Genomic DNA, 144,179 nt, shown 5'->3' on the forward strand with positions numbered 1-144,179 from the left:
AAATGATTCAGTCCCTGCTCTCAAGTAGCTTACATTCTATTGGGGGAAAACATGAACACATACAAGTAAACATAAAACCAGATACAAAACCCAGTGAATTTGAAGGGCGTAGGGTTGGGAAAGCCCCATATTGGAAGTTCCACTTCAACTAAAATTTGAAGCAAGCTATGAATTCCATAAGGCAAAGAAAGATAAGAAAGATGGGCATTCCAGGTATGAGAGAAATCCCATAAAACATCATGGAGATGTGAATTGAAATGCCATGGATGAGGAACAGCCAAGCAGGCCAGCTTGGCTGAAATATAAAGGGGAGACAGATATAAAAGCCTGGAAAGGGATAATGGAACCCAATTGTAAAAGATTTAGTCGCTAGAGAATTTATACTTGATCCTAGAGGCAACAGGGAACGTTTGGAACGTCCCGAGCAGGGAAATGACAAAGTTGTACCTGCTCTTCAGAAAAATGACTTTGGCCACTGTGCTACCCCAGAGGGTAGACCAGAGATGCAAGAACCTTGAGCCAGGGAGACCAATAAGCAGGTTATTGCAATAGTCTAGTAAGGAGGTGATGAGCATATGACCTAGGATAGTGGCTATATGAGTTGAAAGGAGGGGTTGAATGAGTTGAATGTAAGAGATATTTTGGAGAATGAATGGATGAGATTTGGTAACTGATGTGGCAGGGGTAGAGAGAGGGTGAGGGAGAATAAAGAAGCATGAATGACTGAGATTGTAAACTTAGGTGAGTTAAAGAATGCCCTCAACAGAAACAGCAAAATTCAGAAGAGAGGAGAGTGTGGGGAAAGATAACGATTTGTTTTGGACGTGTTGAGTTCAAGATGTCTATAAGATGCTGTAGTTGTAGATATCCCATAGGCATTTGGTGATGTAGGATGGCGTTCAGGAGAGAGACTAGGGCTGGATATATAAATCTGGGTCAGCTGTATAGGAACTGGTGGAATCCATGAGAGAACTTTACAGAATATTAGTCCAAACTTTTCCCTTTCCTACTCTATCCTATAATAGGCTACTTGTACCTTGCTTCATTCTAAGTTCAGAGCCAGTCTCTGTCACCAGATGGCTATACCTAATGCTACCTTCACCAGAGAATCAACCTCACCAAAAGTTTTTGCTAAACCAAGTTCAATTGTGTGTGTCTGTGTCTGTGTGTCTGTACAAGGGAGATGGCTTGTGAAATACAGAGACTGAGGAGATGGTGGCAGCAGATGATCATGGAGGGGCTTGTTATGATATTGTCAAATTAACTTCACACACGATATGCCCATTCAGGATTGTAGCAAAACACAAAAACTAGCTCTCCTTCACTTTTTTCTTTGTTTTAACAAGACACCTCGCTGTCACTGCTGCGTGTAAATGAATAATGAAATTGATGCCTTTGGGGGAAAAAAGAGAGGAAAATACTTCTTTACTTTGAATTAAGAATACGTGACATCTTTGCTGTCAGTGATAGTGAAGTGAAATACATCCCAAATATGTCTTGACATAACTTGACAGGAACGTATGTCTTCTTTTCTCTCATTTATTTATTTTTTGTGATAAGAATATGTGATTTGGCTGCCAAGGAGGCTTGTAATGTTGTAGGGAGATGGCAGTGAAATTGTGTTGGGGACGTCCAATTTCCCCTGACAGAAGAAGTGGCATTAGCTAAAGTATGCAAGCAGTCGGAGGCAGTGAACAACGGGTCTGAGCCAACCAGTGCTGTGTATCGACATTTGTCAAAACAGCTTCTCTCTAGGCATCCAAATGTGCCTTTCTTCTTTGTTTTATTCAGAGGGGCTCCGGTTTCTGTACTTTCGCATGTGATGACTGCCAAAGAGCCCACACCACTCATATGTAGATGGCATCCTGAGAGTGGAAATCACCCTCTCTCTTTCCTTCCCATCAAGGAGATGTATACATGCATCTTAATCTGGAGCTTGCTTCCAAGCTCACCTCCCAAAGAAAGCTCTTCTTCATTTCCTCAGTCGTTACTGTTCTCTGTCTCCTCCTGAAAACGGCACATAGATATTCATCTTCCCCGGTAGAATTCAATTCAGCAATCACTTATGTAGTGCTTGCAAGGTTCTAGGCACTGAGAATAAAAAAGACAAAAAAGCAAAACACTCCCTTCCCTCAAGGAGTTTACGTTCTACATTTGGCACACAAAATAGGCAGAGATCAGCACATGCAAAGTATGTGGCATAACCAACAGCTGCAGAGGGTGATCAGAGAACCTCTCAGGAGTGGAGGCATTTAGGCTGAGCCTTCAAGGAAGTTAGGGAATTTAAGAATCAGGCTAAGGATGGAGATGGGGGATAACATCCCACTTCCTCCTCTTAGAGTTCCTTCCTTCCTTCAGGGCCCAGTGAAGGTGCCATCTCCTACAAGAAGTCTTTGCTGATCCTCCTAGCTACCTCTGACCTGTACTTCCTTTTTTGACCTCAGACAGGTCACTTTATGTACTCAGGCCTGTGTGACTTCATGGCCTCTGAGTATCATACCAGTTCTAGCTCTGGTCTGAGGAACCTCTTCCATTTATGACTTTTACATGTTTACTCTCCTGCTACCCTGGTGGGATGCAAACTCTCTGTGGGTTAGGGCTGCTCCTGTTTTGTCTTCATATTTCCAGAAGCAAGGCACTTTTCAAAAAGTAGGTGCCTACAAAATACTTGTAGGATTGGACTGGATTATGCTGAGTGGCTCTGAATCTATCAGGAACATAAATCTTATGTGGCTAAAGGAGACTTTGCATCCAGCAAAAACATAGCACATTCATATTCTTGTCTCTGCCATAAAGAAATGGATGTTTAATTTAATCCAGTTCTATTGAGCTAACTTATATTAAGAGCCTACTATGTGCCAAGCACTGTGCTAGGTGATGGAGATACCAAACCAAAAATGAAAGCAGCCCCTGCCCTCAAAGAGTTTACTATCAACATGATAAATGACGTGGCTTTCGTTGGGACTTTATTGGCGGAAATAAATCAAGACGTGACATGTGATGACTTGGCCACACTAGCTCCCGGCTTCAATAGTACTGTTTCTAATTCTTTTGTGGCACACTGAAATGCCACTGTTCCTTGTTTGGCTGAATCTGGAGCATTGTTTTTTTCAGTGAGTGGTCAGTGTCCTGACGGTTATTGCCTTTTAGAAGCACTTGAAGACACTGGGGCATCGATGGCCCCTTGGAAATTAGATGGGGGAGCAATTATTCAATTATCAGTAGCTATTAGAGCAATGGGGGTACAGAAAGGGGAAGGATAATCTGAGCCAATGACTTTATGTGTCCTTGAATTTCTTTTTCTTTACTTTTCTTTTGGCCCCATTTAAGGATACACACACACACACACACACACACACACACACACACACACACACACACACATACACATACACACACAGTTTTTCTAGAAGCCTGGCAACAATTTCTACAATAAATGGTGTTTGAAGCAAGAAGCCCTTCCCTAGCACAGGCAGAAAGGGAATCAGCCCAGCAGTGTAATCATTGCTCGGCTGTTTGAAGGAATACAGAGCTCAGATGCCTCCGGATAGCCCACCAGGCCCAGAGGCACTGGACAATGAAAGGGGGAAAAATAATAGAAGCGGATGCTTTATTAAGTATATTTTTTCTCACTTAGGTGCCCATCCCCTGGCCAGACAATTAGTTGAAGTTCTTTCCAGAGAAAGTGCTTACCCACCAAGAAAAACTCTTTTAACCTTTCAAAAATAACAAATATCTCTAATGACTTTCATCCCCCTTTCCATTGACATCACAGATACAATGTGGCCTGTCTTGAAGTCAGGCCCAAATTGAAATAACGGCTGGCGGGGCGAGGAAAAATAGAGCCCTCAACAATGAGAGTGACAGATGAAGCCTGGGTAGCCTTGAAAGAGAGAATAACCCAAACTATGACCTGGAGCAGAGAGACCGTAGCTTAGTAAGATACCTGCCCAGGCTGTAAGCTAATAAGCAGGGGCATTTGTGCAGAATGAGTAGCTGAGCCAGGGACTTTAGGCGCATTACCAGTTTTTTTCATTTTTCTGTCTAAAAGGAACCCACAAAATGCTTTCAAAATAAGAATCTTTTTTATTATGTTACAAGAACTCAGCCCCTACCTCCACCTCCCATACATATATATATGGATATACATATATACATATATTTGTGTGTGTTGCAAAATGATAACAGCCTCCTGGAATAATTCAGAAGATTGCATTTCCTAAATCTAGCAAATTCCACCTGAGAGGAAACAAATTACAATACAAAAAGCATTTATTAAGCACCTACTTTGTACCAATACTCTTCTAGGCATTTGAGATATAAAGATAAAACAGAAACAGTCCCCTGCCCTCAAGGAGGTTATATTCTCTAAGGATTTCTAGTATTTGAGATATATACCACCTTGAAAAAATGATTGATGTTTCCATATTTCCTGCAGATAATGTACCCCTCATCTTTCTCTCCTAGAATCCCAAGTTTCCTCCAAAGCTGAGCTCAAGAGTCACCTTCTAGATAAGGCATTTCTTGATTTTTTCAGATGTTACTGCATGCCACCCCCTCAATACTTTGCATTTCCTTTGGGTGTTTTTGTATTTATTTATGTGGCGGGCTTTGGGAGGCTTTCCTCTATTCTACCTGCAGAGACCTGTCTCCAAAAACCTGCTGCATTCATACGTGAACATGTAGTTTTCTCCAACAGAATGTAAGCTTCTCAGGGGCTAGTGTTGTTTTCTTATTATCTTTGTCTTCCTAGGACAGTACCTGACACACAGTAGATACTTAATAAATGCTTGATATGTTGGTTCTGGGAGAAAGATTAAACTTCGTTATGTATTTCAGCAATGAGTGCACCCACAGCTCGTTCTAGTGTTTACCTCCAGTTTTGTCCCAGGCCAAGTGCGTGACTAAGTGAGCCCAGACTGGTTCTAACATATGTGATGATTTCTGTTCTCACTGAGGTTTTCAGCCGCAGAGCTTGTCGCTCAGATTCTATGCCTCTCACCCACCCACCCTCTGGTACAAGGTGGCCTGGGACAGGGAGGCCTCCTTCACCTAAGCCTGTTTTAGGGTTCATCTGAGCCCTAGTTCCCATGTTTCCCATTGTTTTGAGAATTTTCTCCACTTGATGGCTATTATGGACTGGATATCTGAGGGCCTTTGCAGATTTCCCTGATTCTGGTAGAAGCGAATCAAGTTCAGATTAAAAATGGTCAGATAATCAATGATTGGCTAAGCTTCCAAATGACTTAAACTTGGTTTAGAATATAAATGCATAGCCTATGTTTTTTTCATGTTGTGTTTTATATACACGTACATATATGTATTTACACAGAAATTCATATAAGATGAAACATTTTACCCGCCTAAATAAACATTTCACGTCACTATAAAATAAATACAGTAGCCTTTGTTGTCATTCACATTTTCAAGATTCTGGTGGAGGGAATAGCATTTTTGTTCTTTAATTGGGAATAGTAGAAGAAAGTTTATTTCTCCTCTGATAGCAAATGAAATAGGCGTGGAAGCTTTCCTGGGTTCTCAGTGACCTCTCTATCTATTTTTTTTTTTACATTTGGGATTTTCTGTCAAACATTCAATCCATTTTGCTGGACACATTTTCACTCTATTTCTAAACCAATGCATATTTTTAAAGGCGAATTTAATCCATATGTTTCCATTTAATTTTCACTAAACTCATCAACATGGTCTTATTATGTAAGAGCAATCTGGTATCCAAGAAGTCTTCTGAGTCTTTCTGTAACAAGCCTTCTTAAAGCTATTTTTCTTTGAAACAGGAAGTCGTGTTTTGCCAACAATAAAGAAACTCAAACCCCCAGAAGGGTTGAGACCAGTTTGAAACATGGAGCCCCAGGCTCTGGCGGTTCTACATTTGGCAAAACTGAACCGACTTCCCTCCTGGCTTTGAAGTACCTTATTGTTTCCTCCTAAGAAATGGTTCATTTTATTCTTCATTAAAATTGAAGTACTTAAAACTATCTCCTATTTTTTTTTCCTGTTGCATTCTAAAATATATGCCATCAAACCCAAAGTGTGATGTTTTTACTTCAAGGCAAATCAGCTTAATTGGATGTTCCGTTTGTATTCCTCTCCTAATTTCACCAGCCTCAATTTCTGTTCTCTGTGACTCACCAGAAAGGTGATTATGGAAATGGCTTATGTTAGGGAAAGAGTGAGATCCAGCCACCATTATCCTTTAGATCATTGCCTACCAACGAAAGACATCCATTTCTGGCCATAGGAACCATGTACTGAATTTCAGTTTCAGAACATTCTCTTTTCACACTAGGAAAGAGTCTGAGAAAGTATGGCCTCATCTTCTGCTGAGAACTGAAACCTCAACAGAGGATATTATTAAGAGCCACCTCGATTCAGGGATCCAGCATCTCTTTGTATCTCTTGAGAGGCATGAACCATCGTTCAAGGTCTTCATCTATTTCTGTCCTTCCTACAATACTCATATTATGGGTGGTTTGCTGCTAAGGCTGTAACGTAGGATGCAGAGGGAGACCCTGGTGAATACATCCAGTCAATGAAACACCCGGGTCACTCTGGGCCTTTGTCCTTGCTAGCTTTTGGTGATGAGGCGCCACTGCCCTCTAGTGAACATTCACCACAATTAGAATGCTGTTGGAACTTATTTCAGAGTTCCTTTCAAATGCCTCTTTCTGAAGTCTCTCGGGATTAAAATCTGCTACACTTGAATCAATTTTTTTAAAGGAATAAATTAGAGGCAAACAGTAGATTCCTTCAAGCAAAAACAGAGCTTTGGGACTTGAGCTGAATAGGATTCCTGGCAGCTCGCAAGTAAATATGCTGCTGCTAATGACAAAAATATAAATGTTAAATATACATGTGTGTAATATAACAATACATCTATACACATATCCATCTTCTTAGAGAAGTAATGTGGCCTTGGCTTAGAATCAGAAGGGCCTGGGTTCAAGTGCTGCTTCTAATATATACTGTCTGTGAGACCCTGGACAAGTCACAACTTCTCAGTGCCACCCCACCCCACCACAACTTAGACAATTCTCTGAGACTGGAAGTAACAGACCCAAAGATCCATAGAGGCAGGTCTAATCCTTACACACCCATGAAATCATAGGCCTAAACAAAACAAAACCCAAAACAATAAACCTTCCTAAAGCTGCAATTATCTAAAGGACAAATTTAAAATATAATAAAACAATTCTCTTCCTAAATGAAAGGGAGGGAAGCTTCCTGGGACAGAAATTATTGTGAAATAATTTGGAGAGTAGAGATAGCTTGGTGAAGTAGATTTAGGGGGACAGAACTGGTCTGGATGCCTAAGAAGTAAAACAATATCATGGAAATTGAAAAAAGCTTCTATTTGGCTTTCTTATTGGAAAGCAAAAGTGTCCATAGGCATTAACACAGAGCACAACGGTTGTTAAATCCAAGTTGTAACTTATCACCCACTTTGTTAGAGCAGTGGTCTCTAAGTCAGCAGCTCATGGAATCTCATATGGATAATAATTATATGTTGGCCACTTCAAGGGGTTGTTGTAAGGGTCAAATGAAATAAACGTATATGAGAATATTCTAAAATGTAAGACATCAAAGATTCAAATCCTTATGGTGATACCACTAGTATGATCTGGGACAAATAACTTCCTTCCCCATCTGAGCCTCAGTTCCCTTATCTGTCAAATTAGAAGACTGAACTTATGCCCTGTGGGTAGAACTGTGAAGTGGTTGACCTGTTCTTGATAGTGATTTGGAATTTGTTCATGAAGTGACCAAAATGTCCATCCCTTGGACCCAGAGACCCTACTATTGGGCATATATCCCAAGGGAGTCAAAGACAGAAAGAAGAATTGTCTCTCCACCAATTTGTTCAAGCAACACTTTTTGTGGTAGCAAGAACTGGATGTACAGTGGCTGCTCATTAACTGGGGAGTAACAATAGATTTTAGAACATAAATGTATTAGGATGTTATTAAGCTATAAGAAATGCAGAATAAAGGGAATCATGAGAAGAAATGGGAACTGATGCAAATAGAAGTAGGCAAAACCAAGAAAATGAAATTCACAGTGACTACAATAGTGTAACAGAAAAGAACAATGACAAAAAACCCAGTAAAACAAAATACTGAGTAATTGTAATGAAAAAGCATAGTTCTGAAGAAAAGAAAATTCACCTGCCTTGATTTTTTTACAAAGGTAGGGGGGTATAGGTGTGGAACACTGAGGACTTGGTTGATGTGTTGATCAGTTTTGTTAAACTGATTTTTTTCTTCCTCCCTCTCTTCCTTCCTACCTCTTCTCTTTCCTTCCTTTCTTCCTTCCTTCCTTTCTTCCTTCCTTCCTTCCTCCCTTTCCTCCTTCCTTCCCTCTTTACTTCCTTCTTCCCTTTTCTCCTTCCTTCCCTCCTTCCTTCCTCCCTTTCCTCCTTCCTTCTTTCTTTTCCTCCTTCCTTCCCTCCTTCTTTCCTTCCTTCACTCTCTCCCTCCTTCCTTCTGTCTTCCCTTTTCTCCTTCCTTTCCTCCTTCCTTCCTCCCTCCCTTTCCTCCTTTCTTCTTTCTTTTCTTCCTTCCTTCCCTACTTCCTTCCTTCTCTCCCTCCCTCCTTCCTTCCTTCCTTACTTCCCTCCTTCCTTCCTCCCTTTTCTCCTTCTTTCTTTTCCTCCTTCCCTCCCTCCCTCCTTCCTTTCTTCCCTCCATCTTTCCTTCTACTTCTTCCCCTGTTGCCAAGCTGCCTCCCCAGAGAGGTGTGAAGTGATGCTCAGGATCCAAGGAGCGAGAAAACCCCAGGCAGTCTGGTGAAACTTAGGGACCCCTTCTTAGAATCACATTTCCAAAGGCATATAATACAACATGAAGGACTGCAAAGGAAACCAATTCCAGTGAAATGCAGTTGTTCAAAATATTTTTTCAAAAAACAGGTTCACAGACTCCAAGTTAACAACGCCCCTACTCAAGAGTATGAAAGGCTCCTGGAGGCAGTCTAATACAACCACCAGCTTTACCGATGAGGAAACTGAGGCCCCAGGAAGAGAAGTGGTTTGCCCAGGGTCACACAGCTAGAATGCTTCAGAGGTGAGATTTTGAACTCACATCACAACCACATAGACTCATAGACTCAGAGGTGGCAGGGTCCTCGGAAGCCATCTAGTCCAGCATTTACAGATGAAGGCCCAGGAAGAAGAAATGATTTGTCCAGGGTCTCGCAGCCAATAAGGAGCAGAGCTGGGATTACAAACCAGGACCTCTGACCCCAAATCAGGTGCCCTTCCCACCACACCACACTCCCTCCTATGCTATGCTGGCCAGGGAAAAGGAGTACCCATCTGGCATCCTCTGACCACCTCACCTTCTGGGCTTCATGGTGAGGTAATAGCCAAGCAGAAAGGGCCTTGCCAGTGACTCTGCTTTCCAAAGCCCTCCTTGGGCAGGCAATCTGGTGTGTGCTAGGTGGCCAGTGAGGGAAGGTAACAATTTTCCTTGCTGGGTTTATATCCACTCTCCACCCTGAACAGAGGGAAGAATAGTTTGAAAGCAATGAAGCTGTTATTTGGCCTTACCTGTAATCACAATCAACATCAAACATGTTTACCACTTTAAATTAAAAAAAAATTCCTGTCTGCATGTAGTTTTAAGGGAATGAGGAATTCCTTATCATGCAACAGAGTATAATAGAAATAGCATTGACTGGAGAGTCAGAAGAGCTACATTCAAATCCTGCTCTGGTTCACACCAGTCCAATGATATGCACTAAGACCCCTCATCTTTCTTGACCTCGGTTTCCTTATCTGCAAAATGAGGGTGTATAGACCAAGTGGCTTCTGAGATTCCTCCTTGATCTAAATCTATGATTCTAGGGGAAAGACTCATTGCAGATTGATGAATTCATCTAAACGTTACAGTCTCAGACAATTATCTGAGGCCCTAAAAAGCTAAGTGAATTGCCCAATAAATGTCAGTGTTTCCCTAACTACCAGATCCTCTCCTTGGCTACTTCAATCCACTGTCTTTCTTGAAAAATGTCTATTTTTAAAATTCATGGGCCTCAGTTTCCTCATCTATAAAACAAGATTACTTACAAGATTCTTTCCAGCTCAAATCTGTAACCCTATGATAATTCTAGAGCTGTAGTATAAATCCTCCCTATAGAGTCTATTTTTAAGGCTTGGGAAATGTTTTATGGTTAGTCACAGTGATTCTGAGGTTCTCCGTTCAAGAAAGAAGAGCTCTTTTCATTTCTTCCAATCCATTTTCATACCCCTCACATTTCCTAATGTGAGTCTAATGGTTCTTTTTTTATCCGTATGGGAGTTTTCTCCTGGGTTTCTCACTGAAGCGCACATTAATCTTCTCCTAGGCCTAAACTGTGTCTCCCCACTCCCCACAAGTAGTGAGACATAGGCTTTTCTCTACCTCAGTCGAACCGCACAAGGGCCACACATTGCCACAGATTCCTAATCGACAGGGGTACTTACAAGTTCACAGCAAAAAATATGAAATCAGACAATGTTCCTCTTTCTGTGCTTCTGCTTACTGGTGGCAACCAGAGGAGGGATTGGTATTGAACAACAAGGCCTGGAAGGATGGCACAAGCCATCCCTTCAACTATCCTCTACTTTTACAGATGAGGAAACCAAGACCCATGGCAGTGATTGCCCAGGTCATCTAGGGAAAAGTGGTAGAGACAGCACCTGTATTCTTTCCACCATGCTACACTACCTTGTAATAAGCAAGGATCAAACATTTCCTTTGTTTTTCTTTTTTTCTTTCTGTAAAGCAAAATTAAACAGAGCGCATGCTTTCTTCGTTTTCACTGTCCAGGGTCATAGCCACAGTAACCCACCTGTTTGGCTGGGAAACTGGGCCTTCCAGAGCATCCATTTTCTCTTGGCTCAGCCCAACATCCCCCTCGGCTAAGCAAGATGCCCACCTCACAGTGGCACGTCACAGATGCCCATGGAGACATCAGGCTCCTTCAGTATCAGAACCTTCCCTGACCTTTGCAGAACAACACAAAGATATAAACGCGAAGGGCTGTTTGTGTCCAATTTTCCCTTATTAATGCTCAGTCCCAGTCTACATTTCCAGCCAGTCTTTCACTTAAAAACACAATCTCATTCAAAACCTGTCTGGTAAGTTGATCCCTAGGGTAACTGTTACCTGCGATGGGGGCCGACCTGGGGCCTTGTAGCACTTGACATCATCATTTGGACGGGTTACAGAAGCTTTTGAGGGACTTGTTAGAAGCAGGCTCACCCTACAACCCAGAGCCAAGCACAGAAGAAAATTAGTGCATTTATCTGTCAGCATTAGACTAGATTTTCAATCCAGTTCACTAGTCACAGGGTCTGGTTTTCTCTTTCTCTGGAGAGATGAAACCGATACACTCGGAGGTAGTAAAGGTGTCAGTTATAAATTAAACCATTGGTATACACACATACACACACACACACAGAGTGATGGGTAGATTTTAGGCAGTACATTTGGTCTAAGCTAAAATATTCTCCTCAAAACAATCTGGCTTATCAGAACCCTGAGAAGATAGCTCTATCACCACCTGTCTTATTTAAACCTGCTTTTGCATTCAACTTTCAGAAGGAACTGGTTTCAAACTGTACATGGATGCAGCAGGGTTGTATTCCACCAAGAAGGGGTTAATGAGGCAACAGCCATACCATTATCCTCACCCCGTGTGTTCCAGAGACTTCTGTTCATTGGCCACCTGCTTCTCACCTCCTCTTTAAATAAATAGGAATCCTCTGTGAAATGGCCTCGGAGCTAAGTTGCAAGGCAGCTTGCAGGCTTCTAGAGATATGTCAAGAGTCCCTCTTGGGAGTGCTTCTACTTTCAGACTTATTTCCCCTCAAGTTATCCAGCCAGAAATCTAAGGATCAGAATGGCCTGCCTTTCTGTTTAGCAATCAGGAAGTTCACCAGGAAAACTATGCCACCCCCCACCCCCCCACCCCCCCCACCCCCGCTCCGCCAAAGACCCAGAGAACATCAACTCTTCTGCTAGAATATACAAATGGTTTCATGACTCTGTGGAGGCCATGATAAAGCCCCATTGAGAAGCAGTTAGGAAGCATCCACTATGGCTCAAGTGATATATGAGACAATCATGATAGAACTGGACAAGCTCTTCGAACCCAGCTGGGCCAATCCCTTTATTTTAAAGGACAAGTCTAGAGGAGAGCTGACTCACTAAGGGTACATGTCCATGTAGTAAGGAACCCAGATTCTCTGATTCCAAATTCATTACTATTTCCACTGGACCTTCACAGACACCTCAAAACTACGGAAATGAGAAAGCAGCCAGCTTTGATGCTTCTAGCCTCATGGCTCCATGCTGTCTCAGCATGGCCAGAGAGTCAGTCTGGAGCCCTGAGTTTGAATCTTGCCTTAAGCACTTGGTAGTTGTATGAACATGTTCAGATAATGTTACCTTTCAGAGTCTCAGCTTCTTTGCATATGAAACAGGGATAGCAACTAACCTAACATTACCTACGTGTAATTACCTGCATGTAAGAGAAATGCTTAGAAAACCGTACAACTATATAAATGTGAATTACTGTTATTTCTAACCAGGGGTCATGTTAATAAACAATTATTAAGCACTTACTATATGCCAGATATGATGCTAAGTTCTGGGAATATAAAGAAGTCAAGTCAATAAATAACTATTAAGCACTTACTATATGCCAGTATGTTGCTAAGTTCTGGGAATATAAAGAAGTAAAGTTAATGAGCAATTATTAAGTACCTACCATATGCCAGATATGGTGCTAAGTTCTAAGAGTATAAAGAAGTTAAGAAACAATTATTAAGCACCTACTACATCCCAAGCATGATGCTAAATTCTGAGAATGTAAAGAAGTCGAGTTAATAAAAATTATTAGGCACCTACTATATGCCAGATATGATGCTAAGTTCTGGGAATATAAAGAAAGGCAAACACACATACACTTAGACACACACAGAAATACAGAGTCTTTCCTCTCAAAGAGCTCACAGTCTCTAACGGAGAACAGCTAGGTACAAATGAGATTTGTAGAGAATAAATTCGAGATAATCTCAGAGCAAAGACAGAAATATTAAGAGGGAGCAGGAAAGGATTTTTGCAGAAGTTGGAACTTTAAAAGTTGAGACCTGAAGAAAATCAGGGAAGCCAGGAGGCCAAGCCGAGGAGACCGAGCATTCCAGGCTGATCTGAAGAAATGAAATATCTCCAGTACTTTGAAGGTTCAGCGTGGATGTTAAATAAAGCATTACATAAATGTCAGCTATTAATGAATTTCAGAGACCTTCTGTAGAAGATATTAGCAACCATGTAAATAACCGAGGCAAACCAAAGGGCATGACTGCTAAGCCTATTATGAATTCGATCTGATTCAATTAAAGAAGCATTTATTGAGTGCCTGCTATTTACCAGACACTGTGCCCAGGACTCAAAATACAGTGACAAAAATGCCCATCCCCAACCTCAAGGGGTTTACATTCCATTGGAATCACCTCCTATTAGCCCTACTTAAACCAACAAAAAGCAGCCATCAACCTAGACAGAAATAACAAAAAGTAGTTAAGCTTTCATTACAAGGCATTATCGATACACAGTAACAGCATATATTTTTGCAGCATGTAAAGGTTCACAAAGCTATTCCCCCCTTTCTCCCTTCCCCCTTCCCCCTAGCCCTATGAGAGTGATAGTACAACTATCATTATCCCCTTACTTCCCTGGTACCTGCATAATGGCAGGAGGACTAGATGGAAGGACCCCCGCGGAGGACTCAGAGAAGGGCCGCAAAGATGAGAAGGTAGGGAAGGGTCGCTGTCTGTGTAATTGGAAGAAGTGTGTTCATTGATGAGAGCACAGATCTCATCATTTAGAAGTTCACACATGTGGAAGTCAAAACTAAGAGCAGTGAGGTGGCTAGCCCATGGGCACAGAACCAGTACGGAGTCTGGATCAGAACCTAAATCTTCCAGATCCGAGGGGAAGGGGCTTTCCCCACAGCGTTGTCAAGATGGGGTCCAGCTAGTCTCCAGCTGCACAAACCAAAGAAACCATAATCTGACAGCTTTGTGTGTGTGTGTGTGTGTGTGTGTGTATACGCACACACAATCAATTAGTATTTATTAAGCTTAGATAGTATTTGAATTCTGGGAATTCAGAGAGAGAGAAAAAGGTGCCTGCCCTCAAAGTTGTTACATTCTATCAGACCAAGTGACATGTATGCATATAAGTAAAATTTTAAAATATACAAAGTAAATACAAATCAATTTGAGAGGAGCACGGGAAGGGGTCCCATGTAAGTGAGCTGAATTTTGAAGGAAGGCAGAAGTTCTGAGAGGTAGAGGTGAGGAAGGGGAGCATTCCAGGCATGGGGAAGGAACAGCCTTGTAAAGGCATGGAAGAGAGAGAAGAAGAAGAAGAAGAAGAAGAAGAAGAAGAAGAAGAAGAAGAAGAAGAAGAAGAAGAAGAAGAAGAAGAAGAAGAAGAAAAGAAGAAGAAGAAGAAGAAGAAAGAGGTGAGAAAAAGAAGAGAGGACAGGAGAAAAGAGGAGAAGGGAAGGGAGAAGAGAAGGGGAGGGGGAGAGGGAGAGAAGGAAGAGAGAGATTGGGAGAGAAGGAAGGGAAGGAGAGAGAAAAAGAGAAAAAGAAGGGGAAGGAGGAGAGAGGGTGAAAGGGAGAAGATAGGGAAAGAGAGAAAGAGGGGAAGAGGGACACAGAGAAGTGACAGAGAAAGAACATTTAAGCACTTACTGTGTACTAGGCACTGTGCTATGCACTGGGAATATAATCAAGCATGACAGTCCCTGCCCTCAGGGAGCATACATTCTGATAGGCGAAAATAGCCCATCAAAAGGAACTGGAAAGGGGGTAGAGCTAGTATGGAGATGGCCTGTAAGTGGTGTATGGGCCCATCTAGGGGCAATATAAGGTGGAAGCTCACCTTTCAGAACCCAGGAACCCAAGGTCAGAATCCAAGGTTGTGATATGGGGAGGTGAGGATGATGGCCAAGTGTAGACATCTACATGAGAAGATTGCAAGGAATGGAGAATGTGATGTGAGGAGCAGCAAGGAGGCCAGTCTACTTAGAATAGAGTGTGAGAAGGAGAATAATATGGAATAAGTCTGAAAAGATGGGTCAGAGGCACTATGGGAAGGGCCTGAGTTTCCAAACAGAGGCCTTTGTAATTTACCCTAAGGCAGCACTTCTTACCCTAGTTTTTGTTGTGGACCCCTTTGGCAGGCTATTCGTGTATTTTCAGAAGAGGGTTTTCAAATGCATACAATAAAATATGTAGTGATACAAAGGAAACCAATTATATTGAAAATGCAATTACCAAAATATTTTTAAAAACAAGTTCACAGCCACTAGTTTAGAAATGCTGCTGTAGAGGTCATGAGGTCCCAAAGCTTTTGGAGCAGAGGATTAACATGGCCAAAACTGTGTCACCTGTGATATATACATACATACATACACACACACACACACACACACACACACACTCACACATATATATGTGTGAGTGTGTGCGTGTATATATATATATATACACATATACACACATATATGTGTATATATATATATATATATATATACACATATTTGTATGTAGGCTTAGAAAGATTTTTAGAAAAAAATAATAAGAATAATTACATTTATATAGTGTTTACTATGTGCCAGGCACAGTTATTTTCATTTGATCCTCACAACAACTCTGGGAGGTAGGTGTTAAAACTGACAGAAACAGAGGCTGTGACTTGCCCACGTCACACAGTTACTAAATGTCTGAGGCTGGATTTGAACTGGGATCTTCCTGACTACAGGCCCAGTGTTCCATTAACTGAACCACCTAGCTGCCAAAAACCAGGTCTATGTGTACAATTCTCTTTGTATGGCTCCATTTACTCATTCATTCACTTAACAAACATTTACTAAGCAATTACTATTTGCTAATTAATACACGGGGCACTTGGGGAAAATAAAAGCAAAAGCACAATTCCTGCCTTCAAGGAATTCTCATCCTCTTTGGCAGAGCATGAGCACCATAAGAACACAGATAAGTATATATGTTATTTACTTATACATATACTCATGTAAGTATATATACACACATATATGTATATGTATGCTTACATGTATTTATGTGCCAGGCACTACTAAATACTCTGCAAATATTATCTCATTATCTCCTCACAACAGCCCTGGGAGGTAGGTGCTATTATTATGCCCATTTTATAGATGAGGAACTTAAGGCAAAAAGAAGCTAGGATTTGCCCAGGTCACACAGCTATTAAGTATCTGAGGCTGTATCTGAACTCAGGTCTTCCTGACCCCAGGCCCAGAGCCCTGTTCACTGTTATACCTAGCTGCTCTGCTCTGGTAGCTAGGTGTGGGATTCTTCCCTCCACCCATGCAGGTAAGTGGAAAAGGTGTGAGACAGACACACTGCAGTCAGAAGGCTGGGATTTGAACCCTGGCATTTTCTGCCACTTGATACCAGTGTGACCAATGGGGCTCATTTTCTTCATTTGGGAAAGGGAGAGGATGGAAGCAGATAACCTCTAAGGTTCAGCCTAGCTGTGAACCTAGGATTCCCAGCTACTCCTTGGAAAGTGCCATCAGACTGTTGACTTCTGGTTGTTACAAAGGTTTCCCCATATTTAGTTTTTCTTTCTGCCAAGGAAATCAGGTCTTGTCTTTGTAGCCTGTTTTTTTTTTTTTTTTTGATATTGCACCCAGTGCTTTCCAGAGATTAAGGAACTTAGAGGTCCAATCTTCTCGCCAATGACTTACCAGCGTCACAAATGGAGTAGCAGGCAACATCTGGCTACCAAAGGGATGGCATCAGGAGGCCTCTGAATCGTCTCTGTTACTGCCTAGAAAATGTCTTTGACTTCACGTGGCACTATGGCCCCACAGAACTCATGGGTTCACTCACACCCCATTCAAAAACCATTCTCACAACTGGGCAAAGAGAGGGAGAAGTTTTCAGCATCTGGAGGGCGTGTATAGCAGCATCAAGATCCCAAAGGGAAGATCTAATGTTCACTCTTAGGGCACAATCCAGCAGGCAGAAAATGAGAGAACAAGCCAGGAAGGCAGTCAGGGAGGAGTGGCATGTGCGCACACACACACACACACACACACACACACACACATATGCACGCACATTACATGAAGGGCACAGAACCCAAGGGTCCCAGAACAGGAGAGGGTGAGAGGTAAGGTGGAAGATCTGGGCTGCCAACAAGGTGGCAGTATCTCTCTCAGAATTACAGGGATGGGCACAAACTTCAGAGAAAAATTGCCAGTTCTTCAGACTGTTGATAGTAACAAATAAATCCATCACTAAAGGAATATCTATGAAACTGATGGGAATGGAAGAGAATGGGCAAGTAATAGAGTTCTTCTTTCTTTCTTTCATTCCTTGCCTCCTTCCTTCCTTCTCCCTTCCTTCCTTTCTCCCCTTTTTTCCTTCTTTCTTTCCTTCTTTCCTTCTTTTTTTTCTCTTTCTTCCTTAATTTTCCTCTTTCTCCCTTTCTCCCTTCCTTCCTTTCTCTTTCCCTCCCTCCCTCCCTTCCTTTCTTTCCTCCTTTCTTTCTTCTTCCCTTCCTTTCCTTTTCTCTTTCTTTCTCCCTTCTTTTCTTTCTCTCTCCTTCCCCTCCTTCTTTTCTCCCTTCCTTTTTTTCTCTCTTTTTCTTTCACTTCCTTCCTTCTCCCCTCTCTTCTCCTTCTCCTCCTTCTTTTTCTTTCTTCTCTCTCTCCCTCCTCCTTTCTTCCTGCCACACTTGCAGTGCTTCAACAACATACAGCTAAGCTCAGCACCACTTGAAGAAGCTTTATTAGTTTTAAAGTGTCCTGCTGACCATCCTGCTCCCCCTACTTCTGCCTCCCTCAAAGAGAATCTCCTACTGCTTACTCCATGGACATTATTTTGTGCTAAGTAGATAGAGCGCTTGGTCTTGGAGTCAGGAAGACCCGAGTTCAAATCCTGCCTCAGATATTTACTAGCTATATGACCTTGGGCAAGACACTAACCTATATCAACCCCAGTTTCCTCATCCATAAAATGGAGATAATAATAGTATTTACTTCCCAGGGTTGTGAAGATGAGATGAGGTAAGTAAAACGCCTTTAATCCTAAAAGTACTATGCAAGTAGTGGTTAATATTACCACTAGTTCCAGCTAGGAATTTGGACATCAATCCGTTGAACCACTTGACAGCCTGGGGGAGTTCACGCAACTCAATCTCATAGCGTTTTTCTTACATAGTTCCTTTCTTATCCTACTTTAAGTACCAGAACAAATCGTATGGTATGTTGAATAAAGTAAGAAGACCCCAGTTCAGGACTTACTTCTATCACTGGGTGTGTGACTGTGGACAAGTCCCTTAACATCTTCATGCCCTGAAGCAACTTTCTAAGACCACAGGGTTAGAGATGAGTTCTCAGTCTGCATCAGTGGAGGGAGTTCTCATACCAGAACCATTAGTTCTCACACTAATAAATCACAACTCTAGACCAAAAGGTAAATGTGCCCCTCGGACTCCCACAAGCTACTGACTTTTCCCAAAGCAGTTCGGATGTTTCTGGGCTTCCTCCATTACTCTTTCCTCCATGGGGTTAAGACTCAGGCAAGAGCCCAGGCCAGGCCTTACACACTTCCTAACATCCTCCACACAGGTGAAACCAATCAAACAGAAACAACCAGAGGCGAAGGCTGAGCACAGCCTGGCATGGAGATTTCCTAGTGGGATTTCCATTAGCGTGAATGGGAGTCGTTCCGCTAAATCCCTACATACTGTGCGGAAAATGGACCTCTAAGTGCTCAGCAGCAGCATTACAGCTGATGGAACAAAAACACAGACGGCCCAAACCGGACCAAGTGCAGTCAGAGCCCAGGTGCCAAGGTTCACGGCAGAAGAGGCCTCGAGTCACCAGCCGCCAGGGCCAGCAACACAGAGCCCAAGCCTGATGGCGGCCTCGAGGCAATGTGGGGGCAGCAGCACAGGCCTCTGTACGCTGCACGTCAAGGGGGCCTTCCCTTGTGCATAGCACTCAGCTGGCCAGGGGAATGACCCACGGAGGAAGGAGGATTTTCCTTCTCATCTATGATAGAAACTTGAAATTGCAATCAACTTCAGGAACAAAACTAGATGCATGCTTCTGGCTTTTGCTCAGTAAACGTGGGGAAGGATTAGAGAAACAGGGGGACTAGAGAGGGTGGAGGCTGACTAATTTGTCTTTAGTTTGGCATTTCGGGCACATCCTTCTCTGTAGGCCTAGCCCTCGCTCTCCCTACCACACCTGGCCCTAAACTCCCCACGGAGCACCTCATCAAACTTGAATTTTCCCAGGTCTCAATCCGTCAGTTCTGTGGCTAGTCTTTTGACTCACTAATTTCCCATGACGTAATTGATGTTAAGGTCTCAGTGGCTAATGGTGGCTTCACGTGTTTCCCCTCTGGAAAGATGTGTTAAAAAGTAGTCAGAGGCACAAGGCCCTAATACAAAGTAATGGGTTTCTGGGGGAGATTCCAGGCAAGAGGCCAGACAACATGGGATAGAATAAGGAATTCTGGATTTGGAGTCAGAGGAGCTGAGTTCAATTCATGACTCTGACACTTACCATTTGGACAAACCCCTTCATCTCTCTTAATTGTGGGGCGTCTGTCTGCAAATTAAAGGGAATAGACTAGATAATCTGTCATGTCTTCTGATTCTAAATCTCTCATCCTATGACCAAAGTATAATAAAAGGGATTTCAGGAACTCTTCAGATCCCACAAAATAAAACAAGTAATACCATAGAGGAGGCACTGGATTCATTTCTCTCCATTCTCCCATTCCAAAGCCAGTGAGTTTTCACTGTATCAGGATCTTTCAAAAAAGAATCCAGCTGCAGACTCCCTCAGTTGTCAGGGGAGAGGATAACAGATTTAGAACTAGAAAAAACCACTTCTTTTTTTTTTCTTTTTCAGAGGCAATCAGGATTAAGTGACTTGCCCAAGATCACCCACCCCCTCATTTCATAAGGAAAAGTGAGCTGCATCTGAGAGAAGCATAATTCAAACCCAAGTCCTCTGGGTCCAAATTTAGCCCCTGTTTGGCAGAGCTATAAGAGGAAATTTTATAACTGGATCAAGGACCCCAAAATGCCCCTGGGACAAGGGTTCCTAGAAGCTTCCTTTGCCAGCTTGATGTTAAACTCTGGTTTCATCGGTGCCAAAGAATTTAAATAGTTGTCTGTGCCATCTAAATTTGGTTCCCTGCCTCAAAACTCTAGTTCTGCCCTTTCCCCCCTCTAATGCCTAGTTTTAGCTCTCTCTCCTCTTTGGCTGTAAATTCTACAGCCATGATGGTGGCTGGCTGAATTTCAGCCCAGAATCAAGGAGGGTCTGGATAAAATGTTGAGTTTCCAAAGCATCTCTGTTCTTGACTCATCTGGTGATATTACTACGGAATCTGAGACAGGGCATTTGTCTTCTTGCCTCAGTTTCCCCCATCTAACAAAAGGATGATCTGGTCTTCCAGTTGCTTCGAGTTCCATTGCTAACGGTGCTGAAGAAGCCCAAAGTATTTCTGTTCCCTCCCGGTTTCTGTATCTGGCATGAGACACAAAGAACCCGAGTCCCCTTTCCCCCGAGCCCCCACTCCTCATATTGAGTTTCCCAGAGTTGCTTCATCAGGAGAGATCCTGAGCACTCCCGTTCCCTGGCTCGTTTTCCCAGTGACTAGAGGGCAAGGATAACTTGGGATCCTGAATCACTAGATCGATATTATAACAGCTGTGAGAGAGGAGTAGCAGTCCTAGGAGACAAACACACTTTCTTTTCCCCCTAAAGCTTGTAGTTCTCATAGTGTTAACTTCCCCCCGACTGCCCCCTTAGAATGGCCCCCCTCCTCTGCTGCCTGCCACCAACACGCCCCAGATCGCATTAGCGTCCCAGGGCACAGGGAACAGTTCTCGTCTGTCCGTCACCAAGGAGGTAGACGGGACAGGGGAACAAGAAGTCATTTATACCTGATGAGGCGGACACTCCTGGGAAACAAACAGATGAGACGCCCCATGAATCTGAGCCATTCTCCGAGGTAAACAGAACTGCATGAGAAACCCACCAATTATCAGGACATCACACTTAACTCGCTCCCTACTTCTCTGGCAGGCAGGTGGGGACCTGAAACCGTAGCCCGGGCCCAGATTTGATTCTGAGAAAGTTAACTATAACCAAGTTTAATGGGGGAAATTACAGAGGCTCCCAGAGAAGACCAACTTAATCCATTTGTATTGCTTTTTTTTTGTAAAAAAAAAAAAGGCATTTATTTGGAATAAAATAATTTCAATGATGACCTGGTAAGAACAAACTTTTAGAGCCTGTCTGACTAGATAAGCAACACTGATATGTAAATAATGAAATTAACATGTGGGGCATAGTTGTAGAGGAACCAGCTTAGAACCGCTGCAGTAGCTTTTCTTTATACTCCTTTGTTTATAATATAAGGGCTGTGTTTTTTATCTGAACCTCTGATTTCATCGGAGTGAGGAACTCCCCGTGAGCCAATTCCCTCTGCCAATCCATGTTGGTACCAGGTCTGCGACTCTTAGAGAATTGTAATAACTGAACACCAATACAATTCCCTGCACGTTCAAAGCAGAGATTTTGGCTTCATCCTTCTCAGACCCTGATGTGGAATGGAAGTTTGCCACTAAGATCGGTGGTTATGACTTGGCATGAATATGATTAGCATTATCTGTCCCTGAAAGTGAGGCCTAGGGTTCAGCCATACCGATGACGCTTGGACGGATAGGTCATGCACCCCTGCTTGACTTCCTCATTGGGAAATGAACACTAGCAGATATTATCATTATTATTAATAAAGATAATTATTACATACACACCCTAAAGGGAAAGGCAGAGGGAGCAGGGAAGATAAGGCTATGTATTCAGAGGCTAGGGGAAAGATGGTTTAGGCACTTGAAGAATTTTTTTTAATCTATCAATCCAGGGGTGAACCTTTCAGTGCCTGCACAATAACAAGAAAATCATAGACAACTTTTTTTTATGTTTTACCAATGTCTTTGATAATTCTAATTAACTAATAAGTAATTAACAATAAATATGACAATATAATAGACTACAATTAATTATTCTAATTAATGGGCTAGCATTTATTTATATAGCACCTTACTGATATTATCTCATTTAATCCTCACAACCACCCTGGGGGGGTAAATATGATTAATCATCCCCATTTTGGAGATGAGGAAACTGAGGCCCAGAGAGGCTTAAGTGACTGGCCCAGGGTCACACAACTGGTAAGTGTCTGAAGCTAGATTTGCACTCAGGTCTTCCTGGCTCCAGGCCCAATGCTCTATCCACTCCACTACCTAGCTATACTAAGATGCCCATAGCCCCACACCCAATTTGAAGTTGACTCTCAAGATCTGAAAATCAGAGGCAGGTTCCCGGGTTAGAGCAGGAGAGATCCACTCATGTCTGTAGCTTCCCAGGGTGGAAACAACTTCCTTCTTCACATCTGAGGAAGACAATCCCTTCCCTTTTCGTAGCCCCAGGAAAGGAAACTGTAGAAGGTCAGAAGGTACTTTCTTGAAGACGGGGCACTTAGAATCATAGGATTTAGTACAGCTACCTTTTTTACAAATGAAGAACCTGAGGCTGAGACCCCCCAGTGATTTATCCAAGATTGTAGAGGTATGAAGTAATAGAGTCAGGATTCAAATCCAAGACTTTGGATTTTACCACTCTCCCTTAAAGCAAAACACTGCCATCGTCAGAGAGGCAGGAAGCCTTAAAAGACAGCTTATTGGACCCAGAATCAGGAACACCTGGGTTTGAGTCCTATGGCCTACACTTCCAAATTTGTCAAAAGTCACTGAGCCTCCAGTTCCTCATCTGTGAAATGGTCATAATGATATCACCTGTCTCACAGGGTTGTTATGAGGCTCAAAGGAGTTAGTATCTATAAAATACTTTACCCAAAATTGTGTAAATAATGATGATTATATTCCTAATACAAATAAATTATATTTGATGCAAATAAATAAAATGGAGAAATTGATCTTAAACTTTCATTTTTTTTATATCAAATGAAATGATTGGTCTGTAATTGAAGAAAGCAATAACAAGCAGGGACTGACTGGAGGTTCAAGCTTTCGCCCAAGCACAGTTACCCCAAATGCAGTTGGGTCCTGTCCACCCCCCAGAGCTTGTCCGGTGTCTGGGTGCCTCTGCCTGGGTCACGGCTCCAGATCTGTTTCCCAGCCTAGCAGTCCGTGGCCTGGCAGGTGCTATGTGGGCACCAGGGAAGAGGCCACCTAGGGGTGCACCTTACAGACCTGCTTGGAGTGGGAATAATGGGGGACTCGCTGCTTATCTCCGTAGATTTCTATCGCTCCAACTACTGAACCCTCCCCTCTTCTGCAGAGAAAACTTCAGAGCTTTATCAGCCAGTCGGTGGGAGGGTCCTGGGACTCTTCTCTCTTTCTATTATGACTTTATCACCCCCCACTCTGGTTCAGCTTTTCCTTACCCCCTTTTCCATTACCCAGGATTTCCTTTCATGTTCCTCCATTCTCACCACGCTGCCCTTTTTTCACGCCAAAGTGAAAACCAGTTTTCTCATCTTCGTGCCGGAGCGTCCCTTCCTCCCAATCATGTACTCCACCCCCCAAAAAAGACGCTGATATTTTCAATGTCTTCCAAGCAAATATCCTTAACCTGAGTTTTCTTCAAATGGGAGAGAGTTGATTTTTTAAAGGTGATATTTAAGTAGCCATAGTAATTTAATTCTTTATTTCTATAACTTTTCCTCTTGAAGTGAGTAGAGGGAATATTTGAGTCTTCTCTCCCCGAGCACAGCTCAGCCGCCTGATGAGTGCAAGGGATGCGATATAAAGTCTTCCAATATGGTTGCATTCACATATACCTAATCTGTGTTATTCATAAAAATAACATTTCCTGCGACTTCATTATCATCAGCACCCAGTGAGTTGATGGCTGATCTTAGCACCGACTAGTACCCTCTGGAGCACATCAGGAGGATTCTGGACCTCCATAATAATGAGAATAATAATAATAATAATAATAATAATAATAATAATAATAATAATAATAATAATAATAGCTACCATTTATGTATCACTTACTATGTGCCAGGCACTGTGCTAAGTGCTTTACAATTATCCCATTTGATCCTCACAACAACCCTGGGCAGTAGGTGTAAAAATAATAATAACAATAACAATGATAATAACTTTTATATAGTACTTGCTATGGACCAGGCACTGGGCTAAGCGCCTTACGGTTATTATTCCATTTGATCCTCACAATAAACCTGGCAGAGAGGTGTTATTATGATGCCCATTTTATAGATGAGAAAACAGAGGCAGACAAGAATTAAGTGACTTGCCCAGGGCCATACAGCTAGTCAGATTTGAACTCAGATCTTCCTGACCTCAAAACACTTCACAAAAACCTCTTACTCAAGCTTCATCTTTTGAGCATTTTCCAAGCCTGTCTCTCCAGCATGCTGCAATATGTCAGTAAGTTTGTTTTACACAAGCAATTTCCTGTTAACCATTTTCTAATCAGGAGAATTGGACCCAGTTTCACCTTCTACCACCCTTGTGATTCATAGCATTCCGGCCTGCTTAGCTAAACTCACTTTTGCCGGATGGAAAAGGCCCAGGGCTTGGTACAAGCAGCTCATGATTTCTTTTGTATTTCTTTCATCTGGAAAGTCTTCCCTAACTCAGGAAGAAGATGAATTTAGTTCACCACGAGGCTCTTCATCCTACCTTCTCCTATCTTTTCTTCTAATAGATTCTCACTATCTCAAAAAGTTTTTTTTCCTTTTTTACTCTGATTTACTTTCATACATGGAGCACTTCACAAACATCAAAGTGCTCTATAAATATTATTATTAATTATTATTATTATTACATGAAGAATCCACTGACCTGAGACTAAAAAATACATTCTGTGCTTATTACTGGTGATAAAAAATGACTACTTATTGCTAATGATGAGGATGATGATGATAAGGAAGAGACTAGTGAAGAGTTAAGTAATTTATTCAACTAAAATTGACTAAGCACCCGTATAGTGGGGCAAGTTATTAAGTAGGGATCCTCATAAAACATGAGATGCGATCCTGGCCCTCCCTTAGGTACTTTGTACACAGACAGCAAAGTTAGATAAAAACAAGAGGGCATGCATGTCCAAATCATTTTAAACATGAAGCAGTTTCTAACCACTAGGAATAATTCAAGGAGTAGTCATTTATGAGTGAATGTTACCTTGACAGGTGGTCTCAAGTCCAGTGTCCCAGGAATGTGTGTCTGGTCCTATTCTGTTATTATTCATAGTTATGAATGACTTAGATAAGGACTAGATGACATACTTATCAAATATTCTGTTCACACAAAGCTGGGAGGTAGAGTTAAAATGCTGCAGGACAGAGCCAGGGTCCCAAAGATATCAATATGCTAGAACATTGGACAAAGTCTTAGAAAAAGAAATAGAAGGTCTTAGGCTTATACAAGTAGAGTATGGAATGCACATGATGACAGCGATTTGGCTGAAAAATATTTGGGGCTTTTAGTTGGCACTAAGGTCAATATAAGTCAAGAGTGTGTATGGCGGACAAGTATGGAAACCAAGAGAGCTAAGCTGACCTTTGGCTGCCTTAGGTGAGGCAGAGAGCTGCACTAGGGAGGTGACATTCAAATTTATCTTTTTAAAATTTCTTTTTGGGGCAGCTAGGTGGTGTGGTGGATACAGCACCGGCCCTGAAGTCAGGAGGACCTGAGTTCAAATCTGGCCTCAGACCAAACACTTGACACTTCCTAGCTGTGTGACCCTGGACAAGTCACTTAACCCCAATTGCCTAAAAGCAAAAAAAAAAAGATTTTCTTTTAAGAGAGTGTAGCAGAGTTGACAGAGATCCAGAGTTGGAGTCAGGAAAGCCTTGGTCAGGATACAACTGGAGTACTGTATTTAGTTCAAGGTACCACATTTTAGGAAGGACATTGATCAACTTGGAGACTGACCAGGGACGGACAACCAGGATTCTGAAAAGTCTTCAGTTCAGATGAGGGAACTAAGGATGTTCAGCCTGGAGAAGAAAAGGTTCTAATGGGTAGCTAATAGCTGCCTTTAAGCATATGGCAAGGTGTCATGAAGAAGAGGGATCGGAGGTTCCCCAGAGATCCAAGCTAGGAATAATAGACAAAAATGGCAAAAGGAGGGGATACAGATTTGATACAAGGAAAAACTTCCCAACAATCAGATTGTCCCCAAATGGAAGAGGCTGCTTAGCGTGATCTTGGCTTCCCTCTTACTAGAGGTCTTCAGGTTAAGGCCAGATGACCAACCGTCACCCATGCTGGAGGAAGGATTCTTATTGAAGTATGGATTGGTCCTTAAAGTTTTTTCCAACTCAGAGACGTGTTTCTATGAATATCCCAGATTTTAAGCAATTTACCTTTTAAATTTTCTTTTAAAAAGGGATTCCATCATATTTTTAGAGCCCTGGCCTTGGAGTCAGGATGGTCTGGGTTCAAGTCTCACCCCTATCTGGATGAATCTGACAAAACTACCTAACCTCTCAATACCCCTTCCCCCTTCCCACCTTCTTTGCCCTCCCCAACAAATCCCTCTCACGAAACCTCCCTGAACTCCCCAAAACCTCCCTCAGACTATAAATTACAAAGAAGTTGACAATTTGCACTAATGGAGTGGATTTCCACACACATGGATCCAAATTCACTCCGCTCCTACCTCACCCCTCCAAAAGAAACGTCTTTTAGAATAATTAAATATTCATTAACTCAAAAATATTATTCTTCTTGCAACAGAAACTGTGGGCAAAAGGTAAGTAGGTGATATCGTTGGTGATGGAAGTCAATGAAAACCAATGAAATCTGTCCATCAGTTTTCTCTATTGAAAATAGGGAAGTTACTAATGCTCTGCAGAATTAAAGAAGAGCGCTTAAACCCTCTCAAAATGATTATATAGATTCTGAGACATTTTTCCTGGTATATATCTATGTGGGAAAATACAGGATAAATTGCTATGACTGCAGCTTCACATTCAATCCTGATCAAAGCAACTTTTGGGCATTCATTCTCTCCCTTTCCACCCCCAATGTTGTTCTCACCTCTTTGTCTCTAGATCCCATGTACTTTTTTCCCTTGATTTGTTTTGAGGCAAAACAGACTACAGATTAGGGATGAAAAGTTGAATAGCTTAATACCTTAGTCAAAACCGACCTTTGAAATGATACACAATAGTCATTCCAAGGTAGTTTGTTTTATCTCCTTTCAGAATTGGGCTTCTCTTGGACCCCTCCTTTTCTGTCTTAGTCAGGCATAGTACCAACCACCTCCCTTTAGCTTGTAGACTCTAAGGTCAGCTGGAGGTAAGGCCCTCGTGATGGCATGCGAAATAACACGGCTCAGCTACGGGATGGGAACTCTTCCGTAGTATCATTGAGAGGTCATGGTGTTCACCCCAGCCGATTTTCATAGGTTGCTTCATTAAAAATTAAGATTCAACCACACTACAAAACAGATTGGCAGGCTGCAAGAAATTGTTATAAATAATTTATTAGTGTGCCCATTCTGATTTCTTCCAAATACCCTCTTTGTTATTTTTAGCACAAAAGAAAGCATACCTCACTACAGAGCTCAGTAGAGTCAGAGAAAAGCCACTGAGAGTCATGCAACCAAATTCCTATAGCTGCAAAAGTGACCTTGTGCTGTGAGCTCCCCTCAATCTCCAAACTCAAATCCCTTGTTCAGTTGGCAATTCGAATTTCCTCTACCCTAAAGTAAATATTAGGAAAAATAAAAAGAAATGAATTTTCTTCATCTTGTAAATAAGTTGACAGCAATGATACAAAAAAAAAAGATGTGAATTTAGCTTCTGGGGGTCTCAACCTTCCAAACTTAAAATGGAGAGGGAAAAAGGCTATTGGAGAGGAAGTAGATCCATGAAGTTATGTGACTAGCAGAAAACATTTTTTCATTTGAAGATTCCAGTGGTCAACATAGACAGGCTGTGTTGTATTACAAAAGAGCATTTCTTAAGTTGGTCATTTGAAATTTGGTGCCTGTATTCCCACAGAAACAACATTGTCAATGGTGGCTAGGTTCCCAGGCACACACAGCCATTCAATTATCCGCAATGTAGATGAGCTATAGTACTATCTTAATTGTACCTGAGAACTGAACCTCTAGAGATAGTATTCTTTCTATGGGAAGATGCCTTCTCAATTTTAGATCAGGCTATCAGAAACACAAGGAGATAACATATCTTAAGAGATTCACTACTCTAAAGTTCTCTAGTTTAATGTCAGATATCTTTATTAGCAGATGGAAGGAGGAGGGTGTCTTAGGTGGTAGGAACAACGTGAGCAAAGTCTTGCAGATGAAAAGGAATAAGGAATATTTTAGAACAGATAGTGATCCAGTTTGTCAGAAAGATAGTATACATAAAATTCCTATAGGAGACCCAGCTTTAAAGGTGGTTTGAGCTCAGATCACAGAGAAATTTGTTAGTTGGCAATGAAAGGAGAAGCAACAGCAGCTTGTTCTATGCCCTAGAATATTTAGGGCCAAGAGGTCCATGGAGGTTGGCCATATGGACAGGCAATGAATGGAAAGATACGGCCCTCACATTTTTCTTGACATGTAGTATGGTAGGCTTAGAGAGGCAAGGCACAGTTAGCTATATCTCTGTCTTCCCAAGTTGCAGAATGTTGAAGAACTTGAGACATAGCTCTTATGTCTCCTATCTTTAGCATTATTAGGGCAGAGAAAATTCATCAGAGAAAAAGAGCATGCATGGTGGCTAAAAACAGTGTCCATAGTGACTGGATGCCTGGGCTTAGAGTCAGGAAGACCTGGCTTCAAATCCCAACCCTGGTTAAGTTAGTGACCTCTCTGGGCCTCTTCTACCTAAATAAAGGGGTAGGATTTGATGGGCAGCTAGGTCATACAATGGATAGAGTACCGAGACTGGAGTCAGGAAGATTCATCTGCTGAGTTCAAATCTGGCCTCAGACATTTACTAGCTGTGTTACCCTGGGCAAGTCACTTAACTCTGTTTGCCTCAGTTTTCTCATATGTAAAATGAGCTAGAGAAGAAAATGGCAAGTCACTCTGGTCTCTCTGCCAAGAAAACTCCAAATTGGGGTCACAAAGAGTCAAACACAGCTGAGCAACAGAAGAATTTGGTAGATGGCCTCAAAAGTCCCTTCCAACTCTGTGATCCTATGATTTGTTATTTAAACCAGGCCAAACCTTAAAGCCCTATATAGATATCGACCGATATTATTGGTGATTGTTATAATTATTACTGTATATAGTAGGTGCTGAATAGATTTTTTGGCTTTGACACATCTCAATGCCCGTTCAATTTACTTCACAAAGGAAAAATGAAATGCATTTCTGTTTTCTGGAAAATGTAATAAATATGAAGGCATTCAGCAATTCTGTACTAAGAATCTCTATTCCAGGGCAGGAGGTGGGATAGAGCATTGGCCCTGGATTCTGTAGGGTCTGAGTTTTAATCTATCTCTGTGACCCTGGGCAAGTCATTTAACCTAGATTGCCTCAAAAAGAAATCTATATTCCCAGACTTAGAGCCAGAAAAGAACCTAGAAATCATCTTTCTCTCTCGAAGATGGAGAAAAACTTCAGTATACAGTAGATTTTTTTTCTTTTAACTCTAGAGAAGAAAGAGCATCATGCTTATTAATGTACAATCTTAGGCGAGGCATTCCCTGAGCCTGAGACATATATTGTGGTACTCTGGGCCTCAGTTTCCTCAGCTGTAGAAGGAGGAGGTTGGAATGAGCTCTCAGATCTCTGCCAACTCTTGTTCTGTGATCTTAAGTAACTCCCCTTCTCTGAGCCTCAGTCTCTTTAGCTGTAAAAAAGAGAGGTCTTAGACCTTTAACTCTCTCCTATCTTTAAATACGTTTTAAGCCTGGGCTTTCCAATTCTCTTTTTGCTATAGATGCCCTCTTATTTGTGTTCTCAGTAATAAAGTATTTATGTGCCTTGTATAGGGCTAAGGACTAAAGACACAGATATAGGAGCTTCATGGCTGCTTCCCCTCACTCCCTTTTTTCAGAGCGGGTGGGTGGGAAGGGACTGGTGTCCTGGGACTGAAAGTTACTTTAGCTACTAGCAGCCTCCCCTCAGCTATTTAGCAGGTGGGCCCCAGGTGAGCCATAGACTTCTGGGGCTGAGAGCCTTTGTTTGCTCCCAGGATGCTTTCTCCCACTGTTTGTTTTTTCTGCTTTCATTTCCTGTCCTGTTCATGAGTCAGACAGGTCTTCTGTATTTGTTCTGTGTACCTTGTTTGTTTCTGTAGGTTGCTCTACTATTCTATACCTGAAGACTAATGCTCTCTATTTCCTTGTAATTTGCTTTATAGTTGGTGGGAGTGAGTGCTTAGAGATGTGTTTGGGGTACCAATGAGAAGGTCAGAGAATCACTTCCGAGTGAAAATCAATGTGTACGGGACATACGATTCTTGGTGAAAATAGAATTCCAAGTGACTCCCGTATATTCAAGATAACCTCTGAAAAAATAACTGGAGTGGGGGCCTCAAAAAAGTTGTAGTATTTACTTATTTATTTGTTGAAATTTGAAGAGAGAAAGAGGAGAGGAAAGAGAGGGGAAGAAAGAGAGCAGAGGGGATGAGTGGAGAGAGAGAGAGAAGAAGAAGAAGGAGAAGAAGAAGAAGAAGAAGAAGAAGAAGAAGAAGAAGAAGAAGAAGAAGAAGAAGAAGAAGAAGGAGGAGGAGGAGGAAGAGGAGGAGAAGGAGGAGGAGGAGGAGGAGGAGGAGAGACAGAGAGGAAGAAGAAAAGGAGAGCTAGTAGACAGAAGGAAAGAGAGAAAGAGGAGAGACAGAGAGACAGAGAGAGGAGTTTGTATTTTTCTAGGTGTGGAGAACTCTTTCTACCACCATTAAATGCAACCCCTCTTTGACTTAGTGGAGAAATTCTAGAATTTTGTTCAAGGCTCATAATGGTTTAAATGCTTCGTCCTAGGTTATACAGCTAGTTTCAAAGAAAGGTAGAGTTTGAGCCCATGTCTTACCCACTCCAAACATAGTGTGCTCTGAACACTCTGAAATGTTCAGAGTTCTCTGTCTCTCTTTCTATGTGAGCTACCCAAAGATACACCCACTTCCCTTGTACAAGGCAAACACACCTTTGGAGTGAGCATATACAAAATCATAAAGGACAAGATATAGACAAGTACTACTCTGGGGGGCATGGGGAGAATAGCTGATTTTGAGTTTTAAAAAAATGTGTGAAAATGACATTGTAAAAGTCTAAACTGATCGAACAGGAGAATTTGGCTGAGAAAAATGTGTCCAAAATGCTAATTCTCCACAGTAATATTTTTAGTAATCAATAAGGATTGGGTTCAAATCCTACCTGGGCAATCTCAAACAAGTCATTTGCCCTCTCTGACTTTTGAATTTGTTTTGTATATATTTTACATTTGCCTATTTGTGTACATGATGCACCTGCCCCTCCCCCCCATAGAATGTAAGCTCCTTGAGAGCAGGAAATGTTTCATTTTTGTCTTTATAACCCCCAAACCTTACACAATGCCAGACACACGTTAGGCACTTAGTAAAAACTCGTTGTTTGATTTAGTTTCTTCACCTGAAAAATTAGGGGCTGGGTCAATGGCCTCTATAACCTTATCTTGATTCTATCGTCCTATGGCATTATCTTGTTCGTTCATTCATATATATTCATCAAGCATTTATTATGCACCAACTGTATGCTCTGCACAGTACTGGGTGCTGGTGGTACAAAGACAGAAGAGAAGATGACTTGCTCTTGATAAGCTTACACGCTATTATGGAAAAACAGCGCGTACACAGACAAGACAAGACACAATTTATAAATATATATATAGAAAACAATTTTTAAAATTCAATGTTATTTCATTTTCAGTTCCAAATTCTCTCTCTCCTCCCTTCCTCTCCCCCATCTGCTGAGAAGGCATGAAAAAGAAAACCCATTACAAATCTGTATAGTCATGCAAAACAAATTCCTGCCTTAGTCATGTCCAAAAGGGGGGAGGTGAAAAAAAGAAAAAAGGAGAAAATACACTTCATTCTGTTCTCTGAGTCCATCACTTCTCTGTCTGGAGATGGGTAGCATGTTTCGTTGTAAGTTCTTTGGGATTATGGCTGGCCATTGTATTGATCAGAGTTTCTAAGTCTTTCAGAGTTAACGATCTTTATAATATTGTTATTGTATAAATTGTTCTCCTGATTCTGCCCACTTGACTTTGCTTCATTCAAATAAGGCTTCCTAGACTTTTCTGAAACCATCTCCCCTCATCTTTAGAAATTTATGCCTGATGGGGGAGGGACTAGCAATTCAGGGAATCTAGACAGGACTTGTTAGGAAGGGGCACTTATGCTGAGCCTAGGCACAGGCTGGGGATTCTAAGGCATGCTGGGGAAGAGGGAAGGCATGTCAAGCAAAGGGAACGAGCTGTTTTACAAAGGCACCAGGATGGTGGTGGAACACCCTATTCAAAGAACAGGAAGTCAGTCATTTTGGATAGAACACAGAATGGGTGAAGAGGAATAATAGATGATACATAAAGACAACCCAGGATATTCAAACACTTTTAGGAAACTCTTCCCTTGGTACTGTTTAAATCTTAGCTTGAAATTTCATTTGAATACACCCATCCCATTTCTGTTAGAAGTCAAGGATGACTTCATTACAGCACTTGCTAATCCTGAATTTTTCCAAATTATTGGTAACTCAAATGGCAAAAAGCTGATTGTGTCTGCCTTTACATAATCAGTATTTCTATACTTGGATAGATTGATAACTTCATCGATATGGATATTCCCTCCAAGGACACGGATCGTATCCCTTCCCCCAATGTTCCCCCAGCTCCCTTAAATCTTCTGTTGAGGCTCCATCCAATATACCTTCCTCTGGGATTATTTAGAGGAGCTGGGCGAGAAGGAAGAGTTTCCTAAGAAAATGAGGGCTAAAATTACAAGACGATGTTAGATTATCTAAGATTGTCTTCCGGTTTAACAAATTCAATTCCTTTTCTTATTTTATATTTAAGTTTAAAATTTTTAAAAATTTACAAATTTTTTTAAAATTGAATTCCACAGACACTTATTAGCAATTCAACACACATTTACTAAGTGCCATCTATGCACCAAGTTATAAACTAGGCACTGGAGCAAAATAATCCCTGCCCTCAGGGAGGTTACAGTCTCTTTAATTTGTCAGTGACTCCTTCTTGCGTCTGATAGCCCTTAATGACCCTATGAATGCAGACCTGATTCTACATGAGTATAAAATGGGAGAAGGGAAAGGAATGAGCATTTATGAAGCACCTGCTGTATGCCAGCCACTGTGCCAAGGATTTCACAAATATTATCTCACAAGAGGAAATTAACGTGGTCCTGAGTCTGGCCACAGATACTGAGCAGATGATTCCCCATAATGAGTAGCTGAGGCACATTCTTGGTTAGAAATGAATTGTGCTAAAAAAGAAAGAAAGAGAGAAAAAGAAAGAAAGAAAGAAAGAAAGAAAGACAGACAGACAGACAGACAGAAAGAAAGAAAGAAAGAAAGAAAGAAAGAAAGAAAGAAAGGAAGGAAGACAGAGAGACAGACAGAAAGAAAGAAAGAAAGAAAGAAAGAAAGAAAGAAAGAAAGAAAGAAAAAAGAAAGGAAGGAAGGAAGGAAGAGAGAAAGAAAGAGAGAGAGAGAGAGAGAGAGAGAGAGAGAGAGAGAGAGAGAGAGAGAGAGAAAGAAAGAAAGAAAGAAAGAAATGAATTGTGTAATGATGATTCTTGTGGGATTACTCTTCTTCAGTTTGGCACCTGGTTGTCCTTTCTCATCCTTCCTACCTCCATTCCTTCCTTCATCTAAAGGAACAAGGAAACATTCTGAGTGTTGTGTGGTATTATTAGCTTCATAGGGGTGGAGAAGATGCCTGACAGAAAGACTGGGAAGGACACCAGAGAAAGAGAAGCAGAATCCAAAGCCTGACATTCTCTGCTTCGTGCAGGTCCAACCTAATGCTCAATTCCTTTCTTTTACAACAGCCTTTAGCTCAGGGTCACCATGTTGATTTCTTAACTTATAAATACTGGGTCAATCACAAAAGCTCTAGAATGCTGAGTTAAACCAAAACTGACATCATCTTCGTCAGCAAATAATCAAATGGGCTGGCCATGTGTGGAGGCTCGTGTTCCAAATGCTTTAGAAGTATCTATGAACAGTTCAAAATCCTTCTTATATAGTCAATAAAGCCTGTAACTCAATAACTTAGTAACTCAAATGGCAAAGACTCTCTACTAAGCTGTCCCAGTTTAAGTCATGGCTTATAATTTCAGGTAATGAAACTATAATCTATTCTAAATTTTGCTATAATAATTCTTGTGGTATATCCTAATAATTAGCACGAATTAGTGAAATCTTACTGAATGTAAAACTTGGTTTTGGTGAGGGGCCAATGAGATCTCCTAATGCAATCAAAGCCCTCAAGATCAGCTACATGGAAGTCGTTCTTTCAATATTCAGATATTAACCTATCTGGGATGCCCTAGATCAGCTCCTCGTCGCATCTGGCCTGGACCACTGGAACAGATATCAATTTGCTTCCAGCATCTCCTCTCTCAGATACTAAAATAATCTTCCTAAATCACAAGTCTATGTTATTCTTCTGTTTAGAAAACTTCAGCAACTACTTTATTGCCTCAATACAAATTCCTTATCCTGACATTTCAGGCCTGCTAGAATCTAGCCTTAGTTTACCTTTCCTGCCTTAATTGACATTACTCCCCTATACATACTCTGTATTACAGCAAAGTGAACTGAGAGCTATTCATCAAACTCAAACTCAACATTCAATTTCCCACCTCTCCATATTTGCATAAGCTATCTTTCATGTCCAGAATGGGTTGTGTCTTCCCATTCCCCTCAAAGAATCCTTTTCCTTCAAGATTCAGCTCCAGTTTCACTTCCTCAGTGAAGCCTTTCCTGGCCTTCCCAGGAGTTAGTGCTCCCTCCCTCCTCGAATTTCCTTGTGTTTTACTTATCTCTACAAGCTACATCTCCAGTAGGATGTAACCTTCTCAAAAGTAGAGACTTATTTTGTTTTTGTATCCCTGGCACCTAGCACAGTGTCGTATATAGTAGGTCTTTAATAAGTGTTTGCTGAAAAGATTTAATGAAGTGATTCAATTTAAGTGATATATTTCTCATCAAAATAATTGTCATTCTTATTAACCAAGACTGAATCCATTGTGGATTTGTGGGTTGTTATTGTTGTGTGTATGTATGTGAGGGAAGGAAGGAGAAAGAGAGAAGCAAGTAAGGGAAAAGAAAGAAAAGAAAGAGAAAGAAGGAAAGGAATAGGGAGGGAAGGAGGACAGAGGGAGGAAGGAAGAAAGAAAAAGTAGGAAAGAACAAAAGAAAGAGAAAAAAAGAAGGAATAATAAAAGAAAAAGGAAGGAAGGAAGGAGAAAGAGAGGAAAAGAGAGAGAGAGAGAGAGAGAGAGAGAGAGAGAGAGAGAGAGAGAGAGAGAGAGAGAGAGAGAGAGAGAGAGAGAGAGAGAGAGAGAATGGGTACGTACGGTATGTATGTGGATATGTTACTGGAGTTAGATGAACTGCAGAATGGAGATTATAAGAATGTAGTTCCCTGCCTTATAACCACTAAGACTCAAATTCTTTAATTACATCAAAACTGTAGTACTGGTACCATTTCAGCACAGAAAAAAGTACAGTACAGTGAAGTGCTCCCATAATAACAGGAGCCACCATCAAAAGTAATCTTACCTATTTCTGTTTGGTTCTAGGTGAAGTGAGTTGAACAAAGCCAGTTCTGGTTTTATCCCCAGATTGAGAAGTCAAATCAGAAGAATCAGGTTGAGCTGTGAACCTCACTTTCCCATCTCCCTGTCTCCTGGCCCAGTTCTCTCTTCCACTCCCCACCTTTTATATATGTCTAGTTTTGTTTGGTCCAAGTCTATAAAGGAACAGACACTTTATGCAGGGAATGGCTCCAATCATCTCCAGCCAAGAAACCTTTGAGAAAATCTGTCTCCACCGCAGAAACACTCTTATTTGCTGTGTAATTTGAAAGGGAGAATGGTGTAGTGGATAGAACACTGGACTGGGAGCCCAGAAAGCCTGGGTTTGGATCCCACTTTCAGATACTCCCTGCTTCTGTGTACCTGGGCAAGTCACAAATCACATAAACCTCTCTAAAAACGAAAGCAAAAATCTGCAGTGTCTAGCTCACAAGGTGGCTGTTAGATTAAAAAAAGTCAATAAATAAACATTTATTGTTAACTCCAAAGGTTTAAAAAAAAAAAGATAAAAGACAGTCCATCACCTCAAGAAGCTCACAATCTAAAGAGATAATTTATGTGAAGAGTTTTGCAAACCTCAACATGGTACGTAAAAGTCAATATATTATTACAAGATTTGGGGCGTTGGGAGAAAAGCATTAGCAACGAATTCAATAAATGCATGACTGTTTTCTCCTACAAAACTATGCACATCTATACTCACCACACCTCCTGTAGTTCTGATTGCTGTGTCTCCAGAAGACAGACATTCCAGAAATGGAAAGTATTCAGAGAACAATAGTGGCAATAATGAAAAATGTGAAAGCCATTGAACTGAATTATTCTGTATAGTGATCTTAATCTTTGGTATACATTTCCTTTTTTTTTTTAAGGCAATTGAGGTTAAGTGACTTGCCCAGAATCACACATCTAGCAAGTGTCAAGTGTTTGGTCTGAGGCCAGATTTGAACTTAGGTCCTCCTGACTTCAGGACCAGTGCTCTATCCACTGTGTCACCTAGCTGCCCCTCAGTATACATTTATTAAGCACCTACTATGTGTCAGGAACTATTATAAGCACGGGTGTGTTAGTATAGAAAGGAAGAGAGAGAGAGAGACAGAGAGACAGAGAGAGACAGACATATCCTCTGCCCTCAAGGAGCTTACAATCTACTATGTAGCAGGCACTGCATATATTAAGTGCTTTACAAATATTATCTCACTTGATAAGAGCCAAGGACCAGCAGCAGAGACATTCCAGGTATTTGGAGGGGGCAAAAGGCTCAGTTGGTGACAGCAACATAAGCCAAAGAACCTAGTAGGAACCATGGGCATCCCTTCCATTAACCTACGGCAAATCACCCAAAGAAGTGGATGAATGTGGAGAGAGGTGCCTTTTAGGTTGATGTAGTGAAACTTCTTGACAACTAAAGCTATTCCAAGATGGAAGGGGCTGCCTTAGGACAGAGTGGGTTGCCCTACCCTGAAGGTCACCAAGTAAACTAGATCCCTCTTAACTCTTGGGATTCTTTCATTTTTACACATTGAAGGTGTGGGTATTTTACGTATCAAATCATGTCCTACTTGTCAACACTTTGATGTTTGAATATTGAAAAGAAATCATGCTTAACCATAATTTATTAAGGTCTGCCATTTTATCAATGTGGGTACAACTCTCCACTAATGCAGATGGTGATACCCTCCATTCCTGAACAGACAAGAACTAAGAAAGATTGAGATTGAATCCTGCCTCTTATGCCTACTAGTTGTGTGACCCTGGGCCAGTCATTTCAAGTCTATGGGCCTCAGTTTCCTCACCTGCAATATGAGGACAGTAATACCTATAGTATCCTAATCCCAGAGATGTGAAAATCAAAGAGAGATGCATAAAATGCTCTGTTTAAAACATGGTACATAAATGCCAGTGTTGTCCTTGTGATGGTGGTTTCTTCGTATATATATGTATGTATTTTTAGGCAATTGGGGTTAAATAACTTGCCCAGGGTCACACAGCTAGTAAGTGTCAAGTGGTCTGAGACTAGATTTGAACTCAGGGCATCCTGACTCCAGGGCCAGTGCTCTATCCACTGTACCACCTAGCTGCCCCTTCTTCTTATATGTCTTTGAGGAGTTCAGACAGAAATGGTCGTGGGACAAGTCACTATCCTACTGTTACTTTTTTACATTTAATGTTTTGTGGCTTATTTACAGATACAACAATTGTTTTGTAAGTTCACTAAGAGCATCCTCAGTGTGACTCCAGTAGTAAACAAGGTGACAGGAGTGATATGCACCTCACTCTCTTCTCAAATGACTTGAATTTCTTCTGTTAGGGTCTCTATATAGTGAATGATTTTCACTACGCATCGCTTGAAAATAGTAAGTATCTGGGATGGTGATCTGTGCAGCTAGGTAGCGCAGTGGATAGAGGGCTGGGCCTGGTGTTAGGAAGACTCAGCTTCCTGAGTTCAAATACAGCTTCAGATATTTACTAGCTGTGTGACCCCTGGACAGGTCACTGTTTGCCTCAGTTTCCCCATTTGTAAAAGGAGCTGGAGAAAGAAATGGCAAACTCCTCCAAACTCTTTGCCAAAAAAAAAAAACCCAAAATGGGGTCACAAAGGGTTAGAGTAATTGAAAAAAATGACTGAACAACTGGGATGGTGATATCTATTTAAACAGTTGCTCTTAAATTTTTATGGATCAATATTATACCTGAATGATTACAGGAATATTTTGTTTGTGATGATGCTTTGATTCCCATTCACTTATTGAATTCTCAAAGATAGTTTCAGTCTATTTGTATTGTAGGGATTTGTTACACTAGTTTTTAAAAAGACATTAAGCTTATCGTGTATCATCCTGCTCTCAAGTTGTGTCTTGCAAAGTATTCAATAGGTACTTACCTGAAGTGATGAAGTGCATGGTTTCTATCATTTTCTTGAATAATTTGCATTGATCAGTAAGTCTAGGCTCCACAAACCTTGAAAGTGGCAATGGCTTGATCCTGTATTGCCATCCTAAATCCTTCTCTTGCTATAAACACATCTGTGTGACTTGGCCATTTCTTCAATGACTTTTTGTGGATGCATTATTATTGATCCACCTTCAGTTCCTTAAATAGGGCACTCCACCTCCTATCTCCATGCCTTTGTACTCACTGTTCCCCACACCTGGAATACTCTACCCCTTCACTTGCACTACTTAGCTTCCCTGACTTCCTTCAAGAAGAAAGCTCAAAAGGTCAAAGGTGATCTACTCCAGGAAGCCTTTTCTAGTCTCTTCAGCTGCTAATGCCTTCCCCTTTCCATGTGCCTCTTATATACCCTTTGTGTGTGTGTGTGTGTGTGTGTGTGTGAATGTGTGCATGCGTATGCGTTATATTGTATTGTTTGTACGTTGTCTCCCGCATTAGAATGTGACCTCCTTGAAAACAGACCATTCAGACCTTTCTTCTTTCTTCTTATTAAATATGTGTTGACTCAACTCAAACATACATGAATATTGCATATGGGAGCCTTTCAATTCTACTCTTGCACCTTAATTGTTTCACAAGCTCTATCCACATATGTTGTTGAATTCTTGGCAAAGATACTGGGGTGGTTTGCCATTTCCTTTTCCAGCTCATTTTACAGATGAGGAAACTGAGGCAAGCAGGGTTAACTGACTTGCCCAGAAAGACCCAGCTAGTGTCTGAGGCCAGATTTGAACTGAGGAAGATGAGTCTTGCTGATTCCAGGCCTAGTGCTCTATCCATCGTGCCTCCCAGCTGTCCCACCCTCCAGACATAAACCATTCTACGTTCCCATTTGGCAAATGTACCTTGTCAGCCTTTACTCTTTCTTGGTAAAGTAGTATCCATCTGTCACTAAAACATTTCCCTAAGTTTTTAGCCTATTTATCATGTGTTCTGAGAACATCTCTCAATCCTCTTCCACTTTTTTTAAACAAAGAAGTGTTCATGTTTCTGTAGCTGCGTTGAAGTGATAAGTCAGGATCAATAAACATTTACTAAGTGCCTGGGTGCCAGGTACCATACCAAGAACTGGCAATACAAAGAAAAAGCATAAGATAGTCCCTGTTCTCAAGGAGCTCACAATCTAATGAGAAAAGACAACATGAAAATGAGCTCAAAAAAAGTGTGTGTTGCTGGGGGAATGAGGTAAGTATACCGTGTCGGGGCATGATGAAGTCCTCAGCCAGGTGAAAAATAATGCACTGTGGAGAGTGTCTGGGCTCTTTCCTTAAATGGAGGATCAGGGAAGAGCTTTCAAATGTCCACCATCAACCCTCCCCAGTCAGAAGGCAGGAGGAGCCCCAGGATCAGGGAGCACTGAGTATGTTCAGTGACTTTCAGAGTTGATATCACCTTGCACAATGACTTATTTCTGGAAAACATGAATTTCAGGTGAGTATCCATCCAGGATATGATGAGTCCTGTGCTTCATTGATATTGTATGGGTTTGGCTTAGGATACTTTCCAAATCTGTTACTGTCCATTTTAGAGTCCCAAAGTGTACACCAATTTGTATCATGTAGGCATTAATAGCATTAAGCATACTCTTCCATTATTACCTCTATTACTATTATTGTCCATAATAATAGTAATAATATTTTTGTGACCAAAAGAAAACTCACCACTTGGTGGTCAACACTGCAGTGATTCATTCACCAAACAAGCAGTTCTTAGTATAGGCACTGACTTAGACAGTGGGGATAAAGAAAATTAAAAACAATCTCTACCCTCAAAGAGTCTAACCCTTGAGGATCTTACATCACAGAAATGGGCTTTTTCTGAACTAAAATGTCCTCAGACAACTGGACAGAATCAATCCAATCATGACCAGGTCAGTACTTAATGTCACTACAACTTGACAAGCACTGCTAAGGCATAGGTTTCAATGGCCTAAGCTTTGGCAAGCTTAGGGTCACCTCTATGCCATTACGTGACATCAGAAAAAGACCTTCATGGAAGAGCCATAACTCACACCTGTAAGAGAATACACCCTCTGATATCTATCTAGCAAATGTCAGAAATCAACACTCAAAAGACCACTCTGGTTTCCAGTTTTCCCTGAGGAAGATAGCTTCAGGAAGTTATCAGAAAGAAGTCTTTGTATACTTCTTTTGATGCCAATCCATTCCTAGGCTATTATTTTCCTTAGGGTCAATACTCTCTTTTCACAATTTATTTATTCTTAGTTTTCAACATTCACTTCCAAAATTCTTTTTGAAAAGAGAAATGAACTTTTTTTGGAAAAAGAAAATTTCAGAGAATAATAATATGTGTTTTTGGCTTTTTCTATAAGTTGTAATTTTAGTTTATAAAGATCATAAAGACCACCTCAGATGTGATCTAGCCTAAGTTAAAATCCACATTAAAAATTTTCAGAACAATTATTTTGACCTTTTAAATTAATTTACTATTTCCCTCACTTGAGGTAGATATTTGTGTGAGAAATGTATATTAGTTTGATACTTAACAAATTAATTACATGTATATTTATGCATATGAATTATTTTTCTAAAAAGGAGAAATCTGAGACCTACTATAGTTAGGTCACACAGGTAATGAGAGGCACAGACAAAAACTGAACCTAGATTTTCTGACTCCGGCTCTAGATACATTGTTTTTTCCACTGCACCATGTTCTACCTGATTGTGAGATGATTGATTTAATGAAGTTCAGCTTTCACAAGAATCAACAGTCTCTTCAAAGGCTTGACAAAGCCTTAACTTCTCATCATTAGAGATCATTAACTTCATTAACTTCTGCATTCTTTACCAAAAGATTTAAGGTATAGTTCAAAAGCATTTAAGCAGTCTTACCAAATAGGTCCTCTATGGTTTAATATTTTCTCCAATTTCCCTTTGGCTCTGGGGAAATCACAAAGGAAACTCAACAGAAAATAACCTGGGGCTGACTGAGTCCCCAGGGCTCTTCCACAGCAGTTAAATAGATGAATCTGCCAAAGCTGAATATGTCTCAAAAATCATCCATCCATCCTTCCATCCTTCCATCTGCCCATCCATCATTTCATTCATTCAAATATTTATTCATTCATTCAAATATTCATTTGTTCAGTCAAATATTCATTCATTGAAGGCATTCATTCATTCAAACATATATGAAAGAACAGCGAAGTGCTAGGCACCGTGCTAGAGACACAAAACCAAAATGAAACAGTCACTGTACACAAGGAGCTTATATTCTACTAAGGGGGAGAAAGTACAAACAGATAAATGAATATAAAATTCATGCAAACTAAATATCAAAGTTTTAGAGAGAGAGTTCTGGCAGCAGAGGGAAGTCAAGGAAGGCTTCATATAAGAAGTGGGACTTGAGTTGAGTTTTGAAGGAATCGAAGGATTCCAAAAGGATGCTACCCTAGTCACAGGGAGCATCTGTCAAGAAATAGTAAGCTAAGAAGGGAAAGCAGAAAAGTCAATTCCATTTTTCTTCTTCTCTAGACTCCTTTCCTTTCTCTTTACTCAAGGAAAGAGGAAAATATCAAATTCAGATCTTACTTTGAAGATGACAATAAGAAGTGAGCATAGCAGAGAAGATAGAGACAAAGAGAAGGAAAATGTCTTTCTATTTTGGATACTGGGAATCTAGGTAATGGGAGTTTCTTCCATGGGGCAGAATAACTTGAAAAGTCGCTTTGTCACATCATTTCATGAGCCAAACTGTGGCCTTAAACAACCATAATTCATGGGGGAAAAAAAGGTTTTTGCTAATTCCTTGATTCCAAAGGAAACACCAAAGCAAAAGTAAGCCCAGAGAATGGTGCACCCCAACTTTTAACATAGTCATATTTTGGGTGGCTGTTGTCTGCTTTAGCACTTACACAATGTTAACATTCTTTAAAAATGGGCAGATGGACCTCATTCAAGTTCTGACAGTAACTCTTTGTTATTGGTACAAATGGCTTCAGAGGTATTTAATTACCATTAGTAGTCATCCGTTTGCTTCTAGCTGGTGACATTTAGAATAGTAAGGACGCAGCATTCTTTGTGTCCAGCGAGTTCATAGAAAGTTAAACCTACTTTTGACAACAGACTTAAGCTTTGCTACCATTAACCCCTCTTCAGTTACTGGATGATGTGTTTGAACAGTATGAATGATTAATGAAGGCTAAATAGTCCAGTTTCTATCTTAAAACTTTTTTTTTGTTTTGTTTTCATTATCCGCCCAATGAACAGGGCAACTGGTAAGGTGAGTTCAGCTCAAGTATTCATCCAAATTGGTCTTTACTCTGGAAAATTGCTGTTTTGTCAACTTCATTTTCAAGAGAGGCAATAAATTAGCAGTCTTCTCCTGATTAATTTTCCATTTAAAAGACTAATACCGGGGAACACAATTTCTGCCCACTTGGCAATATGAAGTAAACCTTACCTCCTTGTCTAAATTAATGGACTAGACTCTCTAAACATGGGCACTTCTGGATTTGCCGCATCAAGTCCTGGGTCCACACTGAGATAGAAAACATTTTGTCAGTTACGTTGAAGGAAAAACTCATGTTCACAGATACTTAGGGCATTATCCCATTAGCCCTAAAAGAGACACCTGATTGAGCCCTCCAAAGTGATCATTGGCAGAAGATATATGAAAGGACTACCAGAAATATGTCCTAAAGACATCAGGGACAGAGGGAAAATTCCCACATATGCAAAAACATTCATAACAACACTTTTTGTAGCAGCAAAGAAGTGGAAGAAAAGAGCATCTCTTTTGATTGAGAATTAGTTAAGCTCATTGTGGCAGATGAACATAAAGCATTATTGTACAATGAGAAATACTAGGCATGAAGAATATAGAAAACTTGATGACCCTTCTATGAATTTATACAAAGTGAAGGAAAATAGGTGGTACAGTGGTTAGAGCACCAGACCTGCAGTCAGGAAGACCAGAGTTCAAATCTAACCTCAGGTATTTCTTAGCTTAATTTCCATCTGCTTCAGTTTCCTCATCTATAAAATGAGGATAATAATAGCACCAGCCTCCCAGGTTGTTTTGAGGATAAAATGAGTTAATATTTGTAAAGCTTTTGCAACCCTTAAAGTGGTATATAAATGTAGAAGTATGAGGACAATGGGCAGCTAGGTGCCTCAGTGGATAGAGTGTCGGGCCTGGTGTAAGGAAAATGTGAGTTCAAATGCAGCCTCAGACACTTGCTAGCTGTGTGACCCTGGACAAGTCACTTCACCCTGTTTTCCTCATTTTCCTCATCTGTACAATAAACTGGAGAAGGAAATGGCAAACTACTTCAGTATCTCTTCCAAGAAAACCCCAGATGGGGTCATGAAAGTCAGACACAACTGAAATGAGTGAACAACAAAAATGAGAGCAATGAAAAGTAAAGAAAAAACAATGCCAAAAGACTTAAGAACTCTCATCAATGTGTGAGCGATTATGATTCTTTTTCTATAATGGTTGGACCATTGAAGTCTCTTCCATCAAATTCTGTCATTTGAGAGTCTATGATTTCAGAGGACTGACTGGTGAAACATGCACCTTCCTTCTGGGCAGAAAGGTGGTAGACCATAGGGGCAGAATGAGGTATATACACCTTCAAATTTGGCCAACGGGTTGATTCATTTTGCTTAATTATATTTATTTGTTATAGGGAGTAATACCTTATTAAGTAACTTAGGAATGGGGGCATCATTGAGAGTTGATAGTGATATAAAAAGAGCATTATTAGATGTTTTAAAATAATAACATGTAACTGTGTTCAAATATCATTAACATGAATACTGTAAGGGACAGGAATTAAAATGTGTACATAGAAGGTGAAGGCAACAGCTCCCAGCTGGAAAATAAGGGGGGAAAATGATTCTTGTGAAAGAGATCAGGCTGCCTACCAATGCAGTGGAAATGGCCTTGGGAAGCCATCTGTGGCTATTCAATTTTGCTTTCATTCTGAGACCGTGGTCACATGGACTGTTCAAATAGAAAAGCTGCTCCCTGAGCAGAAGCCACGAGTTGTCCTCCAAGGCTGCAGTTTTAGGAGTCAAATATGCTCTCACCCTGTGTCCATAAGGCCAGTTACTGGCATTGCACCAAAAGGTCGGCCCACAGAAATACATTCATGCATGCTATGTGAGGTACTGCCTCCATCAAAGATCATGATTTTTAAAAGCTGGCTCTATGAGCCCTCTTTAGTTTTCTTTTTCCTTTCTTTTCTTTTCTTTCTTTTTTTGGACAGTTCTCAAATCAAGTGCCTCATGATGGATTAAAAATACTTTTGAAAGTTCCTGGATTTGCAGTGTGCTGCGTAGTATAGCTTTAATAATGGAGTGCTGGCCTTGGGTCAGAAAGACCCTAGTTCAAATCTCTCTAAAATCTCTCCTCTCTATGTGACCCTAGGTCAGTCACTCACCTCATTGTCAGTTTCCTCATAGAGGAAACTGATCCGGCTCTTGTGAGGCCCAAATGAAATAATGTATGCAGAATTCTTTGCAAACCTAGAAATGACATACAAAGCCTGGCTATTTTTACTCTTATCATCTATCATCAATAATTTATTAAGTACCTACTGTGTGCTTCAGCTCAGCACTGGGATACAATGATAAAAAAGAAAATATCCCTGCCCTCAAGAAGTTTAGATTCTATCAGAGAAAGCAACGTGACCAGATGGAACTAAATTCAAAATGTATATGTGATAAAGACAAAGTAATGGGAAGGGGGTCTGAAGGGATGGAACGCTAGCTCAGGCGATCCATAAAGGACTGATGTAAGAAGTGGGGTTTGACCTGTACTTTGAAGAGAGCTAGGAATTCTAAAGGCAGAGCATCAAATAATGTTTTGTACATATTAGATAACTTTAGGAAAGTCTATTTGCTGAGGAACACCATGGAATAGAGGGGCAAATTACTCTTCAAAGCTCTGTAGAATCAGGAGCCCTATTCCCTGAATTATTCAAGGGTGACAAGCCTGTTGAGAATAGCCACCTTTTCTTAGTTGAGTCATCCATAAAATTTTTTCTTTAATATTTTGATAATGGTATTTTACTATCATTGATTTCCCTTTTAATCCTGTGTTTTATTTTATTCACTTAAAACATTATTTATTATTGGAAAACCATGGGGTTTATAAGAAAGCCAAAGGGGACCATGATCCAAAAAAGAGTAAAGACCACTCCTTTGGAAAGAGTTATCTTCGCGATGCCAAATGCAAGATGAAGCACAGACCATTTTTACCTACTCTAGACTGCAAAATGCCACTCATTACAGGAGCTCCCAAATTGCTATTTCTTTCCCTCTTCAAATCATTTTGTAATTAGCAGAGAGAACACTGGAATTGAAATCAGGAAGATGTAGATTTGAATCCCACCTCTCACACTTATTAGTGATGTTATACTGGGCAAGCCACTTAACCTCACTCCTTGTCAATTTCCTCATCTCTAGAATGAAGACAATAATAATCCCTTTCTTACAGGGTCACTGTGAGGATCAAATGAGCTAATGAAAGTGCTAAGTGCTAAAGTGCTAAATTTTTACTATAAGAATGTGAACTATTAAACCATTAATACTAGGGAGGTGCTCATGAATTGATGAATAGCTAAACAAGTTATGATAAATGAATGTAAAGGAATATTATTGTGCTGTAAGAAATTATGAAAGGAATAGTTTCTTGGGAAGATTTATACGAACTGATGCAGAGCGAAGTGTGCAAAACCAACAGAATGATTTATACAATAACAGCAACATTGTAAAGATAAAGTACTTTGAAATACTGATCAATTCAATGACAAACCATGATTCTAGAATATGGATGATGAAGGACGTCTGGTTCATGTGACTAATAAGATAGAGTACTAGATATTTTCTCTGATTTTCATAACCTCTCAGATTGTCATAAAACAGAAATTATGCACCAAAGATAAAGCAACTTCAGTTATTTCCATGGTCTATCACCCCCAGAATCTAAAAGAAAGTTTAAAAAAAAATGAACTGATGCCTATTCTGAATTACTCATCACTCCCTCCCAACCACACACTTTGCTACCAGCAAACTTGTAACAAACATAACAAAACCCAATCCCACCCGTGGTCCCTCCTCCTTCTTCCCAGTGTGGTGCAGATCCAGGCTCTAGACTGTGAAAGCTTGTTAGGGCAGCAACAGATAGCCAGTACTGTGGCAGCAGCATTCTGTGCTCCAAAGGTTGCCTTCTGGAGATAAAAGGAACAGAGAGAAAGGGGCAGGACACAGGTCCAGGCTTGAAACAGAGCCCAATCCTAAATTTCACCTTATCCCCTCATCCTACATCCTTAAGGACCTAAACTACAGAAATTAACCCTGTAGTACCAGTGTGGAAATTCTCTGAACTGCCACTGCTAGTCCAGGAAATAGAGAAATAGGGAAAGTAGGACATAATGCCACAACAGGCTAACATGTGTGTATGTGTGTTGGGGTGGGGGAGGAGAGAGATGGGGAGAGTTGGCTGTGCTATACTCCCCTAAGTCTGAGGGAAAAATCTCAACACCCAGTTGAGGCAAAGATCTAGGCTGGGTGAACTATGTATTGTTCAGTATAGAAGAAGGCTGAGATGCTTTGAGATCTAGCCCTCAAAGAAACCATCATCAGAGGGGAAGGAGTCAGAAAGTAAACAATAGGGAAAAATAAAAGGGAAAAAAGTCTGAAACTACCAGAGCTCAAGAAGAAGAAAATTCAAAAACCTTGAATGTAGACAGATAAATTAACATGAACAACAAAAGGAAATATGGCTTCCAGATCTAGTAAATCAGTTCAGATATCTATAAATAAATGCTGAAAAACAAAGGAAAATAATCCAACCCTTGATGAGACAGAGGACTCTGTGAAATTTGAGAAAAACATTGAACAACGGCACACTATTCTTGAGTAGTTAATTTTTTATTTTTAATTTGCTTTTAACATTCTCTTATTTTTAAATTGAATTCCAAATTCTCTCCCTCCCTTGCTACCCCTCCCTCACCCACTGAAAAGGCAAGCAAAAATGATGGCAATTATAGATGTGAAATCGTGCAAAACATTTCCATATTAGCCATATCACAGAAAAGCAAAATAAACCAATGAATGAATGAATAAATAAAATGAGAAAACTATACTTCAATTTTCACTCAGAGTTCATCAGTTCTTTCTCTGGAGGAGAACTGTACTTTTTTCGTCATGAGCCCTTTGGAATTTTTTTTAATCATTGTATTGATCAGAGTAGCCACGTCTTTCACAGTTGATCATCATTACAACATCGCTGGTACTATGCACAATGATCTCCCAGTTCTTCTCACTTCATTCTACATCAGCTTATATAGGTCTTTGCTTTTTTCCGAAACCACCTCCTCATCATTTCTAATAGCACAATAGTGCTCCATCACAATCATATGCTACAGTTTGTTCAGCCATTCCCCAACTGATGATCATCACCTTAATTTCCAATTCTTTACCACTACAAAAAGAGTTATTATAAATATTTTTGTATAGATAGATCTTTTTTCCTTTTCTTCAGTATGCTTAAAGGAGAAATGAGAATTATGACAGCAGAATCTATGAACTAGCAGTATAGGAAAAACTTGTATCTACAATGGTAAGCCTTACCAAAGAACCAAAAGAGAGAATGATAGATTGGGAATACAAATACATAGAAGTAAAACACCATCTAGAAGAGAACAATAAAACGGTGATATTAAAAGAAAATATGTGTTCACTATTTAAGAAAAACATACTAATCTCAAAGACAAGATGCAGAGAGACAACCTAAGTAAGCATCCTACGTCTTCTGGAAAAAAACAAAACAAGACAGAAAACCTAAACACTATAATGCAATAAATGATACAAGAAAAATGCATGGAACTTTTGAACATAGAAAATGAAATACCAATTGAAAGAATTCATCTATCACCTCCAGAAAAAAAAAATTAAACTCAAAGCAGCAAATGCCAAGACATACGGTGATTAAATTTAACAATTCAATTCAGAAACAGCAAGTTCTTCAAGTGATCAGGAGAAAGACATTCAAATACAAAGCAAAGACAATTCAAATAACACAAGACTATTCTGTGTCCACAAGGAAACAGGAAAGAAAGGAACAATGTATTCTGAAAGCAAGGAGATCAGCGTGCAGCCCAGGGTGACCTACCCCAAAATCTGAACTTAAGTACAAATAAAAAAGATGGGAAACCAATGGGTATTCAAAACATTTTTAGAAAGAAACCAAATCTGAAGAGAATATTTGCTTCTACAGCATTCCAGAAAACAGATAGGCAAAAGGAGTGAATGAATGAAGCAGCTAAGGATGGCAACAGTAATGTAGTGACAGCAGATATAATGGTAAGAGACTTCTTTCTAAATGTACACAAGGAGATAGTAGAAGAGGTGTAAGCCATGTGGCGGTAGCAATGAAGACATGAACCAAGAGTATTATGAACAAAACTTGGCAACACTCGGCCTACAGGTGACTCAATGCTTTTGATAATACTACGTTACAAAATGAGAGAGTATAAGGGGTGGAGAACAGAGGGGTAAAGGAGAGTGTGTAATATACCTGAGTTACATTGAGGGCTAGTAACAAGAAGAAGATGACCCCTATGATCTCTCAGGAAAAGAGGATCTTGCAAGGGAGTGGGCGTGGAGGAAGGGTAAATATTGAAAAGGGAGGGAGAAGGAGGGAGGTCTTGCTTTGGTGATAGGAGGGAGGTGATGGGAATTCCTTACTTTGATGATGACAGTTCCACTGATGAATGCTTCTATTAAAATTCCTGATGAGTTTGAAGAGACATGTTCTATGAAGAGAGATGTGGACCATGTGCTGGGTGTGGCCTGGAGAATTTGGTGATTGGAAAGATCAACCCATATTTCCTCAAGATGGGGGTATTGGAATTCCTGGGGGCAACTACAATGGAAGAGCATGGACCCAGGGAGTTTTTGAGGCAAATGAGGGAAAGAAGATAACCAGCAAAAGGTTATAGGTCTATGGTGGACTGCACAATCACAGACATAAGTGGTAAGGGGGTGGGGTCATATCCTGGGGCAGTGTCCTTTCTGTCACCTGCAGGAATTTGCATTGTTATGGGAATGAGGCACAATAGAAAAGGAGGATCTGTGGGACAAGCTCTGCTAGGCAGTCCCAGAGACTGCCTAGAGGAGAGAGCCCAGAATGGATATCTCAGAAGTTTTCATTCCATGAGGATTACAGAGATAGAGAGAGCTTAGATAATTATAGGGTTTGTGAACAAGAGAATGAAGGTCTAGAGTAGACAGAAGGAGAAAATAGATAATGAAAAATAATTGGAGAAATTCTTCCTGGAAAGGGGCACAAAAACAAAATTATATAAAAAAGCCAAGGGGAAGAAAGGAAGGGGGAATCTGCTTGAACAACTGAAAGATAAAGGGTAAGAATTTTAAAAAATAGATAAAAACAAACAAGAAAAAGGAACTAATAAGTAAAATTCCAAAAGGAAAGGGATAACAAGTGAGAGGGTGGCATTGGAGGTGAGAAGGAGAGAGCCAAGTCATAAGTCAAAATCATCCAGGTTGATGGATACATATCAATTCATTTCAACTAAATAAACAATGCTAGGCATTGGGGGAATAAGAAAAAAATTAAATCATCTCCACCATCAGGAACTTGCATGCTACTGGAGAGAGACTACAGTGTGTAGACAGAGTTTTGATATAAAATAAGTAGTGAAGGGACAAGGGAGAAGCCCCAAAATACTTTTAATTTGAGGAGGGAATCGAGCATTCACATTGGGAAGTTTTTGTGAAGTAGATGGTCCTAGCTGACCCTTGAATGAAACTAAGGATTCTGAAAGCTGAGAGTGAAGAGGAACATAATCCTAGTCATGGGCAAGGAGGGGGTGAGATTATGAGAATACATGGAAGCAGCAGATGGAATGTCGAGTTCCAAAAATTGGGAATAGAAATGTTCCCTAAAGTTCTTAAGAGAATGATACTGGCTAAATTAAATATGAATACAAAATCCTCCAACCTTATTTCCCAGACTTGTTTCTCACCAAGGTTAAAAGCATCCTCACTCTTCAGGTCTATTTGGTCTTCTCCAAATACACTACATGCTTTAGTGTCTCTGTAACTTTGCTTATTCTATTCTCTCTGCCTAGGAAGCCCTGGTCCATCTCTTCTGTTGAAATTAGTAAGTCATTCAGTCAGCAAGCATTTCCTGAGTGCTACAATGTGCCAGAAACTGTGCTAAGAGCTGGGGATTCATTGAAAGGAAAAAACAGTTCCTACCCTTAAGGAGCTCACATTCTAATAGGAGAGACAACAAGCAAATAACTATGTACATTAGGGGAAAGGGGAGTGAAGAAGTACCAGGCCAACAGCTTGTGTTTCTACAACTTGATTCATCACGGTGAAGCAGCCATGCAGATTGGAACTCACTGGCTAGGAGGGTCATGTAAATTTGTAGGAAACAGCTCTGAGCCTAGTTTTCTTTGATTGATTGATTGATTTTTAATTTATGGAATAAAACAAGCCTTTTTGTAAAATAAAAGATGATTGCACATGAAACTGAAAATCCTTTATGTACAACTTGAGCCCTCTAGTCGGCCAGTAACCAAAGGAAAAGGACAGAGAGATGGAGAGAGAGGGAGAGAGAAAGAAACCTGGCAGAGGCTAGGAAGTCATAGGGAGGGCAAAATCAACCACCCAAAAACAGTGACAAAGGCCTAGCCACTGAAACTGTGGCTAACCTCTAATTGGCCTCTTCCACTGAGGCCACCGCCTCATTGCCTTCCCCTGCTAGAAGTTTCAAAATGGGTTCTTAAAAAAATATATCAGTACAGCTTGAAAGAGAAACTCCATTTTAAAATCAAAAAAGACTCAAATATTGGTGAAAAAAAGTTTACCAAACATAGTCAACTTCATTTTGTGGTCAGACTAAGAAGAAGAAAGAAATTTGGAAATAGATGAAGAGGATTTGAATATGATGGGACAGCACCTGAAAATCCTCATGGGGGATCCTGACAATGGAAGCACCCATAGGTAGACATTACTGGAAGCTAAATTGATGAGGAAGAAGGAATTAATTGAACAAAATGTTCTCACCAGTCTCCTCTGTTCAGAGAGGCATTGCTACAATGGATCTATCATTTTTAATGCTAAATGTGATGAAATGAGAGATGTTGATTACTTCTTATATTTCTAAGATCATGTATTTATGTGCCTAAGGGAAAAATGAGGATTACTAGATTGCAAACTCCCCTAGTTTACTAAAAATGTCACCATAGAGCTACAGATATGATTGAGACCTGGTGTGATAGGCCCTCATGACTGAAATGTGGCTCCAGTATATCTTAGTCAAAATAAACAAGGTAGGTAAGGAGCATAGGATGAGATGTTGCCTTGCAGCTAGGTAGCTCAGTGGACAGAGGTCCAGGCCTAGAGTCAGGAAGACACATCTTCCTGAGTTCAAATCTGTCCTCAAACACTTACTAACTGTGTGACCTTGGACAAGTCACTTAACCTTGTTTGCCTCAGTTTTCTCATCTGCAAAATGAGCTGGAGAAGGAAATGGCAAACCATTCTAGTATCTTTGTCAAGCAAACCCCAAATGGGGTCATGTAGAGTTAGACACAAGTGAAAAATGACTAAACAACAAATATTAAGATAAACTACTTCAGGAAATCCAAGAAGCAGGAAGGGAGGAAGTATGGTGGAATTGCAAACTATTATTACCACTGTTCAGGGAAGCCTCAGTATTATCTCAAATCCCAATAATGTCTCTACTTGGTAGAGGTCAGTATTTCCACAACCAGGGAGTGAAAAGAAAGATACAGGCTGCTGCTGGAGCAGTTCAGGTCTACCCACCCTAGTTTCAGAAGAGAAAGAGAAAGGAAGTCCCATTATGAAGCCATCCCTTCCTTCCCCATACTCACCCTTGAAATAAGTCGAGCACATGAACATTTATTAAATAAATACTACATCCCAGGCACTATACTAAACACCAGACAGTGTGCCATAACTGAAAAAAGCATTGGATTTGGAACCAGGTGAGTTTAGTCCAAATTTCAGCGCTGTTATTTACTACCAGCATGGAATCGGGCAAGTAATTTTCCCTGTCTGAGCCTTGGTTTCACCAGCTATAAAATAAAAGTTTAGATTAGATGACCTTCAAAGTCCCTTCTAGTCTAATTCCTTTGAAATCTAAGATCTCACGAGAGTGAGGGGGAAAAAGTCACATGAAGCCAAGTCCAGCTCCTGATCATTTATTTATTACCTGTAAAATGGACATGAGGCTTAATGAAGAGTGAGTAGTATGTTCACGCATGTTTGGGGACTAGATAATTTGGGGATATTTTCTGCAGTGGCTTGCTGGTTTTGAGGTGTTTCTGCCTCCCAGTCCAGCACAAAGAGGAGTGAAAGGAAAAGTTTCAGACTCACTTTCTGAACCCCGACATTCTGCATGTGCTAAGTCTCTTAAGCTCTTCAAGAGAAAGGTGTTATTACAGGTGAAAGATGTGGTAGTGCTTAAGCCTTTCGCTTAGCGCCTTCAACACCAACACACTCCCCTTTTCCCCATTCAGCTCTCATTTGCTATCTCTTCAAAGGCAGAGATGGTTGGTTGCAAGGTCCTGCACCTTTTACTATTCCAGCTTCAGCCAAACTCCCTCCAATAGACTATTCTATTTTCCGGTTTCAGTCTGATCCCTTGGGTAATAATGGTTTACTTTCACACTGCTAAATATTTACATAAATGCTTACCAGGTACTTTCCTCCAGTGAAGTGTAAAGTCCTCCAAGGCAAGGATTGTTTCCTAGTCTCCTTAGTCTCCCAGGCACCAGACCCACAATCAACAACCCTTAAATGTTTGTCTAGATGAATCAAACAATCCTGTGATTCATTTCTGTGAATTGTACCAGGCATGGAGAATATAGAGATAAAAGCAAACCAGGACCTGCTCTCAAGGGGCTTATATTCAACTAGAGGAAAATAACACAGATGAAAGAAATCCTAAAGCATTTCAGGGAAATGAGGGAGGGAAAGAGGTAGTGAATTTATTATTACCTTCATTTTGCAGCTAAAGAAAAAGGCTCAGAGTGATGTCCAAGGTAACAGAGCTGATCCATTCTAAGGCTGAGATTCAAACCTCGCTCTTCTGTGCCCACATTCCATATGTCAGGTATGAGGTAAATGGTTCTTTTCATCTGTTTTCCATCAGTCCCATATAGTTCCCTCTCCTTCTTTCTCAATGTCTATATCACCTGTCATTCATTCTTCTGCTTATTCTTGTTCCTTCTGGATTCATGACTCTATTAGTAATGCTTTCAAGGCTGTTATGATCATTTCTTATTAATAAACCCAGAGGGATAATTGATAAATACACAGCATAAAATGATGTTTGCCCCCAATTCATATCTATTTTTGTACCTGACCACATAATATGGCCAATTTGGGGTATTCCAATTAATGAAAGTGAAACTAATTTATTTCTTTGTAATATTTGATCTATGATAAGTGTTCCATGCACTTTGTGCAGTGCAAATAACCACATATTAATCTTGATCAATTGCTAGTGTTTAATGAATGTGTCTGCTGACAGTCTTGAGAAGGCTCCTGGGCCATGTTTACTAGTTCAGAGGAAGCTTAAGAAAGAAAAAGCCACACCAGCTATTAGCAGCAGATACATTTCTAGTTGCCCAGAGAAACAAGTGTTGAAAGGATGGAACATGGAGAATTAGAAGAGATGGCTTGTTCTGTCATCTTTTTCAGCCATGTCCAACTCTTTGTGGGGTTTTCTTGGCAAAGATACTGGAGGGGTTTGGCATTTCCATCTCCATCTCATTTTAAAGTGAGGAAATTGAGGCAAACAGGGTTAAGTGACTTGCCCAGAGTCACACAGCTAGGACATGTCTGAGGCTGGATTTGAACTCAGGAAGATGAGTCTTCCTGACTCCAGGCCCAGCACAGCTGCCCAGGGAGGAGATGTGAGAAGTCATCTAGTCTAGCCTCATTTTACACATGAGGAAATAGAGACTTAATGACTTATCCAAGGTCACAGAGTTTTAGGAAGCATTGGAGCTAAGATGTGAACCCAGGTCCTCTGGCTCTGAAGTCAGAGATTTTTTCTACTTTCCCATAATGCCTCCTATTCCACTTATGTCCATGTCTGAGCAAAAGGGCTAATGAAGATGCATAGTTTTGATTTCTTTTGAAGGAAATATTTGCTTTTAAAACCTAAATATTATGAGTAGAACATGTGAGTTCCACTGCTTACTAGCAAGCCTTAGGAAAAAGACTATTCTGATTTAAGGAGATTCTCATTAAAGACACTCAAAGTGCTCTGCAAAAAGTAATCAGAATCTGCATCCATTAATTAGTGAGAGAGTAAAATTGCAGATCTAAGGCTAGAAGGAGTCTCTGATGCCACAGAACCCAACACTCCCCATTTTCAAAGTGACTTGGCCAAGGTTTCATAGGTGTCAGGTAGCAGAGACAGACCTATTAGGCATCAAAAGAGAGAATCTTCTCAAACAACAGCTGTTCCTCTTCCCAGCTTCCATTAATTTCTCAGCTTTCGCTATGCCATAGTTATAGATGGGCAGGAATGGAGGTGCCCAGTAGGGAGCAGAGTCCGCAGAGAAAAGTACATGCGAGATAGGGAGCAGGCACAGACTAACAGTACAATACCATCAGGGCTGGAGTTGTCAGGGGATGCTTCCTGGAGAATAAGACTTGACTTGCACCCTGAAGGATGGCTTGGATCTGAATGTGCAGCATTTGTGTGAATAGAGAAAGCAGTAAGTGGGACAGTGGGATCGACTTAGGAGAAGGCTGTGTGGGGGGTAATAATAAGAAGTAAGGATAAAAGGCCTTGAAGGTGAAGCATAAGAGTTTAAGGTTGATATAAGAGGAAATGAGAGTGCAGTGAAGTCAGTCCTGAAATGATCTCTAAATTCAAAAGACAGACTCTGCAAAGTTTAGTAAGTTCATTTTTAATCCGAGACAAAGGAAGACGTAAAAACTTCCAGCAGTCCCATTTCGTGGAATGCAGAGGCCCACGGTGGATGTTGGTTCTTTGTTGTCTATGACCGAACCAGCAGAGACCAAAGAACAACAGACGTAATGGGAAGCCATCAAGGAACTGTATAACAGAGAAGATGGGCTGGGCACATGGCCAGAGAGAGGGAAGACAGGTAGACAGCCCTGAGGACTTCACTGGCAGCTTCACAATGTCAGAAAAAACTGAGGAAGGCCTTCAGCATGTAGGTTGGAACTATTGGGGAGAACTTTTGGGAGGAGATGAATGAGGATAGTAACAGGGAGGTGTAGATGAGCTGCAATCTATATAATTGGGAGAGCCTTACAAATTGATACAACCACGGACCCATTTGAATGTCATGAGAGCCTCAGAGCAAAAGAACTGACCCATTAAGTCATTCCCTGCCCAGCCTCCAGATTCTTCAGTCCTATCTCCCATCGTTGTATTCACAGTGTTTCACTCTGCCCATGGTGTGAAATATTTCAAGAAAACAATGCTCTCGTAACTTTTACTTTGAGAGCACAGTCACTCAGTGATTAACTACTAATCTCTTCTAAATGTTGTTTCAAGAATATTGGTAAAATTGAAGCAAAAGTCTGGGCCTTCTAGCAACACCCATTTCAATTAACTTCAACTTCAGAGTCTGGCTATATGACAGCTTCTAATTGTACCTCCCTAGCTTTCTGCTATCCTTCATTGATCTCACTTTCCTGGACTGTTCTTTGAATTTTATGAATCACATTTCTGTTTGAACTGCTGAAAGCAAATGAATAATTATCAAGATACAATTGTCTGCAGTTTGTAAAATATTATATAAAAGGATTTTTTTCTTATTTTATGAAGCATGTTTGGAAACCATTGTTTCCAATTTATGAACTTTACTGTAAGAAAAAAAAGTTTACCTCTTCCTTTGGGGAATAGAAAAAATTTCTTCAATCAAGAAAATGGCACCAGGTAACCCATCACTCTGCTTTTTCAATAGAGCATTGGAATTAGCTGTTCCTCCTCAATGGTAACTGTGGGCACTGGTCTGCCAGGGTTCTCCTCTCTCCAACTACCCACTGACTTCAATGGGAACCCTTGACATCAATGCCTGGCTGTTTGACAAGAAAATAACCAGAGTACCATCACCAGTAATAAGATTTTTCCTCATTAAAATGTCATCGTTCTAGTAAGTAGTACTGGACCCACTTAGTGTCCCAATTATTTTCTCTACTCAGACAAAGACTACTGTTGGGAAAGTAGAATGATTTAGAAGACTAACTTTTAGGCTCTGGCTCCACTGCTGGCTAGCTCTACCTCCCTGGGCTTCAGCTGTCTCATCTGTAGAATGGGGAGGTTGGCCTTAATCTCTCAAGGTCCCTTCCAACTCTGATGTGCTATAAATCTAAGAAAAGTAGAATGGTATAACGAGTAGGGAGATGAACTAGGAGTAAAGAAAACCTGGTTATGAATTCTATCTCAGACACTTAATGAGCTGATTATGACCCTGGGCAGGTCATAATCTCCTACAGCCTCAGTTTCCTCATTGGTAAAATGGAGATAATAATGGTCCCCATTTCACAGGATTGTTGTGAGAATCCAATGATACCATGTAAGGTATTCTGCAAACCTTCAAACTCTTTGCAAATGCAAGCTATTGCTGCTCCTATGGTCTACATAGCACCTACACTCAAGTGACCTTTTTCAAATTTAGTATATATTTGGCATTTGTCTAGCAGTGCCACACTATCTATTTTGGCCTTCTATGCACTGTTTTCTCCAGTAGAGTTCAAGTATCTTGAGGGCAGGGAGTTCCATGTTTGTCTTTGTATCACCAGTGCCCAATGCGGGGCTTCTCAGCCTGGGGTCTGTGATCTTGTTTTGTTTTGCTTTAATATTTTGGTAAGTACATTTTTATACTATATGTTTTATATATTTAAAAACATGGTTCTGAGGCAGGGTGCATAGGCTTCATCAGACTGTCCAGGAGGGTCTATGACTTTAAAAAAATAAAATAAAACAAAAACCCTGGTCTAATAGGTTGGCCGACACACAGGAGGTGCTTAAGAAATGCTTCTTGAATTAAATTGCTCAGTCAGTGTCATCGCAGACACACTGGACTCAAAGTTGTTCAATGGCCCCTTGTCCGTCCTTCGCACACGCTATGCATGTTGTCTCATGGTTAAATTCTTCTTTTCCTTAAAGGGCCTCTTCAAGTACCCTACTTTCCATAGAATATTACCTGACATCCTCAACTGAAAACACTTTCTTCCCCCTTGAATCTTCATAGAGAACTTAATCTTCTCATTTGTCCCCAACACTCAAATGGATCTGAAATCTCATGGACTCAGGAGCTCCCTCCAGCAATGCAGATCACCAACTTTTTTGTTGCTGTTGTGTATATTCCATGCTACCTTCCCTTCCCCACAATGAATTAGGAACTTCATAATTTATAATAATATGATACAATAATAGGTAATAAATGAGGAATTTCTTTTTTTTTTTTCATTTTTGTGTGTCAAGCCCCTGCCTTGTGTATGGCAGACATTTAATAATTATTTTTTTAAATTCATTGAATGAAAAGGCTTTGGACATGGACATAAATAGCCCTAATGATTTTGTGAATATCCTCTCTACCACCACCTTTTTATCTCTAAAACAGGTGTTGGGGTTACACACATCCCAGATATTCTTGCGGTAGTTTATTAATAGAGGTTGGGTTGAAAATATCGCATTTTAAACCAATTTTAGTGGTTTAATGGTTAATGAGAGGCAGTTGGTGGCTCACTGGTTAGAGTTCTGAGCCTGGAATCAGGAAGGCCTGAGTTCAAACCCAGCCCCAGACACTTCCTAGCTGTGTGACCCTGGGCAAGTCACTTAACCTCTGATTGCCTGACAAAATGGACCCACTGGAGAAGCAAATGGTAAACCTCTACAGCATCTTTACCGAGAAAACCCCAAATGAGGTCATGAAGGATTGAACACTGCTGAACCACAACAACAACAATGTAGCCTTCCAACTCAATATCCTCAATTCTGAGAACACAGCTGCTGGGCCCAAGTCCCTATCCTGAGCTTATGGATTGGCTCCGGATGATTTCCACTGTTGCCAGGTTACAGAAGTGCTATCAGTTGCCTAGGTATCTCCATGTCTGGAATACAAAGCAAGGAAAGGGTTGCCTGTGAATCCTGCCCCCCAGACAGCTAATTTCCCTGACCCTTTGGAGCTTTCTCGATCTTAGTTGTCATCTCCTGAGCTTTTATCTAGCTTTGACAGTTCTGCAGTTGGTGGGTGGGCTCTTCTGTTCTGACTACTCAGCTAAATCTCCATCACTCTTCTCTTCCTCTTACATAACACTATATCTCCGTTCTTGGTACCTCCTCCAATGCCTAGAACACTCTCCCTCCTCAGTCAAGACTCTTAGAATCCCAAGCTTTCTTTAAAGCTTGGCCCAGGTGCTACCTCCTACATGAACCTTGCCTAATCCTGGCAGTTATTAATACCCTCCCCTCTTGACATACTTTGTATGTGTTTTTAATGTATTTATCTATATAAATATGCCCCCACACCTGCCTATAGAATGTTGTTCATCTGTTTTCAAAGAGGATCAATGACATGACAGGTGATGTCTTGACTTTAAGTGAGGCAGAATTACACAAAGTCATCAGCCTGTCTCTTCCTGAGTGGCAAGTCAAAAGTCAAGATGATCGGTGATGGCTCAGACTGCAGTGGATGACCTTGGCATCTTTGATGACTGACCAAGCTCTGAACACTCTAAGTACCTGCTTCCACCACCTTCATAACCATTTGGAGCAAATTATTCTCATCTGCCCATTTCACGGGATGAAGTCTTCACATGCTTGTGGTAGACGCCTCCTAACTCACTAACAGTTTTGTGGTCTGTCTTGGTTACCCTCAACCTAGTTCAGTCCTTTGCCAAGGCAGTTTTATGGTGGTGTGGCTGCTGCATGCGCTACATGTACAGCTTGTAGCTTCTTGGAGCCGTAGACCAAAGGAGAATGAGCCCTCTGAAGACAGGAACTGTTTCTTTTCTGTTTGTGTATTCCCAGCACCAATAATAGCACCTGACCATTAATAAATGTACGTGAAATGAGTATATCATATGTCAGTTTATGATGCTTATTACATATGTTCACAGACATTCAGGTATATCCCCAGTGCGATTTACCAGAACCGTGAATTCTTTACTAAGATGAGAGTGTCTCTTTACCAAGCCCCAGTCTCCTTCCGTCTCCACCCCACCAGAAACTTGGACTCTGCCCCTGAGTGCTCCAGCTCTAATAGGTAGGCTTTTGCCTTCTTTTGCCAGAGCCCAAGCCCCTGCACTATCTCCTCCATCTGACAACTTCCTCCCCCTTTTCCATCACTTATATGTTGTCGTCTCCCATTAGAATGTAAACTCCTTAACTTCTTTCTTGGGCTTTTTTTTTTGTTAGATTTATCTAGTTCTGAGAGGGGAAAGTTAAAGTTCCCAACTAGTATTTTTTGATTATCTTTTTCCTTCTGTAACTCATTCAATTTCTCCTTTAAAAATGTAGATCCTATACCATTTGGTGCATATATGTTTAGTATTGATATTACCTCATTGTCAATGTTAACTTTCAACAAGATGTAGTTTCCTTCCTTATCTCTTCTAATTAGATCTATTTTTACTTTTGCTTTGTCTGAGATCATGATTGCTACCCCTGCTTCCTTTGCTTCAGCTGAAGCAAGTAGATTCTGCTCCAGCTCCTTACCTTCACTCTGTATGTGTCTCCATGCTTCAGATGTATTACTTATAAACAATATATTGTAGAATTCTGGTTTTTAATCCATTCTGCTATCTGCTTCTGTTTTATAGGTGAGTTCATCCCATTCATAATTATAGTTATAATAAATAACTATGTATTTCCCTCCATGCTATTTCCTCCTTGTTTATTGGGGAATGGCTACATGAGTTCTGGTATATGATTGTGATGGAATATTATTGTGCTATAAGAAATGACAAGCAGGAATGTTTCAGAAAAACCTGGAAAGATTTTCATGAACTGATGCAAAGTGAAATGAGCAGAACCAGGAGAATATTGCTCAGTAAGAGCAATATTGTACAAGGAAGAATTATGAATGACTTCGCTATTCTCAGCAATGCAATAATCCGAGACAATCCCAAATGACTAATGATTAAGCATACTATCCACCTCCAGAGAAAGAATTGATATTGCTTGAATACAGACTGAAGCATGCTATTTTTCTTTCTTTCATTTCATTCTTTCTTTCTTTTTCTTTTATTTGAGTCTTCTTGTACAAAATGATTAATATGGAAATGTTTTACATGATTGCACTTGTATAACCTATATCTGATAGCTTACCATCTCAGGGAGGGGGGGAGGAGAGGGAGGAAAGAATAGACTTTGGAACTCAAAATGATTTTTAAAATGTTAAAAGTTGTTTTAACATGTATTTGGTGGAAATATATATATATATGTATATATATATATACACACACACATATACATTATATATGCATATGTGTATGTGTGTATATATATTATATATGTATATATATAATATATACATATATATATATATATATTTAAAAACAAAATGTAAGCTCCTTGAGGGCAGCAATTATCTTGCTTACTTATATTTGGATCCCTGGTGCTTGCTTAGCACAGAACCTAGCACAAAATAAGGACTTAATAAATGCATTATGTAGGTGATAAGGTTTTTCATTGATCAAAGTATAACCAGGGCTCTTTTGGTCTTAGATATGCAGAATGAAGGCAGGAAAAGGTGTCAAGTAGGCAAAGAATAATAATCATACCTACTTTAATTTTGGCTCTGGTTTAAATTCATTATAGACCAAGCCTGAGTGGAGCTCGAGAATTTCTAACCCCCAAGTCATATATACTGTTTGGAGCAAATGAACCTCAGACCCAGAAGGATAAAAGAAAAGGTAAATATAGGTCTGAGGCATCCTGGTTATTTGTTAGGCACCCACCCCTAGATGAATGTGATGGGTTAGAGCATTTGACTTTAACTAAAGCACATCAACTTGCCTTATCTAGGCAAGGCCTTTTTGTTATTGCATCCTGCAGGATGGAAGATGGGATAGCCAGGAACTGATCCTAAAGAGATGAAACCCAGAAGCTGGTAGCATGGTAAAGCCCAGAGGCTACATATCCAGGAGAAGTGTCCTCCACTAGTGAGTGGAATAATGTCCAAAATGACAGAATGATGCACCCAGCAGTGACTAGGAAACCAGCAAGCCAATTCACTGAGCAGAAAGCAGAAATCTGAAGTCCAACAGAGAGTAAAATGATATCATTTTAGCTGTACTGCATTACTGAATTTTCTCCTTCAGGCATATGGCCTAGCCACATACATTTGCTATACATGTGCATCATGCATTATTCCTACAATAATAGCCAGCATTGTATTTATTTATTTAAAGTTTAAAAAGTACTTTTACAAATATTATCTCATTTGATGCTTAAATCAACCCTGGGAGGTGGGCACTGTTATTATCCCCATTTTACAGATGAGGAAACTGAAGCAGACAAAGGTTAAAAGACTTGCTTAGGGTCACAAAGTTAGCAAGGCTCTGAGGTCAGATTTGAACTGAAGTCCTTCTGATTCCAAGTTTGCCACTCTATGCACTGTGCTACCCAACTGCCTATGAGCATCTACTCTTCCCACTAATAGTATTTTGTATGAGAGTGCACCCCAGGTTTATGGGGAGAATGTTCTATTGATACTTTTCTTATCATGATATCTCATTAAAAGCTTTTTCTTCAAACTAATTATGCTTTCTACCCAAAGAGTAAAAAAAGTAAACACACGAGCAGGGGCTTTCAAGCTGTGATGTTCTAGTGGATATTACCCCAAAGTGGAGCAGTATCAATGGAACATTCTTATTAGATATTAGTGAATATTGTCTCTTATGCCCATTCCTCCTCCCCATATTCCAACCCTTCTCTAGCCTCCAACCGTGATTTTCTACCTGCTTCTCCCAGCACAGCGTCTGGAAGGTGACGACTGCGCCTCAACCTGCAGAGGCTCAAAGTTATGTCTTCTGCTATAACTCCAGAGGAAGTAAGGAAAGCAGAGGGGGAGGAAGTGGGGTACAGAAAGAAACCTGCCCTGGTACTTACTGTAAGAGCCTCTTTTTTCCCCTTCTGATTATGATTGGATAGCATAGTATTTTGATGGGTGCATGCTTTACAAAAGGAAAAAAAAAACAGGGCAAGACTGAAGGCTATAAAATAACTGTTACCATTGTATATAAAGGACAGCCAAGTGTTTTGTTTATTAATCTTGTTGAACTCTGGGACTACACTGTGATTAAAAGCTTAGCAGCTACCATGACTTTTCAAGTGTTGGAAGATTGGTACTCCTTCATGAGATATGACCAGCACCAAGGATTGTTGGTTATGATAGTACCTCTTGATATTGTTGACAATGATATTATATGGGCTTTATCCCCAGTGGAGGCTACGATGGGAGAATGTATAGCGCAGGCCAAAGAAATGCTACCTCAGACAGTTAAACATTGTAGCATTTCCAAAGAAACAACTAGTAATGGGCCCAAATGGGTCCTGGCAAAAGCCCTTAGCTTCATTGCTCTATTTTGGTCAGTGAAAACCTGCCTTCCTATGTTATCTCTACTGAAGTCCTTTTCTGACAATGACCTCAATGAGGCTTAGAGGTGACCCTCTAAGGTCATTCCAGAAAGGTCTGGCAAGCTTTACAAGCTGGGAAGACTTTGAGGTTGGGCCTAATGGTCTATATCTCTCCAATCTGAAGTATATATCTCATCAGAAGACCAGTTCAGCTAAATCTGGAGCATCTTATTACCAAATTGGTTTCAGGGTGGTGAATTTCTCAGTCTTTTTTTATTTCCTATACACCAATTAAGAGGGAAGGCTGATTTAGACCTAATGGGTTAGTAGATAATGTTGGACCTGGAGGCAGGAAGATCCAGGTTCTAATCCTACCTTGGATATCTGCATGATCACTGTCAACTTACAATGTTTCTGAGTTTGTTTCTTTACCTGTAAAATGAGGGGGGTTGAATCTGATGATATCTCAGGTCTATGTCGGTACTAAATTTATGACCTTGTCACCTGCATCTATGGAATGAGTATCCCCACTGATGAATCATTAATGCTTGTAGATTTTAAATACTGGAGAAAAATATAATGATACAAGGGGCCAGAAATAACCAGATGGAGGGGCTTAAAAAAATTCACACACTTTGCCATTTCCTGGTTTTGGCAGGAAGTTGGAGTGGAAGTACCAATTATTAGGAGGAAGACTGTGTCCTAGGTTTTATTTGGTCCATCTGAAAACACACCGAAATGGACATTTCTCAAAGAGACCTTGATCTCACTAGATGACTCACTTTGTTTTCAGATATAAGAATTCAGGCTGAATATCTGAATTTGGGGCTGCTTCATATTTCCTATGTTTACTTGGTGATTTTAAATCTCACCTTCAAACCTGTTCTACTCTCCTTAGTATTACCTGTGTTCCTTAGTGGTTCTTGCTTTTCTTTAGGTTTGCCTACACAGTTTGAGGTCTTTCTGCTAGAATAACTCAAAGGGGCACCACGTTAGTGGTATCCTAAGGCTGTCTACTCAGGGTGACCAGACTGATCTGGAACAAAAAAAAAATCTTCCATTTCCAATTCCATAACCACTCTGATCCAACAGTCTGGGCTTGGTCTGAGCTGAAATCAGAGCTTTCATCACACAACAGAGAACAAACTAATACTTCAATCAATACTTTCAGAAGTAAGACATCCTGTAACATGTGGGGTCTGATGAAAGCTCCAGTTGGGGAAAAAAGCCCTAAATGGGCAGGAGTGGTTCATCTCCTGACTGCTTCAGCCCACACACATCTTACTTCTTCCTGTCATGCCGTCTTAGGATCTTAGAGCTAGCAGGGACCTGAGGTCATTTAGTCCAAGCCCTACCTGGATCATTAATCGCCTTTGCAACACCCCCAGCAAGTAGTTATTCATTCTCTGCCTGAAGACCTCTTTCAGCAGGAAACCTCAGTACCTCATGAAGCAGCCATCCATTCCACTTAGGGGCAGCTCTGAAGGAAAGAGAGAAATTTTTCCTTCGATCAAGATAAAAATCTGCCTCTTTAACTCAGACTCTAATTCTGCCCTCTTGGGTCAAGCAAAACCACTCTGACCCTTCTTCCACAGGAAAATTCTTTCACGTATTGGAAGAGAGCCATCATATCTGCTTCTCCCTCCCGTTGGTCTTCTTTACTCCTAGCTAGGCACGCATCCCACCATATTTCAATTCTCATGCCATGGTCTCCTCTTACCAAACTGGTCATTCTTGTTGTAACAGGTTCCGGGAAGGCAAACGTAGAGGTGGGAAGGCATCTCAAGGGCCAAGTAGTCCAACCTCCTCCTTTTACAGATGAGGAAACTGAGGCCCACGGAGGTAAGGTGACTTGCCCAGAATGACACACATAGTAAGCATCAAGGATAGTATTTGAACTCAGATCCTTTGACCTTGAAGCCAGTGCTCTTAACACTGTGTCTTCTTCTCAGGTATGTTCAAATGTGCCATGTCCTTTCTAAAGTGTGTCTAATGCTACATGAAATGATATCCAAGGTCAGATTACACTACCTGCTCCTGGATACTATTCCGCTATTGGTGCTGCTTGTTAGTTTGGTTGGATTCAACAGTAAGCACAGCCAACTTAATATGAAATTCATGATCCACTAAAATGCCAAGACTTTTGCTCTTGTTTAGAAAGTGGATACCTAATCTGAAGAGAAGAAATAAGCCAGCGTCTTCCAACTTAAATGGGAGGAGGGAGAATGAACCCGAGGAATGGATAAAATTGAAGGTGGAGAGAAAGTTCCCTGCTCTGCCCTAGAAATCCTGTGACCAGCTGCCATAAAGAGAAGGAAATAAACATTTAATGTGCCAGGCACTATGCTAAATCCTTTACGAATATTATCTCATTTGACTTTCATGACAACCCTAAGAGGTAGGTATTTTATTATGTTTTTACAGTTGAGGAAACAGGTAAATACAGGTTAAGTGACTTGCCCAGGGTCACACATTCAGTAAGTGTTTGATCTGAGACTGAAACTCAAATCTTCCTGACTCCAGGCCCAGCACTCTAACCAATGTGCCACCTAGCTGCCTCTAAGGCCTAGCCTGCTATCATTGTCCAGGCTATTCCTCATGAAGCTTTCTGCAAGAGGCCTAAAGCAGCTAGTTTTCATTGCCTGGTTCAAAGCCCCCCAGATCCTTATTGTATCAAGTTCTTGGCTGTAGTCTGAGATCTGATCCAGTCCTAAGCTAATGAGCAGAGTTTGGGTGTTAGATAGCTCTGGCCCAACAAATATTCACACCTTCCCTAGCTCATATTCTCAGGTTCACCCATTCTCTGCCTCTTCTTTGACCAACTTGTCTGAGGCCCTCTTCTCCAAGGGAGTGGTTTTCTAGAACCACAATCGTTCTGAACTATTTTTGTTGTTGTTCAGTTGTTTCAGTCATGTCCAACTCTTCCTGACCCCATTTGGGGTTTTCTTGGCAGAGATACTGGAGGGATTTGTCATTTCCTCCTCCAATTCATTTTGGAGATAAGAAACTGAGGTAAACAGGATTAACTGATTTGCCCAGGTTCATCTAGCTAGTAAGTGTCTGAGGCCGGATTCGAACTCAGAAAGATGAGACTTCCTGACTCTAGGACTGGTGCTCTATCTACTTAGTCATCTATTAATGTTAGGAAAAGCAAAAATAGATTTGCATTAGGTAAAAAGGAATATATACATAATCATCTGAGGCAAGAGTTCCCACCAACAAAGGTAGGGTCAATGGATGACGCAGCCCAAAGGAGAAAAAGTTGGTAATAACATTGATCTATGCCATTCTCATTAGAACATAATGGAACATGCCTGAGATGTTTCAAGTTTAATGAGATATTTATAAAGTTCTTTGCAGCATCACAGTTCTTTAAAAACATTGTTATTCTGAGACCTTTTCCTTTGCTATTTGTTTTAAACATCATTTTAGCAGAATTGGCTGGTGAACCAAAAAAAAAAAAAGAGAGAATTGCTTTTAGAAAGACATAACCAAGGGAATAATGGGTAAATGACAGTCAATCATCCTTGTAATGCCTGGATAATTAGCATCAGCCTGTCTAATTACTCCCATGAAAGGTGAGTTGTCTTTCTTGGATTTCTGAAATATGGTCTGAGGTGTCTCAAGTAACACAGGTTAGCCACTGGCTGGTCAACTGTGCCGACATATAAACTATATTGAGTTGTACTGCAATGAGAAAATATCAAGGTGCTACTTGCTTTCAAATGACTTCATAGGAACTGCTTCCCCCAGAAATCATTATATTGTTTTTATAACATATCAACAAGATTCTTTGTTTAAAAAAAACTCGCATTGACTCATTTTGCATTAAATTAAATATTTAAAATATATAAGCATTTGGCGAAAGAATGATCTTATAATAATTAGAATTCACAAATGGTTTGGTGAGGGGTTTTTTCGCAATCAGAATTTTTAAAATTACAGTATATAATTACAATGTACTGCTAGAGCTGTCAGATGGATAACCCTGTTACACAGAAATGTTACTGCTATAAACAAGTCTCTTCCTCTAATCGAGCATTTGTCAGTACGTTTATTCCAAGTGTCACCAACGCAAGTGTTCAGAAGTTAGGAAATAATTAAATTCCTATATATAATCTTTCCTAATCACGCTTTTCCCCCTTTTACTTAAAAATAACCCAGGGGTGGTGGTGTGTCACCCAGAGTTGTTAGTCTCTGCTCCAAAATATCACCCACCCAGAAAACAATTTGGGGATAAAAAGATTCAAAGGTCAACTTTTCTTTTCCTGGAAATCCACCACTGAAGGAAAACATATGCCATCTGAACCCAGCCTCTCAAACATTTAACATAGGGCAAAAGAAAGCACTGATTTCTGGAATTTTAAAGTTAGATGGAAGGAAAAGGAAAAAGAACAAGTATTTATTAAGCACCTACTACATGCCTGGCACTATGCCAAGCACTTTACAGATATTATCTCATTTGATCCTGGGAAGTAGAGGCTATTATTATCCTCATTTCACAGTTGAGAAAACTGAGGCAGACAGAAGTTGAATAACTGGCCCAGGGTTACACAGCTAGGAAGTATCTGAGGCTAGATTTGAACTCAGGTTTTCCTGACTTTAGGCCATGAGTTTTATTCACCATGACACCTACCTGCTTGCTTAGAGGTTATCTAGACCAACCTCTGATTAATTCAAAAGTGCCTTCTACAAAACCGGATACGGGGTAATCCAACTTCTACTTGAATACCACCAGGGACAGGGTACTCCCTACCTCACACAGCAGCCAATTCCATTTTCAGATCATTCTAATTATTGGGTAGTTTTTCCTTGTCAGTGATTTCATAGGTATGTATATTCCCTCCAGTAATGCAGATAGCCACCAATCCCTATCGTCCTATTCAGTGTGACTCTTTTCTATATCTTCTCATGAGATTATCACAGGAGAGTCTGCCCAGTAGTGGGGGTACTTCCTTGAGTTCTCCTGTCATCATAAAGATACCAACAGAGCATACAGGCTGCGCATCAGTTATCCTTCACACTTACTGTGTATCCTACCCATATTCTCTTCCTATTCCACACTTGTCATGTCATCCTTTACACTCCTTCTCCTCAGTAATTCTTTGTGATGTGTACAGACTGCTCCCTCCCACCATGCACCTCTCCATTGACCCTGGTTGGTCATCACCTTTGTTTCCAGATGAATATATGTATGAAAAAGAAGAGCGTTGTTTCAGAGAAAAGGTGAGGGTTATTAAAAAGAAAAAAAAAACAACTTGTAATTTTCCAAAGAACCTAATCCCCTCCTTTTCTTGATCTGGTCTGGGCCAAGCTTGTTGTCCACTTATAGATTCTGTCCAAGGTACTGATGGGTGAATACCTGAGGTTGTCTAACTCACTACAATTCTAAAGATGTGGTCCTATGATGATTCCATCAGTGTAAACAACGCATATAAAACTTTACATTAATCATTACTAAACCTAATTGTGTTAGATGTGGCCCAGCACTCTGAACTGTTAAGATATCTTACATCCTCATTCTAGGCCTTCTATCTTCTTGGCATCATCACATTTAAATTCAATCATTTGCTAGTCATTGGGGATACAAAGATAAAATATGACGGTCTGTCCTCAGGGAGCTTACATTCTGCTGATGGGGATAGGACATACATTGTGTACACAGACAGATAAGGGTAATGCAAGGTAAGCAGAATGGAGGCAAAGGATAGAACAGGTATAGTGCTCCAGGAAAATTTCAAAAGAGAGAACAATTTCATTTAATGTGGTTGAGATAGGCTACAAGGAGGAGGGAAAACATTTATTTGCAGGGGATTATTTGTAGTAAGCATAAGTTTGTGACTTCCTTCAGCAGTTTATATTGTTCTTAACTTTTCTTCAATAAACAAGCATCTATTTTCTCTCCTTCCCACAGGAAAAAAGAGGAGGAGGAGGAGGAGGAGGAGGAGAAGGAAAAGGAGAAGAGAAAAAGAAAACCATTATAACAGGCAAGCATAATCAAACAAAACAAATTCCCTTATTGGCCATGTCCTAAAATGTATCATTCTGCATATTCAATGTGTCACCTCTCTAAATGAATGTAGGCAACATTCTTCATCATTGGTCTTCTGGAATAATCATTAATCGTTGCACTGATTTGTGTTCTTAAGTCTTTCAATGTCATCAGTTCATAAAAATCTTCCTAGATTTCTCTGAAACAATCCATTTCATAATTTCTTACAGTCCAATAGTATTCCATTACATTGAAATACCATAATTTATTCAACCATTCCCTAATTGATTGGTGTCACCTTAGTTTCCAGTTCTCTGCCACCACAAAAAGTGTGCTATAAATATTTTTGTACACATAAGACATTTTCTTCTTTTATTGATCCCTTTGGGACATAAGCTTAATGGTAGTATTGCTGGATCAAATGATGTATAAAATTTAGCAATTTGGGGGATGTGGCTCCCAATCACTTTCCACAATGGATGGACCAGTTCACAGCTCTTTCAACAGTATATTCATGTGACTGCCCAAAGTTTGAATATCTATTTATTAGGAATAGATATTAGGGATAATAGAATTGGCAGAACATGAACAGTGGAGAAATAAAGGAGAAATATATTCAAAAGTGGAGGACAGGGTTTTATTGAACTGGTTAGCCAAAGGAGCAAGGCAATGAAAGAACAAAAATGAAGCTTTAACTGACATAATGGACTTGTAGTTCAAGTTTGAACTGGGCAACTAGAAGACCCAAGGAGGACAAAGAGCAGATTTATGAATGAGACAGTGAGAGAGCTAGAAGGATGGGTGATTGCAATCAGCAGAAACCTCTTAAAGTTCACAGTCATGAAGATACAATAATCTAGTTGTTGGTGAGATTTAAGGTGTAACCCCCCTGTTGGTGACTGAGGTAGAGTGGAAATGGCAGTCATGGAGGTAAGGGAGTTAATGAATTGCTTAAAGCATCCTCAGCCTGAAAATTGACATCACTCATATTTCTGGGTGAGTTCAAATGGAGAACTCTCTGGTGACAAGTTGCCAATTCTATTGATTATTTTTTCTTAGTCCAATACTAACCAATAATTTTTTTTCATTATTTTATATAATATGATATTGGGGCGGGGTTTGTTTCATCATTTTTTTCCTGGAAGGTTAATAATTATTAGATTCTTTGTTTTCTAAGTAAGTTGTCTCTGGGACTATCTTTTTTTTTCTTGTATTTGTACTCATGGAACTCAGCACAATGCCCGGCACATAGTAAGTGCTTAATAAATGCTGTATCTATATGTGTATCTACCTGTCTGTCTATCTGTCTCCCTATCATCTATCTGTCTATCATCTGTCTGCCTATTATCGATCTATTTATTATCTTTCCATATCTATCTATCTATATGTCTGTCCATCATCTATCTCTTTATACGTCAGTCTATCTATGCTAATCTATCAATGTATCTACCTATCACCCATCTATCTGTCTATCATCTATCCATCTAGCAGGCTGTATACATATGTATATATACATACATACATATATATACATGTATGTGTATATATATATACATACATACATACATATGTGTGTGTATCTGTGTGTGTGTGTGTGTGTGTGTATCCATCAGTCCATCCATCTATCTATCCATACATCCAATCCATCCAACCATTCCATCTGTCCATCTCCTCACTATTTGGCCATGGCCAGATTATTCTCTGAGCCTCAGTTTCCTAACCTATTCAACAAATACCTAAAGTACCTATTTCACAGGCCTGTTAGGATGATCAAACAAGATAATCAATGTAAAGCACTTCCCAAACCTTAAAACACTACGTAAATGCCAAGAATTACTATTGCTGTTGGTGCTGATTGTAAATATCTCACCTGTTCTTCCAATTTCACTGTCCTTTGATTTTCCCCCGATATTTCTTTTCATCATTGTTTTTTTTTAATTCTACCTCCTCCATTCTTTGTTTCTTCAGACTGTTCACACCTTTGTTAAAGCTTTTCAGCTTTTGTCCTAAGCCACAGTTTCAAGTTTTTCATTAGGGTTATTTCTTTCTTTCTTTCTCTCTTCCTTCGATATCATTAAGAATTCCATCCATCCTTGAGCTTTTTTAAGGCCTTTTTATTCTCTTGTTTGAGGTTATAGTTATAGTTATTGCAGCTATTCTGTTTCTATGGATTTTTCTTTTGGCATTCTCTTACCCCTAATACTTTTGGAACACCCTGCATTGTTGTCTTCAAATTGGGAGCTTTTCTTTGTTTGCTCATTTTCTCAGTCTCTGCTGTGTTGTTGTTTTTTTCCGTTATGATTTTTTGTGAGGATTTCTTTCCTTTCTGCCCCATGAGCTATTCTATTTAAGGTGGCGTTCTGATGTATTGCCAATAATTTTCAAGAAGTGAAACTCACTCTCTTCCAAATCCCCTTGTTCTATTGAGGACACCACTATCGTTTTCAGTCTCCAAGGTTGGCAACCCTAATGTTAACACTGACTTTCTCTCTCTCTCTCTCTCTCTCTCTCTCTCTCTCTCTCTCTCTCTCTCTCTCTCTGTCTGTCTGTCTCTCTGTCTCTCTCTCTGTCTCTCTGTCTCTCTCTCTCTCTCTCTCTCTCTCTCTCTCTCTCTCTCCATATATACATATATGCAATTGCTAAGTTTTACCTACAATATCTTTCACATATGTCCCTTTTTCTCTCTAATTCAAGCTCTCCTCACTTCTCCCTTGAACTTTTGTAGCACTCACCTATCTCAGCTACTGGCTCCTAGTTTCTCTCCTGTCCAATTCACCCTCCACCCAACTGCCACAATAATCATCCTAAAGCACAAACTTGAACATGGCACTCCCTTGCTCAACAACCTTTGGCAACTCTCTGTTGTTTCTAGGCTAAAATACAAGTCCTCAGCTTAGAATTTCAAACCTTTCAGAATCTGGCTCTAGCCTATCTTTCCAGATTTATTTACCATGATAGATCCTCTTTCACCCTATATTCCAGTCAAACTATCCTACTTGTTCTTCCTTGTGCTCAGAATTTCATCTCCCACACCCATGTTTTTGTAGACTGTGACCCATGCCTGGAATACACTCCTTCCTTACCTCTACTTCATATAATTCCTGGTTACCTTTGAGGATAACCTCATGTTCCACTTATGGGAGACCTTTTACCAATATGTATAATTATTAGTTCTCTTTTTCACCTCAAATTATCATATATGTGTGTGTGTATGTTCTTATGTATACCCACGTGCATATATATGCATGTATCTGTTTATGTGTTATTTTCACCCAAGTGGAATGCAAATTTCTTGAGAACACAGATTAACTTTCATTTTGCCTTAGTAATCCCAACACCTAGAACAATACTGTGTACATAGTAAATGTTTACTAAATGCTTACTGGATTAGACTGGATTAGAGATCTGATTAATATTCAGTCTCTCACACCACTGTCTGTCCAGAAGTCTCTTCTGACATTTTCTTTACAAGCACACTTTTAAAGAATTACTTTGTTCTCCTTAACAAACTGGAAAGTTGAGAGCTGTTCCTAAAGTTACTTACTTTTCCTTCTAACTTTTCCACACCTAGAATGCTAGACCTGAGTTCAAATCCAACCTCAGACAACCTACTAGAGTCACTTAACTACTGTTTGCCTCAGTTTCCTCATTTGTAATATGAGGACCCAGGAGTATCACGAGGATCAAAAAACATAATTTTAAAGTGCTTAGCACATAGCAGGTGCTATATAAATGTTAGTTATTACAAGGTGTTTTTATTAGATGAGAGGCTAGCCTGCACTTTGAGCAGAGATAACAGTTACTTGACATTAGCAAAAATGCAAACATTGAACACTCTTTGCCAGATAGCAAGATTCTCCCTGCTCTCCCAACTAGCTGGAAGTAGGATCTGTAGAGCTTTGCTGGCTCTTGCTAATAGTTCCCCTAGAGAATTCCTGGTTTTATGGAACTGGGCATATTATTGACATCTAATTTATAAGAAACAGTGTGGCATCAAGATTATGAGAGAGAGATTATTAAGGAAGTGAAAAGGATTTTCAGGGGAAAATAGAGAATTTCAGCTCTAATCCTGGCACTGCTGCTGTGTAACTGTAACTGAATCCCTTGGGTCCCTCTGGGTCTTGGTTCCCTCTTCTGTAAAATGAGGGGGTTGGACCAGGAGAATTTGAACATCCTTTCCAGCTCTCGTATTCTCTCATTCTATTTAACATGCATCGTGGTGCCATGTCACATCCTGTGCAGTGGAACCCATTTGTGAAGACTACGGATACAATGTGAACTGTTAGTGCAAGAGGAATGAAAGCCCCACATTGTTTCCTTGAATCTATTGTAGCCAAATGAATAATGGAGTTCTCTTGTGGCTAAGAATGGTTTTGCTTTCAGAGTCCTCCTCTCTATTTTACTTGGATTCAAGGCTTGTCAGAGAACAGTCAGTCAGATACAAGGATGAGTCTCTATCAATCTGAACTCAGGTGAAGGGTGATTTTCCAAGACAGCTAGGAAGTCGTTTGTAACCTGAGCTGAGCCCACTTCAGGGAAGGTCACCAAGTTTGAGGGAAACTCGAGTTTCCCACACACTTGAGCGTGTCCACTTGTGTCTGGGTTGCCTCAGAACAAGGAAGGCACGACATTGTGGTGGTACCTAATCCAGTCTATTCTCATATCTGGTCTGATGTTTGGGCACAGTTTCGGACACAAAGGAGACTACAGATGATTTCCAAGGAGAGTAAGCATAGTTCCTTCCTATGCAGCTGCCCTAGGATGGATGACTTTGCCCCAGAGGGTAGAGCTAGCAACAACAGGAAGACATGACAGAGGCAGATTTTGACTTGATGTCAGGAAAACTTTCTAACAAAAATTTTGTTGTTGTTCAGTCATTTCACTTGTGTTCGATTACTCGTGACCCCATTTGGGGTTTTCTTGGCAAAGATACTGGAGTGGTTTACCATTTCCTTCTCCAGCTCATTTTAAAGATGGGGAAACTGAGGCAAACAGAGTTAAATGATTTGCCCAGGATCATGCAGCTAATAAGTGTCTGAGGCCAGATTTGAACTCAGGAAGATGAGTCTTCCTGTTCCAACCCCAGTGCCCTATTTACAGTGCCGTTCAGCTGCCTTTTGACAAGAAGAGATGTCCAAAAGTGGAATGTGCTGCTTAAGGAGATCATAGGTCACACAGAGACTAGAAGGGATCTTATAAGCCATCTAGTCCAATCCCATATTTGACATATGAGGAAACCAAGACCCAATGAAGGGAAGTCACTTACTCAAGGTTGCACAAATAGCCAGTGGCAGATTTGAGACTTAAACCAAGGCACGCTGACTTCCAATCTTTCCTACTATGCCTTATGGACTCCTTATTGAATGGGTGATCCTTCACTGGAGGACTTCAAGCAAAGGGTGGGTGAGCACCTGTCAGGGATTCTGTAGAGGGGCTTCTCGGTCAGGTACAGGTTGAACTAAATGTCTTTGGACATCTTTTCCAGCTCTGAGATTCTTTGATTTCAGAGGAACCAGAAAGGGTTACCCCTGTCCCACTCAGCTACTTGTCCCATCTGCTGACTAATGCCTGAAATTCTTGTAATTGAGAATGGGAGAGAGAGGGAGGCTTTTTATTTTCCAATGAGGAATAAGACTCCAAATGCAAGTACTTCTAGGAGAAAGAGCCCATATCTATCTCAGACTCAAACTTACACTGATTGACAAATGATTTCATGAGACCCTTTACCTGAAAAAAATGTAGAGAAAGAAGAAAATAGTGTCATGGTTGTGGCTTATTGAAAGGGAGGAAGTGCTGTGAAAGGCAAGAAAGCAAGTATGGACTTTGAAAACAAACTTTACCTTTTATAGAAGCAGCTAAACATAGCAGAACGAAGGCGAGGCTTGGAGTCAGGAGAGAACTAGGTTTGAATTTTGCTTCTGACAGTTTGCTTTCTGAATACTCTATTTAATTTTAATTCCCTGGAGAAGCTGATTGGTTTTTCTGAGCCTCAGTCTCCCCATCCATAAAGTGGGGATAATAATACTTGTAGTATTGAGCTCACTGAGTTGTGAGATGATAAAGAGGAAGCACAAAAACGAGCAGTAGAAATGTCAATGGATCTTACTATTGTATGGGGTTGGGTTGTTTTTCTTTCATTTTTTAGCTCTTGCTTGCTAGGATTGTATTTTAAAGTAATAATCTCCACATGTAAAATGAACATATATGATGTTGGACAGAAATAAAACTACCTTAAATGATACCATATTTCTGGATTTGGGGACCATGAGAACAAAGGATTGTCTCACTGAGCCTGTCCCACTCCAGTGTTTTGTCTATGAAGAGACAGAAGTCATCAGCAAGTATTTATTACATTCCAGGCACCATGCTAAGAGCTGAGGATGCACAGAAAGAAAAATATAGTCTGTCCTCGCAAAGTTCACATTCTAAATCAACAGGTCAGTAAACAAGTATGTAAATGCAAAAAAAAAAAACCATGTCAAGTGTTAGATTAGAGGTAATCTCAGGCATTAAGGGTGACCCAGACAGGCTTCTTATAGAAGACTGGATTTTAGCTATGGCTTGGGAAGTCAGAGAAGCCAGGAGGTAGAGCATAGTAGGTAGGCACGGGGAAGAGCCAGTTAAAATTCATGGAGTCGGGAGATGTGGTGTCCTGTGTGAAGAAGAGCAAGGGAGCTAATATTGCTAGACTGAAAAGTATAGAGGGATAAAGTGTAAGGAGTCTGAAAAGTATGAAGGGTCCAGGTCATGGAGGGCTTTAAAAACCAAATAGAAGGTTTTACATTTGATCCTGGAGGTAAGAGGGAGATGGTGGAATTCATAGAATGGTATATGGGGAAAGTGATAGTCGGCCATTTGTTTTAGGAAAATCATTTTGACAGCTTATTAGAGTATAAACTGAAGTGGAGGGAGACTTGAGGCAGGGAGACCAAGCTAAAGGCTATTGCAATTGTCCGGGCATGGTGATGAGAGTCTGCAAAAGTATGGTAGCAGTGTCAGGGAAGAAAAGGGAGCAAATATGAGAGGTAGTAGGAAGGTAGAATCGACAGATTTGACCACACATTAGAAGTGGGTGAGAGAGAATGAGGAGCCATCTACGTTGGGAGCCTAGAAGGATAGTAATAGTCTCCAAAGTAATAAGACAACTATGAAGAATGGAGGATTGGGGAGGGGTAGATGGATTCACTTTTGGACCTGTTGAGTTTAAGATGTCTATGGAACTGGATATCTATAGACATCCAACAAGCATTTGGATATGCAATCCTAGAGATCAGAAGAAAGTTTAGGGTTGAATAAGTGGAATTATCTTCACTCAGATGACAATTTCATTGAACATTTATTAAGCACCATTTTGAGTGATGCGCAATGTTGGGATTAGGGATGCAAAGAGGAAATAACATACTGCCTTTTACTTTGAAGAGCTCCCAATCTAACAAAAGGGTAGAGTAGGATAGCAGAATAAGATCAACACACGAGCAGCAATAATACAAACTATAATATCTAACAAGAGCTATCCAAATAAAATGTCAGGACACAATTAGGTCCAGTTATCTTCTTCTTCAGTTTTGAGACCAGTTATTCTCCATCCATGATGCTTATTGTACATGTATCTATTCACTGACAGCTAACTCACTGGGCGGTTCATCCATCTTTGGATTGCTGCTTTTGCTGTTTGTCCATCATTTTCCAAGAGGACCAATGACATCACAGGGCAATGTCTTGACTCATGCATGAATTGGATGAGGCAGAGTTGCACAAAGTCATCAGCCTCACTCTTTCTTTTTAAAAATTTTACTTATTTTTAATCTTTTTTTTGGCAAGGCAATCAGGGTTAAGTGACTTGCCCAGGGTCACACAGCTAGTTAAGTGTCAACTGTGAAGTGTCAATTTGAGGCCAGATTTGAAGTCAGCTCCTCCTGATTCCAAAGCCAGTGCTCTATCCAATGCACCACCTAGCTGTGCCTTTTATTTTTAATTTATGAAATAAAATAAACATTTCCATAACATAGTAGAATGGATGACTGCATCTAAAACTGCAAGAGTGTTATGTACAACTTGCTATTCCTTTTAAATATATAATGAAACTCTCACATAATTTTCTTTTTTTTCTTTTTTCTTCCCTCCTCCATCCCACCCTAGAGATGGCTACCATTAGGTACATATGTGTATGTATGTGTGTGTACATACACACACACACATATATGTAAGATAATTCCATACATACTTCTATTTATCAGTTCTCTCTCTGGATGCAGATAGTATCTTCCTTCATACATCCTCTGGAGCTAATTTGGGCATTTATAATGGTCAAAATTACTTAGTCACTCAGTCATTCTTAAAACATAATTGCTGTTACTGTATACAATGTTTCAAGAACATGGAACATATTACCTATAAGACTTATGAATAGCCTCACTCTTTCTTCCCAAGTCATCAAAGTCCAATGGCAAGATAACTTTGTGTAACACCCTGGGCAATGTGTCTTCCTTTATTTGGTTACTTCTAAGTGGATTTATAGGCAGATCTCTATAAACAGCTGTGGATTCCACTGGGCAGACCCAGAAGTCTATATTGGTTCATGGTAATAGATAGAATGGCATGTACAAAAAAGAGCATCTGGAGATACTCACCATCCACATGAAAACCCTTTCCATTTGGATTTTGTTTGTGGCATATGCTTTTGAGTGAACATGTATCTTTTTGTTTCATCCTTTGCTTGATATTGATAATCAGAAAATCATTAAATTCATCTCTGGGTTGCAGTGGTCAAGGAATTTTGAATTAATTTACCTCCTGCACTTTAAACACCTTGTTGGTGGGTTACTGTTGTTCAGTCATTTTCAGTCACATTCAACTCTTTATGACCCCATTTGGGTTTTTCTTGGCAAAGATGCTGAAGTGGTTTGCCATTTCCTTCTCCAGCTCATTTGACAGATAAAGAAATTGAGGCAAACAGAGTTAAGTGACTTGCCCAGGGTCACACAGCTAATAAGTATCTGAGGCCAGATTTGACCTCAGAAAGATGAGTCTTCTTGACTCCAGGACCAGTGCTTTATCCACTGTGCCATCTGGCTGCCCCTTGGAAGATAACCTATGAATATGCCATTTTTGATACTTAACCCAATGCTTTCTTCTGGAAATCAACAACAAATACCACAATATTAGTATTTTCTAAACTTTTCAGTCAATTGTCTGGGAAAATGCAGTCTGCTATATAAAGTTATTTGCAAAATGCCTATCTGGTCTCTTATTGTATTTTCACTAGATATAGTTTTGATACATGTATAGGCCAATCTCATTTTAGAGATGAGGCAATTGGCATATAAGTCACTAGTCATTGATATATTCTTGATTCTTTGTATGTGTGTGTGGGGATAACAATACTATGAGGTACTGTGTACTATGGTACAGTGGAAAGCTCAGTGGATCTGTGGACGGTGAATTTGGGTTCAAATTCTATCTCTGTCACTTATTACGTGTGAGACCTTGGGCAAGTCATTTAACTTGCCTAGGCTTCAGTTTCATCATCTACAAAATGAGAGGTTTAGACTAAGTCAGGGGTTCTTCACTTAATTGCATTTCTTGGACCCAGGGGTGTGCTGGTAAATATTTAACAATTGGTTCTTTAAGAAAAATTACATACAATACACTTTTCTCCATCAATTTCTTAAATCTAGACAATAAACAAAACAATAAAGCAAGATTTAATTTGTAGAATTTGTCCATTTCCTAGGTCTGAATGCTCACACTGAAAATTTAACAATAAGCTCCCTAAGCTGGCATGAAATGGCTCCAGCATACCCATTTACGGACTAGTTTGGCTATGAACTCCTTCTCAGAGTAAAACTTGTTGCCTATATTCGTAATCGAAGCACATGCTCAATTTTAGAGGTTAGTGAAAATAAAGATGTATTTTTTTTTATTCCAAATTCAAGTACCCCCTAAAAATCTATCCACAATCTTTTTGGAGGTTCATGGCCCCAGGTTAAGAATCCCTGATAACATTATTCCCACTCGATAAGAGAGGAAGTGGAGGCTTGTAGAGATTTAATGACTTGCTTATGGACACAGCTTAGTCAGAGATGAGATTCAAACCCAGGTCTCTCTTAACTCAATGGTCAGTCATGCTGACTCGCTGTAGTGTTCAGAGGATCATGGAATCATAGATTTACTGGAGGGGAACTCAGGGGCCCCCAAATCCACCCCCCTCATTTTACAAGTGAGATACCTAAAGTCTAGATATGGTAAGTGGCCTCTCCAGGGTCATGCATTGCTCTAGGGTAGCTAAGGAAAGAGAGATGTTTTTTTAATTCATTCCTGAAAAAATGTGAAATGTAAAGACTAATTTAGAGTTGCCTTTACCTTGCTTTCTTATTCCAAAAAATGTTCTTCTCAAGCAAGGTTAAGAAATAAGAGAACAAAATCACAAGAAGGCATTTATTTCCCTGTGCTTTTTTCTTCCTCTTTGCTCCCCTGTAGTGTAGAAAACATAGCAGTTTGCGGTAGGCCTTCATGCTGAGATGCACAATTTTATGCACCTTTAAGTAATACCCTCTTGCCCTGTGGCATTCCACACACACAAAATAGAATTTTATGAGTCATTGAGCGGCTCCCAAGGTGGTACCAATTTCTATGCAAAATGTTCATCTAATGACTAGGACAATATTTAAGACTTTAAACCCTTTCCACTTACCTGACCCCGCAGCACATACAAGCTGGACTGTCTCCTCTGAAGCATAGAGGGTTTACAAAAATAACCCCCCAGGGTACATGGACCTAAAGAGCTTCTTTTAACTTCCCTCCCCTTTCCTTCACATGCTTGTATATGTCCTCTCCACCCCCTCCACGTGTATTCCTCATGGTGGGAAGAATCCCAAAGACAGAATGTCTGTCTCGCTGATGCTAGCTCTCCAATGGCTGCCAATGGAGAGGCCTCATCATGGCAACAATAATTCAGGGAAACATACCAGCCATCCAAAACTGCCTGCTGGCTTTACCCTGGTGCGGGAACCCTTTCCCAGTTACATACCAACTGTAGTGTCCAGGTAAAATGCTATGCATAGTTACTGGGTAGGCAGGAGAGTGTTTTTCCAACCTTCTTAGAGCTGTGTGACAATGCAGGATTTATCTGCACTTCTAGGGGATGCATCAGCCCCTGTGCAATGAGGTGAGTGAAGTCTGCTTCAGATACAAGAGTTCCAAAATGACATTTGGGTATTCAAACTGTGGGGCAGCTAGATGGCACGATGGATAGAGCACCAGGCATGGAGTTAGGAAGACCTGAATTCAAATTCAGCCTCAGGTATTTACTAGCCATGTGACCCTGGGCAAGTCACTTAACCCTGTTTGCTTCAGTTTCCTCATCTGTAAAATGAGCTGGAGAAGGAAATGGCAAACCACTGCAGTATCTTTGCCAAGAAAATTCCAAATGGAGTCACGAAGAGTCAGACATGACTGAAACAACTGAACAACACTGTTGTTCATACATATATAAATGTAACATGTATGTATGTATAAATATGTGTGTATACATATGTATATATATATGTGTATATATACATATATATATATATATATATATATATATATATATATATATATATATATATATATCTCATCATCATCATCACTCATTTTGGACCGTATAGAACTTTATTGCATTTTCTTTTTAGTATTGTCTTTTGATTCTATTCTGCCTAAACTTCTCCTTCTATGTTTTAGAGTTCCAAATCTGCCATCCTCATTTCAAAGACTGGATATCTTTGAGAAATTGAGTCATTATTCTAAAGTATCTATCCTCACATTCTTTTTAATTTCTTCTTTAAGAGCTCTGATTTCCACCTACCTTCAGCTCTAATTTCCTGTCTTATTTCTTCCTTTAATTTAAGAAAAAAATGTCTCTTTTGAACCATGATGAAGTTTATTGCTCTTGCCCATTAACTTTCTTTCTTTCAGAGTCTCACTGCTGGTTTTGCTTCTTGCATCCTGGAGTTATCCCCAATCTTTTTCCCATCAAGCCCACTTGCCCCTCACTGCTTTTCTCCTGCCCAGTTGGCACTGTATCAAGCCTCTGCATTTGTGGTCCCAATTCAATATTATGTCAGAGTAGAAAAATTTCAAAACCTTCTTCATATTGAAACTCTGTATGTCTTTCTTCAGTGGGATGACTCAAATTCTTAATACAATTACCATGTTCAATCCAATTCAATTCAATAAAGATTTATTAAGCACCTACTAAGTCTTTACTTCTCCAGACTAGACAGCCCCAGTTCCACATATGGTACAATCTCCAGATCTTCACCATCCCACTTGCTCTCTTGTGGACAGTCTCCACTTTATCAATGTCCTTTCTAAAACGTGGTACCCAGAACTGAGCACAGTACTCCAGCTATGCTCTGACCAGTGCACAGGAAAATCACTTCCTTATTCCTGGAAACTCTTCTTCTCCAAAGCCCAAGATTATGTTAGCTTTTTTGGCTATTTGATAGAGCTGACATACTGAGTTTGCAAAGTCAGCAAATTACTGAAGAGGAATCACTTCCATAATCACTGAGAGGAAACAGATTTGAGATGGCAACATGACATAGTGTGAAGATTCCTTGAAAGATAGAATAGCAGAGATAACCTGGATTGATGGTCGTCTGATCACTAATATCAGTTGAGGCATAAAGAAAGGATGCACTCATTTGCTTGAGGTATTTCCCAGTGTCATAGAGGAGGTCAAGCACTAAGTCTGAGACAAAGAGGGATTTCCTATAGATAATGAGATCCTCCAGATGTTCGTGTTGGTGGATAGCATTGCTTGCAATAAGCCCTGGGACACTTCAGAGCCTCTTGGATGAGATTCATTCAAGCGAGTTTTACCTGTCTTGAAGGGAATACCAAGTGGATGAAAATATCTAATGTAAATTGAATGGACAACTTATAGAGCTCATTAATCCATACATGTCTTGAAGTGATGTTGAGGATAGATAATGAATTAAGCCTAGATTGGAAATGGAGGTGGAGAGGGGACTGAGCCATCTTTGGGAAATTCCCCAAGAGTCTTCCTGAAACAAACACCCATGTTTGATAAAACAAGATTCTTATAATATTGTTTTGTGGCTTTAAGTCTGGGAACACAACAGTCTCTGAACAATTGAAACTGAGGTTTGTCCAACATAAAGTGGAAAAGTGTTTAGAGTGAGTGAGTAGGTTTCATCACACTACAAATAAGGTGTTATTGTGTAAAAGTGATATAAAGTACATTCTCTGGTTGTGATCCCATTGTCGGAAGAAACATTCACTTGGTCTGCTTGAGTTTTCGAGTAATTCATTATTACCTTCCCAGAAGTTGAAATTCCCATCCTAAAAAAATGGAGGCCCCCAAACCTGAAAGTCAGTTTGATGCTCAGGGCATCCTGAGTCATAGAATTACAAATTTAGAGATGGAAGGGACTTTGGAGATGACAGATAAGGAAAATGAGACTACGAGGTGAAGTGACTTGCCCATGGTCACACAGTTATTAAATGTTAGAGGCAGGATGGGAATCCAGGCCTTCTAAAACTGAATGCAGGACCCTTTCTACTTCCACAGTAAAAACACTGTGCTCAAAACTTGTCTGCCCCTGTCAGTCCTCCCAAAGCAATCTGCTTTGGGAATGCATTTGTGTTTTCATTGGTGGGATGGAAATGTTTTAAGGAAGGTGCTCAGCTGGAGAAACCAAAACCCAAGAAACATCCCAGCTTTCCTTGAGACTCAGTTTAGAGAAGAAGTAAATGTGGACCTCAAACACGGGCCCCATGGGACAAGTCCCTTATTGCACAGTGAGACCCCCATAGACTTGTTCAGCCCAGCAGCCTCAGTGGCAACCACCTGCAGCTCCATCTGGGGCCTACTAAGCAACACATCCCAGCTGTCCCTTGCAAAAGCAGGACCCCTCTCCCCCCCTACTATCTTCTCTTCCATCTCCCTCCCCATCTCTGAATGTGACAAATTAGCTTTTATTTTGGACAATTAGTTAATTTGGCAGTGCAAAAAGAGGGACAAAAATGTTCTTAAGAAATAAAAAGCTAAAATCACAAGCAAGAGCAGCCAAAAGCCAGTAGATGGCTTTCCCTTTCTGGGTTTTTCTTCCCAGAGTGGCCCATTCTGAATAAATTTCATTTATCAACGCAGGGCTTTAGATACACCCAGATTCTCTCAGAACATAGAGTCATTTCCCTGTCTGTCTTCATCTAAGATTTGCCTTCAATCTTAGATTTTGCCAAAATGTGACAGGTCCACATCACTCCTATCCTAGATTATTGAAATTGTCACCTCCTATCTCCCCAGCCCCGGGCTTCTAGTTTTTCGCTTCTCCAAATCAGCCTTTGCATGGCTACCCAAGAGATATTCCTAAAATGGCAGTCTGCCCACATTGCCCTCCTTCTAGGAAGCTTCAAGGCCTCTCTGTTGCTCACTGAGTCCTTTCCCTGCCCATCTTTGGATGACTTTTGCCTCCCTTGGAGCTTGCCAGAATGGGACAGCCCCTCATGACCTCCATGCTAGGTTACTGAAGTAGCCACCAAATTGATTTCCTTGCCTCTAATTTCTGGCCTCTCCAATCTATCCTCCACACTAGGGATGGGGAACCTGCAGCCATAAGGCCTCACGTGTCCTTCTAGGTCCTTAAGTGCAGTCAAAAGGGTGTGCTTATGGACCTAGAAGGCTGCACGTGGCCTTAAGGCTCCAGGCTCCCCACCCCTGCTCCACATAAGTGACAAAGGCTGACCATGGCACTCCTCCACTCAAGAATCTTAATTGTCTCCCTGCTCACCTTAGGATAAAACAAAAATATCTACATTTGGCATTTAAGTCACTTTACAACCTGTCCCCTTTCTATCTTTCCAGTCTCTTTAAACATCATTCCCATCTGCTCAGTCATACTGGTCTCCATCCCAGTCATACTGGTCTACTTGCTTCTCCTCCCACTTCATATTTATGCTGTTAATATTTATCAATTATATTAATAATAAGTAGCCATTATAGCACTTATTATATGCCAGGCAATGTGACAAATATTTTAGAAATATTTAGAAATACCTGTCTTCCCCATTAGAATGTAAACTCCTTGTAAGTAGATTTTTTTTTCACTCTGTTGCTTGTATCATCTGAGCCTAGCATAGTGCCTGGCATACAGTAGGTGCCAAATAAATGCTTGTTGATTGATCTCTGATCCCTATGCCTTGCACTGGCTAAAAATGCTCTTGCTATCTCACCTCCACTTCTTGTTTATACAGTATTTTATTTTTTTCCAATTACATATAAAGACAATTTTTAACATTCATTTAAAAAAATGTTGAGTTCCAAAATTTCTCCTTCCTTCCCCCCTAAAACAGTAAGCATTTTGACATAGGTTGTATATGCTCACCTCCATTTCTTAAAACCCTCTTGCTGTCTTCAAAGCTCAGCTCCAAAGTTATCTCCTACTAGAGGCCTTTCCCAATTTCCCCAACTGATAGCGTCTTTCCTCGAAATTAATTGGTGTTTATTTTCTAATATATTTTGCGCTTAGTTTTCTGTGTATGTGTTTCCCCTCTGAGTAGAATGGAAACTCTTTGAAAGTAAGGATCACTTCAGTTTTGTCTCTGTATTTTCAGCGACCAGCACACAGAGGCCCTTCCTTCTCTGCCTGTCTGCTGTTGAGTTTTGCATGGCACAAATGTGTGCTAGCCTGAACTGATTGGGATGAGGCCTTCTGCAGACAGCACTGATATAGAACACCATCACGTCAGGCTGGCCTTCTCACCACTTTCCCCCGATGTATGCCCAAATTACAAAAATGCTGGTGAAAATCTCACCTAAAGTCATCAGTAGCACATTTTTCACCAATGAGGACTTTAAATCAAACATGAATGCAGATATTTCAATAATGGGCTTTTTATTTTTGTGGGGATATAAGTAAAGGTAATCATGGAGGATCTGGTTACAAATCCTATCACTGAAACTTTCTAGCTGTGGGATATCTCCATTTCTTCATTTGTGAAGGGAAGAGGTTGGACCAGAAGGTCTCTGAGGCCCTTCCAGATCAAGAGCTATGGGGTGCTTTGATCCTAAGTCACTTCATTTCCTTGGCCCTCAGTTTCCCCATTTGTAAAATGAGGGGGTTGAACGAAATGGTCTCAGGTCCATTCCACATCCAAATCTCTCACAGAATGGGTGGTCAAAAGAGGTTATTTTCCTTCTGGGAGTTTGTTGGGGGTTTTATTCTATCCCTAACCAATCCTTTCCAAAGATCCCTTCCTGCCCCTGATTTTGCTAATGTGGAGGGGCCTCCGGGGAAGGTTAATTGGAGATGTCAGAGACCACAGTGGGTAGTTGGGCCCGCTGCTCTGCGCCATGCTCCTTGATCAGCGCTTTCCCCCTCCAAGCAGGGCCTGGGCTGTCGCCAGCTCCCGGGCTGGCTCTCTTCTCCCTAGCCTCTCTGGCTCCTCATTTTCATACGCTTCACTCCCCCTCACCTCTCCTTGCTGGCCCCATCCATCCAGACACAGCTCGCTAAGTTTGCCATGTGCGCTGACCCCAGGCTGACCCTGAGCCATGATATGAACCGGGGGATTGTCACGACCCTCTAATTGCCCACCTTCCCTCCATGAGAACGCCGGTCATCAGCCGGCAACACAGCCCCATCCAAACCTGGGGCTCCGGAAGCCGGGAGCCCCACGCAGTAGCTGCCCAATGAGGCCTGCAGTCTATGCTTCTGAGAACTGACAGGAAGATTTCCCTCCTTCGCTATGAATCACAGAGGGAGTTATCACGCGGTGACTCATCCAAGCACTGTTTGGGGGAGTTCATTCTCCCTTTCTGTATTCATCATACCCAGGGAAGGAGAGAACCCTCCAACTGCAGCTCGGGTTCAATGGATCCCCCCGAAGCCAAGGGAGGTTACCTTCTGTGCCATCTTATTACTCTCGGCTCCATGGATCACACCGAAGCTTTACTTATTCTATGAAACCCGAAATTTGTTTGTATTTAATTACAGGGCATAGGTAGTGCTCGGTATTCCAGCAGGAAGCTATTTTATGCCCAAGCAGCACGAGAAATTGCCAAGACAGGTGGGGCTAATGGATGCAAAATGGCAGGAGGGGAATGAGAGGTGGCGTGGACTGGTGATAGCATTGCTATTCTTGGCCTTGCTCTCAATTTACTCACAGATCTCAGGTGAGCTATCACATTTGGCTGGCCTGGTATCCACAGAGTTGTTCAGGGAATTGAAGCAGAGAAAGACCATGAAAATAATTTGAAAAGTTTTTGTGGCTTAGTTTTGACTGGTCTTGTGATTTCGTCTGCGAAAAGAACTCCTAATATGGAAATTTCTTCTGTCTGACAAGTCACTTAAGCACTCTTTGCCTCACTTTCCTCATCTCTAAAATGGAGATAATAATAGCATTTACTTCCCCAGGTTGTCACGAGGATCAAACGGGATATTTGTAAAGACACTTAGCACAGTGCCTAGTACATAGGAGATGTCATATAAATATTTATTATTACTATTATCTATAATATGCAGTCTTAGAGTGTTGCCTAGAACAGTGAAAAGCTGAGTGACTTACCCAGAATCATTCAGCCAGTTATGCGTAAGAGATGATACTTCCAGCCAGATTTTGCAGACTCCAAAGCCAGCCCTAAAACCATTAATAATAATAACAGTAATAAAAAATAACTAACATTTATATAGCACTTGTGATGTGCCAGACACGGTGCTAAGTGCTTTACAAATAGTATTTCATCTGATGGTCAGGACAGGCTTAGGAAGTAAGTGTTATTACTCTAATTCTACAGATAAGGAAACTGGATCAAAAAGGGGTTAAGTGATTTGTCTAGGGTCACCCCGTTGGTAAGTATCTGAGGTCAGATTTTAACTCAGGTCTTCTTGACTCCAGGCCCAGAGTTCTAAACATTGTGCCACCCAACCGCCTCTCTAGACCATATGATCTCCTGAAAAACATAAGGCAATATGGATGAGTTTGTTTGTACAGATGACTGTTAGTGTTCTCATCGTGGAGATGCCAGTAGTGTGCAGCCTGGAGAAAAGAAAGTTTTAAGTGAGTTGTCTCCAAGTATTTGAAGGACTGACTTGTCAGAGAGGGATTAGATTTGTTCTGATTGGCCCCAGGAGTCATGGGTGGAAAGTGTCAGGGATGCATATTCAGGCTTGACGGCAAGAAATACTTCCTAACAATGAGAACCATCCCAACCTGGAATGGGCTGCCTGGGAAAATGGTGGCCTCCTCATCACTTGGGATCTTCAAGGGAAGGCCAAATGACTACTCATTAGGGATATTGATTGGCCGCCAGAATGGAAACACCACTTATGCCCCTAAGGTGTTTCTTTCCCAAGACTTAGGAACACTTAGCCATGTTTCCTGGATTCCTTTCTGCAGTGTCAAAGTATCTATGTGAATCAGCAGAAATGAGTCGTAGTCATCTGCTTTGACAAGCCTTGGGATGGTGTCCATCAGGACCTGAGCGTATGCCCTGGAAAGGCAGCAGAGTACTTTATTATAAGTTTGCTGATGAACTGCCTCAGGACCCTTCTGCAGAGAGTCACTGCTCATGACCACTACTACACCTTGTCCTTTTTCTTTCTGACCTTATTGGATGAGCTCTTGCCCAACAAAACCTCGATCCATGCCATCAGTCTTTGGAGGAAAAGTAGACACCCCCTCCTCCAAAGGCCCAGTTTCCTACTCACTGGGGAAAGTCTCACATCTCTTTCTTAGCTCCAAATGCTCAGTGGGCCTTCTTCCTGTCCTACATTCTTCCACTCTCCAATTTCCTGACAGAGGTCAGGATTCCTCTCTGCCCCTCCATAGTCTCTTCCTTCTTTTCACATGGAAGGTTCCCCCTTTTCTTAAGGAACAAACACTTCATTCTCTCTGATAACCTTGAGTCTGAAGAGGCATTCCTTCAGTCTCTTTATTTTGTCTTAGGAGGGAAACCAGACTACAGAATATAGATAACAGCCACTTGGCTGTGGCAGAAATTCAAATATCACACCATCCATTTAGGTCACTGCAAAATTCACCCTGCTCTCCATACTGGTTGGAAGTGAGATCCTTGGGCATTGTGGTTCTTGCTAGTACTTCCCCATAATACTCCTCGTAGGGATCTTCAACTCTGGAGGTTTTAACACTCTTTGCCATCTTGGCTGACACATCCAATTTCCTTTCCCTTGCTGTACTGATGTCTTACTTTCTCTTACTAACTTCTCTCCCTTACATTGGGTTACCAGTTATCTTTTCCTTCTCCGAGAGACCTACTCTTCCTGGATTCCATTGCTGTCTCCTCCTCCATCTTCTTCCTGGCTCCTTCTGCTTGAATTTTCTTGAGATCCTTCAGCTCTAACCTTCTTTCTCCTTCAGCCATAATGCTTCTCCTATAGCTAGGATCCTTCTCTGTCTCCTCCAACTTCTTAATTCCTCTCACACTTGTTGTCTGGTCATTTTTGAGTCATGTCCAACTCATCATAACCCCATTTGGGGTTTTCTTGGCAAAGATACTGGAGTGGTTTGCCATTTTCCTCTCCAGCTCATTTTATAGATGAGGAAACTGAGACAAACAGGATGAAATGACTTGCCCAGGGTCACATAGCTAGTACATGTCTGAAGCCAGATTTGAACTCAGGAAGATGAGTTTTCCTGACTCCAGGCCCTGCATTCTATCTATTGTGCCCCTTTTCATTTCCCAAACCCAAAATCAGTATCTGACATTCACTTTTTAACAATCCTACAAATCTCTCTCATAACTCCTTCTTCCTCATCTGAAGTGCTTTCCCCTTTCCTTTTCTTACACAAATTCCTTCCACATAAATCAGAATGAATGAATGAAAGAAAAGCATTTAGAAAGCTATAACTATGTCTCAAGCACTATCCTAAGCATTGGGCATATAAATACTTAAAAGAAAGACAGTCCTTGCTCTCAAGAAGCTCACTTTCTAGTAGATAGGAAACAACACATGTAAGAGAGTAACTAGGGAAGAATATTTTGGTTTGGGAAGCTAAAGGGATGGTGAGTGAAGAGATGGGAATAGGGTCAATCACAGAGCAATAGCAGTATTGCCTTGACTACTATTTGATTACTTGATTACTGTTCCCAGAGCAAGAGGTAAAGTGGTGGGGAGACGGTGATAAAGGTGAGTGGCAAAGAGATGTTTGGAGTGGATGGCCATGTCCTTGACGAGCACAATGGCATCAGGAAGCTGATAGCATGACTTCCTAGTCACTTAAATCCATTCACTTGCAAATGAATGGCCAGATGGGATGTGAAGCATGGTCTGGGATCTCCAAGTAGAGACATTTGCATTTGTGCTCCATGACTCACTAATCAAGATGGCTTCAGGGTAATAGTTTCAGATCTGAGTGGATTAAGTCACCCAGGCCATGGTCTCAGGAAGTCTGGTGGTCCAGAGGGAGCAGAAGCAGGGGGAGCAAAATATATAGTAAAGAGATAACTGAGAGTAGTTAGTTAGATGGAATGTGAAGCAAAGGACCATCAAAAATGAGACCCACAAATTTGAGGAAATGTTCTTAGGGACAGGTAATTATTTCACTATGCAGCTAGATGGTGCAATGGATAAAACACTGGGTTCTAATCAGGAAGACCTGAGTTCATATCTGGTCTCAGACACTTACTAGCTGTGTGACCCTGGATAGGTCATTTAACCCTGTTGGGCTGTTTCCTCATCTGTAAAATGAGCTGGAGAAGAAAATGGCAATCCACTCCAGTATCTTTGCCAAGAAAAATGCAAATGGGGTTGCAAAGAGTCGGATGTGACTGAAAAACAACTGAACAACAACAAATTATTTCACTGGCAACAAGGTATGTATGATTTAATTTGTTACGCTATGAAAAATGCCAGGTCTTCCCTGGTCTCCAGGTTGTGTTCATCCTCTTCTCCCACCCTTTGGAGTTATTTTGCCTCCTTTTTGTATATTTTTGGTTTTGATGCACATACTTCTCTCTGTGTGTATCGTTTCCTTCCAATGTGAGATAAACACATTGAGGCCGAATATTCTATTTCTTTATGTCTAGGGGATACCATAGTTCCTGGCACACAGTAGGTATTTATTAAATACCTGCTGAATTGAATTGATAATGAGAAATTTCCTTATGTAAGTTGGGGAAAAGGGAAGGTAGCCAATGAACCCAGCCTCTATGATCATGCATAGGGTGCTATTCCCACTATGGAAGAGGCTGAGGAAGCTACTTGCCACAGAGATGTGATGGTGAGTAATGGAAGGGCCTTAGAGCATGCATAGACACTCTGTAACTGGTTCTGATCTGCTAAATAAGTGTTGACTAGCAGCCCTTTTGCTTGGCTGTAGTTATAGAAATGGGGGATGGGTTTGGGGGAGCAAGATGGAAAGCAGGTGCTTTGACAAGGCATGAATTGATCTTGCTCTCCTCTCTTGATTTGACTTTTTTTTTTCAGCTCACTTACTCTTTCTACTTGGCTAGATGCAATGCTGTAAGGGTCCTCTCCCCACTGAGACCAATATGTGGACTGGCCTATCATCCTCTGTTCTTTGCCTCAGAGTCTCTGCTTTCATTTTAGCTAAGAGAGAGTAGAGGCTACAACCTTATGAGTTTCAAAAGTCCGGGAGAGATAGTCATTCAAGGTCTAGGAGTCCCTGAGTTGATTTCATGACAGGTTTGTGCAGCTAGCCTAACACTGATACCTTGATGTACAATGAACTGCCTTCAGATTCAGCATAGAGCTAAGACATGGACTCATCCGGCAGTGATGCCAAATTTGGCTGTGAACTTGGTGGGATGTAGGCTATATAGAAACTATGCCAAGTCTGAGCTCACTCTCCCTAGAGTCTGAAGGGAGGTTAGAGTATAAGGGAGATTGTGTGCTTACGTGTTAGGGAGAAATGTTTACATTTCTGTTCTTGCTCTTTAAAATAAAATATGTATATTTTTGTAAAAATTCTGTAAAGTCCCTTTGCGAAAGTTAGTGGATGGCTAGATGGAAGGAGGATGCTAATGACTGGTGGTTAATCATGGTGAGAAGACCTGTGGGGAATGAACTGATAGCATTAAAGGAGAGACCCCTAAACTCTTCAGGAACATTCCTAGAGACCTGGGGGGGTGAGATGTAGCCAAGCTTGTTCTGGGACAGTGAGACCACAGATCATTCTGGCTAAACTTCCATGGGCGATGGTTATTATCACTTCACATTTAGGTTGCCAACACAATATAAAAAACAACCTAAGGAATAAATTTGTGCATTTACTGGACTGTTCTTAACACAGAGCCAGATGGGCGAGTAGAAATGGCTCATCAGAATGTTTGCCTGAAACCAGCTTGAACTGCTATTTACAAGGGGAAGTTTCCAGTGAAAACATTTCTTGGCTGTCATGCTGAGAATGAAAATACTTTTCAGGAAGTTTCTATCATTGGCATTTATGAAATAAATTTGACTTTCAGTCATAAAACAGTGCCTTGCACTCACTGCTACCGTGTCCCTGGGGTACAAGGTCTCAAATGCCATCTCCTAGGAAAGACAAGAGAAATTCAATAATTCCACAAATATTGGTTTATGAAGCACCTGATAGGCTGCTCGGCCAGAGCCCTGTGTTCTGCATTGTCCAGACACGGGATTTCAGTGGTATGAGGAGGTCCTGAGGATGAAATCACCTCCAGCAGAGAAGACCAGCACCTGTAACTTATAGTCTTGGATAGTTGTCAAGGGCACTGAGAGAGGAAATCAACCAGTCATAAAGCATTGATTAAGCCCCTACTATGTGCCAAGTGCTGGGCTAAGTTCTGATGATACATAGAAAGGCAAAGTGGTAGTTCTTGCTCTCAGGGGGCTCATGTTCTCGTGGAGGTCACAATTCATAGATAAGTAGAGGTGGTGTAAATGGAAGGTAATCATAGAGCATTGGGCTTGGAATCAAGAAGACACCTTCAAGAACTCAAATCTGAACTCAGGCACTTAGTAGCTGTGTGACCTTGGGCAAGTCACTTAACCCTGTTTGCCTCAGTTTCCTCATGTGTAAAATGGGCTACAGGAGGAAATGGCAAATCACTTGAGTATTTCTGCCAAGAAAACCCCAAATGAGGTCACAAAGAGTAGGACACAACTAAAAAGGACTGAACAACAACAGCAAAGCGAAAAAGATGCTGAGGATGACACTGAGATTGTGAGTTTGGGTGACTCAGAGGATGTTGGTGCCCTGGACACCAGGGAAAGTTGGGAAGAACAGAATGTTTAGGGGAAAATAACGAGTTATGTTTTGAATATGTGGAGTTGGAGATGCCTAGGGGACCTCTAGTTCAGGATGTCTAAGAGACAGCTGATAATGCAAGACTGGAAGTCAGGAGAGAGATTAGAGCTAGGTAGATAGACCTGGGAGCTATCTGCATAGAGATGATAATTGAGTCCCTGGGAGCTGATGAGATATCAAGCATTATAGTATAGAAGATGATCCAGGACCAAGCCTTACATAACACCACAGCTGACAGGCACAGTCAGAATGAAGATTCAGCAAAGTAGACTGAGGAGTGATCAGACAGGTAACCAGTAGGGAGTGGTATCATGAAATCCTAGGCAAGAGAGAGTGTCCATGAACAGAGGGTGATCAATAGTGTCAAAGGCAAATGCCAAGGAATGTAACAGCAAAATTCCAAAATTAGCAGATGAAAGAGAAGGTGCTGCAAGCAGCCAGAAATAAACAATTTAAATATCATGGAACCACAGTCAGGATTACACAGCACCTTGCGGCTTCTACATTAAAAGACCGCAGGGCGTGGAACATGATATTCCATAAGGCAAAGGACCTTGGATTGCAGCCAAGGATCAACTACCCTGCAAAAATGAGCATGATTTTTCAAGGGAAGAGATGGATATTCAACAAAATAGGGGACTTCCAAACCTTCCTCATAAAAAGACCAGAGCTCAACAAAAAATTTAATCTTCAAGTACAAGATTCAAGAAAGACATAAAAAGGTAAATGGGACAGAAAGATACAAAATGTTGTTAATAAGGGCGGACTGTTTACATCCCTACAAGGGAAGATGACTCTTGCAACTCTTGAGAACTGTATCGTTATTACACCATGTTAAAGGAGTACACATAAAGGGGGTGGATATTAGTTGACTTTGATGTAATGATAAAAAAAAAATCTAATCAAGTGTGTTAAATGGATCCAAATAAGTCTGACCTTAGAAAATGTACTGAGAAAGGAGGAGACAAACAAGGGAAAATAACATTACAGGAAAAGACAGAAAATCCTATTACAGCAGAGGGAAAGAAGGGAGGGGGGTGAGCATTGTTTGAACCTTGCTCTCATCAGATTTGGCTCAAGAAGGGAATAACAATCAGTTAGGTATGGAAATCTAACTTGCCCTATGGGCAGTAAGAGGGAAAAAGGGAAAGAAAAGGGAGGGGGGATGGAAGGGAGGAAGAAGCTGGGGGCAGGGGAAGAGGGGGAAGGGGGATAATAGAAGGAAGGAGAGATTGAAGGAGGTGGTGGTCAAAAGCAGAGTACTGGTGGGGGGGAAGAGAGAGAGGAGGAAGAAAAGCATAAATGGGGAAAAAAGGATGGAGAAAAAGACACAGATAGTAATCATAACTGTGAAAGTTGAATCGCTATCTTTTTTTTTTCTCTTCTGCTGAGTTTTGTTTCCTCTTTCTGATGGTTCCTCTTATTGGTTTTAATTTTTACTTACAACTTCACTAATGTGAAAATATGTTTAATAGGAATGTAAATGTATAGCCTATATCAGATTGTGCACCATCTTGGGGAGGGTGGTGGGGGGAAGGGGAAAAAATTTTTAAACTCAAAAGCATATGGAAGTGATTGCTGACAAATCAAAATAAATTAATAAAAAAAATTTTAAAATAGTGTCAAAGGCAACACCTTTCAAGAAGGATGAGCACTGAGAAAAGGACGTTAGACTTGGTGATTAAGAGATCATTGATAACTTTGGAAAGTGTAGTTTCATTTGAATGATGAGGTTGGAATCCAGGTTGCAGAAGGGTTAGCAGTGAGTGAGAGGAAAGGAAATGGAGCCACCTAGCATAGGTAGCTTCCTCAAGGCATTATCTAAGAAGAGAAGAGATATAGGATGACAGCTAAAAGGGAAGGTCAGATCAAATGAAGACTTTTTGGTTTTGTTTTTCTTAAGGATGAGATAGACATGGACATGCTTGTAAGCATGAAGGTAGGAATCAGTAGGTTAAATAACTGACTCAAGATCACACAGCCAATAGTTATCAGAAGTGGGACTTTAACCCAGGTCTTTTTGACTCCAAGGCCATTTCTTTAATCATTAAACCAAACCATAAGACACTGTGTTAAGCACTTAAGATACAAAAATGAAAGTGATCTTGCTCCTGCCCTTGAGGGGCATAATTATGTTTTACTTGGAGGGGAAACAAGGAGGGAATGTAACAAGTACAAAGTTTAAGTATATGAAGGAGGTGAATCAGGGGATGCCTTGAACAAATTGGGGAATTTTCGTAAACAACTTAGAATAGAGTGTAAAAGAGGTATCAAGGTTGTAGGTATGGTCTGTGGAACGTTTTCTTATCTTGAGGGGTTGTACAGAAACATGTGGCAGACCATATTTGTTTCTTGGACCACAGTTTGCTGATCCCAGGTAGATCACAGAAATAGTTAATGAAATTAAGTAGTTTACCATGCAATTTATTGACATAATAGGCCTGGAATCAGGAGGACCTGAGTTCAAATTTGGTCTGAGATATTTACTAGATAGAGACCCTGGGCAAGTCACTTAACTTCTACCTGCCTCAGTTCCCTCATCTCAGTTTCCTCCTCCCTGGGGTTGTTGTGAGGATCAAATGTGATATTTGTAAAAGCACTTAACAAAGTGCTTGACAGATAATAGGCACTTTAAAATGATTTTTTTGTTTCTTCCTTCTGTCAATACACATGGATGGCAGCTGCTCCTCTTTCCGCACTATGAAGAAACCCCCAGTTCCAAATACTCAGCAGACCTAAGTCGTTAGCTGATGATTGTAGTGCTGGGATTGACCTTGTTTATAGGCATCTGGAGTCTGAGTTCATCACAAAGCCATCTGAGCATATTTTCCATTTCCTTAATGTTAAGGGCATTCCAAGACAAAGCTAGTAAGTACTCAGAATTATCTCTAAATATCTTTAAAAGGAATAGAAATAGATACGTCGTTATCGTTTTCTGACATTTGACTCCTAGGCCTAGTGGACACTAATTCTTATCAAACACTCATTAGTCAGCTGTGGACAGTCAGATAAAGGGTTATATGACTGGATGTTTGTCAATGTTACCTTTTTAGGGTTTTGCATGATTTATTGTATATACTTTCTCCTTTTTTTCTTAATAGTATTTTATTTTTTTTCCAATTACATGTAAAACAGTTTTGAACATTCATTTTTGCAAGATTTTGAGTTCCAAATTTGTCTCCTTCCCTTCCTTTCTTCCCCCCTCCCCAAGGCAGCAAGCAATCTGATACAGATCATACATGTACAATCATGCTCATACTTTTTATATTATATATAAAACAGTCCCTTCACTGTGAAGGATTAATTTGTTTTACATAATCAGGTGCCTTAAGTTGGTATCAAAAATGCTTAACAAATACTTGATGATTGTTCAGTATATCACATTTAGACAGTAGCTCCTATTGATTTGATTTGCTATTGCATCCTAGCTCTACAGAGCAGTAACAGATAAAGATCAAAAGTCTAAGAGCTTTGAACAGGTTGGAAGTGACTGTAATTCCTAGGGTGTAGGAGTGGAGCTGATAGTGATAGAGATCATCGAGCAAAGAAATTGTTGTAAAGCATGACAGGTTATATAAACAAAAAGGAAAATGATGCAGCTGAGTATCATAACCGGCAGTAGAAGGTGCTGGTGTATAACAAAGCCATCATAAAATCTTACCTTATTTTACCCCACCCCCACAGTAGAATTTTAGTTTCTTGAAGAAAGGAATATTTTTATTTCTGTCTGTGTATTTCCAGCACCTTGCTTATAGCTAGAACATATTAGGTGCTTAATGAATATTTGTTGATGGATTGACAGGTAAGTGGCAGTAGTAACACACACAGAAGAGACAGGACTCTGCCACCTGCTACCTCTGTCACCTTGAGAAAGTCACCTAACCACTCTGGGCCTCAGTTCTCTCATCTGTAAAATGAAGATGAGATGAGTGCTAAGGTCCCTTCCAACTCGAGATCTTATGAATTAAAATTTTCATTGGACATTTAAATTTTGTTCTGCAGGAAAATTTTTCTTTGTGAAATATTTCTAATTTTTCATGGAAGCCAATGGAGACAAAATACTTTGCTTTTCTGAAATTGACTTTCTGCATCTATCCTGGAAAGCAAGGGAGACCCATACATTGCAAACACAAAATTACATACATGTGCAGGGCAAAATAGTGTTTGGGCAACTAACCAAGGCACAGATGGAAAAGCCATCATTTAAAAGAGTAATTTAGCAATCAAGACCCAATTCATAATAAAAATTCAAGTTTTCATTTTATGTAAAAAACTTGAAGATGTTTTCCCTTTTATTCATTTTCCATATGAACCAAGACTTTAAAGAACCTAATTTACAACTATCTGCTGTCCCCAGAATATGCTTTAGAGATCATGTGGTTTAGGGAGGGAAATAGTGGTCTCAGAGGCAGAACACCTGAATCCGAAACCCAGCTCTGTCCATTTACAACTGTGCATCCCTGAGTAAGTCACTTTACCTTCCCAAGCCACAATTTCCTCCTCTGCAAAATGGGGATAATAAAGCTTACACTAATCACCCCCATTCAATTGTTGCCAAAAAGGCTTTTCAAGCCTCTAAGTACTTTTGTTGCTGTTATTTCAGTCATGTCCAACTCTATGTGACCATTGGATATTTGCCATATCCAACAACCCCTTGCCTCTCTCAGAGGAAGCAGAACAGTGCCCTCAAGGCTTCATGCCTGCCCTGGATGAGAAAGGTCCCGAGGCTCCCCACACATACATACGTGGCTGCCCACATCAGCTCATCCTCCTCTCTCACCCACCAGCAAAGGAAGTTGGATTTGCCCCTGTGGGATACTTTCATATGCACACCTCGCTCTGACTCAGCAGCAGATCAAAAAGGTATGCTGTAAGCCTGGAAACAGCCATAGAATATTTGCACAGGCTCCAATATTTACATCAGGCTGAGAGCTTGATACATGTTCACAAGGCTAAGCTCTCACTGGCTAGTCAGTTAGCCATTAAACACTCTAGAAAAGCGAGTGGTTTTATTATTCTATTTGTGGAGGAGGCACACTTTGCCTGAATTTCTCCTTTATCCCTATCTCATTCTGTCTAGAGGGTGCTTACATGAGTACCCATCTAATCCAACAGGTATCTGTGAAGTGCCTACTATGTGCACAGCTCTGTGTTAGATACTAGGCATACAAAAGTGAAAACAAAAGAGTTACTGTTATAAAGGGTCTTAAACGCTACATGTCACCCCTTCCTTTAGCCCAGGGGTTCTAAACTTTTTAGATGCCATGGACCCCTTTGGCAGCCTGATGAAACCTTTGGACACCTTCTCAGAGTAAGGTTTTTAAATGCAAAAGATTACAATTGGGGGGGAAATTATATTGAAATAACTATTAAAATTTTAAGTTCACAGAACCCAAATTAAAACACTGATCTCCTTGCCTGACAAACAGTAAGGTCTATATAAATGCATATTCTCTTCTCCCTCCCCATTTTGATAACAGAGATAGTTCAATTTTTCATCTTTGCATTTTCTTGTCATCCGAGCTTGGAATGTTTCTTTCCTAAGGGGAGAAAATCTGGACCTTTGATTTCAGCAACTTTGAATATTTCTAACTTGAAAACTCCCTCCACAATTGCAGATTGGCAATGATATTGGTGATGATGATGATGATGAGGATGAGGATGATGGTTTTGATGATGATGATGATAATGATAACAATAAAAGATATCATTCATATAGCACTTTAAGATTTGCAAAGAGCTTTACAAATATTATCTCATTTAATTTTCACAAACCTGTGGGGTAGATGCTATTATTATCCCCATTTCAAGTTGGGGAAATTAAGGCAGATAGAAGTTAAGTGACTTGCCCAGGATAACACAGCTATTAATCGCCTTATGTGATTCAAATTCAGTTCTTCCTGAATCCAAGTCCGGTACTCTATCCACTGTACCACCTGGCTTCAAACAACTTAATAGTTTTGGAAAATTTCCTAAAGGAACAGACATATTAAGTGAATTAACAGTGGCTTAACAAGTAATGTGAGTCGAATGTGTCACTGACATGACTTAAACCCAACTCTTCCAGATTCCAGTTTCCCTGTATAATACTACCTCTTTCCCTTATACATAATAGCTCCTCAATAAATTATTGTCTAACTATTTATTTTGGGTTAGATCTATAATTTCTACATATACTGGCTGAAGACCAACCTAATTCAGTTTAGAGTTTGGTCAAAAGTGGATGAAATTTTTCAGCCACAGCAACTCTTAGAAGTTTAGTGACATCTGCTTATACTGATGGACTTTCAGATCCTTTGGATGTTCATGTAAGTTTACTCAAAAAGAACAGTGGGAAACTCCTATCAACATACCTGCACAGATCCCTTTCATTGTCACATTTGTTCCTTAGATGGAAATGTTGGAGGAAGTGTAAAGTTGAGCTAGGGCATTTCTGTCATTACCCAAGCCCTGGCCAGGCAGCCCTGGAACTGAGCTCCTCCTGGCTTGACTGTGGAGATCCTTTTGTTTTCAGGCAGCAAACAGTCAAGGGGAAACTAGTCAAACTCGTTGAAGCCTGAGGCTGAGCAAGTGTTCCCTTGTCAGTTTTGCCTTATACAGTTGACCTTTTTTGTCTTCCCCTCCCTTTTTCACCTGTCAACACCACACACCTTCTCCACTCAGCCTCTGCTCCCATGGATGTCCCTTGATTTGGGAATCTCAAACCACATGATCCTCGGATGACAGCAAAGTGAGTCACACAGAGAGACAGCTGCTGACAGTGCCAGGAAGTCCTCAAGCTTTGCCGGGTGACCCATGGGGGGCCTGCTGCGTCATCCAGTCAATCGACCACAGTTGCGTGCTATGATTCCCACAGCCGTTCATTCTCTGTTGCAATCACAGTAACAGAGAAGGCTTCTCTCCTCCCAGATAAGGAGCTCAGGGTTGCTGGCTCTGACCTTGAGGTAGGGTGGAGTGTCACAGGAAAGAGCCTTCCTGCCCAGTGCTGGATTCCATACTCTTTCCTTTTCCTCTCGCTCCCAATGACTCCATTCCACCTCAAGCTAAAACCTTTTCCTAAGTGATGGAGACAGGAAAGTAGAAGAATCATCAGGACCCAAAGGAACAAACCCCAATGTCAGAGAGGTGCAAGAAGAGCAGAGTATATTTAGAAGCTGCTGGAGAAAAGAACCAGAAATGGAAAGAGATGGAGGCCAAGTCATCCAAAGAATTCTTTTTTATGATCACCAATGTGCCTTCACCACCCACAGGAACAATCACAACCTTGATCACCCACAGATAACTCACTTCCATGATCAATTATTTGGAAACTTTTTAAGTGAACCAAGACCTTTTATGACTCAGTCCACTTAAACCTGTTATTTGTCCTTACCTCTACCTACAGTCTCTCCACCAGGCTTTCCTTCCTTCTCTGATTCTCTTCCCAGTCTTTCCTCTAGGGTTAACAGCTCAACATTACACTATTCTGCACTCTCAGATTCCTCATTTTCTTTGTCATAACCCTGTTCGTGCCTTACCAAGACACAAACTCATATTACTCACACAATCTGCCTCTTATACTCCTATAGACATGTTGTTCATCATACAAAGTGACTGGCTACGCTAAAGATTTTTATTCAATCTCAACTGGACCCTCACTGCAGCAAGCCAATTTGGTTACTCCTCCTTAATTGATCTCTTTCTCCACTATGGCTATTCCAAAGGTTCCAGAGTGTCTCCTCAAGTCTCTCATACCACCCCTTCACTACAGTCCCCCTGTTCCGGCAGTGGACCTCCCACCATTCTTCACTGAGAAAATAAAGGCCATTTATTCTGAGTCCCCTCTTTTCCATTTTTCTACTTCTCAGAACCTTTTATCACCTCCTTTACTTCATTCTCTGATAGAAACGAGGCCCTTTTCCTCATCATGTACCCTTCCGTCTTGTCCAGCAATTTCTTATACAATCATCCCTTCTCTACTAATTACTAATATTTAGCCTTTACCATGCTACTGATTCCTTTCCTATTGCCTACAGACACATGATATGAAATCTTATGCCTTTGCATAAGGGCCCTCTATGCTTGAAATGCATGCCCTCCTTTCCTCTGCCTATAAGAAGGCCTGATTTCCTTCAAAGCTCAGCTAAACCACTACTCCCTATATAAGATCTTTTGTGGCCACTCCAAGCTTCTCATGCCCCCCAATTACTCTGCATATACTTTATGTACATTTATATGTGAACATGTCTCCTCTTATAAAATATAAACTTCTTGAGGGCAGCCTCTACTTTTTTCTTTGAATGTTTTTTGTCTTTGTAGATTCTAATACACCACTTGAAACATGGCATTTTGTAAAGGTTTATTGATTAACTGATCAACAGCCATGTGACAATTAGCAAGTCATTTATTCTCTGAACCTGTTTTCTCATATGTAAAATGTAAATAATAATACCCTTCCTACCTACCTCACAAGGGTGTTTATGGATTAAATAAAATAATATGTGTAAAATGTCTTATAAACCTTAAATTGCTGTATACATGTTAGCTATTACTATATAGATCACATTACAGAGTTATTTCAAGTTAAGATAAAGAAAATCTATTTGAGTCTTTCAAACACACAATGTTAACCTCAGTTATCACTTAAAATGAGTCAATACAACTTGTTGCTTACCTCAAAGGAATTAAGATGATTAAATAAGCTAGTATCAAACAGACCTGTTTTGTATTTAGCATTCCTCTAAGACAAATAAGAAAGATCAGGATAGAAAATATATCCAAAAGAGTAGTGACTGAAAAATATTGACATATTCAGAATGAAGAGATACAGAGGTGTTAGAAAATTTCATAAAACAGGAAGAAGATGTAAGACAATAACATTGGAAGAAAATGTATCAATCAGAATTTAACAAAAGGCAAACTGGGGCATATCCTTTATTAGCAGGGGCATGCAGCCTAGTAACAGGGGCTAATTAGCTAGCCTCCATTTGTGCCAAAAGACTCAGAGCTGGGGCCAAGAGCATCTTTTATATTATACCTAGGTGTGTCTTCCTTCTGATTGGTTTGACACTACATCATTTGGACCTCCCCTGGCAAATATAAAGCAACCTTGATTGATGGAGATTTTAATTAAGAGGTGGGCTAATAGTTCCAAGCTTCTCTCTATTACTTCTTGTTAGGGGGCAGGACTAATACCCCAAATCAATCTACAGCAAGGAAAAAAGGCTGGCTCTCAGACATGGCTGATCACACCCTTCTTGGACACCCAAGGAATGACAGTTACTCTGTGAGAGACAGCTGCCTCCCAGCAATATTAATTAGAAAAATATAAGCCATCCCAACCAGATTTCTACTAGCTTGGTCTCCTTTTTTTAAGATTAGGTCACCCCAAACTTTGATGAGGGGCAAAACAAGGACAAAGGAATATGTCCCTAGTAGAGACTTAGCTCAGGCTGGCTTTCTGTTTAGAGGGTAAAAACAAAGGCCAGGGTCCTTGTCTAAGTAGATGTCTTGGGAGCTGGAAGTAATTATCTTACTCAGTTATGTTCTCCAGAAACTGCCTAACCTGCAGAGGTTAAGGGTCTAAGGAAATATATGGATCCACATAGAAATATTGGTAATAAAAACTACAATCCAACATTCTCCTTCAAACATGACTTCTGTGCAAGTTAAAGTTGGCTGATCTTGAAGATAGAATTTTACAGTGGCAATCTAAGAATCATAAATCTGTCAGAAAAATATGATGAAATGAAAAGCCTGAATATCATAATTCAGAAAATAATATTTTAAACATTGGGAACTGGAGACATAGGCCAAAATACAAATACTTAGAACCAACAGACGCCAACATGTTTAACTTACCTCCATAACTTAACTTCATATTTATCTTACCAAAAAATGCAGCAAAACTTCATAACTTCAATGTCAAACAATAAATATAGCAAGCAACCAGGAGAAAGCTCCTCACGTATCAGGGAAAACCAGTCTGAATCACTCAAAGCTATCCTTTGCTTACAATAAGTCAAAGGAAGTATTGAAAGATAATATTGTACAAGGCATTATCACACAAACAACATATCTGGCAAAGTTGGCCCTAATCATCAATAAAAATGAACTTTCTGCGAGTAGAAGATTCAAATAATTCTTTCAAAAGAAATCATTAGCGAGCAGAGTGTTTGACATGTAAATCATGGAGTACAAGAAAAGTGGATCAATAGAATTACCAAGGAAAGACTAAACAATAAAATATATTTTATCCTGTAACTAGGGCTAAACAAAATTATTGGTTTTTTTTAATTTTTAAACATATGATTGGAGGCTAACAAAAGAACAAATAAAGTATATTTATGGATAAAAGAGCTAAAAGATTTTTAAAACGGGAAGAAAAGAATGAGTTCAATTAATAATTATTGAAAATATTAAATTTGTATTTGTTTTCTTATTAGTATAATGAATTATTACTTAAGAGGTAGGAAATTACAACAATAAATTACTTGGGGGGTGGGGGAGAGTAGAATAGTGTATCAAGAAGGATCCGTAGTGGTATTCCCATGTGGCCTGTACTTGTGAATAAAGGGTACCACGTCTTTTTAGTCTTTCATTCTATATGGTGGACTTAGAGAGATCACAAAAAGAGCATTTTGGAGGGGGAAAGCTAGCATCTGAATAGTGGAGCCCAAGTTGGATTACTCCTGTGAAGAGAGAATGCATGCCCTCAGGGTATCATGGCACATTACTATGGATGTAGAAGAGTATATGCCTAGGAAGTCTTGTAATACCCCTTTTGGTGGGAAGAGGGAATTTCAAGAGACCTTCTGCAACAGAGGTCATGCTTTTTGGGACCACCTTTCATTCTCAAAGAAATGTCTGTTGCAGAGGGCCAGAATATAGAGGGACACGAGTCCTGAAATAATATATACAATCTTTTCTTAATATGAGCAGGTAGCAAATGAAAAAGCATTAGTAGAGCTGAGTATCCTGACATGAAATAGTGTGCCTTCTATCATCTCACACTGATTCTTTCATTAATTAATATTTCAGGAATTTAAGCCCTCTGGGGAAAAAATCTTTAAAAAAAAACTAATGAAGAGAAGGAGGGTATAGGTGAAAGATGTAATTGAATTAATGGGTGAGATGGATAGAGGAAAAACTAAACCCCACCTGATATGAGGGTCATTGAGAAAATAAAGAAAGGATATGCAAGCTAGGGGTAGGTTGTGAATAGATTAGATTACAGAATAGTCTACAAAGGGAAAGGAGAAGAAAAAGGATAAAGTAAATTAATGTTTCTTGGAAAGACACACTGTGGATGGTAATTAGGTGGGGAGGCAGGGTTGTGGCAGGAAAAAACATGAGCAATACTTTTACCTGGGCTGGGAAATGAAAGGCCAAAAAAGAAATAATGAGAATAGCATAAAGTAAATTCAATGAACTCTGTCAAAGTGATATGTGTGGGAAGGAGAGTCTGTGGGAGGAGACTAAAATGAACTAGTATAAACAAACTAACACTAATAAAGGATGAAAAAAATCATCAATACCAAGAATTAAATGAATGAAAATACAAAGTAACTATTATAAACTTGAATGTAAATCAATGAAAGTCATAAATAAAAGAAAGAGAATAGCAGAATAAGAATAAACCCCAACAATTTGCTGCATTGGAGAAAAGGTAGCCAGTCAATAAACATTTATTAAGCACCTACCGTGTAACAAGCAATGTGTTAACAACTGAACATACAAAGGCAGTCCCTACTCTCAAAAAGCTCCCAGTCTGATGGTGGAGGGAACATGTACATAATTGGGTACAATAAGATATATACAAGATAAATTGGAGATGGCCAACAGGGGGAAGGTACTAGCATTTAGCGGAATCGGAAAGAATTCTTGTAGAAAATCACTTAAAAAATAATGATATGGAGTGAAAGTGAGACGCTGACACAAAATTGCTTCCAATGATTCCAAAAACCAGAAAGAGTTACAATCATGACTTTAGGTGAGACAACAATAAAAATTCAAAATTTAAAGAGAATTAAAAATAGTAATTGAATTATGCTCAAAAGCTCTAGAAATAATGAGATGATGTCATTATTAAATGTGTGTGTATCCACCAAATGGCATAGTGCCTAAGTTCTTAAAGGAAAAGTCAAGCAAATTACCAAAAGGTATTGACAGTAATTCAGCATAATTCAATATTCCCTTTCAGAGTTAGATAAATTTAACAGAAAGATAAACAAGAAAGAAAATGTAGAGGTAAAAATATTTTTAAGGAAAAATAAACAGGTTCACTGTTAATGGGAGTATCAAAGAATATAAATATTTTTAAGCATTCTATAGTACTTTCACAAAATTTATTATGTATGCTAAGGCATAAAAAATAATTGAAGTAATATGAAAGGGTAGAAATGTTAAACAGGTCCTTTACAAGCTATAATATAGCAATAATAGTGATTAAATTTAAAAAAAAACAGAAATGAAAGATACAGACCTAAGTAGAGACTAAATAACAGTACCCTGTATAAAGAGTGGGCTAAAGAACAAATCATAGAAACAATAAATAATCATGTTAAAAAGAATGATAGAAAGGAGACAACACACCAAAACTAAAAGCTGTCCTAATAGAAATTTTTTTCATCTTTGAAACTACATGCAAACAAAACAGAAAAGGAGAATTAATGTGTAGGAAAAAACTAGTGAATTAACAAATGAACAAGCTCAAAACAAACATTAATGAGGCAGTCTTGAAAATTAGAGTTGAAATAGAAAAAATTGCAAAATAAAAAACTCTAGAACTGATAAAAACAAATACCTGTGGGGTTTTTTTAACAAAGGCTAATAAAAATAAGCATACTTGATCAAAAGGAGAGGAAAATAAAGTTAGTAAAAATAAAACTGAGCAAGGTGAATTTATAGTGCATAGAGAGGAAATAAGAATACTCAGAAACAAAATACTCAAATTAACAAATTAGTACACCGAGATCTTAAACAACCCACAATCAGCAAGAAAAATTGAACAAGACAGAACTGAACTTCTCTGCTAAAGGAAATTTTTAAAAAAACCCTTTACTCAGATGTATTTACAAGTGAATTTAATCAATCATTTAAAGATCAATTAATACTTATGCCTCAAAAATTTATGATAAATGAAAAAGAAGATATTTTTAATGTGATAAATATAGTCCTGATATCCAAATAAGGGAAGGTGAAAGCTGAAAAAGAGGAGTAATTTTCTTAATTTTTATTTTTATATATTTTATAATAATTTTATTTATATATTTTATAATTTAATTATTATATTATATGTTATATTAATCACAATCCACACTTTTAATTAATTTGATCAATTTCACTAATAAATATTCATTTTAAAATTTACATAAAATATTGGTAAAGAGATCAGAGCAATATATCCAAAAAATCATTATGAATAAATTGGTCACATTACAGGAATGCAAGGATATTCCCACAGTAGGAAAGAAAATAGCTTTAGTGATTTTCTTTTTAAATAGAGAATTTCTTACACATAAACTCCTTCTACCAATGCAGACTGGCAACCAGCTTTACAGCATAGTTTTCAAGAATAGCTGGGGGTGAGGGGAAGGATGGATACTATGAAATAAAATGCACCACGGTCACATGCTGACTGTGTCAGAGGCAGGCCTAAAACCCATGTCTCATTATTTCCAAGGACAGACCAGTCTTTGCTTGGCTCTGCCGTTCTTATTTAATTACATAAGCAACAAAAGTGACAGAAAGCAACATGATTGTATACATACATTCAGAAAAAGCCTTCAACAAAATGTAACACTCATTTATGTTTAAAAAAAAAACACCTTTGAAGGCATTGCAAGAAAGAGCCTTTCTTTCAAATTGTCAAAAATGTGTACATGAAACAGAGCTGGCATTATTGGCAATGAAATAAACACTGGAAAAAGTTTAAAGGTAAAACAAGTTTGCCCTCTGGCCCCACTGTGATTTTACATAGGGCTAGAAAGCCTAGCTATGATAATAAAATAAGAGAGAAATTAAAGATATAGATATCAGTAAAGGGAAGACACAAATATCCTTATTTGCAGATGGCGTGATGGTTTACTTGGGAAAAACTCAGAAAATCATTGTAAATAATTAAATGTAAAATAATTAAGATGATAAATAAATTCAGTAAAGTAGTGGGGTATAAAATAGATCCAGAGAAAATCATAATCATTCCCATGCAGTAGTAACAAAAGTGGAGGGGGAAGGGAATAGAAAGAGAAATTCCACAACTATAAGTACATAAAATGTCATGGACTTAACCTGTCAAGACACTGTGGACTTACATTAAGAAATAAAATCAAGCAAATCATTAGAGAGATATCCATTGTTCCTGATTTGGCAAGTTGGAGTCAGGAATATCTGGATTCATCACCATCCTCTAAGACTTACTAGCTATATCAACAAACTTCATTGAATCTCATTCCTTCATCTGTAAAATGGGTATAAGAATATATAAGGGACCAACTTATCAAGTTGTTGTGAGGTTCACAAGGGGTTAGTGGGTGAAAAACATTTTAAAAATTTAAAGTGTGATAGAAATGTCTGTTTTTATTAATATCATATTTAGTTAAAATATATTTACATATTATATCAATGTTATATTGATGTAAGGAATATGTTAGACAATATATTTACACATCAACATATAATATATTGATTACACTTAATATTAATATTTAATATATTTATTTACTATTTTTTTTTTGTTCTTTCTCCAGTCTGGTGATGAGTCTTTCCCACCTAGCTCAGTTAGTCCTTAGATGTTTAAATAAGTCAGCCAACAAGCCAGGCAATCCGTATTTATTACACGATTACTTTACGTGCCAAGCACTGAGATGTTCATCACCGGGCCCATACTCAAGGTCTTTTTTTTTTTTGAGTCAAGTCTCTGATGACATCTTTAAGTCGAGTCTCCCAGCCAATTCTTCATTAGCAATGCTCTGCAGCTTTTTCATATGTAATATTTGGCTCTCCACTGCCGTTTGGGAGAATGCCAATTCATTCTTCAAACACAATGGCGTTACATGACTCATAGGATCCTAGATTAAAGCTGGAAGAGTAAACATCAAGGAAACTGAGGCAGATAGATAGAGCTTAAGCGACTTGCCCCATGGTAGCACAATTGATAACTATCAGAGGCAGCATTCAGATTCAGGTCTTCCTGACTCTGATACAGTGTTTTATTCACTATCCACTCACAGCCATATAACACAAGGCAGTGTGGTGTAGTGGACAGAGATTATATGACTTAGAGTCTAAATACTGTCTTCGTCTTAACTTATTGACCTTGGGCAATTCATAGCTAAGTGATACAAGTGAAGAGAGCACTGGACCTGGAGTCAGGAAGACCTGAGTTCAGATCTGGTTTCAGACACTCTCTTTAGATAGGGTTTCCTCCTGGGCTGTTTTAGGGAGCTTATGTTAAACAACAACAACAACAACAAAAGAATACAATCAAAATTGCTCCAAGCCCCCAGTTAGGAAATTTTTAAACATTTATAAAATGGCAGAGTTTTCACTCTTTGTCTTAGTTTCACTCTTCTTTCTCTTTCCAGATAATTACAACCCCTCACTTCCTTGTGGCTGACAAAATTTAGAAAACCACAAATTAACATTATCTGTGTTATATTGTAATTTTACTTATTTTCTTAAACATTTCCCAATTACATTTCCACCTGGACTAAAGGCTGCTTATAGCTGTGGGCAGTGAGTTGAACGCCTGTGCTCTAAGTACTTGGTCTCCCATTTTGAAGTTATAGTCTTTGATGCTTCTGAACTATATTCTAGACTTGCTCTCCCCAAAGGGAGTTCAGTGGAAAAGAGGGCTAGGTTTGGAGTCAGAGAACAGGGGTTCAAATCCCATCTCTTCCATTTCCTGGCTTTGTGACTTGAAACATGGATTTAAATCCTGTTTCTTTCACTTCTAACCATATGACTTTGAGTAAATTCCTCTCTGGGTCTCCCTTTCCTCAACTGTAAATCAGGGATTTGGACTTCCAGTTCCTAGAATTATGATCTTATGGAAGCTGATAGTCACCACATCAGTTCTGATTGATTCGTTGCAATCAGAAGCACTGAGTCATCATCGCTTCCCCCAACTCAGTAACAAGCTCATCCACCCAATTGCTTGTGCTTCAGATAACACAAACAAAAAGATTGGTCTGAATATTTCACGGGTCCCTTAGGAATATTGATGTTAAAGTTCTGTTTAGGTTTGGGTAAGAAAAGATGGTCAAGGAGGCACTTGTATAGGAATGTCATTCAGTGAAGACCTGCACGAGCAAATGCAGAGCAACATAAGTAGAGCTAAGAGCACAGGTGCATAAGCCACAATTAATTAAATGAAGATAACTCAGAAAGGCGACATAACTCAGGTCAAATATGCTGGACCAGGTTAGTTCTAGATCATCCATCTAGAGTTGGAAGGGATCTCAGAGGCCATCTAGTCCAACCTCATTTTACAAGATGGAAACTGAGGCAAAAAGAAATGAAGTAATACCCAAAGATCACACAGCAAGGGGCAGAACTAGGACTTGAATCCACATCCTCTGATTTCAAACTCAGAGCTCTTTCCATTGTACTATGCTGCATGAATGAGACAAAATCATCTTCCTTTCTATTGAAAAAAAAAAGCAGAAAACTGTAAAGGTAGAAAGTTAACACATGATCTCTGTATTGTATTACTAGCTGTGCGACCCTGGGTAAGTCACTTAACCTCCATTTGCCTCAATTTCCTCATCTATAAAATAAGGATAATAAGTAATACCTATCTTCCAGAGTTGTTGTGAGAATCAATCAAGATAATAATTGTAAAGGGTTTGGTACAGTGCCTGGCGAATAGTAAGAGCTATATAAATATTAGTTACTGTTGTTCTGATTTTGCCCAAACTTATTTCTTTGTTTTTAAGGATTTCAAGATGAGTGTAAAATGTTAAGGCTGTGAAAGGATGACTATGTCTATATCTGCTTAGGATTGAACTGACCAATCCATGAAGAAACATTCTTCAAATGCCAGCCTCAGTATTGAACTCTGAGCAGGAGGTATTCTGCTAGGGACAGATAGGTGGTACAGCAGATAGAGCACCAGGCCTAGAGTCGGGAAGACCTGAGTTCAAATATGGCCTCAGACATTTACTAGTTGTGTGACCCTGGGCAAGTCACTTAAGCCTGTTGGCCTCAGTTTCCTCATCTGTAAAATGAGCTAGAGGAGGAAAAGGCAAACCACTCCATTATCTTTGCCAAGAAAAACCTAAATGAAGTTGGATATGACTGTAAAACAACCAAACAACAACAGAGGGTACTATAAAAAGAGACTGATATGTCAAAGCAAAGTATATCACTAATTTTAAAAAAAATTACTTCCCCTTAGTATGAGCTGATAGTCTCCTAGTCTTTCAGCTGTGCTTGACTACAGTGCTTTGTATTTTTTTGTTTACCCACATGTGTACATGATCAAACAAGATAACATGTAAAACATCTGCCCACCTTAAAGCACTATGTAAATTCTAACTATTATTAGTATGGTGGTAGTGGTGGGTTTTCACTCCAGTAAGTTACTTCTTCCTCAAGTAAGTTCCTTCAGGATAGGGACTATTTTATATTTATATTTTATACTTATCTTTATATTTAGAATCTTGGACAATCTTGAATAAATGCTAGTTGAACTGAATTAAAGGAATGTCTTTGCAGTCTGGTTTGTAGCCCATGCTTGGAGGGGGCTTCCCCACTCACCTCTACCTCTTAAGCATCCCTGTCTTCCTTCAGAGTTTGGTTTAAGCATCGCCAAATACATTAGGCCTTTCCGGATGCCCTCAGCCACTAATGACTTGACTCCCATAATCAAACCAATTACACTGTATTATATTTTATAGATTTAAGCATCTAGGTGGTACAGTGCTCAGGAAGACCTGAGCTCAAATCTGGCTTTAGATGCTAGCTATGTGACCCTGGACAAGTCACTTAACCCTGTTTGTCTCAGTTTCGTCATCTGTAAAATGAGCTGGAGAAGGAAATGGCAAACCACTCAAGTATCTTTGCCAAGAAGACCCCATGTGAGGTCAGGAAGAGTCAGACATGACTGAAAAACAACTAAACAACAATAATATTTTGCATATAGTTAAATATAGCCATGTGTTTTGTTTTTGCTTCTATGTGTGTGTGGTATTTTTTTTTTTGCCCTGATGGAATGAAAGCTTCTTGAAGACAAGCACTGTTTTGTTCTTTTCTTTGTGTCTCTGTGCCTGGGCCAGTGCCCAGCAGATAGAAAGAAGGCATTTGAAGAATCTTTCTTTACGGATGGGTCAGTTCAATCCTAATCAGTTATAGACATCATCATCCTTTCATAGCCTTAATATTTTATACTCATCTTGAAATCTTTAAAAACAAAGACATAAGTTTGAGTAAAATTAGAATAACAATAACTAATATTTATATAGCTCTTACTATGTGCCAGCCACTGTACTAAACACTTTACAATTATTATCTTAATTGATTCTCACAACAACCCTGGGAGGTAGGTATTATTATTATCCCCATTTTATAGATGAGGAAATTGAGGGCAAACAGAGGTTAAGTGACTTACCCAGGTTCACACAGCTAGTGTCTGAGGTCAGATTTCAACTGAAGTCTTCCTGAGTCCAGGTCTAGTGCTCTATCCACTGTACAGCCTTTGTTCTTTTTAGCCAAACCCTAATCTCTTAGAGGTTTTGAAAAAATCTGGTTTCTCAGAACTGAATAAAATACATTAAGTTTTAGAATGATAACAATGATAGTGGACATTTATATAGTACATTTGCAAAGCACTTTTTATTTATTATCTCATAATTATAAAGCAGAACTTAGCACAGTGCCCAGCACATAGTAGGTGCTTAACAAGTGCTTGTCAACTGATGGGCATTATTTGTTTACCTTTAGGAGATTGAAACTTAAAGAAATCCATGTCATTGGAAATGAATCATTTATTCTAGCTACTTCCTATGTGGGATTTAGCAGGATTCCCAGCTTGGAAATAAAGGAGAATTAGCCTCAGGAAAGGACCCCAAAGAGTGTTCCACTTTATCCCAAAGCCCTACACAGGAATCAGTGGGGCTGCCTACCCTAATTCTCATTCTAATCTCACCTCTTTCATAACATCTGTCACCATCCAATTTTCTGTCACCCCGAAGAGCAGAAAAATGGTTGGTTTTTAGTGCTGTTCACATTTCTGTAGGTCAGGCATACCAGCATAAAACAAAGACAAGCCCCCTTGTTATAAACTACCCACAAGCCCCTTTTTCCTGTCAGCTTCCTCCAAGGATGTCAGCCTAGCTGTTCTTGTTGGAATTCTTGTTAAACCCTGATAAATACTGGTTCTCCTTGCATGGCCATTTAAGAGAATCTTATATGGTGGTGGTTTTTTTTTTTTTTAATGATCTCTGGCCATATTGCTTTTATCTTTTTTCCCTCTCTTATTGATTTTTCTCCTTAAGACTTTAATTCACTCTTCTGCGGAGCCTCCAGTCAAGACAGGAATTCTGCAGATCACATAGAGATAACATTCCAACCCAGACTGGGTCACTCACATCACTCATAAGAACACCAGCTTCCTGCAGATTGCTAGTCCTTTCCAGCTTTGCAGTTTCTTTTGGTCTTTTTCGTTTGTCCCCCTCTCCCTTAGTATGTGAGTCTTAATCTTTCTTCAGACTTCTTCATGCTGTGCTCATCTGAAATGTACCAATAATTGCCCTGAGCTAAGCCTGGTCTCTTCATTCTATGTGCTCCATGAAGAAGCTGGCATGGCCTCCAGAAACAGGAAGGGAAGCTTTTCTTCAGATGGGGGATGGCCCTCGGGGATCATGTGCATCATCCATTGTTTTCTGCAGAGACAGCCCAATGTCATATGTAGTCGTTTCCAAAAACACAAATAGATAACATTTAACTAAGCGCTGCAAGGAAACAACTTTCCCATTTGAATGAATCATCTGGGGGGAGGTGGAGGACGGAGGAGATAGTGAGGGAGATTTTTATGAGGACTTATGTAGTACTTATTTCAGAACTACAGTCCCAACTCCCACCAAAATTTTATGGAACAAATTCTTAAAGGATTCTGTAAAATTTGGATTCAGCCAAAAGGCCACACTTAAGGATGTAGAAGGCCACATGTGGCCTCAGCGCCACAAATTCCCTTCCCCTGACCAAGTCCCTTACCCACACCTGAACTGACTTCCTGTCAGGTTAAACAATAGACAGGTTTAGGTCTTATTCATACCCAGTGAACAATAAAGATATGTTCTTACTTGATAAATGTATCAGGGATAAGTGATTATGGTATATTCTTACATGATAAATGTTTGAGAGATTAGCTTCTTGACATGCTTTAAATGGAGTAGAGTGATTTGACTAATTTACTCAATTAGCCCCCCCAATTAGCTAAACTTTAACACACATTGTTCCTCACATTATGCTGACAATCACCTTTGCCATTATTGAAAAGAAAGAATTCCCTCTTGAATACACCAGTAGCTCTGTGATCTCATTTATGGGGATCTCCCCTGAGTCAGTCAAAAAATGCTTGCTATGTACCAAGAACTGTGCTAAGCTCTGGAGACATAAAGACAGGCAAGACAAAAATAAAAACAAAAACACTCTGTTATTTGATATCAAAGTGTTACTTGATATTAAGCTGATGAACATTTGTTTCAGGGAACCATTTAGAGTTATTTAAGAACAACTGAAATTCCTGAGGGGCCCTTCCAGCTCTAAAGCTATCATCCTAAGATAATTCAGTCTGTTCTGCTTCTCTTTTTATATTCCAGGTCCAAATTACTGTCTGGCTGTGGTATTTGTCATTATTTCCTCTGATAGATTGTAAGTTCCTCAAGAGCAGGGATTGTTTTACTTTGGTCTTTGTATCTATACTACATGACATACAGCAGAAACTTAATAAATTATATAAATATATGTATGTATATAATGTATGTATATGCATATATGTAAATGAAATACACTTACATAAATATATGCTTGTAGATTTTTTAAAAAGCTATGCCTATCTGGCTCCATATCATCATTTAGACAAAACATATTCATCCATTTGTGTTTTTCTTGTGTGGATGGTTAAACTAAACTCCTTTGAGCAGTTATAAACCCCATTCATGCAGTGTTTCTGGACTTGACTCAATTAGTACAATATCATCTGCAGATAGGAGGCTCTGGAGAGATCAAAGAACAATGGTGATCAAGGGTGGTGTAAGTTTCACATACTTTATCTGTACAGCCCCATCACAGCCTACTCTATATGACACATAGTAAGAGCTATTATTATTAAGGTGAAGATGTCTAAGAATACCCTATCCATAAACAATAAATACCACTATGGGAAAAGTGGCTTGAGAAAACTACTGGAAATCTGCAGAAAAACACTGAAATATTGCATCAATATCTAACTAGAACATCAGTGGAAAATATTTTAAGTAGGACAGTGTTTAAATTTTCCACTGATGGTCTAGTCTATTTCCTATTAAAAACAATTTTTTTAAGTGGAAAAGAAGCTAGCAAATGAAAATAGGCATTATCTCATTTAATCCATACAGCATTTGTCCCATATAAGGCTTGTCTGTACAGAGCTGTTTGCATGCTGTCTCCATCATTAGATTGTGAGCTCCTTCAGAACAGGGTCTTTTACATTTCTTTGGGTCCCCAGATTTCTCAGAGTGCCTGACACATAGTAGGTGCTTAATAAATATTTACTGACTGGTTGACTGACCCACAACAATCCTGTGGGGCAGGTGCTTCTATCACCCCACCTTTAGCCTAATGCCCGGGGCCAGACCTCAACACAGGCATCTATATCCCATTCAGAGAGAGCCATTGAATGACCTCAGGGTTACACATTCATAAACCAAGTCTCCCAATTTTCTTACCTGCAGTTCTTTCCACAAGCCCAGGATGCATCCTCTAATTTATTATATCAAAGAAAGAAAAAATGCCTTGAATTTTTATGGTCAATTATTTTGAAGCCAATGGAAGCCTTTTGTATCATCCTTTCAAGCCCATCTCCCAAGATGTCAATGCACTCTGGGTAATTTGGTAAGACTTGGCCTCAGGCCCTGTTCCATGGACAACATTCATCTAAGAAGCAAGACTCTAGGCTGTAGGGTTTCGAGGGGAAATTCGGACAAGGTGGGGGTTGGGAAATGGGGGTGGGGGAGGCAGTCGGCCGAATTCCAAATTCCCCGGGCTCTGGCCCCAAGGAACTCGGGAAACATGAATCGGGACTGGGGCTCGGCAGGATTCAAGTCCCTGTGCCTCTTCCCCGATTGGCAAGCGCAGAGCCGGAAATCCAGATGAATAGAGCCCTAAATGTTTTTTTGTTTGACATTCATGCCGAATAGAAAATGATGAATCCATTAGCAGCTCCTTCCGCTGCCAAAAGAAACAGACTTGCACTTGTAAATTGCTTTCGTTCGGGTCTATCAAGTCACTGCCTGTGCTGCTTGGACAGCCCTGACAGTCATCTGTCATTCCGAAGAAGCTGGGTTTTGAGGTGCGGAGGTACGGGCTTCATTGTCTGCTGTGTGTTTATGCCTGTTGGTGCGTGGATCTGAAAGTGACTCATTCAAACTGGAGGACCCAAATGGTTTAAACAGACTCCACCGAGAGGGGGAGGGGCAGAGGCTAGGATGGCGCATGTGCGTCTTGTTTTGGTTTATTCTGAAGTTTGTCGCTAATTTGTTGAAACAATGGGTTTATTGGATTGACTTCCTTCTCCTCTCTCCCTGCCCCCAAGATGTGCTATAGAGAAACAATTAGCTATTTTATTCCCCAGCCCAGAAACATGTTTCCAGATCAGAGGGGATCCCGGACGTTCTCTAGTGCTCTAGAAAATAAATGAACCCAGAATTGCACATTTCCGGGAACTCAGGGTAGGAAGTGACCTCAATGGCCAACCGGATCATACCATGCCTGACCATGAATCCTCTCCTGACAAGTGATCATCCAGTCTATATTTAATGCCCCCCAGTGAGGAGAAACCTACCCCCATTCAGGGCATCATTCAATCCCTGCATTGTGCAGATGAAGGAACTAAGGCTTAGAAAAGAGAAATAACTTCTCCAAGGTCATATAAGTATAAGCTATGTGACCACATATGGTCACCACATCACAACATCAGGTTTCCTCATCTGTAAAATGGGGATAAAAGTACTTTGACTAGCTACCATCTCAACATTTACAGATTTCACCAAATGTGAGTGTTGAAAGGAACATGCGTAGCTATCTAGTTCAAAATATGCCTGAAAAAGAATCCTTTCTACAACATTTGCAGTTCTGCATCTCCCCCCTCCCCTGATTAGCACATCCCCCTGAACCAACATAGACATAAACCTCAAAGTCTCATTCCTTCCAATCCATAAATAACTTATTGGACAATCCAGGATTTAATATTGATGGCATTCAGTTAATTTTTTCATCTTCTCTAGAAGTCTCCACAGAGTGCCTTTTGAAGTCCACAGTTTAACATACAGATTACATTTATTTTTATTTTTATAAAATGCATCTAAATATGATGGAGGAAAGAAAGCACCTGGAAAATGCTTCTGGGGTGCCATAGCACCAGATATTATTTTAAATGCTTCAAGATGTTCTTCAAACATTGATGATTTAACTTCATGCAATTTCAATTACAGCAAGTATTTCTTAAGTACTCACTGTGTTCCAGCCACTGTGCCAGGGTATGAAATTTAAGGATTTTGAACTTGCCCTCATTCGTCTAGGGAACTTCCAGTGAAGGTATCAATGCAAATCAGTACCAGTATACTCTTCAACATTATTACATTGAAATAGTTATCAAAATAGTTTTAAAATAAAATTATGACTCCCTGGTTATAAACTTATGCCTTAGGGCAGCAGTGGGGAGCCTTTGCCCTCAAGGCCAAATGTGGCCCTCTAAGTCCTCCAGTGTGACCCTTTGCCTGAATCCAAACTTCACAGAACAAATCCCCACTCCCATCTTAGGGAGCTTCCTGGTATACAGGTATATAGGGAGCTAAGTAGCACCCAGTCGATGCAATGGTACTTGGAGTCATGAAGACCAGGGTTCAAATCAATACTTATGCTTTGTGTAATGGACTGCTTTGGAAGTCTGGTGAAGCTTATGAACCCCTTCACAGAATAATGTTTTTTTTTAATGCATAAAATATAATTACATTAAAATAGTCATCAAAATGGTTTTAAAATAAACTTATGCATCAATGATTACAAACTTCTGTCTTAGAGAGTTTCCTGGTACACTCAGAATTAAGTAGCACCCAGGTGGTGCGCTGGTACTTGGAATCATAAAGACCTGAGTTCAAATCCTGCCTCCAACACTTACTAGCAGTGTGACCACGGGCAAGTAACTTAACTTCTCTTAGCTTCCTCATTTGTAAAATGGGGATAATAATTGCACCTTTTGAAGTCCACAGTTTAACATATGGATTACATTTATTTTTGTTTTTATAAAATGCATCTAAATATGATGGAGGAAAGAAAGCACCTGTAAAAATGTACCTGGGGTACCATAGTACCAGATATTATTTTAAACACTCCAAGATGTTCTTCAAACACTGACGACTTAACATGCAATTTCATTTACAGCAAGCATTTCTTAAGTACCTACTGTTTGCCAGCCTTTGTGCTAATGTTGTTGTAAGGATCAAAATAGATAATATTTATAATGCTCTCAGAACATAGTAGTCACTTAATAAAAAAGTGTTCTCTCCACTCTCCACCCCCAGCAATTGGTTCATTTTTGTTGTTTTTGTATCCTCAGTACCCCCCCATGGTACCTTGCACTAAGTAAATGCTTAATAGTAGAGCACATCTATAGTCCCTACTTGAGCTCTGGAGTTCTCAGCTACAATAGGGTAAAAGCAAATCGGATATCCGCTCTAAGTGTAGCCCCTGGGAGGGGGTCTACCAGGCTACTTAAGGAGGGACCGATGGAGCAGACAAAAGGGTCCATACCAATCAGAAGTGGGGTCAGGACCACAAATGGGTTCTGCACTTAGAGCCTGAGCAAGATCAATCAACCCAGTCTCAAAAATACATCAAATAAATCAAACATCAAATTGTTGGAGTTCCATTGACTAAATCCCAATGGAGATTTTCCCAAGCTAAAATTGCCATTGGTATTTTCCAAATGTTTGCAGGCTCTATCCCAGGGTGTGGCTTTGCACAGGAGACTAGTCTCTCTTGAAATTGGACCCAATCCCTTTGATCCTCAAGTAGCTCATAGGATCATAGGATCATAGATTTTATAGCTGGAAGGGGCCTTAGACACTCTCTGGTCCAATCCCTTCATTTTACCCATGAGACAACTGAGGCAGTGAGAGACTTGAGCATTTTGCTCAGGGTTACCCAGCTAGTAAATGTTGGAGCTGGTATTTCAACCTGAGTATTCCTGACTCCAAGTCCGTTGCCTTATATATATACTACACATCATGCTGTTTTTCAAAAGTAGGACAAAGTCTTCTTGGATTATTTCCTGGAAATGGGATCATCCCCTTCAGTGAAGGGATTGATTTTATTTTTGTTCCTGCTTCTCTTGCCCATGCCTGGGTCTTAAAACACAGTTTGCTTAGTTATTTAAAAAAAATGAGCTCTTAACCTGGTATCCATTATTTTGATTTAAAAATATTTTGATAAGTATATTTCAATATAATTGATTTCTTTTGTAATTTTTTGCATCTTATTTTATGTATTTAAAAGTATTATGGTGAGAGGGAACCCACAGGTTTCATCAGACTGCCAAATGGGTCCATGATACCAAAAAGGTGAAGAATCTCTATTTTTAAAAATAAGATTTGAGAGAAAGGGATTTAAAACAACTATGGTACCAAAAAGAACCTACAGGAATCCAGTATTCCATTACAAATGTACTCTTAAAAAAATTCTGCCTTATACTTAAACATAATAGGATACATGCAAACAAATAACCAAATGAAAACATGAACAAGTACTTACACTAAGGGTAGTAGCTTGGTATCCTCCCACAACTGAGAATGTTATACAACCTGTTACCTAAGTTTGTAAGTCCAGACTCATGGCTTTATGGTACAGCATGCAGCCTTCAATTCTGTGGGAAAAGAAACCCTATTCCAAAAGTTAGAAGACAACTGTCTATGAGTCAGTGCTGAAGTAGTGTGTGAAGTTCAAGAACAAGAGAGTTGAGGGGAAGAGGTCAGGGCCAAATTTCCCAAATTCCATTCAATCTGCTGCTGGCTAGCTGTGTGAACTTGAACAAACAACTTGCCTGCTCTGAGATGATATAGAACATGAAGATGGTGCCATGGACATAGCTGGCCTACCTTTCACCAAGACTTTTCATAAAATATCTCATGCTATTCTGAAGAAGATGGAGAGATGTCATCTAAATGATAATAAAATCAGATTGATTCAAAATTGTCCAGAGTAGTCATCAAGAGAAGTCATTAAAGGTTCAGTGCTGATGTGGCAGGAAGTCTCTGGTGGAGTAAACCAGAGCTTGTGCCATTTAAAGCATGGGCTTGTGCCATTTAAAACTTTTATCAATGACTCAGACAAAAGCATAGATGGAATGTTTATCAAATTTTCAGATGGCGCAAGATTGAGAGAGATAATAAATGACAGAATCAGGGTCCAAAAAGATCTTGACAGGCTAAGAGCAATTGGGCCACCAAAAGAGCTAATGTGATTCGGGGTTATATTAAGACAGTATGGCTTCCTGGAATAGGGAGGTGACAGTCCCAACATACCCTGCCTTCATCAAGCCTCATATGAAGGATTGTGTTCACCTCTGAATGCCACAGCTATAGAAGGGCATTGATAAGCCCGAGGATCCCAGAAGGGCAACCAGCATGATGAAGGGGCTGAAGTACATGCCATAGAAGGATCCATTGAAAGAACCAAAGGAATGTAGAGAGGTGTCTATACTAGAGAAGACTCAGAGTTGGCTTGTTAATATGGGAAGGGTTGTCATGGGAAGAAGAGATTCTACTTGTTCTGCTTGGCTCCAAAGGGCAGAACTTGAGGCTTAAAGTCAGGAAAGGCTTCCTAGCCTTTAGAAGTGTTCCAAAGGGGGATGGCTGTCTCCAGAGGTGGTACGTTCACCCTCCTTGGACTTCTTCAAGCAGAGGCAGGACTACCTCTCGTTGGGGAGGTCGTAGTGGGAAATGGATTAGATGGGCTTGTTGAGGTCCTTTCCGACACTCAAATACTGATTTTTGTGATTCTGTTGGTTAAATTGAATTGGCTTGCCCTACCTACCTTACTAGGGTGGAGTGAGAATCACATGAGATACCATTCAAATTAACTCAGTCACCACTTAGTGGATCTGTTGGAGTCGGGGTTCTTTTCATGTAGGGATTGGACAAGATGGTCACTAGATTCCTTCCAGTTCTGTGATTATGTGATATTGTGTATAAATATAAGCTTATGTTTTGGGGGATGCAGAGAAATAGGTGAAAATTCACATAGCCCTTGTCTTTGGGTAGCTTATATTCTATTGGGATCACACAATATACATTTAAGTAAATACGAAACAGATACCAAAAGATTTCAAAGGGATTTCAAAAGGGAGAAAATGTTGACAACTGGGTATGGAGCGGAGACCAGGAAAGATCTGATGTGGAAGGTGGCACCTGAGACACTAAAGGGAACCAGGTGCCCCGAAGCAACTGAAGGATTCCAGGCAATGGAAGTGAGAAGAAAGTTAAAGTCTGTTTTAAGTGTTAGCCATCAAGATTATGATTGTATACAGTTATTCATTACTTTCTAGCCTCGTGGAGTGGAAAGAGTGCTGGAGAGGAATGGGTTTAAACCCTGTCTCTGACATGTACTAGCTTGCCATTTCACTTCCCTGAGCCTTAATTTTCTCATCTGTAAAATGGGCATAATAATATCATTGGGACCTTCCTCAAAGGCTTACTAGCAGGATCAAATGAGACTTGTAATGTATATCACTTAGCAAATTTCAAGGCACCACATCTGTTAGGTGTTTTTATACCTGGAAAACTTGAAAAAGAAAGAGAGAATCCTCAATCCTGAGTGGAGAGATCTCTCACCTGCCTGAGGGCAGCGGAGTGGGCCCACTTACCCCTGAAAGTGACTTCCTTCCTGGCCTAGGATGCCACAGTGAGCTTTCTGATCACCCAGGTCCAACAATGATGTGATGTGACTTTCACACAACAGGGAGGTCCCGCACTGGATTTGAGTAAGAGTCAATGTATTTTTAGAGGTACAAACAAGGCCAGCACTCTGAAACACATTCTGAGAACTCTGAGTTTGAATGGAAGAGGTCCCTGAAGGGACCCCACACTTTTGAGGCTTCCTGTAATGAGCTGCTTTTCATCTTTACAGGCATGTTTCCCCACTTTCAGGCATCCCAAGATAGTAACAGGAAGAGAAGCAGCACTGGGCAAACACCCTTGTCCAGCACATAGCAAACATCAAAGGCAGATGAAGGTAACCCGGGCTTTCCTTTTCATTCAGTTGAGATTAACATGAAATAACTTGGGCCTGCTCTGGTTTGTAGCAAAAGTTCCAGTATCTGGTTGTCCTTAGCAACCAACATCAGAGGTCGGACTTCACGTTCCATGAGGGTGTAACCTTTCTGCACCGATGGATCATCCTTGGCAGGTGTATTTGCATTGGGAATCAGAATCCAAATAAAACTGTTTCCAAAGGCCCAGAGCAAAAAGGTGCAGGTGCCATGAAGGGCCCAACAGCGATGATACTGAGCCTTTCATGCTGAGTTTACCTGGTCTGGGGAGTAGGGTACAGGGAATGCCATCAAAGGAAAGAAAGGATATATGCTCACACCTTTACGATACCTTAGATTTACAGAGTGCTTTTCGCCACAGCTGCCCCTGAAGAAGGCAGTGAAGGCACTGTTCTGTCCATTTCCATCTCCCTGACCATCTCTATGCCATGTTGCCTATGTTCCATCCTTCACCTCCAACTGGTATCTGGGCCCCCCTCCCGGGGCCCTGGGGCTCTGGTGGAGAGCATTCACTTTCGCTTGTCTTTCCTCAGGTTCATGATGCAACTTCCTGACTATCTCCATACCGCAATAGCTAGAAAATATCTTGTTCCAATCACCACCCTCCTCCGGTTTCCCTGCTTCTAAACAAATCAAATCAATACTACTTACTACATATATCACTCCTAAGTATCCCCAGAAACACTCTAAAGTTATAAATTCCAGATAAGTTGAAGAAATACAACGGCAGAGGGAGTTTTCCATCAAGGGAAGGGGATATGTATTTATAGAGTGCCTACTGTGTGCCAAGCACTGTGCCAAGTGCTTTTACAAATATCTCATTTGGTCCTCACAACAATCCTGTCCTGCAAGGTAGATGCTGTTATTATCCTCATTTTACAGTTGAGGAAACTGAGGCAAACTGGTCACACAGTTAGCAACTGTTTGAGACCAGATTTAAACTCCATTTTTCCTGACCCCAGGCCCAGTGCTCCATGCACTGTGCCACCTAGGTGCCTCCCTACACCAGTGAAATCACAGGTTTAGATCAGATGGAATATTTATAGAAGGAATGAAGAGAATGTGGGAGTATAAAAGGCCAGTCACTGTCCTAATGGAGTCCAGGAGGATAGAAAGTCGACTTGTATACGAAAAATAACTATGATACAAGGCAGAGTGTGAAGAGAACTCAGTGATCAGCCTGAAAATCCACACTTTAGGAGGTCAAAGGTTGCTATGGGTGGGAGCAGACAGGACAGATTGCACATAAGAGAGTTTGACAAGTATGGGGCAGTGGGGGTGAGGGAGGGAGGCAAAATTGAAGAGAGGTGGCTAGACATCAGTTAGTTCTTGGGGGAAAGGAACCTAGGGGTTTTAAAGATGCCATGCTCCATACAGGGCAAGCATGTGATATGGGAGCCAAAAAAGCTAATGGATTCTTTAGATTCATTAGAAGTGTTACACCTGGGGGCAGCTAGGTGGCACAGTACATAGAGCACCGGCCCTGAAGTCAGGACAACCTGAGTTCAAATCTGGCCTCAGACACATAACACTTACTAGCTGTGTGACCCTGGGCAAGTCACTTAACCCCATTTCCTAGCCAAAAGAAGAAGAAAAAAAAAAGAAATGTTACACCTAGAAATGAGTCTATGGTGAAGGAGGAAAGAGAACATGCTGGCACAGAGAATGATATGAGCAAAGATGATATAGCTTGTACGCTCATTAAAATTTTTAAAAAATTATTTGTATATTCTGTTTTATGTTACCTACAGCAATGTCAGTCAAAAAGCATATATTAAGCACCTACTATGTGCTAGAAACTATGCCTGGTGCTTGGGAAATATACAAAGAATGAAATAGTCCCTACTGTTATAGAGCTTACATCTCCCAGTATATCTCCTTCATAATAAATAATAATAATAATAATAATAATAATAATAATAATAATAAAGGAAAGGGAAGAAAAGGAAAATGAGAAGGCATCTTCTTCCCTTTGCAGAGGTGTAGGATTATGGGTATGAAAAATAGTATACAATGTTGGGCTTGGTTAATGTGCTGATTTTTTTTTGCTGTACTGCATTTTCCCCCCCTTCACTCATTAAAATTTAACGAAATTCCCATGATGCTCTCTTGGACTCTCCCCAATTCTCCTTTCTCATCCTCAGCTTTAATACACTCCCCCCCCCCCGAACCCAAACACTTTCTGTTTCACAAAATCATGGAATCTCCATTTGGAAGAGACTTTAGAGGTCATGTAGTCTAACCCAGTCTCAGTCAAGAATCTCCTCAGGCAAGTGGTCATCCACCATGTATTTGAAGACTCCATTAATGGGAGAACTCACTGTTCCCCTGACAAACCCATTACGTGACAGGTGGATGTTGTGCTGGACCAAGAGTCAGAAAGACCAGAGTTTGAACACCACCTCAGATATTCACTAGTTGTGTTACCCTGGGTGAGTCACTTAACCTCTCAGCCTCAGTTTCCCCATCTGAAAATGGTGATAATAATAGCACCTGTTTCACAGGGTCATTGTGAGGATCAAGTGAGATAATGTATTTATAAACTGGTTTGCAAATGTTAAAGCATTGCATAATTATAAATTCTTATTATTGTTATACTTTGAGACAGCTCTAATTGTTTGGAACCTTTCCTTACATTAAGCCTAAAGCTATTTCCCTGAAACAAGCCCGTTGCTTCTTGTTCTTTTTTTTTCTTTTCTTTTTGCTCTATTTGTAAAGAACAATGGGCCCTGTTTCCAGCAGTTGCCAATCCTTTCACTGATGACTGCTCCCACCCCGGCCGGAGCCCAGTCCTCCCCAGCATACTCTGCAGGCTGCAGCCCAGGTAGAGCTCCCATCCCTCCCCATGAGCTGAACATGCAGCAGAAGACCTGGTTGGCCAGACTGTGGAGCTGCTGTTGCTGTGGCTGCTGCTTCAGCCAAGAAAATGCATTGGCGCACAGACGATGCCAGCACTGATCTTTCTGCTTTCCTATGATGTCAAGGTCTTAGCAAACCCCTTTGGTAAATCTTGTTTCTTTAATTCCTCTTTGGTGCCCAGCATAATGCTTGAGGAATCACTTGCCCACCTATATTGTCTCAGATACATTGCATTCTTAAGAAAGTACATGGAGAGTAAAACCCTCTTGAAATTTAAGGCATTTGAAGGAGTTATATTCTTAAGTCATTAAGTCAATATACTAAGGTCTATAAGCAAATTCTCATAAGCTTTCACACGCCCAATTTGGCAAGGGATCATCGCTGTGAATAGGCCTTTGTTTTCACTCCCAAGATTGGTACAGGTTTTTACAGAATGCAGATTGAGTCTTGCAATTATCTAAAATTCCTCTGAAATACTTTAAATCTCAGATCTGCGTTTCTGAGCAGGAGGGATGCCAAAATGCCAACAGCTGAGGACGTTTACATTAAAAGCAGCATCTCTCCTGACGGGCTCCCATGCAGACCCATGCAAGCAGCCAAGCAGAAGGGTTCTCCCCCTGGGCGAGCTTCCTGGACCTGCTGTACAAACTTGGGAACATCCATAGGAACTTAGACTTAGAGCCGGAAGAAACCGTAGGTACCAACCCCTCATTTTATAAAGAAACTGAGACCCAGAAGGGTTGGGTGACTTGTGCAGAGTCACACAGTGAGGAAGTCTCAGAGGAGTGATTCAAACTCAGGTCTGACTCAAGACTAGCCCTCAGTCTACTGGACCACACTTACTTCTGGCTGTATTGCACGGGAGACCTATCAAAGGGAAATGTCTGCATGGGACCAAAGCCAATTCCATTCAATTCAATAAGCCTTGGTCATTACATGCCAGTTTGGGGCTAGGTACTAGTCTAGGTCGAAACAAAACAGTCCCTAGCTTCAGGGAGTTTACCTTCTTATGCTTTATCTGTTTTCCTTAAAATTCATCTGGGTTATTTTGGTACTTTTTAAAACTGCATGCAACAGCACAGGATTGATGTCCAAATTATCATCCATGTATGCAGTCAAGTGTGGATGGTAGTGGGGAGGTAGGGAGAGGAGCTCTAGTCTTCATGAATGAGGACAAACATAATAAAATTGTTTCTCTAGGGGTATCATTTGCCTTAATTCACATGTATACACTGTTCTGCCCAGTTCTCCTTGTGACCGACAGTGTGCAATAGGGAGATAACTGGACAGGCTCTGGAAAGGAGACAGAACAAGGGGACTGTCCTGCAAGGAGGTTGAAACTGGGATCAAGCCCCCTAGCACCTGAGCCTATTAAGCTAACCACTTTCAGGAAAACCAGACTCCCCTCCCCTTCCCTTCTCCTCCCCTTTCCCTTTCTTTCCCTACCCTTCCCTTTACTCCCCTCTCCTCCCTTCCCCTCCCTTCGTTTCCCTTCCCTTCCCTTCTTTTTTTTTCTCTCCTCTCCCTCAGAGACACACACACCAGACACCAGCATATGTCCAGATGACGTAGAAAAAAATTATTGAATTTGTTTGTTAAGCCTTCTATTCCTATCACAGCTTAGGCGTTTTAAGGATCATTTTCTATTTTGATTACAACCCTCAAAAATGAAAAACACACTTGGATTACAGAATTATTTAAATTTCATTAGATTAGCATTTCACACCCAGGACTTAAGCTCTGAACTTTCAAGTACAAGAGGCTATCCTATTGCATGGGAATATAAATAGATTGTAGAAGTCCCTCTGAAGAGGGGCATATAAAACTAAGAATCAATGCAGGAAGATTGGGGAAGGAGGGAGCACACAGGAGTTATCCACACTTCACCTCTTTTCCCTCCTTCCTAATCAAAATTTCCACTGTTAAAGCTTATCTCTACTAGGGACTGATTTGATTAAAGGACTAGGCTCTAAGGTATGAATAACCAATAGCCTAACCCTCTGATCAACAGATTGTATTTTCGAAAACGAGTATTTTGAGCTGAAAACAATCCAGTCTTTACCTACTTCAGATTGCCCTATTTTATCTCTTCCTCTCATTCTGTCCTCATGAAAGATGCTCATAATCAAACAACTAATTAGCCTTAGGAACAAAAAACTAAGCAGAAACATAATACATACATTTGTTAATTGTTCTGCCTCATCATTTATTTTAATCAGAATTTTGTCTTTAACTATCTCTCTCTATGTGTATATATATATGCACATATACATATATGTGTGTATGTGTATGTATATGTACATGTATATGTATACCCAGCAAGATGACTTAATGGAAATCTCAATCTCTCTATGTATATATATATATATATATATATATATATATATATATATATATATATATATATATATATACACACACACACACATATATGTATATGTGTGTACATGTATATGTACATGTACATGTATTGTACGTGTATATGTATATGTATATGTATGTGTATGTGTATGTGTATATGTATGTGTGTATGTATGTATGTGTGTATGTATGTGTATGTGTATGTGTATGTGTATATGTATATGTATGTGTATGTGTATGTGTGTGTATGTATATATGTATGTGTGTAAGTATGTGTGTATGCATGTGTATGTGTATGTGTATGTGTATATGTATATGCATATGTATATGTATATGTATATGTATATGTATATGTATATGTATATGTATATGTATATGTATATGTATATGTATATGTATATGTATATGTATATGTATATGTATATGTATACCCAGCAAGATGACTTAATGGAAATCTCAATCTCTCTCTCTATGTATATATATATATATATATATATATATATATATATATATATATATATATATATATATATATATATATATATATATATATATATATATATATACACACACATATATGTATACACATATATGTATATTGTGTACATGTATATGTACATGTACATGTATTATACGTGTATATGTATATGTATGTGCATATATGTATGTATATGTGTATATGTATGTGTATGTGTATATGTATATGTATATGTATATGTACGTGTACGTGTATATGTATATGTATGTGTATATGTATATGTATATGTATATGTATATGTATATGTATATGTATATGTATATGTATATGTATATGTATATGTATATGTATATGTATATGTATATGTATATGTATATGTATATGTATACACAGCAAGATGACTTAATGGCAATCTCAATCTCTCTCTCTATATATTTTTTTCTCTCTCTCTTTCCCACATACACACACACACACACACACACACACACACACACACAAGTACTGTCTCACAGAACCAAGGCCCAAAAGAAATTGCTCAAGATGCTATGAATAAGAATCACATCATGAGTCAAAATGAAGCTTGTTTTATATTCTCTTTTTCTTATTTTTTCACAAAACTGTGTTTATAAAAGAATTTTCTTTCCTGAAAGCAGCAGCTTATTTTTGACCTTACAGGAGCAGAAGGCAGTGGAAGAGGTCAGGTGAGAGAGGAGGTGATGGTATGGGGGGCAGATCAAGCACTGGCTCTGTATTCAGAGAAGCCTGGTTCAGATCCTGCCTCTGGTGCTAGCTTGTGTGACCTTGGGTAACTCACATGCCTTCTCTGAGACTGAGTTTCTTCATATCTAAAATGAGGGGATTCCTTCTAACTCTAGATCTACGGTCTTGGGAAATGTAGTTGTGATTCCCTTAAATCACAGGATTTGAATAAAAGTTGAGTACTCCAGTGATTTTTGGAAACCGCCTAATCATGCCCCATCTTCTTCCTTCAATGAGCTGAATAGCCTGAACTTCTAAAGTGCCTTCTAATTTATCGAAAGATTTCCTCACATCAACCCTGTAAGCCAGGTCATATAAGTATGATTATCTCCATTTTATAGAGGAATAAAGTAATATTCAGCAAAGTAAGTGAATTGCTCCCCAAGGTCATACAGCTACTAAGCGCCCAAGCTGAAACGTGAATCCAGATCTTCTGGGTCCAAAGCTAGTGCTCTTTCCAATCCTTTCGTTGATGACTGCCCCCACCCCAGCCTGAGCCCAATCCTCCTCAGCATACTCGGCAGGCTGCAGCCCAGGTGGAGCTCCCATCCCTCCCCACAAATATTGTTTGGGGTTTGCAGACTCCCAAGGAAGATCAACACTTCTAGGTGTCATCATCCTCACTGGCATTAGGCAGCCTGCATGGAGTAGGTCCCTTGGCTAGTCAACTTGAGCAAAGTTACACCTAGCCTGGTTTTATGTGGTCTCACCAGAATAATGGGGGAAGGGATGGAGAAAACAGAGTCCTGGCATACTGTGAGGCAAACTCAATGCCTTTACCACTGATCCTATGTACCATACATAGGGCTGCCTCATGATGGGTGGGTACTCCAGCCTGGTAGGCCTAAGAAGAGTGTGACAATGATGAGACCCTAAGGCACAAGATTAGGAAATGGGGGCATGTGATTCCTCCTCCCCTATCTAGAGGGTAGATTTGCACTTCCTCCCCATGCCACACCTCCTCACCCCAAGGTCTTCCAATGGCCCTGTGCCAAGAAGAGGAAGCCCACCTCAAAGAGGTCGGCACTTGGTGCTATCTCTGGTGATTACTCCCTCCTCCAAATTCCTGTAACATTGTCTGGGTTTCTCCCATGGTACTCAGCATAGCTACCTCCATGCATTATTGGTTGTTATTTTTTTTTTTAATGGATCTGGCTGGTCTGTCTGACCACATTCTTGGCCTCTCAAGAACAAGGATTGTGTTTTATCATTTGAATTGCCAAGAGAGGGCCTAACACACTTCCCTGCATACAATATGTACTCAACAAATGTTGAAAATGACACATAAATACCCAAAGATCTGTTATTTCATAAGTGGGGAATTCCTGGTATGGGAGCTTCCTTTATCAATGCAAGTCGACTTCTTGGTAGATCATGAAGTCATGGGAACCAAGACTCAGAGCTGGAAGGGGCCTTGGAGAACATCAAGTCCAATCCTGTCCTTTTCTACATGAAGAAACTGAGACCACAAAAGGTGCAATGACTTGTCTAGGTTGGTATAGTTAGCATATTTCTGAGGTGGGATTTGAACTCATCTTTCTGACTCTAAAATGTCATTATACCCATTGCGCCAGACTGCCTCTATCAAGTCTGTATGCTAATTTCAAATTCAAAGAATGGTGGGATTGGAGATTTTGAGCTGTAAGAGATCATCAGCTCCAACCCCTTCATTTGACAGATGAAGAAACTGAGGCCCCAGAGGAGCACAAGTGACTTTACCAGGATCACCCAGATAGGACGTGTCGAAACCTAGATTCAATTCCAGGTCTTCAAACCTGATATTCTTTTCACAGCAACTTGAGGAAACAAAGCCCCAGACTGTATCAGGTGATTATCAAGACAATGCACATGGTCTCTCCTCTGGTAGCTGCGTTAAAGAAATATATTTGTACTCCCTCCCCACCCCCGACTCCTCACCACCTGTGCACCGCCTTCTCTGTGAAATGTTTCTTCGAGGCATAATAATATTCTTTATGACTAGCATAAAGCCAACAAAATGGGATGGGAGTTAAGTCATCCTCCTGTGATTAAATCCGGAGCTGATCTGCTTTATATCTAGGATTTTACCCAGGCCTTTGGATTGATAACAACAGCTAAAGGCATGCCTTCTGCCTCAAAAGATTAGAACTGCTGTCCCTCCCTCAACTCAAATCACCCAGTTTTTTTTTTTTAAAAAGTTTTATTGACATCTTTTGTTTTTCCATCCCCTTCATTTCCCAAAGTAACCCTCCCCTTCCCCCCTCCCCCGGAAAGTTGTCCTTTCTCACAAAGAATAAAATAGAGGAAAAAAATTAGCTAGACAAAACCAAGCAACACGTCAATGAAGTTTGAAGGTATATGTAGTTTTCCACACCCAGAGTCCTCCACCTCTGCAGAGAAAGAAGGACGTGCATTTTCTGTTCTTTTTTGCGGCTAAGCTTACTCATTGTGACTGTACAACTTTCTGTTTCGGCCTTATTGATGTTCTTTCCATTTAAGTAACTGGCATCATCATGTTCATTGTTTTCTGGTTATGCTTACTTCACTTCATCAATTCATATGTGTCTCCATATTTCTCTGAATTCTTCATATTCTCCCTCTCTTAGAGTGCAGTAATATTCCATCACATTTATATATCAAAGTTTGTTCAGCCATTCCCCAATCAATGGGCACCTATATTTGGGTTTTCTGTCCTGAATAGTAGCAGTACGGGCAGCTAGGTGGCACAGGGGATAGAGTGCTGGACCTGGAATAAGGAAAACTCCTCTTCATGAGTTCAAATCCAGCCTCAGACACTTACTAGCTGTGTGACCCTTGGCAGGTCACTTAACCCAGTTTGCCTCAGTTTCCTCACTGGCAAAATGAGCTAGACAAGGAAATGTCAAACCACTCCAGTATCTTTGCCAAGAAAACCTCAAACGGGGTCATGGAGAGTTGGACATGACTGAAATGACTCAACAGTGACTACAGGTAGCACACCTTTATTTGATGGAGACAAGATGTTGAGCTGGGATGCCTGTGAATAGGCTCCCTCCTGCCTGCCATTGGGTAGCTTCCTATTTTCACTAACATTTTTCTTTCTAAGTAGATGCTAAGCTATAATGTGTCTGGGCCACTGAAAGAATTCAAGAATTTGAGAGTTGGATGGAATATGAGCAGCTATCTAGTTCCATCCATATACCAAAGGAATTGCCATTGGAACATAGCTGAGAATTGCTGTCAATATCTTCTAAATTTGGTGACTTCAAAATTCAGTAAGCTAGGTGGAAGTCCCACTCACCCTTTCCTAGTTTTGACTCTGTTTAAGATTCAAATGCTTGTTTTCTTTTGGATTTACGTAAGGTTTTCCAATCTTATATGGAGCAGACCACAGCAGTAGTCATCTTTCAGCACTTTAAAAATAGACTCTGATTTGCAGATCATAGAAAGGAATCAGGGCTCCGACTTTGTTCCCTTGTCAGTGTTTAGGACTGGGCTGTCCATATATGTTGAAATGTATTCCCAAAAATCATCTCAAGGACATAGGGTAAGATTTTCAATTCGCCTTTGATCCTTCTTGACATATCAGGTTGAGCTCTCTGCTTGAAGGACCCCCAGATCTGCACTTAGAAGATGAAATAAATTTTGAGGAGAAGTACATGCTGGTGAGAAAAAGGAAGTGCATCAATGGATATGTGGGTGATGATGCCAGAAGTCAATACTCAGGTACCATGGCCCTTCTTCACATTGCTTGTCCAGTGGAAGAGATTACAGTGGAAGAGCTGGAAAGCTTCTATATCTCCTCCCAGGACAAGACCTGCAACAGCTCATTAGGTTCCACCTGCCACCAGTGTAGCCAGAAGATTACTGACACTAAGACAAACTGCAGAAACCCAGAACGTTTTGGAGTTTGGGGACAGTTCTGTGGCCTCTGTCTTCAAAATCAATATGGTAAAGAGGTCAGAATAGCATTGGTGGACCCAAACTGGCATTGCCCACCTTGTTGTAGAATCTGCTACTGCAGCTTATCTGGCAGCAAGATGGACAATGTGCAACTGGTGTGTTGGTGTGTAGTGGGAGGAGGAAGGAAAAAAAAAGTAAAAAGTGCACAGCAAAGAACAAAATAAAACCTATAAGAAAGTAAAGAAAAGATGGACAGCTCTGAACACAATGTGTAGTATTTATTATATAGGCTTTCTTGAAATGAAAATTTATTGCTTCATATTTTGAGTTCTCTCATGTTCTGCTGTGTACATGGCAATGTTTTTTTTCTTTGCTTTTTTTGTATTTAAGTTTTAGTATTTAAGTTTCTTTCTTTTTCCTTTTCTTATTTTCTTTTAAGTCTTAAATTTTGAAAACTTCCAAAAAAAAAAATACAGACTCTTGAAGTACCTTTGACCAAACTAAGTTTGTAGGCATGGTCTATTTTGCATGTTCTAATCCCCCACCCCCACCCCAAATCTATTTGGCAAAATGTCACCTGCTACCCCATTAATTTCAAAATAAGAGGTGGGGAAGTTGTCCCTATGGCAACCAAGTCTCATTTTACCCAGCTGCCCATTGCCAGCCTGTTGCTAAATTACTGAGCCCCGGAGCAAAGCACCAGAGAATGCAAGGCAATATTGCTAATGTAATGAATCCAACAGTACATCTGTCTAAAACATGGTGTGTCAGCTTGGAAATAAGGAGAACGACTCCCCCAGCCCCAAACCTGGCAGCAGAACAACTGCTTGGGCTCTCGCCATTACAAAAACAAGATCAAAATCAACACCAGAAAAAGGCTTCTTGGTGGTGAATTGACTGACTTTCTGGACACCACTGGGTGACTTTGGTGCCAGGTATGAAGACTGGAGGAGCAGATAGGTCTGCATTCACTAGCGTTAGCATTTCCCTGCTCTGGGCATCCTACTTTTCATTCCTTCTACGTGGGTGGCTGTTGTGCTGTGAACTTGTAGAGTGCAAAAAATATATAATTTCTAGAGTAGAGGTTCTTAACCTATATATATAGTTCATGAACTTTTAAAAAATAATTTAATAAATGCATTTCAGTATATAATAAATTTCCTGTGTATTTTATTTTATGCATTTAAAAAATTGATTCTGGTAATGAGTTATTAGGCTTCACCAGACTGCCAAATGGATCCATGACAAAAAAAAAAGGGGGTTAAAAATCCACCCTAGAAGGCAACAGAGAGTCCCATGATTGGTGACGAGCAGGCTAAAATCAATTCCAATCTGGAAATGGTAATGAAGAAGTGGCATAGATAATGTTATTTTAAAAAGTAGGAGCAAAAAAAAAGAGGTAAAAGTGGGCGATAACTTATTGAAACTAGAAAGCCTTCATTAGGAGGCTCCGAAGGCTGAGGAAGGCAGCTGAGCATTGGCCCTGGATTCAGGAAGATCTGTGTTCAAATACTGCCTCAGACACTAGCTGTGTGACCCTGGAGAAACCATTTCGCCTCTGTTTGCCTCAATCCACTGGAGAAGGAAATGGCAAACCACTCCAGTATCTTTGCCAAGAAAACCATAGAGTCCATGGGGTCTTAAAGAGTCAGACATGACTGAACAACAAGCAGGCCGAGGAAGGCCTCCCCACACTTCGAGTGGTAAACAGGAGAGCCATTCAACAAGAGTAGCACAGCAAGGGCAAGCAGGGATGGGTTGCAATCTGCATCTTTGGAGAGAATAGGTACATTGTGAGCTCACAGACCCAGGAAGATAACTATCAGAAGTGTTGGGACGGAACAGATGAAACATGATTATGTGTTTGTGAGGGCCTACAAGGGCAAAAAGGCATCATTATTTTCTCTGGGATGTCACCTAGTCGTGGTGACTAAAAAGCAGATTTTCCTTTAGGTGAAATTTTCCTAAGAACCAGCTAAGGTACTAGAAAAGAGTCCCTTCCTTATCAATAAGGTTCCAGGCCTTTTTTGTTTTCTCTATCCCAATCATTCCCCAATACAGTCTTTACTGACCATGCCCCGCTTGTTGAAGCATCTAGATGTCACAATGGATAAAGCATTAGGCTTAGAGTCAAGAAGACCGAGGTTCAAATCCTGCCTTAGACACCTACTAGTTGTGTGATCCTGGGCAAGTCCATTAGCTTCTCTCAGCCTCAGTTTCCTTGTCTGTACAATGAAGGGGTTGAGCCCTGAAAGCCTCCAACATGGATCCCAACTCTAAATCTATGATCTAAAATCCTCCCTCACAACTTAGAAAAAAGTCAAACAAGACCAAAGTGGCTGCATTATTTGTATTTATTCCATATGTACATATGTTCCCTGATAGAATGTGCTATTCATCTAATATTAGAGCTTTTATGAAGTGGTTTCTATATGTCAGGCATGGAGGTAAGCCCTGCGGATACAGAAAAGCAAAACACAATTCCTGTCCTTAAGGAGCTCACAGTCTACTGGCAAGCAACAAATAATGTGTATATAAGATAGATACAGTTTAAATGGACGGTAATCGCAGAAGGAAAGCATTTAATACGGAAGGACCAGTTAAGGCTTCCTGGAGAAGATGGATTTGGACTGAGTTTGGAAGGACTTCTGAGAAGCCTGGCCATAGAGGAGGATGGAGAGTGTTCGAGGCATGAAGGACAGCCACAGAAAAGGCAGAGTGTGAGGAGATGGAATGTCCTGTGGGAAGAACAGTGAGAAGACCAGGGTCACTGGATCTCAGCATACTCAAAGTGGAATAAAATGTAAAAAAATAGACCAGGTAGCAGAGGGCCAGGAAGTGAAGGGCTTTCAAAGCCAAACAGAGGAAACCAGAGCGTAGGGATTGTTTCATTCTTTGTATTTGCATCACAATCATCTAATACAGGGCCTGGAACACAGTGAGAGCTTAATAAATGCTTTGCCGATTGGTTGATCTGACAGTGTATGCAGCAACCAGCACCCACAGCCTCTGACCTACCCACCCAAAGGAAGGCAGCATGTTTCACTCCATTTCCTAGAACAAAAACTTGGTGCATTTGGTCTACCTCTTGCACTGTTTCCACTTGTATTATTGGAGTTACTGTGTTCATTTGGTTCTGCTACCATCCCTCGCTTCTGGTCTTGCTTTCATAATCTATCACACTGATTAAAGCTGTCAAAGGACTGTCATCGTGTGAAAGGGGGCCTGGATTTGTTCTGATTGGTCCCAGGAGCCAAAATTAGGGGGAGTGGGTAGAAATTATAAAGAGGCAGATTTTGTTTTGGTGTAAAGAAGAAATTCCTAAAAATGTTACTTGTCTCAAATTGTAATGGGCTGCTGCAGGAGGGAAGGTGTTCCCTTCAGATGGAGGTCTTCAAGCTAAAGCTGGGTGATCATTCATTAGAAATGTTGTGGGGAGGATTCTTGGATTCCCTGACTTCTGAGACCCCTCTCCCTCTGAAATTCTAGGAAGCCAGATCTCCTGATTCCCTATGGCCTGATCTTTGTTATAAGAGATGAGATAATTCTATCACATCAGAACTTTCCAATACTAAAGAAAAAATGCCAAATAAAGATAATCGATTGTGACAGAGGTAAGAATGGAGTTGGGGTCAGGAAGATCGTTCCTTCATCAAATTATATTCCTGTCATGGGGTGATAATGGTGGTGGTGATGGTGATGACGATGATGGTGGTGATAATTTCATTATCATTGATAAGCAATGCTTTAAGTTTTGCAAAGTCTTTTATATCCATTATCTCAATTAACCCTCACAACACCCCTATATGGTATATACTGCAGGTACCTCACTTTCCAGATGAAGAAAGCTAAGCTCATTAAGGTTCAGAGACTTGCTCACGGTCACACAGCTAATAAGTATTCCATATGGGATCCATATGGGATGGGAACTTGGGTCTTCCTGACACCAGGTACAGCACTGTATCTACTCTGCCATACTGACTCTACAATAAATATTAAGTAAGGGTGGGAGGATTATAGAATCACAGAATATTAAATCTGGAAAGGATCTTAGGGTCATTGAATCTGATACTATAATTTGAAAGATGAGAGAACAGAGACCTAGGGAGCGAAAGCCACTTATTTGAGGATACATAGCAAGTTGCTAGAATTAGACTATATTCCAAGTCCCCCGATTCCCAAAACAGTGCTTTTTCTGTTCCTTAAAAAATACAGTTTACTTACGCCTTTTGTCTTTACACAATAATTTCCTACACCATGCTTAGATTGATTCTTTGCTTGTGACTAAAAAGGAGAGGGGTGATCTGATCCAGAAACCTTGTCTTAAAATGTAAACAACATTCTTTCCTAGTCATCCTCCATTTCTCTCTTATGAAGACAGAGGTATGTTTCATTATGTCTAGGACATTCACTGATTTTTCCATTTCTTGGAGTTCAGCTTCCTTGAAGTTATCTTTTCATTTATATAATAGAGTTATTACATACTTTTCTCTTTCTTCTGCTTATTTTGTTCTGTATCAGTTCATACAAATCTTATCTTTCTCTAAGTTCCTCAGTCATCCTTTCTTACTGCACAAAAGTATTGCATTATATTTCTATGTTAACGAGTTTTCATTCCCCAATCACTGGGTCCCCTCTACCTTTGTTTCCAGTTCTTTACTGCCACAATGAGTGTTGCTATGAATATTTTGGAGCTCTGTGACAACTCTTCATCCAGGACACTCTATTGCTTTCCCTCCCTTGGCTACAAGTTAATGGTCACTGTGAGGTATTTCAGATCTTCCAAAAGTTCCCTATTGAAAGGACTGCTAATATGGAAGACATCTCAGAGCATATGCCCCCAAAATTCAATACTTCATCCAGTAAGACCAGTCATTTGGTTTGTTAGAGCCATAACCAGGACATGGCAGCAGGGGCTTTGCTCCAAAGTATCAAAAATTTAGATGGTATTGTCAGCACTTGAATTCCTTCAGCACCATAGAGACAATTTAGTTTGGTAGCTAGTAAGCCAGAATAATTACTTACACTTAGAAACCACCAGATAGTAAACTTCCTTTCTGCACAGGCTGTATTCTAAGTGAGCTCCTTCCTGGGCTCTTCCTGTCTTGTTCTCCTCAACCCCTGCAGTCTCTCTAGTGGGAGTCTATGGAGTCCCATTGTTTTCCACCCATGGAAGCCATTTTCAAAGGGGCTCAACCTCACACAAATACACATACATACACACACACACAGGACATTACAGAGTCTCCTTCTACCTCCAATAGATTTTGTTTTGAAGTGATTCGAGAGCAAGATGGGGGCACCATAGGATCAGAAGCTCATAGATACAGATCTGGAAGGGGTTTTAGAAGCCAGCTAATCAAAACGCTTCATTTTGCAGACAAGAAAGCTAAAGTCATGGAGGTAAAGTGATTTGTTCAAAAGGCACACAGCTGATTATCATCATTAGTCCCAGACACAAAAATTGCTAATTGTGACTCCATGTTATTCATAGAATAGTCACTCTTTTCCTATATACTGAATGAATGAATGAATGAATGAGAGAATAAATGAATGTAGCAAATCCAAAGCCAGTTGTGATTCCAACAGCTGCATAAGGTGAATGACTCACTGACAGCTCACTGATGGAGGACCATAATCTCCCCACCTAAAGAAGGAAAAAGAGATGATCTACTTAAATCCCTATTAATCTAAAAGCCTCCAAGACAGAGAGTTTCATACACTCCAAATGGATAATTTGGCACCTTGCATGTCATGGCACAGCTCAGATCCCCATTTTCCAGCTTAACTTGATAAGTGCACTGTAGAGGTACACACCAGATGGTCTCAAAGATCCCCTCCAGCCTTAACATTCTATCACTTTATGCATAAAGTCTATCCCCACCAAGAGTTAATATTTATATAAGAGCTCCCTGATGGGAGAAGATAGCTTCTCATTCTCTGTCTCTACTCTTGCCTTTGACCTCCCCCTCCCCCCGCCGCCCAGCTCTTCCTCTTCATCATTCCCTGTTCTGGATTTGGAATTAGTGATATGACAAAACTATTGCTTTCTGTAGCTGAGACATCCTGAAGAGAAGATATCTGGATTTGGGTTCAAATCCTGACTTGTTACTTACTATCAGTGTAACCCTGGGGAGGTCACTTCCTGTCTCTGGGCCCAGTTTTTCTCCCTCTATAAAAAAGAGAGTTGGACTCAACAGGAATCAAAAATTTTAGAGTTGGAAGGGAGCAGACCCAATGCAAAGTAGAAAGGAATCCACAGCACAACATGCCTCATCCTTGGCAATCTAGCTCCCGCTAACAGGCCCCCAAGGAGGGCAGATCTATCGTCATCTGAGCCCACCCATTCCACTTTGTAAAGAAGCCAAGATTTCAGGGTCATACATTTAGAAATGGACTAGAATTCAGAGGTCATCCAATCCAACATGAGTTGGAAAATGAGTCTCAGAGAAGGTAACTGACCTGCCCAAAGTCACACAGGTAGTTTGTGGTAGAGACATGATTTGAATCCAAGTCCCTGACTCTGAAACCAGCACTCTTTCCACTATACCATTCTGCCTCAATTTGACTCTTACAATACAGTGATTTCTGACCCAATGATTTCTTTGGTCTCTTAGACATTAGTGATAGATGGCATGGGGTGGTGGAAATAGTGTTTGATTTGGAGTCAGAAAAATCTGGATTCAGGTCTCACGTCTTACTTGTCCTGGCTATGTAACTGTAGGGAAGACGGTATTGTTGTTGTTGGGTTTTGATCATTTCAGTAGTATTTGATTCTTTGTGACCCCATTTGGGGTTTTCTTGGCAAAGATACTACAGTGGTTTGCCGTTTCCTTCTCCAGCTTCTTTTACAGGTGAGGAAACCGAGGCCAACAGGGTTAAATGACTTGCCCAGGGACACAGCTAGTGTCTACGCATAGATTTGAACTCTGGCTTGGTGCTCTGTGCACTATGGTGCCACCTAGCTGCCCAGGGAACATGGTATAGCACAGCTGGAAAAAATCTAAATTTGGAATGTCTAGAATGTCTAGAAAATGATTTGAAAACTTTAAAGCAATTCAAGATATCCCAAAAGTCTTACTGCTAATCTTAAACCTTTGGAATACTCTGCACAAAAATGTCCCTTCCAGTTCTAAACCCCATGATCCTATAGGCCATACCCAGCTGCTCAGGTATGACTCCTAGGGCTTTCAGCCTCCTTCCACATAGTCTGAATCTCCCCCACACCTGGGGAGATTCTGCACCCTCCTTTTCCTGGAAGATCTCATTGTCTTGACAAGATTTGAGTCTAAGGCCAGATTTTCATGGAAGAATGAAGGCCAATGAGTTCACCTGTCTTGAAGTCAGTCTTTTCTAAGATGAGTGGATTTCACCACGATTTAATGCTCTTCTTGGGTTCTCAGTCAGCCTCTAATGATTATTTTCTATTAAATTACTGCCAAATGTCATTTGAGAGTAGGACCAAAATTCATGAATTTCAGCCTGTTAAGACACTAGAATTATGCCTCTTCCTCCATCAGAAAGCCTGATTTAAGCCTTTAAAATGCTGCACGTCTTCTCCAACTGGCAGCTCTGAAGCTAGGGAAGCCCCCCAGACAGCGCCTTGGGGAGGTTTGTTTTTAGTGCAATGGCGCAAGTCCCTGCATGTCATTTGGCTAGCGCTATGCCTGGCCTTTTTCACTGGGGAAAGAAAGGGTCTTCAGCAGCCAAGTTCTAGCATTCTTTTATTACCCACTGGGGAAAAAAAAGGAAAACCTGTGGGGTTCCGTGCAGAGAGGGCTGGACCTGTGTGTCAGTCCTGCCTCTAATGCTTACTGGCTATGTGACCCCTGGCAAGCCACTTAACTTCTTCGAAGACCAGGTGACTTCCTCAGAGGCATCTGCCTGGTAAGGGACAGGTGGCAATCAATGTTGATGAAGGGATTTCCCACACCAGGAGCTCCCATGCTGATGTAATCATGGATCTTCCATTCATTATCTCAAGGAGCCATTGCTATGTGCTTTCTATACACCCAACTTTGGGTCAGGTGTCGTGGATACAAAAGCAAAAATGAAACTGTGTATGCAAAGACAAGAATTAAGCCACCTCTGTTCTCATGGAGTTGCCATTTCACTAGAGGGAAACAACGTATACACAGAAAATACAATATGAAATACATACAATGTAATTATTTATGGGCAGATAAATGGCACCATAGTCCATAGAATGCTGGGTCTGGAGTCAGGAAGACTCATCTTTGTGAGTTCAAATACAGCCTCAAACACTTAAAAGCTGTGTAACCCTGGGCAAGTCACTTAACCCTGTTTGCCTCAGTTTCCTCATCTGCAAAATGAGCTGAAGAAGGAAATGGCAAAATTAGTATTTTTGCCAGGAAAACTCTACACGGGGTCATGAAGAGTCAGATATGACTGAAATAACAGAACAACAATTATCGGTGGGGTTAGGGAGGAAGAAGGCATTAAGATAGGCTTGATAGGAAGGAGAATTTGAGCTAAGCCTTGAAAGTAGCTAAAGACTCTGTTAACAAGAGTTGAAGAGAGCATGCATTCCTGGCATGGGGTATAGCCCATGCAAAGACACGGAGAAGAGAGGTGAAACATCATGCACAGGAGACAGCAAATAGGACAGTTTGGCTGAAGTAGAGTACTGTGCAAGAAGCCTACAGAGGTAGGATCATGGATCTAGAGCTGAAATGAACCTTAGAGTTTATTCAGTCCAACATGATCATTTTTGCAGATGAGGAAACTGAGGCCCAGGGAAGTTAAATGACTTCCCTGGGTCATACTGCTAGTAAGTGCCTTGAGGCAGTATTCAAACTCAGGTCTTCCTGACCCTAGATGTTACACCATGCTGCTTCTCCCAAGATAGGCCGGAGACAAATTGCAAAGAGCCTTCATGTTGGGCTGAAGATTTTTGCATTTTTATGCTAGAGGCAGTAGGAAGCCACTAAGCTCCCAAAGAGATTTAAAAAAAAAAAAGGAAAAGGAAAAGGACCCATGCATACAAAAATATTTATAATAGCTCTTTTGGTGCTGGCAACAAACTGGAAATTGAGGAGAGGCCCATCAGCTGGGAAATGGTTGAATAAGTTTTGGTATATGATTGTGATGGAATACTATTATGCCCAAAGAAATAATGAGCAGGATGGTTTCAGAAAAACCTGGGAGGATTTCTGTGAACTCGTGCAAAGTGAAGTGAGCAGAACCAAGAGAATATTGCACACAGTAACAGCAATATTGTATGATTATCGACTGTGAATGACTTAGCTATTCTGATCAATACAATGATCCAAGACAATTTCAAAGGACTTTTGATGAAAAATTCTATCCACCTCCAGAGAAAGAACTGATGGAGTCTGAATGCAGATTGAAACATAATTTTTTCATTTTATTTTTCTTGCAACATTGCTAATATGGAAATATGTTTTGCTTGATTTCACATATGTAATTGATATCACAAAAAAATGCTAATGATTGATTGTTTAATCAAACCCTGGAATGCTACAAAGCCCCTGGATGAAATTCATAAGCACTCTAAAGATTTTGGCCCAACTATCTGGGGGGGGGGGGACCAACCAAGTGGATGAAATATGCTTAATGTCAAGATTATGACAGCTAACCTATATAATTGTGATGTGTGTGTATATACACACATAGATATGTATGTATTGTATAAATAAATATGTCTTACATACATATGTATATGTATTATATAGGTATATGTATGTATTATATACCATTATGTATGTATTATATATACATGCAGACACACTCCAAAAATTCACACTTGGAGTTACTTGCTTCTAGGGTAAAAGCTCAAAATAGTCATTTTGGGCTTCTAAAATAATAAATAAAAAATTTAGCATCCTTCACATGCATGCACATATACCTATATAACATGTAGAAAGAGACTGTAGATGCATATATACATATTACATGTGTACACGATATAAGCATTTGTATATACATGTGTGTGTACTCATACATGTATGTATACATATATAGCTGAGAGCTCTCTCCTGTCGCTATGAATATCTGAGTGTATATACACAGAGGGCAACTGTTTTTTGCATATCAAAACAGTGTTCTGGAAATTATTCTTAGAGAAGATGAATTTCTTAATTTCTTTTTAGAAAGTACATTTTTTTCTCTAGTACCACTCTCCTATTCTCACATTCCCATGTCAGGAGCCATGTAATCTTTAATAGACCTGAAACTTCTCCAACCAGCAATAATTGAGGAAGACATCAAAAACTAGACAGAATAAGGCTAATGTTTCCTCACCAGGTGTCTAGCCCCTTAATCTAGTGATAATATCACGTTCCAAAGGAAAATACAGAGAGACCCTCCCAGGTCTCATTCTAAGCATTTACCTCTCCACCTGGGATTACTGAGCGAGGGCCTGGGCCACATTCTCACCTGCAGCAGGAGTAAGTGCTGATCTCCTGGGGCTCAGAACAGCCACAACTGGGGAATAAACAACGGCTAGAGCAAAACGTTTCTTTAGAAACCCAAAACCGACAGCCCAGTTGTGGGTTTCAAGGGCAGATGCCAGACTCATCTGAGTTTCATTCCAGCCAGAGTCTTTGCTTCGGAATTCTGAATCAAAATATGGGTCTTCTCCAAGAGGGCATGTTTCAAGAGAACACATTCTTTCCATGTGTTTCTTTCTGGTTCAGTAATGAAGTTGTTAGAAGTTAAACCTGGAGGTCGATCTATGCTCCATGTGGCCTATGACCCTATGCAAGATCAAGGGTGGAATTCAATAGGATGCCTGGAGATTAGAGGCTCAGAAACATGGTCAAAGCATCAGTTAAGTCAACAAACATTTATTAAGTGCTTACTATGTGCCTGGTACTGTGCTAAGTGCTGGGGTTACAAAGAAAGGCAAAAATTCAGTCCCTGCCCTCAAGAAGCTCACAGTCTAATGGGCAGAAAACATACAAAATAACTAGGCACAAACAAGACATATACAGTGTAAATTTAAGTTACTTAATGGAGGGAAGATACTATGATTTTTTATTACGTACTCTGATAAATAATGGGTAGGTGGATGGTAGGTGGATAATAACATCTACATAGCACTTACTGTGCACTAGGCATTATGTTAAGTGCTTTACAATTATTGTCTCATTTGATCCTCAAGACAACTTTGGGAGGTAGGTGCCATCATTGTCCCTATTTTACAGATGAGGAAACTGAGCCAAACATAAGTTAATTGATTCTGATATCTGAATCAAAAAACCTACAATATCACCAATCAGGTGCCATCTAGTCTTTGCTTGAAGCCCTCCAGTGAGGGGGAAGCCACTCCCTCTTGAGGCAGCCCATGCCAGTTTTGGAGAGTTCTCAATGTTGGGAAGTTTATTAAATCTAAATTTTACTCTACAACTTCCACCTGTGGTTTCTTATTCTGTCCTCTGGGACCAAGCTGATAAAGCCTATTCTCTCCTCAATTTAATTCAATTTAAAAAAATTAATAAACACAAGGTAGTTTTCAACATGAAGGTCCTTCAAATACTTGGGAGTATAGACTAGAACCAGAAAGGATCTCTAATCTAATCCATCTAATCCAATCCCCTCGTTTTATAACAGGTTAAAGTAAAGCCCGGGGAGGTTCAGTGATTTAAGCGCATACAAGTATTATCAGAGGTGAGATCTGAACTCAGAACTTCTGACTGCAAATATTCCACCATACCACATTGAAGACAGCCATCGTGCTTCCCCGAAATCTTCTCTTCTTCAGACTAAAGGATTGCCAGTTCCACCAATGTTTTAGGTCCTGCCTCTTCCACTTTCTCCAGCTATGTTTGGACAAGCCACTTAGTTTCTCTCAGTCAAAATTCTTTCATCTATTAAATGGGGCTGATAATGTCTGACTCTACTCCTTTATAGTGTATGCTGTGAGGGCCAAAGGAAATAAGGGATGTGAAAATGGCAAGATAGACTTGGAAAGTCACAGAAGTATAAGGAATGATCATTGTAAAAAGAAAGACATAATATCCTACCCTAACACAATTTCATCTTCCTGTGATGCTTCAGAAAGCAAGTCTGAATTTCACAATGTCTTAGGGTCATTGTTGTGAATATCAATTATCACTGTATATGTTATTATATGGGAAGATATACTTTTAACTCTGAAGAAGTTTATCATTATTGGGGCACTTACAAGGAGTCTACATAGGCAGAGGGCATAAGTGTGAGTCAATTATTATGGAAGGATCTCCAAAAAATTGAAAGCATGAGAAAGAAGGATTCACTGGGAAAAGGAGAAAGGGAGAGGTAGAAAGACAAATTTTTCTCAAATAAAAGATACGTGCAAGGAAGAGCTTTTACAGTGGAGGGGGAAATGGTGGGAGTGGCTGGCAATGCTTGAATCTCACTGTCATTGAAATTGGTTCAAAGAGAGAATATATATATACAGTCAGGTTGGTAAAGAAATCTATCTGACTAAATAGGGAAATAGGAAGGGAAGGAGATAAGAGATATTGGAGGCGAGAGATAATAAAAGGGAGGGAAGATTAAGAGAGACTGTGATCAGAAGCAAAACAGGAAAGACAAGATAAAAAGAGAGAAGGATAAAACATAAGAAAAT

The sequence above is a fragment of the Phascolarctos cinereus genome, unplaced genomic scaffold, assembly GCF_003287225.1.
Source record: "Phascolarctos cinereus isolate Bilbo 61053 unplaced genomic scaffold, phaCin_HiC Scaffold_7;HRSCAF=346, whole genome shotgun sequence".
Taxonomy (NCBI): Eukaryota; Metazoa; Chordata; class Mammalia; order Diprotodontia; family Phascolarctidae; genus Phascolarctos; species Phascolarctos cinereus.